Below are 121,896 nucleotides of genomic sequence, written 5' to 3' on the forward strand. Positions count from 1 at the left end.
TTTTAACTGTCACAGTGAATCTAAGTACTTTGTAAAATACTTCTATTAACTCTTAACTAGTTTTGGTGTTGTAGGCCAGGGAATTTTAAGTCATTAATTTAAAATATTACAATCAAGATTTTCATTTCCTATTCTGTATCCTTTTACCACATTTACTTAGAACAGCCTATACACAGATTTAAAATGCACCATCTAGTATTGTCTCTGACTTAGAGACAAAATAGTTGCCTTGTATTAAATAGCTTGTATTTTGCTTATTTAACATCCTTATTGTAATACTAATGGCTACCAATAATGATGATAATAAAATACCAATTAAAGATCTATTATATTTTATCGTTTTTCTAAATCCCCCAAAAGATAGATTTCTTCTAAGACAAGACAACCTCATCATGACTATCTTGGGGAGAGAATGTAGAAAAAAAAAAGAAAGAAAGAACTTTTCCTCTTCTGTTTTTTTTTTTTAAATCTAGTTGCCCATCTTTTTATTTTTTTAAATATGCCTACCTATATAAGTACCAAGACACTTGACATAATTTAATCTTCTAGATACAGCTAGAAACATTAAACCCAAGGTGAATTCTGAAACAACTGTGTCACATTGAAACTAAAGCTTCATTGATTGGTATCTACCCACTACAAGGTATGCATTACACTGAGTGCCTAAGAATGGGGTAGAATGGACTCTGGCTCCAATTACCCCTTGGCATCAGCTGAAAAGCATTTCACCTGAGTATGCTTCACTGTATTGGAAATCTGAGTAAACACGAAAGATAAAACCACTGAAAAACATTATTTACTACTAAAGGAGTATAATAATTTTTTGGCATAGATCTAATATGGTCTTAGGATGAAGGAACAAGAGAAGCAGAATTCTGTCTTCTCAATCCCAGAATTGGCCCATCTTAAAATGGTGTACAATGGCAAAGAGGAGGGCCCACTGAAACCTCCAAGAAGTGTATAAATAGGAGCTAAACACAGAGGCTGTCTTATCTCTAAAAAGTCATTAGTAAGTTCCCCTCCCAAAACCACTCACCAAACAACAGAATATATCTTTGAGAGGAAGGACTAGTTTGCAAGCAAAAATGGAGAGGTAAACATAGTAAGCAAATGGTGTGCATAGGGTGTTCATTGATTGATTTCTAAATATTTTTGAAATATTACCTTAGCATTAAATCTGAATTTATTCCTTCACAGGGTTAGAAACTCTTTCTGGCTGGGTTACTATTGTGTCATTATGAAAAGTAACCTTTCTTCCATGCTTCAATCTTCCTCACTTATATGAGAATAATAAACCCTATGTTTCTCAGATAGATGCAATGAAGAGGATTCCATTTTAATAATTCATGAGACTTTCTGGGTGAATGATTCTATATAATGTAAGCATGAGTATAGAAGCCAGTACTAAATCAGAAGTTATTTGACACCAAGTTTAGCATTCGATACCCAACAGTACCATTGTTTTAAAAATATACCTGGATACAGGCTATATCCTATATCCCTGTATCCCCTTTCACCTGTATCCTCCCACAAGACTTTCTGCTTCCTATTTTGGATGAAGAATGAACTTTTCCAATATAAAATAAGAGGACTGTTATCAACTGCCTTCTTTTTTCTCTTTTAAAATTTTAAGAGACTTTTTCCATTGGATTGTTGCTCACATGCTGCTATAAAACAGCATTTTATATTTCTAAGCAAAGTGCAGTATCTTTAGCTCGCTGGTTTTATATATAACACAAATGAAATGCAGTTTAGGAGTTTTTACTAAGTGAAATAATCTATCCACTTGACAGTAACAGTTTGCATTTATTAGCTTGGATTGCAGTCTTTTCTTTGGTTCCTAGTGTCTGCCATAATTTAAAAATAGAAAGGAGAAATCACAAATCATCCAAACCAAAACTTTGTTTTACATGTTGTCATATAGATATATATGCTTTTATACTTCCATGTACTTGGAACAATTACTGCTTCAAGGAAATTAGTGTTTTCCATTTCTAGAATCAATATAACTGATATAGACATCTTCTAAATAGTACAATCTCCAGTAATGATATTATATAATAAAGCCACTATACTGACACAAAAGAAGTAATTCTGTTGAGCTGTTCAGAATGCATCAGATATATAAGTAATACCTAACCTAACAACTCTGGTACCAACGTGAAAGAGTACAACAGAAAGAATAGGAAGTAGTAGCAAGAATACACTGAATCAAAACTTCGAAATAAGAGCTAACTACTAAGGGATTTCTGAAAACATCCTCTGGAGGCAGACAACCTTCCACACAAATATCAATAAAGTTTGGTCCCATTTGAACAGAGAAGGAGTTCTTTCAATAAAGCATGGGATAAACAAGTAAACACTCAGTTGAAACAGATCCTTAAAATAGTACCCATAACCAGAAATCAAGAGTTGCCATGGGTACACATTAGAATGGGGTCAGGAGGATGGCTCAAGTTAATGGAGTGCCTGTATCGCAAACCCCAGTATCATCAAAAAAAATAAGCTTGACATTTTCTTTTGTCTTTTCTGAAACAATTGAGCCTGAATCACAAATTTATTGTTAATATTTAAATCTGTATGTAAATATAAATAAAACAATTAGAAAGAAAGCAACTATATTCAAATTCTTCAAGTCAAACCTGTCCAATTAAAGCAAGTCTCTAAGTTATACAATAAAAATATGGTAAATTTATTCAATAAATTTCAGGTCATCTCATCCCTAAAATGTGTAGGCATTCTTACAGGAGAGAAAAATGAACTTTGTGTGCATGTGTGTGCCAGTCCTGGGGCCTGAACTCAGGGACTGGATGCTGTCCCTGAGATTCTTTCTCTGAAGGCTGGCACTCTACCACTTAAGCCACAGAGTCACTTCTGGCTTTTTTTAGTAGCTTATTAGAGATTAGAGTCCACAGATTCTCCTGCCGGGTCTGGGTTTGAACCACAATCTCAGATTGAAATCTGAGGATCTCCTGAGTAGATAGGATTACAGGTATGAGCCACTAGCACCCAGCTTAAAAGTTTTGAAATAATAACCATTCTTTAATAGCAAAATAACTTGTATGGTCTGTCATCTTGTGAAAGACAAAAGCTCACTGGAAGCATAAACCTTTTTTTTTTTTTTTGTCGGTTGTGGGGCTTGAACTCTGGGCTTGGGGGCTATCCCTGCACTCTTCAGCTCAAGGCAAGCACTCTGAGCCACAGTGCCACTTCCAGTTTTTCTAGTGGTTTATTGGAGATAAGAGTCTCACAGACTTTCCTGCCAGGCTGGCTTTGAACCGTGATCCTTAGACCTCAGCTTCCTAAGTAGCTAGGATTACAGGCGCACAGCTAATTTCTTTTCTAGCAGTCATTGCTGCAATTATCTGGTTATCTGTAGCAGCTCAATGAATAACATTGCCCATAAACTAATAGCTTAAAACAACAATTTTTATCATGTCATTTTTGCATGAGTTGAATGTGCATAAATAAGCAGTTCTCATGGGGTTGCAGTCAGATAGTGTCTGGGGATGAGGACTTAACAGAGGTAGCTGTTTAATATGAGTCAGTCATTCAGATGTTTGGACACCAGGTGATACATTTGGTTCATCTAGGCCCTGGCCTGCCCCAAGCATCTTTCATGCTGTCCCCTTCCTTCTCCTCTCCTTTACTCCATGTTACCTCTTGATTCCTTCCCTATTTCCTCCTTTTCTTCCTTCTTCATTTCCTAAGGAAACTTTCCACAAGGCAGTTTGAGAATCCTCACAATTTCTCGATCTTGAATGGATATTTCTTATATACTAGATGGTTTTCCCAAAGTGTATGCTCCTGGAAAATATAAGACACCCATATTTTTTTGATCAGCCTCAGAACTCATTCAGTATCATTGTTTCTGCATTTTATGGCAAGCTCATGCTAACAGGGTGTGACTCCAAAGGATGTGAGTACTCAGAGGCCTGTTTCATTGGGAGGCCTCCTGTAACAGACCAGTTACCATGGTAAAAAAAAGACAACAATACCGTTGAAATCTTTGTTAAATGTTTTTGTTTTTCTCATCTGTGGTGATATTATGATTTTTAATCTGTCTCTCCACAGGGGGTTAAGTATAATCGAAAACATAAGACTGATGTACAAATTTTCCAGATTTTCCATTTTCATAATGTAAAATGAAAATCATTAATTCTGAAAGCAGTTCTAGGCCAATTTTACTATTAATTTGAAGCTCAATCTCCAGTAACTGAAAGTTCTTGATTCTGTAATTAGTATCATCACTTAATTTATTATTAACTTTATGCACACAAAAAAATACTAACAACACTTCTCAGAGCAAACAACTTGAAGTTGCAGCTTTAAAATATACAAGAGAACTTGAAGTTTTACAAAGTATTTTGGAAGTACTCAAGAAAAGTATTTGAAGATGATTATGCTAGTCAAATTTCCATTTCTGTGACAAAATACTTGAGGAAATCAACTTGCAAGAAAAATAGGATTGTTCTGGCTCACTGTTTCAGGTGGTTTCGATTTAAATCCGTTGACTTTTTATTTTGGGCCTAGGGTGAAGTAGAACAACACCGTGGGGACATGAGCCCAAAGCTGCTCATGTCATGGCATATGGGAAATGAAGAAAGAGAAAGAAGACGGGCGCCCGTGGTTTACTCTTTTTTTTTATTAATGTGAAAATACCATACAGAGGGGTTACAATTATGCGGGCAAGGTAATGAGTGTATCTCTTGTCAAGCATTGTTACCTCCTCCTTTGTTTCCCCTTACCATCCCTTCCCATCTCCCCCACACCCCATCCCCCTCCTCCTCCTCCGCCAAAGTTAAAAAGTTCTTTTTTCGACATAACGTCTTGTACATCTCATTGTTGCAATGGGTCCACCTGTATCACCATTTAAACGATTTGTTTTTTCCCTTCCCCTACACAAAATATACCAACATAATACATAGTAAAAACAGGGGTTATACCGTGGGGGAGGGGCATACAAAGCAACAAAGAAAGAGAAAGTTCACTACGGAACTCATTCTATGAAGCCATCATAACCCTCATCCCCAAACCAGGCAGGGACTCGTCAAAGAAAGACCACTATAGACCCATTTCTTTGATGAACATGGATGCAAAACTTCTCAACAAAATTTTGGCCAATCGACTTTAACAATTCATCCAAAGCTCTCCTGATTTCAGCCACACTTTTCTCATTGTTGGCATACAGAAAAGCCACTGATTTTTGAGGGGTAATTTTATACCCTGCTACATTGCCAAAGTTTTGAATCAGTATGAGTAATTTGGGAGTGGAGTCGGTGGGATTCTTTAAATACAAGATTATGTCATCTGCAAAGAGGGAAAGTTTTATTTCATCTTTTCCTATTTGGATCCCTTTTATATTTGCATCTTGTCTTATTGCTATAGCTAGACATTCTAATACTGGATTGAAGAGAAGTGAAAAGAGTGGACATCTTTGTATCGTTCCTAAGTCAAGAGGAAATGGCTTTAGTTTTTCACCATTAAGTATAATGCTGGCTGTAGGTTTGTCATATACAGCCTTTATTGTATTGAGAAATGTTCCCTGGATTCTTAATTTTTCCAGAAACTTCATCATAAAGGGGTGTTGGATCTTGTCAAATGCTTTCTCTTCATCTATTGAGGTAATTATGTGGTTCTTATCCTTGCTCTTGTTGATGTGATGAATTCTATTAATTGATTTGCATATATTGAACCAGCTTTGCATCCATGAAATGAAACCTGTTTAATTGTGGTGTATGATTTTTTGGGTGAATTGTTGAAGTCGATTGGCCAAAATTTTGTTGAGAAGTTTTGCATCAATGTTCATCAAAGAAATGGGTCTATAGTTCTCTTTCTTTGATGAGTCTCTGCCTGGTTTGGGGATGAGGGTTATGATGGCTTCATAGAATGAGTTCGGTAGTGAACTTTCTCTTTCAATTTCATTGAAGAATTGGAGGAGTATTGTTGTGAGCTCTGCTTTGAAGGCCTTGTAGAATTCCGCTGTAAGTCCATCTGGTCCTGGACTTTTCTTAGATGGGAGGTATTGCTGTTTCTATTTCAATGATTGATATGGGCCTGTTAAGATGGTTTAAGTCATCTTGGATTAGTTTCAGCATGTTGATATTTGCTAGGAAAAGGTCCACTTCTGCCAAGTTCTCAAACTTATTAGCATAAAGTTTTGAGAAGTATTCCCTTATAAAGTTCTGAATCTTGGTTGTTTCTGTGGTGATGTTTCCATTCTCATCTCTAAGTTTATTTATTTGGGTGTGTTCTCTTCTTTTTCTGAGAAGATTTGCTAAGGGTCTGTCAATTTTGTTAATTTTTTTCGAAGAACCAACTCTTTGTTTTGTTGATTCTTTCTATGTTTTTTTTTGGATTCTAATTCATTTAATTCTGATTTAATTTTAATTATTTCTTTCCATCTACTGGATTAGTGTTTATCTTGCTGCTCTTTTTCAAGGAGGTTCAGATGTCTCATTAAATTGTTGGTTTCAGATCTCTCCAATTTGTTGATGTAGGAACTCAGAGCTATAAACTTGCCCCTGAGTACTGTCTTTGCTGTGTCCCAGAGGAGCTGGTAATTTGTGTGTTCATTTTTGTTGAATATCATGAACATTTGAATTTTGTTTCTAATCTCTTCCATTACCCACTGGTGATTCAACAGTGTGTTGTTCAGCTTCCATGTGTACAGGACTTTCTTTGGTGGCTTTTGGTGTTGAGTTCTAATTTTACTCCCTTGTGGTCTGAGAGAATGTAAGGTATAACCTCAATGTTTCTGAATCTGGAAAAGTTTATTTTGTGACCTAAAATGTGGTCTATTTTGGAAAATGTTCCATGTGCTGCTGAGAAAAATGTGTATTCTGACGCTGCTGGGTGAATTATTCAGTAGATGTCTGTTAAATCTAGTTGATCTATGCAGTTGTTAAGATTTGCAGTTTCTCTGCTGAGTTTTTGCCAAGTTGAGCTATCTAATGGGGATAGTGGTGTAATGTCTTTTGGATCTATGTGAGATTTGAGGGAAAGTAGTGTTTCTTGGATACATTTGGGTGCTCCGTTGTTTGGCAAATAGATATTTAGAATTGTAATATCCTCCTGAAGGAGAGATCCCTTAATTAGTTATGTAGCGACCTTCTTTATCTCTTCTCACTAATTTTAATTTGAGGTCTATTTTATCTGATATTAGGATTGCAACTCCTGCCTGTTTATGGGGGTCATTTGCTTGGTAGATTTTATTCTAGCCTTTTACTTTCAAAATGTGTTTGTTTTATGGGCAAGGTGTGACTCCTGAAGGCAGCAGATTGAAGGATCTTACTTTTTAATCCAACTAGACAGTCTTTGTCGCTTAATTGGAAAGTTAAGTTCGTTAATGTTGAGAGTTAGGACTGAGAGGTGATTGGGAGTTCCTTTCCATGTTATCCACCTTCTTGGTGGCTGTGGCAACTGGGTTCTTCCTATGGTTCTTGGATTCTCAGTTTGGGTGTGTTTTCTTGGCCTTTTTGTGGTCTTGTTGTTTTTCTATGTGTAGGACATCTTTAAGTATCTTTTGTAGGGCTGGTTTGGTGGAGATATATTGTTTCAGTTTTTCTTCACTATGAAAAGTTTTTATTTGACCTTTGGTTATGAAGGAGAGTTTAGTTGGGTACAGTATTCTTGGTTGATAGTTGTTTGTCTTATGACGTGGCATACATCATTCCAGGCTCTTCTTGCTTTAATTGTCTCTGCTGAGAAATCTGATGTTATTCTAATTGGTTTCCCTTTATAGATGATTGATCTTTTCTCCTTGATAGCTTTAAAGATCTTTTCCTTGGTCTGAATTGATCCTGTGCGGATTATAATGTGACTGTGGGATGTCTTATTCTGGTCTGGTCTATGCGTGGTTCTAAAAGCTTCTTGTATCTGAATAGGCCTATCTTTTTGCATGTTTGGGAAGTTCTCTGCTAGGATCCTGTTAAACAAATTTCCTAGACCATTAGCCAGTGGTTTACTCTTGTAATCCTAGTTACTCAGGAGACTGAGAGCTGAGGATCATGGTTCAAAACCAGCCTGGGCAGTAAAGTCCATGAAACTCTTATCTCCAATTAACCACCAAAAAACCAGAAGTGAAGCTGTTGCTCAAGTGGTAGAGCATTTGCCTTGAGCTGAAGTGCCGAAGGACAGAGCCCAGGCCCAGATCTCAGGCTCTATGATGGTGAGAGAGAGAGAGAGAGAGAGAGGGCAAATATGTCCTTCAAGAGAGAGCATCCCCAGTCACCCAACTTCCTCCATTTAATGTTCCTACTTCTAAAGGTCCTACCACCTCTCAGTAGCAGCACAGGCTGATGTCATTATTTTACACACGTGGCATTTAGGAGATACTGAAGAACAAAACCACTGAGCTAATCAAGCCAGACGCCTGGACTAGACTAAACTTTGGTCACTTAGACATTATATATAACATAATTTTCTTCCATATTCAAATACAAATTGGGGTGTTGATATTTTAATATTTATTTCAATAGACAGTTTTTTACTTAAAAGTGATTTTTAAATTTTACATTGTTAGCATACATTAAAAACTAGCATTGTTTGTCATACAGAGATGATAAATATCAATCAATAAATCACAAGATGATGCTTTAAAATTATATATTGTATTTAAACAATGTTAGATTGAGAAATATTTAGAATTGGTTGGTTTCTAAGGTAGCATGCAAAGGCACTGTTCTACTTCCATGGATAAGGATTGTTTTTAAAGGAATGATATTGGATTAAGTAGATATCTGAAGGAAGGGAAATTAACTTTTTCTACCTCACAACACATGAAGTTTGAGATGCCTTTCTCCAATCAGACATAAGACATTGAGATTGATTTATACCTAAGTAGCACAGACACTAAAAAAGGATTTTAAAAGTGGAAATATATACAAGTTGTTGACTTCTTGATATATGAGAGGAAGATAGCACAAAACATAAGCCACAAGATCAATACAACTTTCTGTCTAAAGGTATTTTCTAGACCACAGCTCTGGAGAAATGAAATCCACTTAGAAAAACATAAACAACAGCAAAATCCTGAGGAAAAAGAAATGAGTTTGGGATTACTGAGATGACTGAAGATAGTAGAGAAAATAAAATTACATAAAGAAGTAACTTTATTTTTGGTCAATCTTGGCGCTTGAACTTAGGGCCTGAGTGCTGAACTTCTCCACTCAAAGCTAGTACTCTACTATTTTGAGTCACAGCACCACTTCTGGTTTTCTAGTGGTTAATTGGAGGTAAGAGTCTCACAGACTTTCCTTCCTGGCTTTGAACCACTATCCTCAGATCTCAGCTTCCTGAGTATCTATGATTTCACGCGTGAGCCACCAGTGCCCTACTGAGAAGTAACTCTTGAAATCAAGATGGGAACTCTTCAAGTCTTTGATTATTAAGCTGTTGGGGTGATGCTCTTAACTGTTACACATAGGAACAAAAGATAAAATAAAGTGAATATGGTTTAAAGCAGGGTTTCACTAATATGTGTAAAGAATGCTTTAATATTGCATAAATTGTACCTAAAAGCAGCCCTCAAGAGTAAGGCACAGTGACACATTCCCGTAGTTCCAGCTACTCTGGAGGCTGAAGCAAGAGAATCACATCAGCCTAAAAATGTTAGATCATATTAAGCAGTATAGTGACATCTTGTTCCTTAAAAGGTAAAACAATAAGCTGGTGCCAAGCTTATTGTTCTAGCTACTCAGAAGGCTGAAATTTGAGGATCACAGTTCGAAGCTAGCCCAGGCAGGAAAGTTTCCATGAGATTCTTATCTCGAAGAAATGTATTCATTATCTTGCCCATGTAATTGTAACCCCTCTGTACAGTATGTTCACAATAAAAAAAAAAAAAGATTCTTATCTCCAATGAACCTCCCAAAACCAGAAGTGGCACTTGGCTCAAGTTTTAGAGCACTAGCCTTGAGCACAAAGAGGTACAGGGACAGCACTCAGGCCTTGAGTTCAAGCCCCACAACTGACAAAAAAAAAAAAGTAAAATAATAATAAGTAGGATTGAAACAACCCTCAGAAAGATGAGGATGATCCACTAGTAACCTTATTGCATGCCAGAATAAAATAAAATAAAAGCTAATGAATGATGAGCCAAAGTAATGACAACCAGGAGCGGGGGTAGCAATGCTCGAAAAGTAATGTACTCAGCACCTTACTCCTGTAACTTAACGCCTCTGTACAACATCTTTATAATAAAAAAGACAATCAAGATGAATCTTAGACTCTACACAAATGTAATAGTCACTGTATGCATTACATGATAAAAAGAGACTGACATGTGACAAGGTCAGAAATATTGCACTTGATCTGGAAAAAATAAAATATAGTCTATATAAATCAAACTTGAAATGACCCAAATGCTTTGCTTTACTTCCAAATAAAAACTAAATTATCTAGAATAAATTCCACCAAGGACTTAAATCAAAATATGACCATAACTAATGCACAAATGGAAATATCAAAAAAGAAATAAAAATATGTGAACTCTGGACCTGAAAATTATATTACAGGAAATGACATAGGCACTGGACAAGCCCAACATCAAATTGGAAACAGGAAGAAAAACTATTATTTAGTACAGATCAATCTGGTTATCTAAGTTGAAAATAAAAACACAGAGAAGTGAAAAAATTCCACTGGGCCTCAAACATCATGTGAGATAATTGAAAATGAGGCAACAGTGAAATCAAAGATCTAGAATGGTAAATGAAAGAAAGGAAGAAAAATAGTTGAAAAAACAAAGGCCACAATGCCCCAAATCTCAAAACAAATATACATTCACCCTCCCTCCCACCTCCTTCCCTTTCCCTGTTCCTCTCCCTCATATATGTATTACAAGAAGCTCACTTAGGAAGAGAAATCCAAATACAACCATGTCTAGGCCAAGCTATCTGTGTCATATATTCAAATCTGCTAACTGTGACAATTCCAGATTGGTTTTGGTTGTGTTATCTTCTCATTTTAGCATGCTTTCTTGCTCCTTTACATGACTGATAATTTTGTATTGGATACCAAACTTTCTGTATGCAATGTTTTTGTATTGCTATACATATCCTTGAGCTTTACTGTAAATTGAAAGCACTTTGATCATTTCATGTCTTGCTTTTAGGACTTCCTGGGCAAGATGAAGCTCAATCTGTGGCTTGTTCCTATCAAATGCTTCCTGCGCCATCTGCCAGGTGATCTGTGCATGAATTGTTAGGTTTCATTTCTGCTGAGTGGTAACAGGCATGCTGGAATACTGAGCATCCTACCTGAAACAATTTAGGGATGTTTGCCTGAAGAATCGTCTTGTCTCTAAATAAACATGTGCCAATCACTACTCATCATCTGACTACTCAAGAAGACCATCTACAGACCTCAAGACCTCTCTGCTTCCTTCTAGTACTTAGGTTTGATTAGGTTTGATTAACTTAGATTAGAGCCTCCTGGATCTCCCTGGATACTCATTTACATATCCTGGACTCCATGAGTTAGGAGGGCTCTGTGTAAGCTCCTCCTCCCTGAACCACAATCTGAAAATTCTCCCAAGGCAAAAAACCGGACAGATCGTAAGACCTATCTCGTTTTCTTAAATCTCATATGGTCACTTGTCTTCATTTTCTTTGTTCAAGTGTCTTCAGCTTAATAGTTTCTTATAATTTGCTCATTTTTGTGTTGTTTCTGGAAGTAGGCTAACTCCAATCTCCCCCCCCATTTTGTCTGAAGTCATAAAGGCTCTATTATGTGAAAAACTAATTAAAATTTATGTGAAAATATTATGTTACAGATTTTGAAATGCAAAATTAATAAATGTAACTTCAAGATTAATTTAAGAGGAATTGACAAATTAACTAAAGGAGCAGGCTAAAGAAAATACCGTAATAGAAGCAGAATCTGCTTGGTGATTTATACATTTTCATTTAATATTCTCTAAAAACATACCTCTCTCAATCAAAGCATTACATCTCAGTTTACTCAGTACCATATAGAATACAGAGATTGAAGAATCATACGCAGGCTGTTTTGCATTCATTTTCTTTGCTGAAATTATGTGTATATCGTTAAGTGCAAAGTGGTGGCAAACTATTAGGAACAAATATTCAATGAGCATTACAATCTCTATCAGAACATAGTATAAGATCTAGCAACTAAGTGTAATCTGCATGAGTTTCATTTAGCTTCAGAACTGTTGCCAGGTCCTTTGAGAATATGAAAAGAACTACATCTCTCTGGAAAGGACCATAAGTTAGGCTGCTGTTAGAAATTCAGTTTGAAATGATCTTTTAAAATACTCCTTAACTGACCTTTTCTGCTTGACTCAGACATATACTAGATATTGCAAATAAGGGAAACCATGGGACCTATGTTTCTTTGGGCCTGGCTTACTTCACTTAATATAATTTTTTCCAAGCCTTTCCATTTCCTAACAAATGGGGCAATGTCATTCTTTCTGATGGAGGCATAGAATTCCATTGTGTATATTACCGTCAAGCAGAAAAGGTCAGATAAAGTGATGTTAGGGAAATGAACCCTAAGATATGTATTCAAATGTTTTTTTTTCTTTCATGCGATCGTTTCTAACACATTTATAAGGTTATGTTTCTAACACATTTATAAGGTTATTTTTTTGTTGTTATGTATGTCCCTCCCCCACAGTATAACCCCTGCTTTCACTGTATTTGATGTCGGTATAATTTGTGGAGGGGAAGGGGAAAAACAAATCGTTTAAATAGGGATACAGTTGGACCCATTGCAACAATGAGATGTACAAGTCGTTATGTCGAAAACAAACTTTGGTGCAGGAGGGGGGCGGGGGGAGCAGGGGGGAGGATTGGATGGGGGGTCGGGGGGGGGAGGGAGAGAGGATGGGAAGGGATGGGAAGGGGAAACAAAGGCGGAGGCTACAATGCTTGATAAGAAATGTGCTCATTATCTTGTCCATGTAATTGTAACCCCTCTGTACGGTATTTTCACAATAAAAAAAAAAACATTCAAAGTGTCATATAAATTTCAAAAAAATAAAATAAATCCCTTAGCCCCCCAAAAAATAAAATAAAATAAAATACTCCTTAAGTAACTGATTAATATTACAACATCGATAGAAGGGTTCTAATGCAAGGTAGTGGGTCATGGAGAATATGTGTTAAAAGTGGACCCAAAGTGAAGGATGAAGGATCAGTTTGTCTAGGGGAAGTTTCTCTTTCTAGTCTGAAATAAGGTCCTAAGAAGCAGGACCTACACAATTCATTTCTGCTTAAAGATCACCTTGCTAGTGTGAGTGCTGGAACAATCTCCCACACCAATGATAGTCTGATGTCCTTGTCCACTTTTGTCTAGAAGCAGTAATAGTTCCATGTGCTAAAACATCTTACATCAACTTATCAAGGGCTTTCCCTTTTTGAAGAGAAATTTGGTATTCGCTAATAGAACAATGACCCTATTGTTACCTGGTAAGTTTATCTGAGGTCATATGAAATTCTGACATGCTTCCAGATTTTTGTGTCTAAGCAAAAGCTGTTGATGGATACATGTAATTTATTATATGATTTAATTCCATAATTATATCTATGATCTTCTACATGATCCATAATCTTTGCATGAAAATGAGAAACAAATATTTATTGGGAAGCAAATTTGTGCCAAGCGTGTGGATAACTGATACCTCTACTATGTGATACCTTTTATATTCTTACCTAATATTCAGTAATTCCAGGTTCTTAAGGTGTGGAAACATTATATATACATTACTCAAGGCAGTAAATTATATTCTCATCACTACCATGTATAATTGATCAGCATGTCTTTTGGGTAATAAGCTAGTATTATTCATGGTAATGTTCCAATGCTTGTTATACTACTTGGATGAGCTATTTTTCTCTCCTAGATTGTAAACTTTTTAAATCTTTCTTTTCTTCATATAGTCAGCACTTCAGTAGGTAGTAGTTATTCTATAAGGACCTCATGAGCAATGCCTTTACCTTGGATGGCATAGGAAATATCTAGTATTTTATAGGAAAGAATAAAAATGTTCAATTCAGGCATTGGTAGGGAAGTAAAAAATAAATTTGGCCCGTTTAAGTATTCCTATGTTTCTAATGTCATCAAGGTCAAAAAGAGCTACAAATAACTTGTTGTCCATGATAACAACCCCCTGTAGAGCTCTTTGTCCTGGACACATTTGCCTTCCTATTTTGGTTTTCTTCAGAAAAAAATTTGCGGAAGATTTACTTATGAAAAATATGCTTAAGAAAGTAGAAAGTTGAAAAATGAAACCATATCTTATTTCTTCAGAGTATCCCTTACAAAGAGGAAATCAAATAAAATCAGGGGTTATGGGATAATTTTTTAATAACATAACACTAAGACTACCTCAAAGTCTGGAGTTCAGTGTAGCAAAGCAAATTTAAGTAGGGCACATGTTATGGTTGGATATGATTTAACTGTGTTCCTCCAAGAACACAATAGATTTAAAGATTGGTTCCCTTGCTACTGGTATGGGTTCCCTTATTGCTGGTATTGGGTGGAATCTTTAAGAGACAGGGCCTATACCTTTATCTAATTTGGGGAGGGGAAAGAGAATAGCAAAATGCTGAAACAAGGACACAGGATGACCCATTGCAACAATGAGACTCACAAGATACTATGTCCGAAACGAGCCTTACAACTTTGGAAAGAGGGGAGTCGGGAGGTAGAAGAGGGAAGGGATAATGGGAGAAAAACAAAGGAGGAGCCGGGCACAGGTGGCTCACGCCTGTAATCCTAGCTACTCAGGAGGCTCTGAGATTTTAGGATCATGGTTCAAAGCCAGCCCCAGCAGGAAAGGCCATGAGACTCTTATCTCCAATAAACCACTCAGAAAACCAAGTGGTGCTGTGGCTCAAGTGGTAGAGTGCTTGCCTTGAGCTGAAAAGCTGAAGGACAGGCGCCCAGGTCCAGAGTTCAAGCCCCAAGACAGATAAAAAGAAAAAAAGAAAAACAAAGGAGGAGGTAACAATGTCTGACAAGAAATGTACTCATTACCTTACTGATGTAACTGTAACCTCTCTGTACAGCATCTTTACAAGAAAATAAAATTTAAAAAAGAAAAAGAAAAAAAGAGACAAGGCCTAGCAAAGTGCCTGGGTCAATGGATATGGTTTTTGAAGGTAAATCTTGGGCTACTCCAAAAGCTATCCTGAGAAGGCTGTTAGAAAAGAATGATCCTTCTAATCTTCCCTGCTCCTGTTTGGAGATGGAATTACTTGCTTGCTTCCACACACAGCCCACCACTGCATTCTGCACCATGAGGTGATACAGCCATACAACAGCCCTTGCCTAGGTCAGCTGCATCATTTGGATTTTCAGCCTCTGAAACTATAAGCTAAGTCAACCTCAGAAGTACTGTCAAGAGGACAGCTAGCCAAAACTGTCAGAGTAGTAATTATGCTAAGAAACAAAAATACTTATTTCTTTAGTACAATCAGGGCAATTTTCACTTTAGGAAAATTTGACCGTGTAATCAATTCCATTGATTACAAGACTAGTGTTTGAAGACAGAACTGCTCTTGCCCCAACTTTTCTACTTAAATGACAAACATATTTGGGAGCCTTCTGGGGTATTCTGACCTAGACTGTGAAAGGACAAATGTGTGAAAGGGAATGATAAATAATAAATTGAAAAAACTCATATTTTCTAAATACCTGGAGTTTCATTGGAAAGTAAATTCATATTTGTAATATTTTTAAACTTTTTGATAGGAAGATGAATTACTCTTTTATTGTGTCTTCATATTGTAAATGCACACACTGTGGCCCATTTCAGTTCACTAATGTGATCTCATGGAAAGCCTGGTGGACAATTGGTGGATGAACATGGCTCTCTCAAGTTAGTATCCATCAGCATGTTCATGGTAGTGACTTTGACAATAATGACCAAGGAAAGAATGATCTGGCAAAGGATTTTAAGAGATACTGTGCCATTCTTTGTGTCTCACTTTAAAAAAATGATTTTTTCTTTTTCTTTTTAAAAGTAATGTAATTATTTTTATTGTAAAGGTGATATACAGAAGGGTTACAGTTACATAAGTCAGATAAAGAATATAGTAAGCAGACTCCATTAGGTTTTCATTGTTGTGATGAAAACCTGACTAAAACAAATGATGAAGAGGAGGGATCAAAATAAAAATTAAAGGTGGAGACAAAACCAGAGACTTTATTTCAAGATACTCATCGTTATTGTTGTAAGAACAGAAAAGACATGTGATGAATTCTTATGGTGTCTTAAATATATGCATAAATACTACTACATTATAGTAGTATAAAGTATATATATCCTACATATCATATGTAAAATATATACAGAGAGAGAGAGAGAGATCACAGTAGTGAGTAGTGGTCTTTCTGTCTCATTGCCTTACTTAAGATGTAAGAAAACTAGTGACATGGTAGAGTTTCAGAGTTTCAGAATATATTTATTTCCCCTATTCTCGTCACTAAAGTGTGAGTTACTACTCACAGAGGTTTTTCTGCTTATTACAATGGATGAATGCTTGTATGGGGTTTTGCAGAGGTGAAATGAGTTTCCTCTTAGAGGACACAAATATCATTATTCAAATAAATAAAGCACTTACACAGCACCACTTCTAATCCTGATGTTGCTAGAAGTGTGTGCCTTACCTAGAAGAATGCTTATGCCCTCATTCCTCCTGCAGAGACTGCACTCGAGATATTGTGCACCATATCTTCTTACTGATTCAGCAACATGGAGCAGATCCTGTAACTAGAGCCTCCGCTGATGCTTGTGGTAACTCAGTATCATGTCTTTTCTCTTTGTAATTTGGGCAGAGCTATCTTGGAGGCTGCTGGATAGGTTATGCGATAGTGAAATTAAGTCCCTTAGGCAATGCGTGTGCATTGTCAGTTCATTGTGAAGCTGAGTTGAGTATTCCTAAATGTGCAATTGCTAGTAATTCAATCAAGAGAGAAATCTAGTCCTTAAAGAAGTTGCTTTTATTAAAGAAGTATGTCCCTGACTGTGATGGACAAATGTTTTCTTTCCATAAAAATGTTAAAGAGCAAAAGGTCCTGAACATAGGTGGTTTTTGTGAGACATTTAAAATTTTATTGCAGCCATACATAACCTCATTTTTCCTATCCTAAATTTTTTATTTACTTCACTAAGTTTAAAAGTTATTCTCTGTGAGTAGCCATGAAGATGATCATTATAACATCCTGATAGCTTATGTTTCTGTTGTTCATATTTTTGTGTATATTGATGTTCTTTGTTAACAAAATATTTTCAGAAGTATATACTCTAAATTTTTCAATGGACTTTTTTCTACTTATGAGCACAGTTGAAGTTCTTTGTTAACGAAATATTTATATAACACTATGTTGGAAATGAACTTTACAACTTCAGGGGGGAGGAAGAGGGAGGGAGGTGGAGAGAGAAGGGATAGTAGGAGAAAAACAAAGGAGAGGGTAACAATGATCAACAAGAAATGAACTCATTACCTTATTCATGTAACTGTAACCCCTCTGTACAGTAGAAAAATATTTACAGAAGTATACACTCTAACTAGGTTTTTCAATGGACTTAAATTTTACAAATTCAAATTTGATGTAATTTCCAGGTATTTGTCTTCTGTTGTATTTCCACTTGCCTATGTACATGTCAACAATGGAAATTGAACTCCAACATGAGTTTCAGAAAGGACTGACCACTCACAGCAAAATCAAGATAGATATACTTACCATTTCAAAATGAGTAGCAGAGCTAGGAATGTGGCTTAGTGGTAGAGTGCTTGCCTAGCATGCATGAAGCCTTGGGTTTGATTCCTCAGTATCACATAAACAGAAAAGGCCAGAAGTAGCACTGTTGTTCAAGTGGCAGAGTGCTAGCCTTGAGCAAAAGAAGCTCAGGGATAGTGTCCAGGCCCTGAGTTCAAGCCCCAGAACTGTCACAAAAAAAAAAGAGTAGCACATACTCTAAAGATACACAGAATCTAAGCATGGCATACAAAAGGGACTTTTCTGGAGTTTAAAACTCCTACCAGCTTTTACTTATCTATATGTTTTGATAAGCATACAAGAAGCATTTAGGAATAGAATTGAAAACCCAGAAATGAACCTACAGACCTATAGCCATCTAATCTTTGATAAGTGAGCTTAAAAAATAGAATGGAAGAAAATGGTAAGTAAATGGTGCTGGCAAAATTGGTTAACTACTTGTAGAAAACTAAAGCTAGATCCTTAAATATCACCCTGCACCAGAATCAACTCCAAATGGATCAAAGACCTCAGAGTCAAAGCAGACACTCTGAAAACATTACAGGATAGAATAGGAGAAACCTTAGGTCTCCTTGGCGCAGGCCGAAATTTTCTTAATAGAGACCCAGAAACACAACAAATCAAAGAAAGGTTCGATAAATGGGATTGCATAAAATTTCAGAGTTTCTGCATGGCAATGGACATAGCTAGCAAGATCAATAGAAAGCCCACTGATTAGGAGAAGATCTTCACTAGCCATACAATGGACAAGGGTCTCATATCTAAAATATACCTGGAACTCAAAAAATTAAATCCCCCAACAACAAATCCTCAAAGAAACAACTGCCCAATAAATAAGTGGGCTAATGACTTAAAGAGAAACTTCTCTGAAGAAGAAACAAGGATGGCCAATAGACACATGAAGAAATGCTCAACCTCCCTAGCCATAAAAGAAATGCAAATCAAAACAACATTGAGATACCACCTCACCCCAGTTACAATGGCAAAAATCACAAACTCTAATAACAACAGACGCTGGAGGGGATGTGGACAGAAGAGAACGTTACTTCATTGTTGGTGGGAGTGTAAACTTGTTCAACCACTTTGGAAAGTAGTATGGAGGTTCCTCAAAAGACTCCACATAGAGCTCCCCTATGACCCAGCAATCCCACTTTTGGGCATTTATCCAAATGTTTACAAACAAGACCGTACTAAAGCTACCAGCACAACTATGTTTATTGCAGCATTATTTACCATAGCTAAGATCTGGAACCAACCCAGATGCCCCTCAGTAGATGAATGGATCAAGAAAATGTGGTATCTATAGACAATGGAATTCTATGCCTCCATCAGAAAGAATGACATTGCCCCATTTGTTAGGAAATGGAAAGACTTGGAAAAAATTATATTAAGTGAAGTAAGCCAGGCCCAAAGAAACATAGGTCCCATGATTTCCCTTATTTACAATATCTAGTATATGTATGAGTCAAGCAGAAAAGGTCAGATAAGGTGATGTTCAGAAAATGAACCCTAAGATATTTATTTTAAATGTTGTTTTTCTTCCATGCATTTGTTTCTAATGCAATTATAAGATTATTTCTTTGTTGCTTTGTATGTCCCTCCCCCACAGTATAACCCCTGCTTTCACTGTATTTGAGGTTGGTATAATTTGTGGAGGGGAAGGGGAAAAACAAGTCGTTTAAATAAGGATACAGGTGGACCTTTTGCAACAATCAGAAGTACAAGTTGTCATGTCAAAAAACGAACTTTACAACTTGGGGGGGAGGGGAGGTTTGGGTGGGAGGCGGGAGGATGGGAAGGGATGGGAAGGGTAAACAAAGGAGGAGGCTACAATGCTTGATAAGAAATGTACTCATTGTCTTGCCCATGTAATTGTAACCCCTCTGTACAGTATTTTCACAATAAAAAAAATAAAAATAAAAAAAGAAGCATTTACCTATGTGCTCAGTCTTTATGCTGGCCATCAAACTTCGTTTTCCTGAATATTTCCAAGTAAGACATTTGCTGGCCCTCAATATCTTCTAGATTTCACACTACCCTATAATAGTGATTGTAATGTTTATTCCTAAACATTTCTCTACCTCTTCACACTTTCTTAAAGGCATACACATACTTTTAGCCAAGAAAGCCAATGAAAAACAGCCTAGGCATGATCCTCCAATCTCTCTTTTTTCTATATGGTACTACTAATGCCTATAAAGCATCATCAACCAAGTGCAAAGCCCTGTCAAACTTCATAACATCATGTGGAAGCGAGAAATGTATTTTAACATGTTAAATCACTAAGACTCAAAGTTTGTTGCCAATACCACAACTCTACCTATCCTTGCCAGTAGACATTACTCAAATCTTAGGCCTTGTTTCAGCTACCCTTGAAGTAATATCTCCACAGACATTTATTGACTAACTACTATGAGCCAAGCACTATACTGGATATTTAGAATATGTCCGTTTATACATATACATATATATTATAGCTGAACTTGTGGAGTTCATAATAAAATTAAGAAAAAATAAAATTGTTATCAATAATCATGACTATTAAGTATACTAAACTCTAACAAATGCAGGAAATGTCATCCTGAAATTATTAAGGATATTATTATTTGTATATGAACTTTTCTGAAAGACAAAATTGTATTAGTTTTTATCTGGCTAAGAATGCATGACTTATTTATTTGATTCAAGTCTTGCTTCAAATTACTTGAATTATACAACATTTTAAAAGGAACACCATGGGCTGGGAAGGTAGCTCAGTAGTAGAGTGCTTGCCTTGCATGCATGAGGTCCTGGGTTCCATTCCTCAGCACCATATAAGCAGAAAAAGCCGGAAGTGGCGCTGTGGTTCAAGTGGTAGAGCCTAGCATTGAGCTGAAGAGCTGAGGGACAGCACCCAGGTCCAGAGTTCAAGTCCCACAACCAGGAGAAAAAAAAGGAACACCAACAATTTTAACAATTCTAAGGAGACCTGAATGAAGAAGTAAGCAGCCACTATGTAGCCAAAGGCTACTGTCATGACGAATACCCATCCAGAGAAGTCAATCAGCATCAGCTTTACAGATATTTAAAGAGCCAAACCACATTTCTTCTTGTCATCTGCCAAGTCAGAAGGCTGAGTCAAGGTTTTCAAATGCAGGTGTCCATGACTCAGGATGGTAATGTAACAGTAAGTAAACTAAGTTTTTAAAAAAAATCAACTACTAAATATATAACCTCATTTATTTATTTGCATACTTAATTTTTTACTTATTGGCAGTACTAGGGTTTGAACCCCAGGTCTTACGCTTTCTATGTGGGCACTCTACCACTTGAGCCGTACAACAGCTCTGTCATTTTTATTTCTGCTGTATTATGGCTCAAATAAGTAATAATACAAACATTTTCTTCTGTTTGCTTTTTGCTTTCTGTCTTTTTTTAGGTATAAGACCAAGATTCAAACTTGGTACCTGATGCTTTCACTTACTAGCTAGAGCTCTATCAATTAAGCCATGCCTCAAACTCCTATGCAAACATATTTTACAGCTGAAAATATAAATCACATATTAGATATGCATATTAAGTTACTCAGTATAATGAATCAAAATCACTAACTACTCATTTTTTTTCTTCTATGTTAACGCTTATTCAGGGAGGGAAGTAAACTAGGGAATTTGTCCCTTTTCTTTCATACCCAGATGGCTATAACTAATTGTATATTTTACCTGGGTACATGCAATACAGAATTTAGCCATAAGTTCTTCACTGAAAAGTTTTAGGTCATTTTAGTTGGAGAATAGAATTGCTATTCACAAAGATAAATGCATCTAGACATGCACAAAATCTTTGCACAATCATGTCTCCCTTAAGAAAATGATTGCACAATAATTTTTCTACATTTCTGTCATTCTAGGGATTCTGTCCCATTATCAACCACTTATTTCTGAAATTAAGGAACTTTTATTTGACCATTCTCCTTTCATGAATTAAATTAATTTGGAGAGGCTAATTTATATTAAAACTAAATGTTAACTTATTTTATAAACCTTAAAATCAGATAATGCTGTTTGGAATTCTGTCTCAACTTCAAAAATTGGAGTGTATAGTTTAAGCCATAACTGCCATTTCTGGAAAACACTTCCAAAAAGGGAATGTAAAGCAATATTTCTTTCCTGTGTGAGTTTCAGAAAGATATATTTTGCTACAAATGGTGCATTAAATCATTTCTAATTACTTCTGAAGATTCCTTTCATTATATGAATTTTAACATCAATACAAAGCATCCAAGATTTATCATCCCGTAGTCTGTGGTGAGCTTTACCAAAGGTAAATATTCTGTATGTCAACCTCTTTCAACTCTTAAAAAATATCTTCACCAAGTTAGTGCTGTTGGCTCACATCTGTAATCCTAGCTAGTCAGAAGACTGACGATTGAGGATCGTGGTTCAAAGCCTACCCAGGCAGAAAAGCCCAGGAAACTCTTATCCCCAATTAGCCACAAAAAATGCCAAAAGTGGAGCTCTGGTGATAGAGCACTAGCCTTGAACAAAAAAGCTCAGGAACAGCCCCAAGACTGGCACTGTTACACACACTTGACTAAAGTGCATAACCAACCAACCAAATTATGCTTCTACATAGTACCATACACACTGAATTTTCCCCACCCTGTGTGGGTCCAGTATTGAGTAATCTATACTGCAAGGCAGGAATATTTCCAGCTTGCAAACCAAGACAGGCTCCATCTTTTTAAATCATTTTTGTGTAATTTAATTCTTGGCAAGTAGCAACATAAACATATCCTCCAAGCTTTACCACTGGAGATGTTTGTCTACAAATGTGATATGAACCTATGCTTCCATGAAGGTACCACCTACAGTCAATCTCTAATATTCTTGGCTAGATTTTAAATTTCAAAACACCTAATTGTTGATAGTTTGTCTTGTAATGTTGTATCTCTTATGTACAGAAGTTCTTCCATCTCTAGTATATTCTTATTTCTAAGATATGTAAATAGCTGACCTGTGGCATTTATGATATATGCAATATTTGCTATATGTTTGTGATACATTTCAGCAGCAACAGAACCTAACTGAAATACTTCAATTTTCCCTTCCAAACTATCATGAGGTTCTCAACTGTTTCTTCAATATTTTGAGCTCAAATTTCTAATTAAATTTTCCAATTCAAATTGTTGTTTCTCTTTTTTTTTTTTTTTTTTGGTCTGTCATGGGGCCTGAACTCTGGGCGGAGGCGCTGTTCCTCAGCTTTTCAGCTCAAGGCTAGCCCTCTACCACTTGAGCCACAGTGCCACTTCCTGTTTTCTAGTGGTTTATTGGAGATAAGAGTCTCACAGACTTTTCTTCCCCGGGCTGGCTTTGAACCAGGATCCTGAGATCTCAGCCTCCTGAGTAGCTAGGATTACAGGCGTGAGCCACCGGCGCTCGGCAAATTATTGTTTCTGAAAAAGAAAAAAGACATACCATGCCACAGTAAGAACAGACTTCTTTTTTCAATATTCTACATGTAAATAAGATGGTACTATAGTTTTCTTTCTGCATCTGGTTTGTTTCACTTAATATAAGTAGGGCCATTGATATAAAAAGCAAACAAGCCCAGAAAATGAGCTACAACATAAGAACTAGAGTTAATAATGTTGCATCATATTTGGGATTTTTCCTAAAAGAGTGGGCTTTAGATACTCTAGACACACACACACACACACACACACACATACACACACACACACACAGAGATGACTATGAGATAATAGAACTATTAATTTACTTTACCATAAACATTTCACTATATTTATATCAGAGAATCATGTGATAGATCTTCAATATGTAATAGTGTTAAAAATGCTTAGATTAAGAAAATGAAAAAATTATTTCTGGTTAAGATAGCTAATTTCTTCTGTGTTTGATGCATATGTTCTCTCATAAACACAATTTGTAACAAAGGTCCAGAAGTAAAACTAATTCTTGGAGATAAAAACTGAATTTCACAATTGCTCAGATTTTTTTTAGTTCATAAATAGAACCAGTTTAAGAAAAATGAGTCCTTTTCTCAAACTGGTAAGTTTCTCATTAAACAGGTTCCCCTTGATCAATCATGCTTCTAAGTATGATGGCTATCATAATAGTATTTTAAGTTGCTTTCTTTTTCAAAAATTGTATTTTACAAAAGAATGGAATAATCTTCACTTTGGGAAGGAAATATGCTCTTTCATATAAACCACCCACTCAGCTAATCAGTTATTTTCCCTTCGATAAAATACAAGAAATTAATCATCTTCCTTTACACATACGCCCGCACACGCACGCACACGCACACACACAAACACACACACAAAGACATACAATGTTACATGGAAGATTGAATTCAATAACTTTATTACAATGTTACATGGAAGATTGAATTCAATAACTTTATTTGGACCTGATAACTCCAGATCTTCTAATTTTTCTAACTCAAATACAAAAACCCTGATTTTCTGAACAATTGTCCGACTTTTATATGTTGATAACTAATTTAAAGTAGGTTTAAAGCATTACTCAGTCAAAACAAAACAATCAAGTCAATGCTATATTTATCTCATAGCTGGTTTGGGGGTGACTCATGTTTCCTTATCAAATAATTTCATACCCTTGTTCAATTGTCATAGAAGTCACTCAGATTTGTTCATAGAACCTGACTTTGTAATTTCTAGAGCAAAGAAATTATGCCTGACCATAATCCATCAGAAGTCCACTTTGGGGGCTGGGAATGTGGCTTAGTGGTAGAGTGCCTGCCTAGCATGCATGAAGCCCTCAGTACCAGTGTAAGGCAAGAAGTGGTATTATGGTTCAAGTGGTAGAGTGCTAGCCTTAAACAAAAGAAGCTCAGGGACAGTACCCAGGCCCTGAATTCAAGACCCAGAACTAGCAAAAACGAAAACAAGTCCAACTCGGCATTCAAAGAAACAATAAAACAGTAGATTTTTTTCAATAATGTATACACCATAATCAGTGGCCATTAAAACATTTCTGTCTGCTTAAAGAATTTTATTAAGGAACAGTATTTCTATCATGGCTTATATAATGTGCTTATAAATGTATAAAATAATGATAAACTTATTGTCTTTCTCCCACTAAAATCAATAATTTTTCTAATAAAAATTTCCAAAAACAGAACATTTTCATTTTCAGTCCTACATAATAGTTGTTTACAAATCCAGATAGATTCACACAAAACAAATCAATGTTTCCATCTCATGAGAAATCACTACACAGATTTAGCCACCTGAAATTCTTGTCAGACTACAGACTCAAACTAATAAATTACTAAGTTATATCACCTGTCAGGGAAGTCATCAGACTCAACTATAATTTAACAGAGAAACATCTGGTGCTAGGGTAGTTCAAGAAATAAAACATTAAAGGCAAGCTTGGAGAACCAATGATAAGAAGTGAAAACTAGTCAATAAAATATATTACATATGTATTAATTGTCTCTTAAAGACAAGGCTTATTAGATGGTGCACTGAAAACAAAAGTTATGCTTAGAAAGTTGTATGTCCTGTAAACTACCAGTATCCAAGAATATCTACCCAAATTCAGAAAGAATCCTATGCATCACTAAATATTGGGTCTCAGAAAAAATGTTACATAATATATTAAAAATGGATCAATAGTGACAATATCCGTCTCCTCATCCAACACTTTATTTTGAGGTCCACTGACAGATATCAGATTCATGAAGCTCCCTGAGCCTGTAAATTCCAATTTGTTCAAATTTTTTATGTGCTAGAAGAGGGGAATCAAAGAAAGATTTTGATTGGTATTTCTGCTTAAGCATCTAAAATATCCAAACCTTATTGAAATAACAACATTCAAATAAGTCATAAGTAATTTTCCAGGTTTTCATTAAATATACAGTAAAGGAATATGGCTATTCAATAAGTTCATTATAAAAAAAATAGTAGGCTATTGAAAGAAATTATTGATTGTGAAACCAGACAGATCCATACTCCATCTGAGTCCTGTTGCTAATTAACTATATGACAAAGAACAAGGTGTCAAACATTCTGAACCCTTATTTCCCATTTGCTAAAGACAACCAACAATTCTTATCTCATAGGAAACTAAACTTTAGAAAACCTTACAGAGTTCAAATAATCTATCTGTTCCAATATCTAGAAGGAACTCAATAAACATGTTTCCTTTCTCCTTTCCTTTTCATTGAATAAATGTTCCTCACAATTGTATAAATATTCATATCACCCCTTCTTAAAAACTATGAAAGCTACTGAAAACATTACAGGAAGGAATAGGAGAAACACCAGAGCTCCTTAGCACAGGGCGAAATGTTCTTAATAGAGACCCAGAAACACAACAAATCAAAGAAAGAGTGGACAAATGGCAGTGCATGAAACTGCAGAGCTTCTGCATGACAAAGGACATGGCTAGCAAGATCAATAGAAAGCCCATGAATTGGGAGAACATCTTCACTAGCCATACAATGGACAAGGGTCTCATACCTAAAATATACTTAGAACTCAAAAAATTAAATCACTCAACAACAAACCCTCAAAGAAACAACTGCCTGATTAATAAGTGGGTAAAGACTTAAAGAGAGACCCTCTGAAGAGGAAATTAGAATGGCCATTAGACACATGAAGAAATTCTCATCTTCTCTAGCCATAAGAGAAATGCAAACCAAGACAACATTGAGATTCCACCTCACCCCAGTTAGAATGAAGAAGAAATCTAGTAATAACAGATGCTGGAGGGGATGTGGACAAAAGGGCACCCTACAAAAGGGCATTGTTGGTGGGAGTGTAAACTTGTTCAACCACTTTGGAAAGCAGTATGGAGGTTCCTCAAAAGACTCCACATAGAGCTCCCCTATATCTCAGCAATCCCTCTTTTGGGCATTTACCCAAATGATCACAAACAAGGTCATACCAAAGCTACCAGCACAACCATGTTTATCGTAGCATTATTCACCAGAGCTAAGATATGGAACCAACCCAGATGCCCCTCAGTAGATGAATGGATCAAGAAAATGTGGTGTATGTAGGCTTCCATGAGAAAGAATGACATTGCCCCATTTGTTAGGAAATGGAAAGAGTTGGAAAAAATTATATTAAGTGAAGTAAGCCAAGTCCAAAGAAACATAGTCCCATGGTTTCCCTTATTTGCAATAACTAGTACATGTCTAGCAAGCAAAAAAATTCAAAAGCTATGTACATATGGCCATATAAGATGATTCTAAGAAAATGAACTCAAAGACAGGGACATAAGTGGTTTTTTCTTGCTTGCTATTGTTTTTAACATACTTCAATGCATTATATGATTCTCTTGTTTCTTTTTAATGTTCTTCTCTCATGGTATAACCCCTGTTTTCATTTTATCTGATTCCGGTGTCCTGTATCTTGTATATACATTTTTATAATTTGGGGAGGTGAAGAGATATGCTTAAATAACAATACAAGTTGACGCATTGTAACAATGAGATATACACAACACTATGTTGAAAATGAACTTTACAATTTTGGGGTAGGGGAGGGAGGAGTTGGGGAGGTGGGGAGGGAGGAGTTGGGGAGGTGGGGAGGGAAGGGATGGTAGGAGAAAAACAAAGGAGGAGGTAACAATGTTCCATAGGAAATGTACTCATTACCCTACTCATGTAACTGTAACTCCTCTGTACATTTTTTGCAATAAAAATATATATGAAAACACAAAAAACTGTGAAAGCTGAAGGTACATCATTTGATAAAGAAGACACAAGATAGGTAAACATCTCAACAATATCCGTAAATTTTTTTAATTCTAAAGTTATCTCAAATATGTTAATGCCAAAAAGGGTTCCTTCCATATGACAACTGTAAAAATCTTTTAAACAATGATGAAAATTTGACTGAATCTTGAGAGTTAAACTCCAGCTCACAAGCTCAGGCCTTAGTCACAATAGATAAGTGGAGAACATTTTGAGGGGCAGTTTAATCTCCCTAGATGATATGGGAGTCTGGGGAAGAAAAATCATGGAGCTAACAGAATGTCTTTTCTAACAAAATAAGCTTCAGGAAACAACTGGAGAGACCAAACTGAAAGATTTCCAGAAACATATCCTAAGTCCTCAGAAAGCAAGCATGGCCAATGCATTTGTACCCACCATTCCAAGTGAAATGGAACTGTTGCCACCAGATGCAACCACCTCATCCACTTACATCATGAGCAAGTGTACAGTTAAAGAGAGCACAAAACTATGCACATACTGGTGCCAGTGCCTACCAGAGGGAAATGCAATGATCAGCAAAAAATATATCCCTCTGAAATCCAAGCCTATGAATAAGGACTGGGAAAATTCTTCCAGTAAAAGAATGACCCAAAATTATCTATAATATGTCAATAGTCATTCTTTGCATGAAAACATTTTTCAAGAAAAGGATGAATTAATAATAGGTACAAACATTATTAAAAACCTAACAGTTTTCACCACTAGCCAAGGTGCACTTTCTCCTTACAGCCAGATAGCTCTCTTTCTCTCTCTTGCTCACTCACTTGCTCACATTCTCGCTCTTGCTCTCTTTCTCTCTTTCTCTCTCTCTCTTTCTCTCTCTCTCTCTCTCTCTCCACACACACACACACACACACACACACACACACACACACACACACACACACACACACACACACACACACCAAGACAGTTTCTCTGCTACAGCCCATGCTTATGGCAGATGAAGCATTTCAAAAATGGATATTTAATGCCTTCTATTCATGGAGTAGGTGTCAATCAATAACGACCAGAGGAATCAATAAATTCACAAGCTCTCACCGTCAATGTTCAAGAAAACTCTGAAGTATATTTTCTACACTTGCTTTCAGGAATCTCCCAGAGGGCTTAAAGCTCCAATTGCTCACAGTGATAAGTTGATTGATAACCCATCCTTCAGTGGTTTTTTTAAACATTCTCTGTCTCAATTATCCAGTCCTGTATATATTTCCTACACGTTATTTACCCTGGAGTCCTGGAACACAACCTATAACTGAGCTCTTCTCCAAACAATAAAACATAATGTGTTTTAAAGAAACTATTATCAAGACAGGCCACAACAATTGCAATTGGAAATTTTAGCATGTTTCCTCCAAATCTGATAGAGGAAGGAGGTATGGCACAGCAAATGAGAGAACTTTAGAAAAAAGAAATTGGGATACAATTATTTACATAGAGGAGAATATTACGAAGGCAACCTTCCCTACGTAGTCCCAGACCAATATGACCTCGAGACCAATCCAAAAGTAGATTCTGTTCATGGTATTTAAGCCATTACAAAGATTTCACTGCCAATTTTATGGAGCCTTAATTTTTACAGCTATCACAATTGTATTCTGTGAGGAGGCACTCACCTACATATTAACTATAAAATAACTCCACTTGAGAGAGCAGTGAAAAACATTGTTAATTAAACACAGAATTCCAACTCTATTATTATAGCAAAAGCATATTATAACACGATGAAGCTGACTTGATTCAAGGATAGATTCAATGAAAGATAATTCAGCTTAGAAAACCCAGTTCAGCACTGTATTTCATTTACATTATTAGAATCAACAAATGAAACCACAGGCTTGTTTCTATGCATTATAAACAGGCCCTACATGTAACTTGTCCATCCCTATACTATGACTAGCACTTCCCTAATATAATTCAGACTAACAGAAAAAAAACTAGAATTATCATTTTCAGTGGTGAAAAAAATCAGACGGATTTCTATTAAAGTCAGAGATAAAAGAAGAATATTTGCTGTCATTTCTATTACTTGACATTGCTCTGAAATTTGTAGTCAATACAATGAATCAAGAAGAAACATGGAAAAGCAAACAAGCACATTACCATGATTTGCAAATAATGTAATTTTCTACCCCTAAAAGACAAGAGAACAAAATGAAAAACTTTCAGAGCAAAAATGGAGTATAGTAACTAACATATTGATACAAAAAATTCAGTAAATATAAAACTTTAGAAAAACTTGCTTAGATGTTTGAATTTAAAAAAATAAAACAACACTGTTCACATCCTGCTAAAGCAATGATTGCATAAATCCTGGAGATAGCCTAGCAAGAATTCAGTAAGACGTCCATGAATAAAGTTGTATAAGTTTAATACAGATTCTTTGATGGCAAGACTAAATACAGTTATAAAGATGTCAGTTTTCTCTAAGATAATTTATAAATGCAATACACTGCTAATTAACTTCCTTGTAGAAATAATGCAAGATATGCAATTTGACAATCTGGCTGTGAATTATTTGAAGAAAAACATATTCATGAGGATGACCAATATATATTAGAACAAGAACACAGAAGGAGTTAGCTTTACTAGTCAGCACAATTGATCAAAAAAAGCCATAGTAATTATCATTTTTTTGTCACTGGCAAAGGAAAAGAGATTAAAAAGACAAAATATAGATTTTTAAATATATATAACTTTTGTTTCATAAATATAATATTTCAAATTAGTGTAGAAAAAAAGTTTAACATACTTGACCTGTCAGAAAAACTGTCTTTGTACCCACATAAAATCCAAATAAATGAATATTCAAATTTTAGTATAAAATATCTTTATTTTAAAAGACTATTATTTCAATGCTGAAGAAGGACAAAGACATCTTTCTTAGATAAGAAATTCCCAGCAGGGCTCCGGTGGCTCATGCCTATAATCCTAACTACTCAGGAGGCTGAGATCTGAGGATCATGGTTCAAAGCCAACCCAGGCAGGAAAGACCATGAAACTCTTAATCTCCACTAAACCACCAGAAAACCGGAAGTGGCACTATGGCTCAAGTGGTACTGTACTAGCCTTGAGCTGAAGAGTTGAGGGACAGCGTCCAGGCCCAGAGTTCAAGTACCAGGACCAACTAAAAAAAAAAAAGAGAGAGAAGAAGAAAAAGCAAAAAGAAATTCCATCCTACAAAGTCATCTAATTATATAATAAGTAAAAACTTTATAAAACATGAATATAATGAAAACAAAACAAAGAAATACCACAATATATGCAAAAGGCAAAAGATACATAGATTTTAACATCTCAGTATGTATTTCTTGGTATTATGCTATATTTAATAATACTAAAGTCTGAGAAAAAACAATTATCCAAATGAAAACAATATGAAAAAATTCCCATTAATTATTAATTATAAAAGTTCAAATAATAGTATTAAATGTTTTATTGTCTTTCAGAGTAGTAGACACAAAGTTCTTAAAAGTTTTAAGATACATGGTGCTAGCAAGAACGTAAGAAAATAGACACAGATACATAGTTATGAAAATAGCTTGAGAAAATTAAATCGTTCAGACTTAAGCACTATTTAATTTGGTGATTTATTTCTGAGACTATACTTGTAGAAATAATAGGACAAAGGTATATGCACAAGGATGTTTAGTGAAACATAATAGCAAAGAACATCAAATGGAATGTTCTTTGTTGAAAAATACTAAATTAGTTGTCAAAGATCGAGAGCTCTTCATATTCTCTAAATGCTTTTATTACAGTCATTAATATATATATTAATTCTACAATTTAATAGGCTTCACTGTGACATTTGTGAGAGAAAGGAAGAAAGCAAGAAAGCAAGAAAGAAGGAAGGAAGGAAGGAAGGAAGGAAGGAAGGAAGGAAGGAAGGAAGGAAGGAAGGAAGGAAGGAAGAAAGAGAGAAAGAGAGAAAGGGAAAAATATATGAAATATTTATATTTGGGTGAAAGTCATTTTGGCTCATGATTTTATTCCACTCCTTTCAATGAAGTCACTGGGTTGAATAAATGTTTGCATCATCCATAAGCAGCTGTAAAATATTGGATTTTTATTAGAGCTTATGAATATACTTATAACTTGAAGCCAAGCACAAATTTGACAGTGATCCTACAACATAGTGGAGTTTTGATGATTTTCAGAAACAATATCTAGTCACAAAACAATATCTATAGTTGCAAAATACTAGAAACTCTTAGCAACTATGCACACAATGATAACCAAGGTTATTTTTTTCTTTCAATTTTGAAGGTTAATGCTGAGGAGAAATCAACAGAAGAGAAAATAAAACTGATAGCTTAATGTTTTCTCCATGAGAAAATGACCAATTTTTGTCTTAAGCATTTTAACTATGTAAGACACAATAACTCATTTTCTTCTTTGACATTTATTAGCTACCCAATAAGGTCATTTACAGGATCAGAGGTATGTGAATTTGCATCCGATTGACCAGAAGATACTGCCTATGTTGTTTCTATGTTGTTAGAGATATCCATTAGTTTGAATGAAAAGAGTACGCTTTATGTCAACCGAATATATTATCTTTGTAAGTCTCTTGAAACTAACATCATCAAAATATTATTCTATTTTCATTTATAATAAAATTTTATTGACAGAACCAAGAGACACATGGAATTTTTTTCATCCATAAAAGAGTACCTCTAACATTGTGTAATCTGTTAATGTTCTATGCCTAGCAGTGTAAAAGCTTTTTTATGTTCCAAAGATATATTTACCCCCTCAAGTACAATAGTTCATGAAAATAGCACTGTCTTCTGTGCAATGTATATAGTCTCTGAAAGTTCATGGTTGTATACTTATCCTTTAAATCTTAGATTTCATTGTGATAGACTAACAAAAGGCATTTATGTGAAAAATGTTTATAACTGGTTCTCCAAGAGCAGAAATATAGAATGGAATGTTTTTATTTGAAAACTAGAGGAATCTGAGCTTGAATTCATTTAGTATAAGCAATTTTGTTCTAAACAAATATTTGGTTGATGGTTTTCTTCTTTAGTAAACTAATTGGTGGATACAATACAAACTCATAATCTTTATAAGCAATAATCTTAATATCCAAACCTACTGAATAACTGACATGCATTATCTATTATCTGGATTAACTATTAGACATGGCAGCCAATCTGACAGAAATGTAGGTTGAATAGTTATTTGATTTTTTAAAACAAAAGCTTGAATAGAATTTCACTCTCAAATATCTTTGGCATTGGTTAGCTATCTAATTATTAAATAATAGTTGTTAGTTGGGTTGACTATATTTGGAGGTGCTATGAGTGGATAGAAACATAAATGTTAGTTCAGTCACTAATGACAAAGAAGTTACAAAAAGCAGAAAAACACCAGCATGAACCATATGCCCCTCCCACCCATCTGACGATGGCTTAGATACGTTTATAATACCCATATTGCAAAAGATAAAGCGGGCAGAAAAAGAAATGAAATATTTTCCCCAGAGACTTTAGAGTAGGATGCAAACCAGGCCTTTTTCTCTGCCATGTTTCTTCACACAGCTCAGACTAGATCTTTTAAGCAATATGTCTCAGACTATAGATTATGGACATTTAATTTCCATCTCCATTGTTACTAATGAGGTAAGAAGAATATTAAACTAATTTGATATTTGGGAGAAATTATGACATGTTAAATAAAATCGCTCAAGTTTTTAAGAAATAAGTAGTTCTACTCCTGCTTTCAAGCCACTAGAACTGCAGGAGAAAAAAGAGAAAAGGTAACTAATGTAGCTAACCAAATTCTTTTCTGGGATTCCAATATTTGTTTTTTCCCTGCACTATATCTAGTAGTGCCTTAAAGATATAGAGAAGTTTTCCATCTTGCTCTAAGGAAGAGATTTTCTACTACTCAGAGAACTGTTGGCACAATGCTTGGGTTTGTACTCACTGAATAAAAACATGACATCTTGTAGCATTGCAGTGTCCCATTAGCTACAATACTCTACCTGGTGTTCATTAAATTCTTTCTCTGGCTATTTTAAATTCACTGATAAAGATATTCACATGCAAACTTACATAAAAGATGAAGACCATTGAAAATTCACACATTTTACAGACTAGATAGCTTACAAACAAACATAAAAAAAAAATCAAAGATATCATTCTACTAAACATGCTTTTGCTCCATGATCATTTGATTTGAATTCTTTTCATAAGTATTCTTCACTCTAACCTGTTCCATGATAGTGAAATATCATCACATATTAGTAATACTTTGAAGCATTTAATCTTTTCTAAGCAATGGGGTGAGATACTTCAATTTTTCTGAGGAAAAGCAATCAAATGTGAGCATTTCTTTTCTTCAGCAGGCCAAGAACAGGAAGAAAGAGGCTTAAATTCTATTTACAAGAAAAAATTCATTTTAAATGAAGGTCATTACATGCTGGAATAAGGATAAAGGTCAAAAAAAGAAAAAGAACAAAGATGGGCTGTAAGTAGAGAATTGACTTTCTGCATCCTCAAAGGATTTAGTTACATCCATTCCTATAATTCTAAAAATTTGTAAACTACATTAATGCATTAAAACATAGCCTATTCCTACCTCTTCGATTCTCATCTGAGTAAAATAAGACATACTGAAATAAAATGATTGCCTAAGACCAGGCCATGAATTTTTTGGCTTTCCCACAAGATGTTTTTTTTTTGGTCGGTCGTGGGACCTGAACTCTGGGCCTGGGCGTTGTCCCTCAGCTGCTGAAGGCTAGCGTTCACCACTTGAGCCTCAGCCCCACTTCCGTTTTTTTCTGCTTATGTGGTGCTAAGGAATCAAACTCAGGGCCTCATGCATGCAAGGCAAGCACTCTACCACTGAGCCACCTTCCTAGCCCCAGCCCACAAGATGTTTTTATTTCTATTTTTTTATTGTCAAGGTGATATAAAGATGGGTTATAGTTGTATAAATAAGGTAATAAGTACATTTCTTGTCAAACTTGCTACCTTCCCTCATTTTTCTCCTACTTTAACTCCCCCTTACCACCCCAAGTTGTGCAGATCATTTCCAGCATTCTGTCTTGTGTGTGTCACTGTTGCATTGGTTCCCCCCTTGTCCTTTGTCTCACCATTCTGTTGTTCCTCTTCTCTTCCCCAATCCAAATAAACATATATATATATATATACATGCACACATATATGTATATATATAAAATACAAGCATACCAAAATCAAATACAGTGACAACAAGGGGGGAAGAACATACCAAAGAAACAAAAAAATCAGATAATACATTAAAAACAACAGCAAAGAAAAACCTCTTGTGTCCATGTCTTGGAGTTCATTTTCCTTATCATCATCTTATACAGTCAGATGTACATAGCTGTTGAGCTATTTTGCTCATTGCTAAGATTATCCTAGACATATACTAATTATTCATATAAGAGAAACCATGGATCTGTTTCTTTGAGTCTGGCTTACATCACTTAATATGATTTTTTTTCCAAGTCTATTTCCTAAAAAATGGGACGGTGTCATTCTTTCAGATGGAAGCATACAATTCTATTCATACTATGATTTTGTTATCACCTAAATTAGAATTCATAGGCAAGACCTAAATTTTTCTACTTTAGAAACATTTTTCATTATTACCATTGACAAAAACAAAAACAAGCAAACAAAATAACATGGTGAGGAAAGCAGATAAAAATTCAAATCACAATAATATATAATTTTAGAAAATACTGAGCCCTCTCATACATCTTTTCAGAGGCCTGATTGGCCAGCTAGAAACACAAATACCATTGATTTGGGAATTTGAATTACAAATAAAGAAATTTTATATCCAAATTTACAGATATTTAGAAGTAATATAATAATAAGCCAACAGAATTAACTTTGTTTCAAATTTGATGGAGATTAAATAGGTAGATAAATTTTCATTCCTATCACATGTCAATTCTGCAGAGCTGTCTTATTAGCGCAATAAAGTTCCTAATCAGCATTTACTTCTGGTTACTTAATCTTTGCCTGTGTATATTAGTAATCAAAATTGTATAAGATTCATACTTAAATATAAAGAAATATTGAAAAATCAGCTCTTTCTATGAAATAGTAACAAAAACTCTCTAAGAATATTAATAGTTCATCAAATCTTTAGGGACTAGGGACATGTTTAGGGACTAGATGTGGTTCACACCTGTAATCTCAGCTATGTGGGAAATAGAATTGGGAGGATCATGGTTCTAGACCAGCCTGGCTAAAAAAAAAAAAATGAGTAAGAACCCACGCAATAACCAGATTTGGCATAGTGTTATATACCTGCGAATCAGCTATGTGGAAGGCAGAAGTAGAAGAATCACAGTCCAGTCCATGTGAAGCAAAAGCACAAAACCCTACCTGAAAAATAAGCTAATGCAAAATGGGGTCTCAGATTTCACACAAGGAACCTATTCGAAAACCAGACTGGACATAGTGGTATGCACCTGCAATCCCAGCCATGTGGAAGGCAGTAGTAGAAGGATCATAGTCCATGCCAAGTCAAGCAAAAGTCTAAAACCCAACCAGAAAAATAAATTAAAGCGAAATGGGGTACAGTTACAGTCATTGCCTAGTGATTACCTACTGTACTTTTTTTGCAAGTGCAAAGCCCTGAGATTAAAATACACTCATATAACCCAAGTGAGTAAAGAAATAAATATTTCAATTTCATAATTTCTTTCCTATTGCAGTTTATGGAAGCTGAAAATGCGAACAATTTTTCCTTCGTTTTTTGCAATTCACACTCACTAATGTTAATGAAAACAATACTTGGGAACAAGTTCAAACTGGTCTTTAGTGTTGCTGGAGACCCCAGTGTGGCTAGTTGAGCATGTACATAGATGTTAACATGGCAAATAATTGTCCTTGAGGTAATTCCACAACCAAGTAAGAAGTTTGCACTAGAACAATTTTAATTATGCTGACTAGCTTCCTTATCATCCCCTGTGGCAATATAGATGTATTTCAAGTTCATAGGGTTAAAGGATGAACCAGTTAACCTTTTCAGGCTGTGTACTTTAGAATCTAAATTTTTCCATATAAAACTTTATGGAGATGCCCACCCTACAATGTATTTGCTTTTAAATCTCATGCAATTGACCTATCTCCATAATAAAAGCATCATCATAGGGGATTACGTAATTCACAATTCCCAGAATTTGTTTCAGGGCTGCTACTGCTTACTAAGAAAACTTCTAGGTCTAACCTGTTGCTATTTTCTCAAGGAATAATTATGAGCTCTCACATACAGACAGGTGCATAGTACAATTGCATTAAGTATAACAGTCAAATTTCATATTTTATTGACTATACAAGTGTTCTTAAAACAGTCTAAATACTTTGTTATAAATGAGCAAATGTTTTGCTGTTTTTATTTCATTTTTGTTCTGTTTAATCTTATATGTCTTTGGGAGGCACAGAAATGGAGGGCCAAAGGGAGAACAAATGTAGCAATGGTACTCACTAGACACTGTGCTGAAAATGAACTACACATCTGTGAGTGGGGGGTGGAAGGGAAAAACTGGGAGAGAGCTAGGGAAGGGATGACATTGTACACCCAAAATGTGGTCTTTACCTGAGTTATTAATTGTAACCCCTCTCTAGTTCACCTTTATAATAACTTAAAAATTAATTTAAAATAAACAATTGCATTAATTTTACAGACAAGTAATGTCACTTTTATTCTAAAGGATTTTAAAAGATATACAAAAGTGATTTAAGTTTTATACTAGAAACAGCTCATGCTGTTCAGCACGATGAACATAATATAAATATTTTGTCTCATAAGCTATTTCAAGCTACTTAAATATGTACATTCTATATCGGTGATGGTAGATATTTTTTCTCTGTTTGGCAGTACTGGGTTTTGAACACAGGGCCTCACACTTTCTAGGCTGATGTTTTACCACTTAAGTAATTCTGCTACCTCTTTGTCTATGATGAACAGTTTCTTAATATCCCACCCCTCCCATCTCCCCCCACAAGAGTTATAGGGAGGGGTGAATAGAGAAGAAAACACAATGTGATAGAAGGATCGTGGGATGCACATTCAAGTTGTAGTGCCTCATGACCACATGTTCTTCAGTGGCTTTCTACAGATGCTGGTTTTAGAATATCATAGAATTTTAGAATTGGAATGGTACAGTGGCACACACTTGTAATCCCACAATCAGAGGGGTAAGGTAAGAGAGTCATGAGCTCAAGACCACCCTGGATTGTAGTGAGACACTGTCTCAAAAAATAAAATAAAATAGAAGTTGTAAAATTCCTTGAGCATTAGTCCAGCTTCCTTTCTGATTCTTGAATTTCCCTTACCAAGCAATAATATAGAAATCCCACTTACCAAGATTCCATTCCTGGGCATTTCTGATATCTAGTCTTTTCATCACTTTTTTGAAATTAAAAATCCTTAAATTTCTATCTGTTGCCCTTCTAGATAACTTTTGTCTAAAAAGAAAAAAGATATGTAGACAGCGTAGGACAGATCAGGTGCTAAAGAAACCAAAAATCTGGAAATAACAGGGGATAGGAACAGGAAATACCACCTTTCTCTAACTAAAAGACCCAAACTTAGCGTCTATAAGAACACAAAACTTACTTGTAGTATCAGAGAGAGAGAGAAAAAACTATGGCCACATCCCATCCCTGAAGAATGTAGACCACTCTCACCAGTGAGATGCAGCAGGGAGAGGAGGCCTTCATTCCTGTGTGAAGTAACCACCATCCCCATGAAGTCAGTGGAGAACACTGAGGAACAGAAAGCCTTCTATCCCCTCCCAGCTTGAGTGGGATCAGCATGGCTTAGCTGGGAGATTAAAATTCCACCCAGGTTACAGGTGGACCCATTGCAACAATGAGAAGTACAAGTCGTTATGTCGAAAACGAACTTTACAACTTTGGTGCAGGGGTGGGGGGGAAGAGCGGGGAGGATTGGGAAGGGGAGCAGGGGGAGGATGGGAAGGGATTTGAAGGGGAAACAAAGGAGGAGGCTACAATGCTTGATAAGAAATGTGCTCATTATCTTGCCCGTGTAATTGTAACCCCTCTGTACAGTATTTTCACAATAAAAAAAAAAAAAATTCCACCCAGGTCTAGCAATAAAAAGAGACTCTACTCCAACTCTGAAGTTCCAGTGGAGGCTAGGTGGAGACCTGCCCATCATTCACCTTCTGTGAAATAGTAATGAGGTTCTATCCTTCTTTGTTCTTGGGTACCATGACAGAAAAGTCTCACTACCTCCTAAGATTTAACTAAGATACATAGTTTCATATTACAGTCAAGATCCAGTTGTCAAATACCTACAGATGCTTGTAAGCCTCTTATTCAACTTCTAGTCATGTAAAATCAGCCAATAGAGATGGCTAATAAATATCCCGGAAATAATAAAGGAAATGTAAATCAAACAACACCGAGATTTCATTTCAATGGCCAAAAAAGAATGCAAACAGTAGTTGGGCAGTGGCTCATACCTATAATGTCAGCTACTCAGGAGGCTGAGATCTGAGAATCTTGGTTCAGAGCAAGCTGGGGTAGACAAATTTGAGACTCCTGTAATAACAACCAAAAGCCAGAAGAAGAGGCAGAACTCAAGTACCAGCCATGAGCAAAACTCTAAAGGAGAACATGAGGCCCTGAACTCAAGACCTAGCACGGACACACATACAGATACATAAAAAAATACACACAGCAATAAATGCTGGCAAGTATGCGGGGGAAATGAGTCCTATGACACTAGTGGGAGGGATGTAAATTAGGTGATCATTATCAATATAATCAGTATGGAGGCTCCTCAAAACACTAAAAACAGAACTACCATATTACCCAATGAGAGTATTCATCTGCATTTACTCGAAGGAATTTATATCAGGATACAATCGAAATACTTGCACACCCATATTCATTGTTGCAGTGCTCCTAATAGCCAAGATATGGAAATAGCCCAGCTACCCTAGAGCTGATGAATGGATTAAAGATATTGTGGCATATATGCACAATGATGTATTATTCAGCCATAAAGAAGAATGGAATTGTGTCATGTTAAGCAGTATAAGTCAAGTTCAGAAGGACTAAGATCACGTTTTTCTCTCACAAGTGGGTGGTAGACCTAAGCACACAGCGTATCATATGTACATAGAGAGTATGTATGTAATTGTGGGGCTGTTTGCATTGAGAGGCACAGGAGAGAGGAAAGGGAAGACATTAAAAGATATAAACAATGCCAAAATAAATTGCATCTGTGAATGAGGAATGCAAAATAGAATTCATTAAAATCCATTGAGGTAGGAGGTTGGGGAAAGCAAGAGTAGGTAATAGGGGGTCAATCAGTAAATTAAATACATTTAATTTAATTCAATATTTGTCCCTTAGTTTTGTTATCTTCTACAGGAATAAAAACAACATTTCCAACTATATAAGGGGATAGGCTAGAAAATATTATTTGCTTTATGGAAAAATCAGTGTATGCAACCTTATTAATACTAATATACCTCATGAAGTGAAAGAATGGCTTCTAACCAGATAAACTTGCATGATACTTATATACTTAGTATATATTTCTCTAGTTATAGATAAAGCTCTGTCAAGTTGTGTTCTAATAATTTCTAAACAACAATGTCCATCCTCATTAACATTATTATTGGTGTTTTAGTTAATTTGAATTTCCATGGCACCAAATGCCAGAATATTGAATGCAGTACTTCTAAGCACATCATAATTGCATCCCATCTAGCTAATGAGGTATTTGTTCAGTGCTCATCACTGCTTTTCCTGGGCGAAAGCCTGACGTTTAAAGAAAATAAAAGTGATAAAAATAGGATTTTCCCAGAGGAATTAAAGGTGTAGTGTAAAATCTTTCAGCCTGCTTCAGCCCTGAGCATACAAAATATTGGATTAAGACACAAAGAAGAGAAGAGCCCAACTTTTAAATGCCTCCTCCTGATAGCTAGAGAACATCTTTAATGTTTCTGGAACATATCCAGAGATGAATTTCCAGAAAATATATTCACAAAGATGAGGAAATAAACTTTGATTCTCATAAGGCAGATTTTCCTGGTTTTTTGTTCTGTTTCCATCATTTTCCTTTCCTCATTTTTTCTGGACCAGGGCAGCATGTAAAGCTGTGAGGACTAAGAAGCCTAAGTTAAAATGGACAGCCCTGATGTTGGGTAATGCCAAAAGCATAGAACAGTTACTGAGAAAATCTGCCAAAGAGACCTTTTGGGATGCAAACAGCAAGTACATAACAAGCCCTTTGGAATTCAGATCACAACACCATAACCCATAGACCTAGAATACTGTAAAAATTTGAACTGTTAAGTTTTGGTCTTGTTTCGTCCCGTTCATATTTCTTTTTTTTTAACTTGGAATTTGTGCTCGCTCAGCTTGTTCATGGCTTACAGTAAACCACATGAGCTCTCCTTGAATCCTGCCATCTCCTGGACTTTAACGTGTGGGCTGGTTTCAAATCTCCATACTCTAGATCTAACTCTCCTGAGTGGCTAGGATTACAGGCAGGAGCCACCAGTTGTGTCCAACTCCAGTCCTCTTTTCAATCCCTCCATTTCCCCCTTTTAGAATGGGAATGAATGCTCTGTATCATCGTGCACTGGAAGTATAGACATTCTCTTGTATTTTACGGAGACTCAAAAGACTCTGAATTTCGTCTTTTTTAACAATGTTGAAAATGTTAGGATTTTGGGGACCCAAAGACATTTTGCATTTCAGGTGACTGTGCACCTCTGAGAGACAGGAGCAGATCATTGCTGTTTGGGTATGGAATGTTCCCTATAGGATCATTTATGAACCCTTGGTCCCCAGCTGGTGGCACTAATTGAGGAGGTTGTGGAAACATTGGGAGGTGAGGCCAAGCTGAAGAAAGTATGTCACCGGAGGCATGCCTTTGAAGTGATACGGGGTCTCCAATCTTTTCTCTCTCTCTCTCTGCTTCGCATGCACTGTGCTGTGAGCTGTTGGGTATCTTCCCTGCCACACCGGGTGGAGCACACTGAAATTGTGAGCCCAACTCCATCTTCACTCCCTTATGATGCTTTTTTAGCAGATATTTTGGTCACAGTAATGAGAAACGTCATTAACTCAGGATGTTTGCTTTGGAGAAAAGATGAAAGGAATGTCCTTTCTTTTATAGTTCAGTCTTCTGTGTCAGAAGTTGTGATTGACTTGATTTTAAATTATTATTAACTCTTGAAACTCAGAATTTATTATGGCTGCTGAGTGGCCAGCTGTAGACAACGAGGGACATGTGTTCCTCTCTCTCTGCTAGAGTGTGCCTCAAGTTTCTTGGTATGCATCCACTAAACAGAAACTTCCCCTAAAAAATATTTTTTCTGGATTTTGATCTCTTCACTTTCTCGTACACAAGATGTTAGCTATCATAGCTTCCTGCTTTGTATTTGCATTTACAGGCTTGGATGGCTGCTAGAAAACTTAAATATACAAAGTCGGGTATATTTTGTGTTCGCACAACATGATTAGAAGGCAGCACTATAGATTCCTCCTTTTCTTCTATTGTCATGCAAACAAAAGCCTTTTACTTATAGGGTTCCTTGGAAATTTTAAAACCAAGCCAGGATTGAATACCACTGAATATGTAAAGCAAAAGTATTTATAAGACAGCATTCATTGAAAAACATCAAATGTTTTATGGGAGAATCTGATTGAAAGAAGATATTAGGGTATACTGCCTTAAATTTTTATTTGAATGGTAAATTCAGTTTCAGAATTATGCTATGAGTATGCTTGAAGCCCTAGGAACTTGGTTAGCATTTCTAAAGAAATTATGAAAACAGACCTGGGAAAAAATTACATTAAGTAACGTGAGTCAGGCTCCAAGAAACCAAAGGCACATATTTTCTCTCATATGTAGAAGTTAGACCTAAATATAAATAAATATGAAAACATATCAGGATCATATGCATATACACATAAACAAAATGACTAAAGTCTGGGTGTCACTGAGAGGACCCCAATGGTGTAATATATTACAGTATAACAAAATGAATACCAGGAAGCTGAAACATTCTATCATAGAGGGCTGGTACTTAATTGGGGGTTAGTGGAGGAACAGGAGAATGGAGAGAAGAAAGATAGTTGATTGGGGCTGGGAAGGTGGCTCAGTGGTAGAGTGCTTGCCTCGCATGCATAAGGCCTGGGTTTGATTCCTCAGCATCACATAAGCAGAAAAAGCCGGAAGTGGCGCTGTGACTCTAGTGGTAGGTCACTAGCCTTGAGCTGAAGACCTGAGGAACAGTGTCCAGACCCAGAGTTTAGGCCCCATGACTGACAAAAACAACAACAACAAAGAAAGATAGTTTAATACAGCCATTTTATCAGTGTGTGTGTGTGTGTGTGTGTGTGTGTGAAAAATGGATCCAGATAATTATAGGGCATGGATGGGTTTTAGAGAGAGGTGATAAGGATGATGGGAGAAGTTACAATGATCAAGATATATTGTTTTTTGTTTTTTGGGGGTTTTTTTTGGGGGGGGGGGGGTCCAGTCGTGGGGCCTGAACTCTGGGCCTGGGCACTGTCCCTCAGCTCTTCAGCTCAAGGCTAGCACTCTACCACTTGAGCCACAGCGCCACTTCCGGCTTTTTTGTTTTTGCTTATGTGGTGCTGAGGAATCGAACCCAGGGCCTCATGCATGCAAGGCAAGCGCTCTACCACTGAGCCACCTTCCCAGCCCAGATCAAGATATTGTAGTCGTAAGTTAACATGTTAAATCGAAACCCCTTTGTGTAAGTACTTAATGATAATATTTTACATGAGAAAAATGAAATTTCTAAAGCAAGAGAATAATCTAAGTTTCCCTCTTTCTCAAAATCTTAATGGCTGGTGTTTTGGTTCTGCATGTAAGGAATTTAGAAGTTTCCATTCTATCCTAGCAGCAACTAAAGAGCAGATCTGGACAAAATGACCATTCTTCCTGATCTATTGTAATTAATGGTAGATCACTGTCTGAAGAGTGGAAAGATAACAGGTGAAGAGAGAAACTTACAAATGTAAGCAGAGAATCTTAAGAATTTCTATGGGGACCAACACAGTTGGTTTTGGTTTTGGTTTTGGTTTTGGTTTTTTAAAAGCAAACCTGAATTGTAGTTGACAAATTGCTAGAGGCCCAGTGCATAAGTCCAAGTTAAGAACTCAGTACTATCAGAATGATTAACAGGTTCTGACAAGAATGTGAGCAAAGCAAACACTCATTGTTGGTTGGAATGTAAATTAGTAGCAGGAGCAATCATACTTGAAAAGAGATAAACGTATTCAAATTTTCTAATGCCAAAATCATCCAAATCCTAAAGAAAGAAGTAAAATTATCTTTGTTGACAAATAAAACAAACCCTTAGATGGTAGAGGAGAAACAAAGGAGGAGGCAACAATGCTCAATAGGAAATGTACTCATTACCTTGCTCATGTAACTGTAACCCCTCTGTACAGTATTTTTACAATAAAAATGCACAACATAAAAACAAAAAAAAAACCTTAAAAAACTAAAAAAAAGGAGGAGGCTGTCAGAACTAAGAGACAAAATTGAATTACAGGTGCAGAATATAATATCACTAAACAAAAGTCAACTGCATAGCTTTATACCAAAAATATCCAAGCCAAAGAGGAAAAAATACATTTGCAATAGCATCAAAAAGAATAAAATAAATTAAATCAAAGAGATGAAAGATCTACACACTGAGAACTATAAAAACATTTATGAAGACAGACAGAATTAAATGGAGAGATGTCTCTGACTCTTGGATAGGAAGAATTAACATCATGTGTCCATCACACACTAAGTAATGTTCAGATTCACCAAAATCCTTATCAAATCCAATGCTCTTTGCCACAGAAATGAAGCAAACCCACCCACAAAAGACCGTGAGACTTTCTGTCCAACTAACCAGCAAAAGCTGGCCTGGAAACAAGTGAAAACACAAGGCAGTGAGATCAAGTCCTGATACTAGGGGAAAATTAAAAGCACAAAACACTTGAGGCAAAAGCAAGTAATTCATTACAGAGGAAATGCTGGAGAAAGATTTAAAAAAAAAAAAAAAAAGATCCTTGGAGCTAGGTAACAGTGGATCATGCTTGTAATCCTAACTACTTAGGAGGCTGAGATCTGAGGATCACAGGCTCAAAGCCAGTCCCAGAAGGAAAGTCCATGAGACTCTTTTTTTTTAATAAGTTGTTTTTATTGTGAAAATACAATACAGAGGGGTTACAATTACATGAGCAAGGTAATGAGTACATTTCTTATCAAGCATTGTTGCCTCCTCCTTTGCTTTTCCCTTACCATCCTGCCCTCTCCCATCTCCACCACTACACTCCCCCACAGCAAAGTTGTAAAGTTCGGTTTTCGACATAGCATCTTGTACATTTCATTGTTGCAATGGGTCCACCTGTATCCCTATTTAAACAATTTGTTTTTTTTCCCTTACCCTCCCCAAGTTAACCATCCAAAGAAAATATCCAGAAGAAGAGCTGTGGCTCAAGTGGTAGAGCACTAGCCTTGAGTCAAAATGCTCAGAGACAGTGACTAGACCCAGAACCAGCACAAAAAATAAAGGAGAACATTGAGAGAAGTAATGAGAGTCAAAATAAAATTACATAGGCTTTATTGCATTGAAATGGGAGCCATTGAAGGGAAGGGACATGGCCATCTCTGTTCTTTAAAAAGAGAACTGGTAATATTTTAAATAATGAATAACATTTCCCCTTCTAGCCATGAAGAAAGCATAAGACAAAATCTGAATGATCTTATATCAGGCAACGATTTCTTAGATGCAATATTAAAAAATAACATACATAAAACAAAATTTTGATTATAACCATTCTAACTGGGGGAAGGTGGATGAGCAGAAAAGCTCAAAAGCTATGTACATATGATCATATAAGATGATGCTAAGTGAAATGAACCCCAAGATATGGACACAAGTGGTTCTTTGATGTTGTTGTTTTTAATGTATTTGTATTGTAATTGTTTTTGTTTCTTTTGTATGTTATTCCCCTATGGTATATCCCCAGTTGTCCCTGTATTTGATTTTGATACCCCGCATCTTGTAGATACATTTATCTAATTTGGGGAAGAGAAGGGGAATAACAAAATGCTGAAACAGGGACACAGGATGACCCATTACAGCAATGATACTCACAAGACACTATGTTGGAAATGAATTTTACAACTTGGGGCAGGGAGAGTGGAGGAGGTGGAGGAGGAAAGGGATAGTAGGAGAAAAACAAAGGAGGGGATAACAATGTTTGACAAGAAATGTACTCATTATCTTACTCATGTAACTGTAACCCTTTTGTACACCATTTTTACAATAAAATAAAATTTAAAAAGAAAAATTTGATAAAGTGGACTTTATTAAATTTTAAAGTTCTTGTTTCTTGTTTTTGATCATTGAAAAAACAAGTTATACACTGATAAAAAAAATATTTACAAATGATATAGGCAATGAAGGACTTTTGCCCAGAATACTTGTAATTAAAATCTCACATTCAGTTTAAAAAACCTCCCCTATGATTCTGTCATTCTACGTCTAAATGTATTGCTGAGCTGAATAGAAGCATGTACATATAAAAAAGTCATGCTTGTGGATGTCCATAGAAACTGTGTCATTAATGGTGCTGAACAGAAAATAAGCCAAATCATTATCACCAGGTAAATGGTTTAATAAATTATAGTAACAGCAAGCAGCAAAACAGTAGTAGTTGGCTGGAAATGGGTAAGAGGTAGGTGGCTGAAAGAAGTAGGAAGTAAGGAATAGACGTAAGAGCCACAGTAAATTTTGAGAGTAGTTTTATGTTCACTATCTTGATTGTGATTACATTTTCAAGACAATGTCATTTATCAAAACTTGTTAAATGCACCATTTAAATCTGTACCATTTGATTATGAGAATTATACCTCTAAAGAAGCTTATTAAAAAATAAAATAAAAGGGAGCTACAATAATCTTGTAATTCACAAGGATGAAATATGGGATGAAGAAGAGAATTTATAATTATTTTGGAACAATTCAATTGGATATGATAGGCAGACAGGTCCAAAAATACTCCTAGACATGTGGCTTGGGATCTAAGTAACTATTAACCACTATGAAGTACAGGACGGAAGCAGACTGGTAAATGGAAGTTGAAATATAATGAGTTCAGTTTTAATTGTGGATTCTGTGGTTTTAATATCCTGAGTTAATTTCAGCCATACCTCGATGTGGTTATTTAATTAGTTTTTATATTAGTTTTCAATGAATTATTATGCATTTTCCCTATGCATATTACCTCCACCTGTGTCTGTCTTTCATCTCCATTTGAATTTAAACCATAGAAAAAGCAGAGGATAAGAAATACAGCCAGATATGGTAGTGCACATCTGTAAACTGAGCTACTAATTGAGAAGTGAAGGCAAGAGGATTGAATGTTCAAGGCCAATCCAAAAAAACTGACAAGTTTCTATCTCAAAAACAAATACAACCAAAAGGAATGGAGGCATGGTTTAAGTCATAAAGTATTTGCTTAGTATATAGGAAGCACTGGGCTTAGTTCCCAGTGCATTTAAATTAAACCCACTGGGTTTAATTCCATAGGAAAGAAGGAAAAGAAAGAAGGAAAGAAGGAAGGAAGGAAGGAAGGAAGGAAGGAAGGAAGGAAGGAAGGAAGGAAGGAAGGAAGGAAGGAAGGAAGGAAGGAAGGAAGGGAGGAAGGAAGGGAGGAAGGAAGGGAGGAAGGAAGGGAGGAAGGAAGGGAGGAAGGAAGGGAGAAAGGAAGGGAGGAAGGAAGTGAGGGAGGAAGGGAGGGAGAGAGGGAGGGAGAGAGGGAGGGAGGGAGGGAGGGAGGGAGGGAGGGAGGGAGGGAGGAGGGAAGATGGGAGGGGAAAGGGAAGGAGGGGAGAAGGGAAGGAAGGAAAGAAAGATGGATCTATCTATATCTTTTTCCTGAATTTAATAAATCATCTTAAAAATAATCATTTAGAGCTGCACAGTGATGCATGCCTGTAATTCCAACACTTGGGAGACTGAAGTAGGAGGATCACAAGTTTAAGGCCAACCTGTGATAAATAGCAAGTTTGGCACTAAATAACAAGCAAGACTTGTCTCAAAACATGAGAAAAACTTTTAAATTGATATTTTATTATGGTACTTGTAAAACCAGGAAAAAATATCAATTCGATTCTTGTCTTCACAAGAACTTAACCTTTGGGGGTGGGGGAAGAGAGTAAGATATCAAATGATGAATGTTATGATCCAGAAAGTACACAGGATGCTCTCTTGGCAGTGCTGTATAACACACACACATGTACACACACACACACACACACACACACACACACACACACAAAATTAAAGGACTTTATTTTTAACAAGTGATGTTGACTATAGTCTCAAATGATTACAAGCATTAGGCCAGCTAAGTGCCTGAAGATGTCTTAGGAAGACAGAACATGATGGACAAAGACCCTGTAGAAAAAAAGAGAGCCTTAAATAACTGAACAAGAATCAGTACAGACAGGGCATGGAGCACCAGCAAGCAGTGTCTGGAAAGACACGAGTCTAAAACAAATACACCAGACTTCAGCAGACTGAAAACCTTGAATAGTACACCTTTCTTTCCTTGAGTAACTACTTACCCATTTCCAATACCTATTGCATTTTTACAAGACCAATTTTTTTAAACTACTGCATGCATTAATCAAGACATTCCATTAGACATGTGTATTTCATACTTCTTAAAATGTCCAAGGATCTATTTGAAAAAAGCATAATCATGCATTCAAATATTTTTAACATGTCATGGCTTTTCCTAATCAGGTATTCATTCAGAATAATTTTTTTAAGATGTGATAAATTCCCCAGCTGTTATTTGCTGAATATGGTTTCTAAACATAACTCCTTACAGTTTGGCTTTCAAAACGATTTAATTAATGACTGCATATTTCAGCTGAGAGGCCAAGTAGAGAAGACAGAACACGAAGCTACTCAAAGTTACTCTAAAGACAGAAGTGTTTATCCATTGATGAGAGAACGAGAACACCCTTGTGTAAGCCTACTGATGAGTACCAATCCAGCCAAGAAATGCTAAAGCAGAGTGGGGGTGGGGAGGAAAGCAAAGCAAGTTTCTCAAACAAAAGGACTAACATGAGCCATCCCATTCTCAAAATATATAGGTGGGTTTTGTGGCTGGAATGTTGGGTATGATAGGGTAAGATTAGAATAAGGGTAAAAACACATGTTGGGATTCTAGGCCTAAGGGTTTAAATACAGCTCTTTGTATAAATGGTCATCCACTCAGACATTTTTAAGGGAATGAACAAATTTCCTCAAGTTTAAAATACAATGGGTTTAATATATTTGATGGTCGCATGTCAACCTGATAAGCATAGAACAGTAACTGTAAGGTGTATCACAGTTCAGAAATATGAACATGTGGAAAGAATAGAGTGTAGAATTGATGGAAATAGCCATCAGTGGTGAAAACCTGTTGATTTCACATATCACTATCAGAAACAGATTTAATAAAGTCTGCCTCTTCTTTTTATGTCCCTTTCTATTTCTAAACCAAGAGCTTCCAACAAGTGAACACGCAACAGAGTTAAGGTAAACTAACAAATTCCTAGTAGTATTTACCAGTGTCTGTAATTCAAGAAGTTAATGAATTAATGAAGACAAAACCTTCAGAATCATCATGTCTATCAGTTTATCACTGGGAACACCGTTTTTCTCATGGCCACAGTCCACACTCCTTATTAGAAATCTATTTTATGGGCTGGGAAGGTGGCTCAGTGGTAGAGTGCTTGCCTTGCATGCCTGAGGCCCTGGATTCGATTCCCCAGCACCACATAAGCAAAAAGAAAAAAAGCCAGAAGTGGAGCTGTGGCTCAAGTGGTAGAGTGCTAGCCTTGAGCTAAAGAGCTGAGGGACAGCGCCCAGGCCCAGGGTTCAGTTCCCATGACCTGACCAAAAAAAAAAAAAAAAGCAATCTATTTTATGAATGTATCCTATGTATCACAAAACTAACCAGAATAAACAATCACAAACTTATAGAGCTAAGAAGATTGGAAGGATCACAGAAACAGGAATACCAAAAACACCTCCCAATGTAGATGATACCTACTTCTCCCTGCCACTCACTCAGCCTCTGCTTCTATAATCTTCCCTGCTAAACAAAGATGTTCTGTTTTCTTTAACAGTGAAGCCCTTTGGAAAAAGAAATTGTGGTCAATAGTGAGTAAATAAGCATCCTTGTAAGGGAATCTTACCACTATTTATTGTTGTTTTTGTTGTTGTTGTTTAAATGCCAATCTTTGCAGAAGACCTGGAGAAGTCTGTTTCAACGTCAGTAGAAGATACCTCTGGTACCTTCTGGTGAAGGTTATGTCTGTATTTAGATAAATCCTGATGAAACAAGTAGCTTCTCCAAACTTTGTAATTGCATTCCAAAACTTCTATATACTCCTGTTTCCAGGACTTCCTACTTTCTCTTCTCTAGCTATATCTGATCAGTTCTTTTAAAACTGTTGGTACTCAGAGTGAAATGTATTTCCCATGATACCTGGCAAGACCAGGACACAGAATTCTCTTACTAAATCTATGCAGACCTTCAACCCTTGAGAAAATTACATCAAAATGAAAGATGTGGGTGGTGAGCGATGTTTCAAATGATACTAGTGGGTAAAGCCATGAGCAACCCCCACCCCCACAGAAAGCTTAATTAATCTTAATCAAGGACATATATGAGATAAACTAGAGTGGATAAGAGTGTTTGGTTATATTCCCCCTGCAACTGAACCTATAGTAAAAACTTTTAAAAGAGTTTTCTTTTCTGAATGAAAGCTAAGTAAACACTCATTAAACTTGAGAAATCCTGTGTCCTCCAACTTACATAGTGAATTGGAACTGTCAGCTGTAGTCTGAATATGAATGGCAATGTAGTAGTTCAGTAACATGTTATGGGAAGTACAGTTTAATTATCCTGGAGATTTTTTTTTTTTTTACTTTTTATGACAAAATGAGATCATGAACCCAGTCACCTCAATGTTGGGTACTGAGGCCTATAAACCAAGTCATAAAGGTACTTTGTTTGCACTGCTGTTTTTAGAAACTCCAATCTTATGGAAAAATCTCATTACTAAAAGCACTTGTGCTTTTCCCAGAATCCTAGAAACCAAAGAATTCATGAACAACTGGGAAGTCTTTTCTATCTTGATTAATGAATTGAAGGATTTGGAGGATTAAAAAATGGATCATTTCTCAACTTTCTTCAAATCTATGGATCTAAAATATACTTCTTTACTGGTACCGACCCTAAAGTAGACTTAAAGCTTGAAATTTATCTGAAATATAAGTCTGAAAAGAGGTATTGATTTGAATGAACAATCTGGGGCTAATAAGAGTTTCAAAGGAAAGAACTAATAAATTACATTTCTGCTATAATTAAGGGATAGACATTATATCTTAAAATATAAAAGATAAATTTTAATAATTAGTAGTAAATATGAATTAAAGGAAGGGTAGCCACTTGTTCTGTATTTGTTACATTAAAACAAACCTCAAAGGGAAATAATAGTCATACTTTGCGAATTTGGGTATGATTTGCTACAAACTGGAGGAATAACTAGTTATGTCATTAAAATTTGCAGTACACTAGTGTCCTCTTCCCTCCCTCCACTCCCTCTTTTCAGGCCATTGAGGGGACCTACATTGACAAGAAATCCCCCTTCACCGGTAATGTCTCCATCCGAGGGCGGATCCTGTCTGGCGTGGTGACCAAGATGAAGATGCAGAGGACCATTGTCATTCGCCGAGACTACCTCCACTACATCCGCAAATACAATCGCTTCGAGAAGCGCCACAAGAACATGTCTGTGCACCTTTCCCCCTGCTTCAGGGACGTCCAGATCGGCGACATTGTCACCGTGGGCGAGTGCCGGCCCCTGAGCAAGACCGCGCGATTCAAAGTGCTCAAGGTCACCAAGGCCGCTGGCACCAAGAAGCAATTCCAGAAGTTCTGAGATGACACTGCCTCCTCCCCAGAACAAATAAAGTCATTTTCCACTCTCAAAAAAAAAAAATTTGCAGTACACATTGCTTTGAACCAACAATAGTGACTTCATTATCAGAAAACATGTGAGTTTAAACACATGTATGAAGTTTCTAGTGGCAGCATTTACAACAAAACACAAGGAAAGCTGGAATGACTATCATTAGAGTTAGTTAATAAAATATTCAACTATAAAAATATGAAATCGATTTTGATATTAATACTCGGGGAGTAACCTTTAATTGATAATGAGTTAGAATCTAAAATAGAGAACATAGTCCCTTTTCTGTAAAACAAAAAAAGTTACAAAATTCATACATGTATATTTTTGTTTGCAAAAGCCTGGGGCTTGGGCTACAATGTAGCTCGGTGGGAAAGCACTTGCCTAGTAAGTGCAACATCCTGGGTTTGATCACCAGTACCAAAAAAGAAAATTAAAAAAAAAATTTAATGGGGCTTTTCATACTGATTATCCAGGCTAGTGGCAATATGAAGAATTGCAATCTCCTCAAAATCACTCCAGGCAAAGGAAACAGGAAAAAAAAATGTACCATTTGCCCAGAACTCCACAGAACTTATGCTCCTTCATTCCCACCCCAAATCATAACCTAACCTGCAGGAAAATTCTGAGGGGAACTGAAATTCTGAAAAATGCCTTTCATATCACTTTATAAACCTTTTAACATTGTCTGTTAATACTTGGAATTGAGGATGAAATTCTAAAATAAAAAGTACTGAGTGAATGAAAATATTTATGAATTTTACCACAGCATGTGAGGTTTTTTTTATTGTTGTTGTTTACAGGAAGAAAATTACTTGTAAAAGAAAAACAAAACAACAGAAAAGCCAGGTGCTGCTGGTTCACAACTGTAATCCTAGCTACTCAGGAGGCTGAGATGTGAGGATCGAGGATCAAAGCCAACCCATGCAGGAAGTCCAGTGTGACTCTTATCTTTGATTCATCACAGAAAAAAGCCAAAAGTAGTGCTACAGCTGAAGTGGTGGAGTGCTAGCCTTGAGTATAAGGAGTTAATGGGCAGTGCCTAGGTCCAGAGTTCAAGGCCCCAGAACAGAAAAACAACAACAACAAGTAGAAATGTTAGGGTTTTTTTTTTTTTTTCATCAATTCAGGTAGTCATGGACCCTATTTTTGTTTTGTTTTGGAATTTTTCTTTGGTCTTAAAACTTTGAGACATTGTCAGTTCTGGTCAGGATTACAAAGGTCAAAGGACACCTTCAAAAATCATTCTATACTCTGCTCTGCTTTTCAATCTCCCCCCCTCCCTCCTTCCTTCCCCCTCTCACACACACACAAATACATACACACACACTTTCTCCCTCTCTCTCCCTCTCTTTCTTCAAAATGTATCTTCATATGCTATATTTTTTATTTAAAGATTGTGTACCCAAATATAGTAAACAAGCAAGCCCTTTGCATGAATTATTTTCCAAGAATTAGAATAGACTTAAACAAGCTGCTGGCCTTTCATTGTCATGACCTTTTTTCCCTTATAACTTACCACAGAATAATGTTTTCAATATAGAACTATAAATTAACTAAGTTAAACATCAACTCTCCCACCTGCATAACAGGTATATGCACGAAAAGAGTTTGAGCACATTTGCACAATCACATTTGTTTATGTGACTACAATTTCCCATATGTTCAAGCCTCAAGAAGGTGAAGATTTTGTCTTTTATTTCAATATTTCTAGCATTTGTATAATAGTTGTCAATAATTGTCCATTGGATGAATCAAAGTGTAAATAAATGGACATTTAAGGAATATCCTTTTAAATCAGAGAACATGAAGTTATTAGCTTCTTGAATTCCAGCTTATCTCTTCAGTAATATTAATCTCAGAGACACTATGCGAAAATCAAATATGATGACTAAAGTGAAAATATTTATTAACTGCGAAGTATTATGGCAATGAGGACTGTATTGAGATGATTAAAACAGGGCTGTCTCTGAAAATAATGATCAGAAAAAGACTTACAAGCCCACTACTGGAAATATGTACAATCTTGGAAACACAGTTAAAGGTTTACATATTCAATTACACAAGGTTAAAAAAAAAAGTACAGTGCTTAATGAATTCACTTCAAGTTTATGCTGGGCAAGTTTGAATGTTCTCTTGTTCCTTTTTATTTTTGCACTACTGTAATCAGAAACTTGGAATACCTATACCACATATTTTAAAGTCTCAGAAAATGAAACACTAAACAGTTCAGCAGTAGGTGTAAGTTCAAATTTTATTGTATTGATACTTAAGATTTCCTGTACTTGTAAGTTCTCTTTAATTCTAGAGACTTCCAGTTTCTGAAAAAATTATCTACCAGGGATAGAAAAAAAAGTGTATGTTAAGACTGGTAAACTGTGTGGTTGGTTCATTAATTTTATCTAGGGACCAGATCCTATGTTTCCTTGGCTCTAGTTTACTCTTTCTCAACTTCAAGGCTGTAGCTAATAGTGTCTCTCGCATCGCTTCTTTCTGCAACATCTTAAGGTTTTATAATTTATTTCTGTTGCTTTGGAATTACAATTCTACTTTAATTTGGTTTGGGGGGGGGGGGCGAGTGAGGGAACCATAATCTATGGCAAAGTTAGTTTGTGCAAACCACACTAAGAAACACTCACATGATCTTTACAAGCACACATCGGCGTGATTACGGACCGCAATTTATTGAATGGATTAATCGAGTTAGCATTCACCAAGCTTTCACCTGACTCTGCTCAAGCAAACACTTGTCTTGGACTATGCCAACATCGTCATCATTTCTGTGGTTTTACTCTTGATCAGCTTTTCCCTTCCATCGGTCATTCAAACCCTTCTCAGGATGTCCTTTTTTGTATTAATGTCCTGGGGTGAGATGCTCCCAAGACTAGGGGACTGGGAGGAGAAATGAGTCTGCTTTCCAAATGCAATCTCTGAGCAAAGGATCACCCACCACCTGCTGCTTCCCAGACTGCCAAACTCCTGCTCCAGCCAGCTTTCCTGAGCGAGGAGAAGGCTGGGAGGGAGGGGAAGAAGGTTGGCGAGAGCAAGAGGCGGGGAGTGGGGAACGGGAGGCAGGAGGAGGCGTGGCCCGGCCTGGGGCCGGGATAAATGCTGAGAACTGGGTGCGGGGTGCAGATAGAACGCGGGAGCAACGCGGGAGCATCGCTTGAGCCGAGCAGCACCGCGGACAGCGCCCGGTAGCGCCCGCCCAGCTCCCCCTGCTCAGCCCTGACACCCACCCCGAGGTCCCCGCACGGACACACTCACACTCATTCACACACTCGCACGCACAGACACACCGCCGCGGTACCATGGCAGAATCCTACCTGCAATCGTCCCTCATCACAGCCTCACAGTTTTTCGAGATCTGGCTCCACTTCGACGCTGATGGTGACTATCTTCTTTTCAATGGTTTCCAGTCCCCTTTCCATTCCTCATCTTCCGCTGAGCATCCTCACCCCATTCTCTTCCCTTCCCGTCTTTTATCCCCTCCGCGTACCTCCCTCTCCCTCTTATCCCCGACTGCTTGTAGAACCATCAGCCTGAAAGTTTATATTGCTTATATGCAACCTCCAAACCCTAAACTTTGTCTTTCTAGGAACGATAAATGGTGGGAGAGAAAGCCAGGAAAGGGAGGGGGGAGGAGGAAGAAAGACTGGTCCCCAAAAGTTTCTGTGGCTGCACCCCATCTGCTCTCTTTGGTCCTCGGAGCAGCTAAAGTTTGACACCCCGGGAAGAGAGCGGCGGCTGTACCCTTTTCTGGTTCATCGATGTCCAGGCAAGGCAGAACTTCCCAGGTTGCAGAAAGGTAGCTGAGATATGAAAGAGGTCGGAGAAGAAACTTGGAATGCGTTATCTGACACCCGGGCGCTTCTTTGTCTTTGCAGGAAGTGGTTACCTGGAGGGCAAGGAGCTGCAGAACTTGATCCAGGAGCTCCTGCAAGCGCGAAAGAAGGCTGGATTGGTAGGTTCAACTTCGTGACAGGGGAACGTGATGAAGGCCAAAACACCCACATTCCTGGTTTTTAAATAAAAAAAAAAAAAAAAGCCAGATGAGCCGAGCAAGTGGGGGTGCCAAAGGCTTTCACAGGGAGTGTAGAGGTTTGTAGATTGAGAGAGAATATCTTTCCAAATTGCACAAGGAGTGGTTGGTGGGAGACGAGAGAGAGAGAGAGAGAGAGAGAGAGAGAGAGAGAGAGAGAGAGAGAGAGAGAGAGAGAGAGAGAGAGACCTGTACGGGGCAGAGTAAGAGAAAAGAGAATGAAATTTCCTAAAGGGGAAAAAAAAATAAAACCTTACAATTTCTAAACAGACTTTAAAATAAACACATTTTCTACACTTGTCCTTGCTTTAATAGGTCTTAAAAGGAAAGTGTGGATAACATGAGACGCTTAGCACATCACCACCTCTACCACTGGGTTGCTTAGGGAAGATTTAACTTCCCATTTACTGCTTACAGAAGTAAGGGGTAGAAATACATCTCTGCCCCTTGGTGGTCAGGAAACGGATCTGCAGATTATGGATTTCTTGCCAGAGATGGTTGTGATGTTGATGTAGCTGAGGGGTGGGGAGAGGATGAGAAAATATCCTGTCTTGACCGTCCTCACCTGGGAAAGGTGGTCAATGTACAACATCATAACGAGCAAGAATTTTTCAAGAAAACGTTCTCATTTTGTTGAAGGGGAAACACCTGAAAGTCAGAGAAGAAAAAGAATTTTATATAAAAAAAAACAGAAATGAATTGTAGAAAAACAGAGAAATTCTGATGGAAAACTCTGCTGGAAAGCAACTAATGATTTCAGGAAATAAGTTCCACTTGTGGCTTAAGACACTAGTTAATTAAGTGAATGACAATTCATATTAATTATAAATTTTATTCTTTGACAATAAATGTCAAGGAATGATGTCAGCGTAAAAAGTAAAATAAATACACCCAGCTTTTAAACAGCTGAAATTGCTGTATAGAAGAAAGTAGGTTAACAATTTTACCCACCTAATGGGGCTTATGTAAGTCTGGCTTTCAGAAGTCAATGCTGGATTTCGGCTAGTTGGATGCTAACAGCTATGAGCCTTTTGGACTGTAATTAGAAAGAAATTTTTATATTACAGATGCTAAATATATATATACACACATATACATATAGCAAATACTATCTCTAGTACTGAGTGATAAAATAAAATAGATGTACAATGAAGTAATAGAATTATATTTTGTTCTATATAAATTGAAACTTGCACAGTTTACATCTTTACATAACATATTCAAAAGAACCCCAGAGGGTTCTAAATGTACTACAATGCATTACAGAACTATCAGTGGCTAAAATCATTTGAACAAATTGATTTTAAGCCAGGTCATACACTAGGGATTCTTTCTACCCAGATTTAATGTAATATAAATCTAGATGCATAATAAAATGGGATCAAATAAAAATAACTATAGGCTCTACTGTCCTGCCACTTTATGCATTATCACATGAATGAATTCATGGAGGGCTATCATAGCTCTATGGACTTTGGGCTAGTAAAACCAAAAGCAGTTTTCTTCTCTATTTGAAAATGTGTATTTTAAGAATTCTGCTTGGGAAAGTGGTACCTTCTATAAAATTCAGAATGAAAACCTTGAAAGATACTTCCAGAAGCTAAATGATTATATTTAAATTTCCCCTGCGGCAACTTTAATATTGAGATTTGTTTTCATTTTAGAAATGTTTATGAACTGCATACATTTTTCAAATTTTCATTTTCCTCATCCTCATCTCTTTGTAAACAACCAAGAGGTTAGGTTTTAATTTTTCCCCTATGGCATTGGATCCAGTTTTGAAATAGATGAAGAACTAGTTATTAGATTATAACCCAATAGTACTAAAGTTGAGCAGAGGTACCATGTTATATCAAGTCGCTTAATATCATGATTCTGAGGTATTTTTCTGGATTACATAAATCGGCACTGGATAATATAAATCTAAATTAAGTTCTGGATTGAGATGTTCATATTACTAGACACATGTTTCACTATGCTCTCAAGAGTAATCCTATATCTATGTATTTGTTCTCTTTAAAAAAAACACAAATGTTAGCCATATAAGCCAGATGTTTTATCGTTTCTTGTTGTATTATTACAGATTTCAGTGCATTGAAGGAGACATGTGTTTGTTTACCATATTAATAATGAGAACATTAAAATCATCACCAAGTGAATATACCATCAGTAACATAATGACAACTCAATAAATTTCTGAAACTACAACTCTTTTGCTCTAAACATAGTGTCTAGTTTTTAAATTTCCATTTTTTTTATAAATTCTTAATTGATTGCATGTTTTGCACTGTTTAAAAGCATGTTTGAAACAATTGTTCCTCAGAAATGTGACAAACTAAGTATCAAGTGTGTTAGTTTGTTACTTCTATTAAACAGTTTTAAGATTTGAGTTTTAAGATGAATGCTTTGGTGTTTGCTTAAAGTAGGTATAAAAGCTTGAGGACTGATAATCCTACAGTTGCCACGCGTGATATTTTCATTTTCTATGATGATTCCTATAACAAAATTAAATAATGCAAATTGCTTCTTAGCCACATAAAAGAATCATTTAAAGATTACAATATAATTAAATTGTTTTCTTACTGTTACCTTAGAGCCATTAAAGATATTTACGTTAATTTAAAAAGGATTTTGTAAATACTAGTTGTGAAATTTAGCCTCAATATGTCCTTAAATTATATTAACCTCCCAATACCTACAGCAAACTTGCATGGTAGATAACCACCATCCAGTTAGGGACAATGAAAACTGAGACTTTAATTTCCTATCCCAAGAACATAGACTGGGATATTAGTAAAGGCTGGTCTATTTTAAATGAACTTCAGTTAATGTAACAAGGGTATTTTAAATGGGCTTTGTTTGAGATTCGAGGGTAAAAAAAATTGAACTTCCTGATGACTAGCTCTGTGTTCAGATTACTAGTTTATAGTTCATATTTCTCTAATTTGTCAATATGTAAAAATATTATAATTGTAATAGGACCTTCTGAGAGGGGGGACCAAAGGAGAAGGGAGTATTTGCTGTCACTCTGAGGCATATTTTATTATACCAAAATCATAATAAGTCAGCTCAATAAATCACTCCCTACATTCCAGATAAAGACAGCTATTATAAGCATATAATTAGTTCCAAAAAGAAGGTCATCAGTATCATATGTCTCTTGGCCAAAGTAAAATTTGATCGTCTTTTTTAAGCTCATATTTCCCCTAATAAATAATTTATTTAATAAAAAAATCACCTGTTTTGTGCTGGAGTCACTTTGCTTATAAAGTGACTTAACCTCACGTTTTTTACTTGTCCAAACTAAACATGCATATTAACACTTTACATGGATAAAACATTATGTTAGAATAGGAAAGTGCTATAGGATGAGTACTTATGGAAATACAAACCGATCTCTAGTGAAAAAAAAGTGTTTAAATTATATTAGTAGCCATTGTTGCATTTACATTCACTCGATTGTGAATTGAATAATTCTGACTGCATTTGCGAAGAGCAGCTCACTCTCAAAAGTAATAACAGATGATAAATCACAGTGATTGACTCTAAAACGATCATCATAATTACAAAATCCAATACATACTCTGTAGTATTTATATCTGTCATTTTCTTGACAAGTTTCACCAATGTGAATAATTCTATGTGGCTTCAATTGTGTTTTTTTTCTTTCCAATAATTTATTAACACCAAGTATAGATGGTTGTTTTTGATTTGCGAACTTCTTACCTGCTTTTATATAATTTTAGGAATTATCACCTGAGATGAAAACTTTTGTGGAACATTATGGGCAGAGAGATGATGGAAAAATAGGAATTGTAGAGGTAAGGAACTGGTGTGTTTTTCTGACTTAAAAATGAATAACTTAGCTTCAATTTTGAAGTTGCATCCAAATCAAGCATGATATGGGAAACAAAACCTATTTAACCAAAGTAACCTATCTTCCGCTCAAAATTATCAAGTCAAAAAATACCTAGAGAGAAACATGTGAGTGTGCCTAATTTGAAGCTTACACTTAATATGTATTATGTAACTGAGGCTTGGAGAATGAAAAGCACTTGACCCTGTCTTTTGTCATGCAGCTGTTTGCTGGCACTGCTGCTGTTAGACAAACAAGTTCCAACTCTGGGGTGAGCACCCATACCTTGCACCTCCCTCCTTTGCTCCAAAAGGCCTCTACATACTTGACTTATTAGTATTGGTGACTGTTTAACAATGTGATCTTTTTGTTAAAATTAAAAACTAAATATTTGTCAGGCGCTGGTCGCTCATGCCTGTAGTCCTAGTTACTCGGGAGGTTAAGATCTGACAGTTGTGATTCAAGGACAGTCTGGGCAAGAAAATCCACAAGACTCTTATTTCCAATAAACCATCAGAAAACGGAAGTGGTGGCTCAAGGTGGTAGAGTGCTAGTCTTAAGCAAAAAGAGCTCAGGAACAGTGCCCTGGTAATGAGTTCAAACCCTACAGCTGACAAAAATAAATAAATGAATGAATATTTGTAGTCCCTGTGATGATTTCATAGCATAAAGCTTCATTCTGGTTTCTGAAATTCTACTTTGGATTGACCCACAGCCTTAGAAAAACATAAGAGTTTGATGAATGTGAGTGAATATTTTATGATCTGTTATAAGCACATATTTCTTTTAAGTCCTTCAAGCTCCTCTTTGGAATCTCTAAACATTAAAGCTATAATCAGATCTGTGTGTGTGTGTGTGTGTGTGTGTGTGTGTGTGTGTGTGTGTTTGTGTGTGTGTACCATTCCTGGGGCTTGAACTCAAGACCTGGGTGTTGATCCTGAGCTTTTACTTGATCAAGGCTGGCTAAAACTCTGCCAGTAGAGCCATAGCTTCACTTCTGGTGTGTGTGTGTGTGTGTGTGTGTGTGTGTGTGATTAATTGGAGGTAAGAGTCTCACAGATTCCTGCCCAGGCTTCAAACCACCGTCTCAGATCGCAGCCTCCTGTGTAGCTAGGATCACAGCATAGTTGATAAAGCACTTATCTATATCTTTTGACAATGACTTTTGACAGTGAGAGTAGTTTGCTTTGTCCAAAAATAAAGAAGCACAACTTTGATGCTGAATCCATTTTGTATTCTCAGATTTGTGAAAAAGCTGTTGCTTTCCTTATTTCTGCTTTACCAAACTCGAATGTTATCTCAAATTCTGTCTTTATTTCTACAGCCTATTAGAGAAATTGAGTAGAAATATTTAGCCAGAAAAGTGAATAAGGTCATATTTTGCAATATGCCAAATCACAAGTATAATTACATTTTTATATTGTGTTCCCAGCATATTAACTTGTCAAGTGTTCTGGCTCTCAAAAAGCTTAGTTATAATTTATCTTGGATGAAGAGAACTAACCTGGTTTTCAAATAATTGTTCCTATTAGGACACTTATGATGCTGGTATAAAATACACTTTAAACAGTTACTACAAATAGAATGAGAGGGCATTCTATTATTATCTTTGCAATTAATTCCCCCCCTCCGGAGTATAAGCTTTCTCCTTCACCTATGTGTAACTCATTATTATATAAATAGATTGATGTAGAAGCTAACTAATCAAGATATGAAATAATCAGAAGTAACAGAATAACTGGGCATGGTGGTAGTATACACTTGCAATCCCAAAACTAGGGAGGTAAAGGCAAAAGGATCAAGTGTTTAAGACTAGCCTGAACTATGCAGTAAGTTTGAGGTCAGCCTGAGCCAAGTAAGAAGGCCCAAAATAAACAAACAAAAATAAAATCAATTTGTCTTAAAAATAATGAAGTAAATTTAAAATGAACCTAAATGAAATATAATAAATCTAATTTACTCAAAACTAGTTTGAAAATCTGACATCTGTAAAATTCTAGCTTTGTTATTTCAGAGTTTGGAATGTTATAATCCTAGTAAAGAGAGTCATTTTATTTTTAACCTTTATTTATTATTTTTTTAATTTTTTATTCTTAAAGGATATGAGCGGCCTTAGCTATTTGTTCTGTTTTGTTTCTTTGGGGATGCTGAGTTATATAGTGTAAAACATGAGTCTTATTCACATTGATTTGAGGCTTCTATCAGGACAAAATGGATGAATATATTTTGAATCCAGGTTTTACTGTATATGATATTGTCTAGTCATTTGTGTCTTGTGTGAGTCTTACTATGAATGAGAAGTTGGGGGTTACTAGAGCAGTACCTTGTCTTAGAAATGTGATGAAAGACATTTTCCCACAACTTTGAGATAAGAATTGAGATAAGAAAAGGTTGCCTGTGAAGAAAAATAGGGAAATGTAGGTTAAGAGATTAAAGAAGGTAACAAAGGCTGAAGTAAAGAACTAAGGAATTTTTGTAGCAATAAAAATAAGAAAGAATTTACATAAATTCACATTTGCAGGATACTATAAAATGTATAAAGTGTTTTCAAGAACATTATCTCATTTGATCCTCATAACAACAAATGAAAGTAATTAGAAAGGGAGGCTATATTTTATAGTTGAGAATTGGAAACCTCGTTAGAATTTGCCTAGTATCTAGAAGTAAGAACTAATGTGAGATGGTCACTAAAGTAATAGATAATTTAAAGTGGTAGATAATCTCCACATTTTCTGTACTAACAGAAACTATTTTCAAGCTTCTATGACAGCAAGACCTTTAAGTTTTGCTGGGTTAAATATGCTCACACAGTAGAGATGCTCCTAAATTCTCAAATGGGGTGTGTGTCAATGAACTCTCATAAGACGGAAACATCATAAGCTTCTGAATACACTTAGCTTACCAAGGTCACAATTCAGCAACACGGTACACTGTTAAGTATAGTTGCTGACATTCAAGGCTGCATGGCTGACTGGGAACTGTGATTCACTTTGACAGTCCAGTATCACAAGAGAATATCCTGCTTTATATTACTAGCCCAGAAAAATAACAAAATCTGAAATCCAGTTCATCTAAATGTGTACTGCTTTGCACCATCATGAAAGTGCAACTATCCTATGGGCCATGTATAGAAAGAAGTCTTTTGGGCAAATCACTTCACATATTATTTAGACAGAACTTTTCAGATCATTTTGAACCAGAAGTGTCTGAAGGGAGAGAAGAAACATGTAAGTATGGGTAGTAGTATTCACATACATGGAACTTTTTTGCTAGATGGGACCCTTGGGAGAAAACTAACTCAATTCTCATTTTGAGCTGAAGAAACTAAAATCCACAAGGGTTAAATGATGTCTCCAAGATCCCACTGGTAGGAAGAGGAATAACTATATACAGAACTAGATCTGACCTGATTCCAAAACTCTTTTCATAACCTGAGTTAGAAGCCAAGAACTATGTGTGGTGAAGGTGAAATTCATTAGACAAAAAAGAATCAGAGAATAAGAGCACAAACAGAATTGTTATTATAGCTCCTATGCACATTTCTTTGCAGTCTAGAGTTAAGTGGGAGTCAAGAAAAGAGAGGATTTAAAAAATTGCTGGGAGAAAAAAGAATTTCAAGTTATGAAATTGGAGAAGGGAAAGAGAAATTGGAAAGGGAAAGAGAAGTATGGTGGAACTTCATACAATAAAAAGTTATATTAAGTAAGGTTTATTCATTCAATATCTAATATGAGAAAATACTACTTGCCTAGAAATCCTATATGCAATATGAGTCATAAACATTCAAATCCTTGAATGCTATAAAGTAATATAAAACCTTATGTTATCCAAAATTGCGAATTCTTTCTTTTTTACATCAATCACACCATATAACTTTGTTGTTTTCAGGGAAGATACTGGATTTGTTTATATGTTACACTCACCTAATAGGTATGTTTATGTACTCACCAAAATCTAATCAAGGTAAATTCATATCCATGCAGTAGTCTCCTGCCCAGTTAGAACCAGCCAAACTGATGTTAAAGTGTCGAAAAGCATAGTGCTTGATTTTATAAGTTCTGACCTGATAAAGTTGAGTGACATTTCCAACCATCATGCATTTGCTACTAAGCAGCATATAAAAATGTGTGTGATATAAAACATATATTTACTCTGATTTCGTAGTTTTATGTCTTTACATGTATTTTTAAATTAATACAAATAGTTTTGTAATAACAAGATTATTAACATGATCTCAACACAGAAGCAGTGATATTCAGATATAATCTAACAAATACTGAGACAGTAAAACATGTTCCAATTTTATTCAAATTAATAGTTTTATTGCAAAGAAGGTAGATTAAAATCATTAACTAGGAAGACTGAATGGTTTAACAGGGAATGGAATTTTCTTCTCTGAGCTTTCACTCTGAAGTACACCTATTACTCTTAGCTGGAGGTCAAATCTATTACCTTTTCTCTTTCCCTTGGGTAATGTGTGGGAACCTACCAACCATTCCAGTCTTAGTGTTTCTACCTGTCCGCATTAGTGCATCAACTGAATTTTTTTAAGTTCTAAAAGCTATTCTAATCCTGAGACTGTCATGATCTTCTCAGAAGATTTCCTTTTTTGTTTTCTGTAGTAGGAGTTGAGCATGTAGGTTTAGCCAGGGTGAATGTAATTTTCATGACAGAATAGTGATCCACTTAGAATTTGGAGAAATGACAAACATGTAATCTGACTTTAAAATTCCCTAGACAGGAGTCAAGTACTGGAGGCTCATGCCTGTAATACCAGCTACTCAGGGGGCTAAGATATGAAGATTCTGATTTGAAGCCAGCCCAGGCAGGAAAAGTCCATGAGACTCTTATCTCCAATTAACCAGCAAGAAGCTGGAAGTGGAGCGGTGGCTCAGAGGTGTTAGAGTGCTAACCTTGAGCATGAGCACAAAAGCTCAGAACAGTGCCAGGCCCCAGAGTTCAAGCCACAGGACCAGCACACAAACATACGTACAGAGAGAGAGAGAGAGAGAGAGAGAGAGAGAGAGAATTTCATTGGGTAAAATCTAACAATTTATTTTTTAATAAAAAACTTCCCTTAATAGATTTTAGTAGAAAGTGATGATGGTTTTCAAACTCAAAAAAATCAGACTGTCTGACTTTAAGTCTGCCTCATACTATAATCTAATTGAGAGTAGACTATTGGCCCTCTCTGAGCCACTATTTCCTAAGCTGTAAACATGTAAATATGTACTTAATTAATGAGGTTGTTATGAGTATTAGCATCAAAGGAAATTATTCTTCTAACAAACAGATAAACCTTGGAGGACTCTAAAAGTTAATAAATGTATTTGCCATTATTATCAAATACAAAAACTTACTGAAAACTCTATTGTTTTGAATGCTAAGACTCTCCTCCAGCCCATACCTCTTATATAATTTATCTAATCCAAATTATTAAATTCAAATAGCTTTAAGTTTATGAGTTATTTGCCTTTAAATTTTTCTGTCTTCACTTCTCATTGATCAGGAAGAATGTTTTCTGGTTCTCAAGTGAAAAAAATGAATGCTTGACTAATATGTGTTCCAGAAAGCTAACATTTATCACAATTGTCTTAAAAGTTTAGGAATTGTCGCCTGACAGCGGCCTGTAATCCTAGTTACTCAGGAGTTTGAGACCAGTCTGGGCAGGAAAAGTCTGTGAGATTCTTATTTCCAATAAGCTAATGAAAAATCCAGAAGCTGAGCTGTGTCTCAAGTAGTAGAGAGCTAGCCTTTAGGGGGTTGGGAAGATGGCTCAGTGGTAGAGCGCTTGCCTTGCAGTGCATGAGGCCCTGGGTTCGATTCCTCAGCACCTCATAAGCAAAAAGAAAAAAGCTGGAAGTGGAGCTGTGGCTCAAGTGGTAGAGCACTAGCTTTGAGCTGAAGAGCTGAGGGACAGCGCCCAGGCCCAGAGTTCAGGCCCCACAACCGGACCCCCCCCCCCCAGAAAAAAAAAAAAAAAAAGCCCAGCGACAGTACAATGGTCAGGCCCTGAATTCAAGCTCCAGGAAAAGTATAGATTCCAAAAAAGTTAGGAATTGTACCTACCATACATTTTAACATATCTATCTTAGTCATTATTTTCTAATGAACTCACCCTTCTTAAAGGTAGTGATTTAGCAATGCATCCACAACATGCTTTGAAGTTGTCAAGAAAAAAAATTATTTTGAAATCCTCTGTCTCACTTTAAGATTCTTATTGATGGTGACTGCAAATTCTCACCAATCATCATAGTTGCTCCACTGTTTATTAATTAGATGTGCTATCGTCAGGGATTTCAACCTACTCAAAAACATAGGGTGAAGGATCCATTTTACACTAGGAAAAGAAGAATTGGGGGAATGTTTGTTTGTTTGTTGTTTTTAATGTTGAGTTGCCTGGAAGCAGATTTGAGTGGAAGAGTGGCACCAAGGAGGATGATTACAAAATGCTTGGGGAAATACTTCCTGTGGAGGAGGGGTAAAGAGAACTGCACTGGGAAAAGGAAAATACTGGGCAAGCAGTCTTAACAGAAATTTCAATTCACCCCACTGGCACTCAAAGCAGCGACCGTCCCTTCAGAGATTTCCTAATTTCTGACTGCAAATATCCAGCCTTTTATACCCATATGGATTAATCGTAGGATGTGGCCTCTGCGGGATGCAGCTGTCTTCAGCCTAGGCAATCTCTCCAAGAGGCCTGACAGCTGAGTCAACAGCCAAACTCCCTGAGCCCAATTGGAGCTCTAGATAGAAAATCACACTCCCTACTCCAATACTTATCTATAGCTCAGAAATAAATTATTTGAAATGTTTACAACAGAACGTTACTTCCACTTATTTCCAGCCTATGCCAACTCTAGATAGTCAGTTCCTTAATTGCATCAATCAATTCAAATTCACATTCTGTAGTTGCTGGACACATAAACAGAAGGCAAAACACAAGGAGACAGACAAGTGGGAAATGAGTTCTATTCCTCATTTTCAGGAACAAGCAACGAATATCCATAAGTGAAGATCTGAGGGATTCTGTTTGTGTTTGTGGATGCAGCTATATACCCTATACCCTTAATATCTTCCACACTCTTCTGCAATCCAGAAAAATGTTTGGAATTCCTGAAAAGGGCAGCAAGCAGGCCAAGGACCAAGAAATCACCATCACTCTTGGCATAGGAAGTACTGGGCACTTCTGTGGACAGCCATGGCAGCAAATATAACAATAATACAGCTCTATTTACCACCTATGAAAGACCTTTGGCAGGTTTTAGATGTTGTGTTAGATGCTATAACCAGAGCGTTTCCACACCCAGCTCTGAAATTTGAATACTGATTCCTGAGCATTGGTAGAAGCAACTGTCTACACAGAGCCGCCATATTGTGATACAGACAGTAAAAAGATTGATGTTTACTATAGCCATTTCTAAACCACATATATTCCTTGCTTTTTTAATGGCTAATTTGTTTTTAATGATATTTTACATGTTTAAGACTAATTTATAATGTTTTTAAGATAGGATAGTATTGTACCTACCATAGAATTCACAGTTCAATAGATGTTAGTTATCATGTTCCGCTCACATCAACAGTCCAATGAAATTTTAAACTAATTAATAAATTGTAGGTAGATACAATCCCTATCTTTTGATAACACTGAGGTTTGAATTCAGGTCCTTGTGCCAGCTAGCCAAATGCTCTACCCTTTGAGTCATACCTCCAGCTTCAATCAGCATTTCTAAATAATCAAAGATAAAAATATCACGGGCAAAGAAACATTTAAGTTTGCACCAGACATGAAAAGCAATTTGACTTTCTTTGTAGTTGACATTCTAGAGACCTCTGAACTTTAGGTGAATTATGTGAACTTTATGAAACAAAGATGCTTGAATATCCTTAATCTTATGGTTAGTCATTGCTGGTCAAATTATTATTTTATTTATGAATTTATGTCTTTGTTTTTATGTATTTGGTGGGTTTGGAGAAGTTCATTTTCTTAAGAGAACTTTTTTCCATTCTTGTTCAACATTAACTATAAACTCAAGTGATAAGGCAAAATGATGATAGTAAAAACATTCACTATACAACATGCTAAGGAAATACATTTTCTAATTTTTTTATTGTTGTTATAAAGATTATGTACAGAGAGGTTACCGTTACATAAGACAGATAAAGCATACATTTCTTTTGGGATAATGTCACCCCTCCCCTCACTCTCGTGTTTTTCCCTCCCATCCCCTACCCACAAGTTCTTTAGTTCATTTTCATAGTGTCTAGTGAGTACCACAGTTGCATTTGTTCACCTTTTGTCCCTCCATTTCTGTGCCTCTCTTTACATTCCCAAAGACATATAAATGAACCAAAAAGACAAAAACAGCAACAAAGAAAATAAAAGCCTCTTGTTTTCATTTCCTGGAATTCATTTTGATAACTATTTTGCATAATAAGATGCACATAGGCATTTTGCCTTTTTGTTCCTTTCCTAATAGTATCTCCTTCAGCCAACTGTGTCCGAGTATTTTAGATGTAACCTCCATATATGAGAGAATACATATGCTGTTTGTCTCTCTGATCGTGAAGGATGTACTTTTTTAATGAAATAAAATTATCGATCAAGCTACAGCATTCATTTGAGGCACGTACCATACTGGGCCTACACAGCTTACATCTTCTCAGGGACGTAGATGAGAAACTTCTCTACTGAAATAGATGGCTTGGAGAAGGTACACCCCAAACTTTAAAAGGTACATGCCATTAAATTAAGGTATTTAATGATATTGGTTATCTCCTACTAATGGTACTGTTATTGGCTAATTCCTATTTCTGTTCATCATCACCATTGTATGATATGACCAGACATCCAGTATTGTACAGAGCCTCCTAAAATGTGTATGTCCCATCTAGTTCTATCAGCCAGCTTGTTCTTTAAAATTTCTGCCTCTTACATATTTCTTTCCTCTTTCAGACATACGCTTCTTATTTTCCTCTCTTCTCTCCAGTTTCCTCTATTATTCTTCTTTTCTCCTCACCTTTTTTTGGTCAGTTGTAGGGCTCTAAGTCAGAGCCTGGGTGCTGTCCCTGAGCCTCTTTGTGCTCAAGGCTAGTGTTCTACCACTTAAGCCACCGCTCCACTTCCGGTTTTTGAGTGGTTATTTGAGATAAGAGTCTCACCAGGACTTTTCTGCCCAGGCTGGCTTCAAACAGTGAGCCTCAGATCTCAGCCCCCTGAGTAGCTAGGATTACAGGCGTGAGCCACCAGCACTCAGCTCTTCTCACCTTCTGTTAAGTCTTAAATGTTTTGAAAAACCCCTACAGAAAATTTTATTATAACTGAGAGGCCTCCTCTGGATACCTTCATGCTCAATCCTCCCACTGCCATTCTCTCTCCTTCTTCCCTTCTTCATCCTTAGCTTTAAGTGCTGACCTACTCTTGACCTGACTTATCAGTATCTGGCTACTTCAATAATGAAAATCACTATTAGCTACTGTCTACACTAGCAGCCCACTTGCAGACAAAGAGGAAAAAGGTCGTGATAAGGAAGATGGTTCTGGTTTTCAATAAGTGGAAACATAGCCTAACAAAGCCAGACTATCTTGTTACATGTAAAAACCACATTCAAAAGCATCTCTTGCATTCCAAGTACATTTCAAGAGCGAAGGAACTACCACTTCATTCTATCATGCTGTTGATCTAATTTACTAAGAATCACACTGACGCCACTTACAAATTCTGCCAATCACCAAACCAAGTCATTCAACCTTTCTGGACCAACTAAAAGATTTGGGATCTGAGGATTTGAAGCTATTCTTCAGGTATTGGATTTTATGATTCAAAAATTCAAAGAAATCAAAGGACACAGAAGAGTCTTGAATTTAGTAAGATGTAGAAAACACACACATACTGTGGTAGTATAAATTATGTTTATGGAACAAATGTCAATTACTGGCAAACCTACACATTTATTCTCACCTTTTAGATTCATCCGCATATTATCTATGTACTCTAGTGACTTGTGCTTCAACATAAGATATTGTCTGATTGATTCATAATAAACATTCTAATGAAATGTTGAATAAGACCCATTCTAATAAGACCCTTTCCCTTAGCATCATCTTCACATATACAGCCTATAAAACTATCTATTTTAATGTGAGGTACTATTTCAAAGATCTAAAAACAGGACAGTTGAATAAAATGGGGTTTTGGGGGGTTTTTTGGGGGGGGTCCGGTCGTGGGGCCTGAACTCTGGGCCTTGGCACTGTCCCTCAGCTCTTCAGCTCAAGGCTAGCGCTCTACCACTTGAGCCAAAGTGCCACTTCTGGCTTTTTTCTTTTTGCTTATGTGGTGCTGAGAAATTGAACCCAGGTCCTCATGCATGCAAAGCAAGTGCTCTACCACTGAGCCACCTTCCCAGCCCCGAATAAAATGTTTTATGTTAAATTTAGGGGTTTGGCTGAAAAAGATGAAAAAATTTAAATACTATTATCATTGCTATCATTTGGTAGAACTATACTATACTGTACTGTACTGTATTATACTATACTATACTACTATAATCTTTGCTATCATTTGGTAGAACTTTTAGAACTTATACTGACCTTAACCTACACTACAATTTCTTGGTCTGAACTCTAAGGATGAAAGTCCATTTCTGTGCATTGGAGAAGTTATCAGTTTCTGAAAATTAGTCAAAATATAATGGATTAGGAAGAGTGATTCATTATTTGGTGGTGAAGATAAAGTAATTCCAATAGAAGGTGTTTTGAACCAAAAACATTTAAGAGACATTGCTTTCTCCTTTACCTCCTTATTTCAGTGATAAAGGTTGCCAAGGTCAGAAATGGCAAGGGAGTTGCTGGGGACCACAGCTCATTAGCAGCTGAGCCAGAAATAGAACTCACATCTGCAGTGGGACCATCAATCTAGCTCCCTCTTCTGCTTGGAATAGATAGATTATATTCATCCTAAAAAATGGTATCTAGTCCTGTTAACCTCAAAAAATAAATAAATAAAGGGGAGAAGTATTGAGGTCATGGAATGAAGATCTAAGGGGAAAATGTCATGGAGTCACGTAGTGAAGATCAAAACTTAACCTAAGCCCTGGAGTCAAGCAGGGGATTTTCTTTTAGCAGAGCCAACAATTTTACAATGGACATTTCTTCTTACTATTCAATTTCCTACTGCTCCTCATGAATTGTTTTTCCAGCTCTCTTTCTAAAGCTTTACACTGTCTTGAGTCTATCTCCCTTTGTACCTCACAGCAAGCTTTCTTCCCTGACTTGAGAATGCATTTTTTTACTGCATTTCCCCTATATTCAGGCTTCTTTTTTCTTTCATTTCACACAAAATCTCTGGCTGTGGTATGTACCCTTGAGTGTACCTCCATGCTTCTGTTCCTATGTGCACCAGGCATTGCTACGACCCTTCTCTGACCCTAAGAACCAAGCAGTCCAGAGCACACATGCTGTGGAACACACAATAGAAAAATACCAGACAGGAAAACCAACTGATGTTGTTTTTTCCTAATTTTCTAGGCGATAAAATTGCTCCTAGGGAACATGTTGAAGCAAAACTAAGCAGCAGGCGATAGCAAAGACTTGTTTTCAAGCTCCTTACCACTGTTTCTCACTCTGTAAAAATTTTTCCAGTTGGCTCATGTGTTACCCACAGAAGAGAATTTCCTGCTGCTCTTCCGATGCCAGCAGCTGAAGTCCTGCGAGGAATTCATGAAGGTAGTAGAGAAGTGTCACTTTAAGAAAGCTAGTGGAAGTAGGAAATTAGTTGGCTTTTTAAAGATTTTGTTTTCCTTTTCCAAATTACTTACAGACTTGGAGAAAATATGACACTGATCACAGTGGCTTCATAGAAACTGAGGAGCTTAAGGTAAGGAAATGAAAATATATACTAAGTTTTTTTTCTTTCCCTTGAAATGCAATTATGAACTCTAAGGGCTTCACTGCTTTAAAAAAAATACCTCCCACAAAAGAAACTAATGTTGAGCAATGGCACATTTTCACCCACTCTTTCACATCATTAATGAAATAGCAGACCGAAAAAGAAACTCCAAGTACTTCTTGAAATTCTGTTCAGCAAAGTGAGAAATTAGCATTTTCTGTATTATATACAAAATGTTATATAAGATACATGATAGAAAGATAGATGTTAGACAGACAGACAGACAGATAGATGAGAATAAATGTTAGTGAGACAGATTGATAGATGATAAATGATAGATCAATAGCTGGAAGGTGGTAGATAGATGGATAGATAAATGAAAGATGTGGCAGATGGATAGACAAGACAGATAGATATGATACAATCTCAGTAAGCCACCTTTTTTCATTGAAATTTGAAATCTTATTTTATACATTAAACATATATCATTTCTCTTCCAAAAGAGAAACAAAAACTTGGGGATTTCTAATGTTTACCAAGTACTTTATCTACATTGTGTAATCTTTGCATGATCTCCATGAGATTACTATTAAGTCCAGTAACAAAAGTGTTAAGAGAAGTTAAGTGATCTAGTAAAGGCTGCACAAGACATTCCATAGTCTCTGCTACCACTCAGCAACATTAAGGAAATCCTATTTCAGCAACATCAACGAAATCCTAATAGGATTAAATGTTGAAACACCACAATGCTGAAAACAAATTTATCAATTCACATCTCAGAGGTACTGAGGAGGAGGTGTGGGAAGATGAGGATATAAAGGAAAAGAGATCTAAAATGAAGTTTTAACCTCAGTGCAAATGTCTACATCAGTCTTTTCTCATCTTTAGAAGGGGAACAATAATACCCTCCTCTCAGAGGTATTATGAGCCCTAAGTAAGTGTATATGAAAGTTTAGTGAAATGCAAAGCATAATCATACTATACATGAACTCAATCCATTAGCCTTTTCAGAAACATGAATCTATCTTTAATCTCCATTCCTCAAACCAACGTTAAGATATCTCAGTCCAAAAGATGTTATTTCCTATAGATCAAAACATAAAATGACTAAAAAGGGAGCAAGTTAGTTTTATTGAGCATCTGAATATGTGTAGTTCTATGTACTTGAAGTATTTCCTTTTAACATCTAAACTTCATAGAAAACTTGCAAGGCAGTTTTTATCATTCCAAGTTTACAGAGACTGAAGTTCAGTGTGATTGAATAATGTTTTCAAGATTACACAGCTGCCTAGGAAAGAGGACCTAGGTTTAGACTAGAATATGTGATAAAGTTAAAAAGAATACCACTTTAAAAATAAAGCTGTACATTTGCACAACTTGCAAACATGTAAAACACTCAACTGCACCATTGCAAACTTGAAAAACATTCAACTGCAGTCTTTGGAAAGTAAATATTTTTAATACGAAGTGAACCAAACCAATGTCTCTCACATCCATGCAGCTCTGCAAACAGAGAATGCGAGGTGACAGTGGCACTATTATGCTTCTTTTATTATCAAACCAAAAAATTCCTTTAAAAATCATCTCAGTTTATAATGAAACCCTCAGCTCATTTCCAACAGTGACCTCAAAATATTCTAAGTCTCCTCCTTTGTTCTAAATTTTCTTCTCAGAAAGAGATTCTAAATAGAAGCCTTCCTCCCTGGGGAATTTTGAAGATAAGTTGGCATTCTTTTTTAATGGATCTTTCAAGAAAGCTAATTTTAAGATCCATAATAGAGTAAAACATTGCTCACTTGCTCTCAGACATGACTTTGAATCTTAGCATCCCAAGGTTTTTCCTAGGCTATTTTTGTGACCACCATTTTAGTCTCTGATGAGGCTTTTTAACCCAATTAATCTCTGACAAAAGACTCAGAAGGCTCAAAAATAAAACTCACCCTCACTAGATAGTTTTGAATTTTCCATGCTTCACTTTGGATTTGAAGAATATTATTTGAAGTGAAAAACAAATTTATCAAACCAAGAATGTCACCTTTCTTGAAAAGAGGGATGTCAAATCAGCCAAGCGGAAGTACTCAAAGAAACTCAATCCTTCAGGAGTATGTGGGGACAGAATCTACTCATTTGTCATAATTGCATTCATTTATTTTCTGAGAAAATAAAAAGAATTACAAATGAACAGTACTGGTCAAAATGAAAGACTATGAGATACTTAACTCTTTCCATTGTCATTTATATGTCATGCCTTTGCAAAATAAACTTCAATATATGTCTGCCTAAAAAAATTAAACTCACTTCAGGCTCCAACTGTCAAGTTAATAATCATCTTTTCTCATCCTTCCCACATTAATCTTAATTTTAATATGATTCATATATCCTTCAAAGATTCGATGCCATTATCTGTGGCCAACTGTTGTAGTTGGTACTGTTCGCTGAAGCATTTTAAATGATGCTATTTAGACTATGTCAAACCTAAAAGCTAACCACCTGGCCCTTTAGAGAAACAGGCTTCACACTAGCTATAAACTGATATGTAAATACAGCCCACGGGAACATAAAATGCATTTGAAATTGGAGGTAGCTCTCCATCTGGTTTGCTGATAATTTTTCACACATGTTACAGAGCCCTGTGTTTCTTACAGAAGAGTCACATGAGTTCTTTTGGAAATATCACATAAGTAGAAAGGATTCCATTGAGCTGGTTGCTTTTAAAGTTTGAATTGCAATCTCTACACAATACAGATCCTCTTTTCATTGAAATCCTAAAAGCATCAGATAGCTAAGATTATGACAGATCCTATCTCAGTAAAAAGCAGATATTATACTTGTCACAGGCATTTTATTACTGAAATGCCACACAGATCATGTTTCCATCTTGCTTCTGTGATCCTCTCCTCACCTGGCTCTACCCTCAAAAATAGGCTTCCTTTGCATTCCTGTATGTTCTGTTTTCAAGACATGTGGAACCAGAAGCAGACTGCACACTATTGATGAAATTTATCTGAGTGTTCTTTGTTTTAACAGAACTTTCTAAAGGACCTGCTAGAAAAAGCAAACAAGACTGTTGATGACACAAAACTAGCTGAGTACACAGACCTAATGGTAAGAATGATCTTGAAAAGAGTTAGCCAAGAGCTCATGAAATTCCACTATGCTGTTGCTGAAGGCCACATAGGATGAAATGTACCAACAACCATGGTGGCAATGTTACATGCACATAACTATCATTTCACTTAGAAAATTGAAATCATGAATTGTGATTATATCTTGTCACATTGAGTGGTATAGGCATTAGCTTTATCGTACAAACATATGCACACCTCTTTCCTTGTAATGCTACATAATTAAGACATTGTTACCTCTTAAAAGATTGTTTTATTTTTCTCACAAAACAAATGTAATTCTTTCAGTAAATTATATAGCTTATATTAATCATATATTGTAAGTTATACGATCCCAAACTCATTATACAGGTTCTGAATCTACTTTTATCACTGCTTTGGAAATTACATCCTTCTTTAGAGTTAAAGAAAACTTGTATTGACTTTATTCATTCAGTCACTTAAAATGAGCTGCTTTTCTTTTGTATTCTGTTGGTGTTATGGGTGAAAAAATTGAAATGCACCTTAAACAGGATTTTTGGTAAATATTACAACAAAGATCTATTATAAGTATAGATAAAAAGAGCCATGAAAGTTCTTTAAACATAGACTCCTAATGTTTCAGAAACAAATGTACAAATAAGTTTTAATGAGGCTCTTGAATTTGGCCAACTTTCATGTAGTCACTTTTTCTGAAAAGGGTGAGGTTTGCTCATTTTTAATTCATAAGACTAGGACTTGCAAGAGGTACATGTTTTTACAAATGCTATAAATACTCAGGAATAAATGGCCCAAAAATATAGATGTTTATTATCACATCTGCTGTGCTACAATAGATTGATAAAGAAGTTAAATCTTAGGTAGTCTGAGAAATAATCCTATAAAGAGCTGGGGTGTGTTGATGTAGCTTGTTTTATCTTCAGCCCATCAGCCTAACTTAATTCCAGAAAAACAAATACAAAACCCTGGAACTTTACAGCCATGTTCATCAAACAGTGATATTTATGATAAAGCAGGACTTGTCTTTAATTTTAAAACCACCAAAAGAGTTTCTTTCCCTAGTTCTCTTTAATTCCACATTATACCTCCAGGTGTAATAGTGCTAACAAATACACAATCGACTTTTGGTTACATGTCACAATGCATGAATCTAAACTCTGAATCTTTTGTGGTGTGGGGGCGGGGGGGGGCAAATGGGGATGAACAATAACCTACATTTATCAGTTTTCTATTTTGTCTCGATCTTAAGGGATATCTATTTAAAGTAAAGTCTCCTTTCCACGTAGAAATTTGAAGCAGCCTTTAAAAACCACTCAGATCGGAGTTTCCCCTGTTGAATTGGCCCAGAAGATCTGATTAAATGTCATAAACCAGTTCAAATTCAAGAAGCAAATTAATCAAGAACTAATTAAAATTTAAATATATAGATGAGACAACATTTCCCCATGGGCACTACACTGTGTGCTCTAGTTGTCCACTGTATCAGTAGACAGTGTGACCACTGCCACTGAATTTATGGTCAATGGATTACAAAATGCTGTGTCACTATAGGACATTGGGAAAAATTCTGCTTTCAACAAAGAACATTTAGAACATCTCAAACCATTGAATGTCTTCTGTTTCCTCTTCAAAAAGATCTCACGGACCTATATTCATTATAGCTGTATCACATTCTTTTCTTCATAAATACAAACAATGCTACATTTTTACATATTTCATATATGCTACTTCTGTATGACATAGTATAGCATTAGTGGCTACTTTCTAAATTTGTGAATGCTTCACAAATATAAGTTTGAGTGTGTTTATGTCTTGATGCATCTCAATGTAAGGTATATGTATAGTACAGTGAGTATCTAGTATTCAATGGAAAATAAATTCAAAATTACTCAGCAATACTATTTTCTCTACAGAGTTTATGTTATTTGCATATTGCTTAGTTTACTTTTTGTGCTTTAAAAGAGTAAAACGACTGGAGGTGTAGCCCAGTGGTGGAGTGCTGGTCTAGCATGTGCAAGAGCTTGGAATTCCAGTACTACAAAGGAAAGATAGAGAGGTGAAGCACAAGAAAAGAAAGACAGATAAGTGAACAGTGGTTTTCAAATTACTGTTTGAAGAGTTTAAGGAAATACCATTTACTACCAGGTATTATTCTTCTCATGATCTGATGTACATACAAATGTACAGTTTGCAAAATAAGTAAATCATAATGTTCTAGAAGTCTAGTTAAGAACATTACAACATTATCTGTTTAGTAATTCTATAGTCTCATCAGCTTCAGCAATTGACACAAATTATAGAATTGAAAGTTTACATTAAAAGTGCTCACATCAAAAATTCTAGAAATATGGGCTGGGAAGGTGGCTCAGTGGTAGAGCGCTTGCCTTCCATGCATGAGGCCCTGGATTCGATTCCTCAGCACCACATAAGCAAAAAGAAAAAAGCCGGAAGTGGCACTGTGGCTCAAGTTGTAGAGCGCTAGCCTTGAGCTGAAGAGCTGAGAGACAGCGCCCAGGCCCAGAGTTCAGGAACTATGACTGGACCCAAAAATAAAAATAAAAAATAAAAAAATTTCTAGAAATACTAGTTGTGCAGGATGTAGAGATCAGGAAGCAAAGACTAGGGGAATCCCAATGACAGGCCGACCCAGGAAAAAGTGAATTAGACTTCGTTTCATCCAATAAGCTGGACATGGTGATATGGTCCTATGGACCCAGTTCTGTGGTGTTCAGGTATGTGGATCCTGGTCAAAGGGCAACCTTGGGTAAAAACATGAGTCCCTACCTGAAAAATAACTAAACCAAGAAAAGAAGAGGGTCCTGGCCCCTGTGCTCAAGCATCTGCCAGAAACTCAAGGACCTCAGTTCAAACTCCAGTCCCCCACCCCACCCCCCACACACAAATAAAGAAAAAAATATTAGTTTCTAAAATTGTATTATTTACATAAGAATTTGGTAACTCAAGCTGCTTAATTTTATATGCTGTCTCCTTCACACATTATGACTCAATAGCTAGAATAACAATGCTCTTTCTTTCAGCTAAAGCTGTTTGATTCAAACAATGATGGGAAGTTGGAGCTGACTGAGATGGCCAGGTGAGTTTGGGGATTCTGGAAGTGTCAGGATAAGATGGCCTTTGTCCCAAAATCTAACTTGACAATACAATATTCTGTTTTTAAAGGTTACTACCAGTGCAAGAGAATTTTCTTCTTAAATTTCAGGTATTTAGCTTTTTTCTCTACAGTAAATATTAGTTTCCTTAAATAGAATATAGGAGACTTATCAATAGAAATACACTAAAATATAATAATAGTATTTTAACTTTTGTTCTCTTCTCTGTCTCCTAGGGAATAAAAATGTGTGGAAAAGAGTTCAACAAGGCCTTTGAGTTATATGATCAGGTAAATCATTATTTTTGCTTTCTTTCTGATTTCTTCTCCCTTGTGAGTGGTGACACAACCCCTAGCATGAAGTTTATGCTTTCAATGTTTTAAATTAAAATATAGTATTGTTAACTATAGAAACAATCTTTAGAACCTATTTCTCATGTATAATTGATAATTGGGCATAAAATCTCTCCCTTCTGTGACAACAACCATTCTACTCTGTTTCCATGTTTCTATTTTGGAATTTTCACATAAATGGAAACATGAAGTATATATCCTCCTCTAACTAGCCTGCTTCCTTCAACATCATGTCCTCAAGGTTCATCGATGTTAACATACACTGCAGAATTTTCTTCTTTTTTTAGTGTGGAGTAACATTTCAGCAGGATAGATAGATAGACAGACAGACAGATAGATACATAGATAGATAGCTAGATACATACATACATACATACATCATGCATACATACATATACATACAGAGATAGAGATAGATATAGATGCTTATCTCCTTTATCCATTATCAATGGACATCTTTGGATGTTGACTTTTATATCCTTTGCTAAATTCAAGGTATTGAGTGAGAGTCACTTGCCCAATTTGCAACTGTAAAGTAGCTATAAACCCGGTGAAAGGTTAGAATTTCCACTAAGTATTCAGCTGGGAGATTTTTGTAAGTATTTCAACTCTTTCCATTGTACTTATTCCCCCACTGTGGATGCAGTTAGATGTAGACTGTTTTATTTCTCCTTCCTCAGGATGGCAATGGATACATAGATGAAAATGAACTGGATGCTTTACTGAAAGATCTCTGTGAGAAGAATAAACAGGTAATTTATTATGCCATTCATTTTCTAAGCAGTCTTTATGGAGGATCCATCCCCAAGAAACCACAAGTTCATTTTAGAAATTTACTTTAAAATTTTATAGAGCAGCAGTAGATCTTGTTTTTTTCTTTTTTATTGTTATTGTAAAGAAGATGTACATGGGGGTTACAGTTACTTAAGTCAGTTAATAAGTACATTTCTTTTTGAACAGTGTCACCTCTTCCATCATTTTCTCCCTGGTTTTCCCTCTCCCCACAAGTTGTATAGTTCATGTTCATACTATAGTGAGTATCACTGCCTCGATGGTTCATCCTTTGTCCCACCATTTCTATGTTCCCCCATACTCTCTCCAACACACATAACCTTACAAACAAGACAACAGATAGAGAAATCAAAAAGGAGAAAGCAACTAGGGAGAAAAAAAACCCTCTTGTTTCCATTTCTTTGAGTTCATTTCAATAAGCATCATTTTATATGATCATATGCACATAGCTATTAAGCCTTTGGGATCCTCTCCCAAGATTATCCTCCATTGTGTCTAGAGTTCTGTATAATTTATCATGTACAAGTGTATTTTTTGCCTTTTACTTGAAGATTTATAGACACCTTCTACTTACTACAAATGAGGAAAACCATGCAACCTATGTTTCTTTGGGTCTGGCTTACTTCACTTAATATAATTTTTTCCAAGTGGTATCATTTTTTTCTAATGGCAGCATAGATTTCCTGTGTGTGTGTGTGTGTGTGTGTGTGCGCGCGCACGCGCGCGTGCGTATATCAATCACATCTTCTTCATCTATTTGTCCACTGAAGGGCATCTGGGTTGACTCCATTCCTTTGCTATTGTAAACAGTGCTGCAAAGAACATGACTGTACTGGTTGCTTTGGTGTGGTGTCATTTGTGTTCTATTGGATAAATGCCCAGGAGTGGAATTGCTAGGTTATAGGGAAGCTCTATGTTTAGTCTTCGAGGAACTTAACAATAACAGGTGCTGGTGGGGATGTGGCCAAAAGGGAACGCTGCTATATTGTTAGGGAATGTCCAACCAGTCTGGAAAGTGGTATGGAGGTTCCTCCCTAGATTTTGATTTTTAGCTGTTTGGTTCTGACCTAAATCATTATCTATGTTATACAGGTATTTTTTTTTTTAATCTCACAATTGTTCACATTTGTATAATGCTTTAATCCAGCTTTTTTCCTAATATATTGATGTAACAGGCAGCTTGCATCTCACAATTTCTCACTGGATAATAATTGATGAATTCCATATTTAACTGGATTACAATGCCATCTATATTCTGTGCAGGATCTGGATATCAATAATATTACAACATACAAGAAGAATATAATGGCTTTGTCAGATGGAGGGAAGCTGTACCGAACAGACCTGGCTCTTATTCTCTCTACTGGAGACAACTAGAGTTGGTGACAACAACCACAAGCTAGTGATACATTGTATCTAAAATAAATAACTGTGCACTATAAAGGAGTAGGCTGTATTTTCTTTTATATCTGTAAATTTCACTGCATATAGATAATTATCCAGGATGTGTGGCATATTCTTTTCTGCTTGTTTCTATACTGTTTGTAATGTACAGTTTTTGTAACTATATGATTAAAAAGGAGAAAGCCTATGCTTAGACCAGTCAGTATACCCAATTAAATCTATATCTATATATTTGTTTCCATGCATACAGTTGGATGTTGATTTTTCCAAATATTTCATCAGAATTAATATTTAAAACTCTATACTCTGGTGTGTAAATGCACATTTGTCACTGAATAAGAGAATCATTATGATAAGCCAAGCTTTCTTAGACAATCATCTGACTATTCCATAAAATTTTACTAAGCTATTATTCACAGCTATTAGGAAAAATATACTTTTACATCTAAAACACCTAAGTATCAAGATATTAATAAAGAATCATTTGTGGTTTTCAGAAGTCAACAGTTTCCCCAGAGATTCAGTTTGCCAATCATTTGAATCACTATCAAATGATTGTCTCGAATTGATCTGAAAACAGGGGATGGCAGCACCAGATGACCCAAAAATCTGTCTGATTTGACATTGATATTTCCTACATGTCCACTGTCAGAAAATATGATGTTATTCAATTTTCTAAACTATTTCATGTGTTTCAAATTATAATTATTCTAGTAAATTGCTGTCTTGTGTCAAGTCTTGTGTGTAATCTCCAATTAAATTTATGATGCTGAGTATCCTAGTGTCTAGTTTGCATACTTCCTGGATTTTCTTTCTATGTAGAACTGTTCATTTCCACCATGGGTATCTTCCACCTCTGAAAATATTTTTTTCTAGCTATAACAACTCTATTTTTTACTACATAACTGAATTTTATGTAAGATTCATAGCATCTTGATGACTGAATGTTCTATCGCCAATACTTTTGTGTATTCTGTCGATTCTCTATTTCATACTGAGATCAGCAATCAAAATTGCTGTTTCTATTTGCAAATAGTTTCAAACGAGTTCATAGTAGCATCTGAAGAGAAACGCTAGCATAATTATTTATCTTATCTAGCCAGCGATTCCCAAACCTCCCTTGATCCATATCTAAGTGACAGTTTCACATATTTATAGCTAGAATATCCTATCCTGGTTGTAGTTGACTTGTAATGGTTGATGGTTTTAGATCTTTTGATTGTGAAGCAGGGAACAAGGACAGAAATGTCTGTAAAATGTATAGTTACTGCCAAAGAGTTAATTATGGTCCTACATCAGCTTCAAAGTTCTCATTTTACACATTTTTTCATTAATAAAAATAACAAAAAATGCGAGCTATCTCTTTCCCTCAAGAATGAACAGAAAAGAGATCTGCCAAAAATTAAAAAGTTATCAAATGATGGAATTAGTAGACTGGCTTTGCCTGTAGTGTGTAAATGGGAATACTGATATTATAACTATAAAGAACAAATAAAGAAGAAAATAATATCAATCTCTCTTATTTATTTCTTCTCAAAAAGATTAGCTGACATGTAATCCATAATCAAACAAGACAGAAATATAAGATGGTCAAATTATTATTGCCTGAAGAAAGAGACAAATGAAAACCTAGTGCTTCTAACACTATTATTGGGCAAGAAATATCAAAACATCCTAATGTTTGCTATAGTTGACCACATCAGCTGATAGATAGACAGATGACAGATATATATAACTATATATACATGAGAGTAGGAAGAACATACATATTTTCTTGTATTTCATCTATAGAAAAAAATGGTTGTTCATCACAACATCAAAACTCTACTAGGTTTGGGATTCTTAAAATAATGGTGGTATTTCTGAGGAGACTTCCTAGAGAGCTGATAGTAACAATGGTCACAAACCTCGCACTGTTGGAATTACCATAGTGGAATTAATCTCTTGAATAGTATCAGATTCAGAAGAAGAACTTTTCTCTTTCTGTCTCTTTCTAGCCTTCTTTCTGTGTCTCTTCCTCTCTGGCTCATCTGGTGGTATTGTTGCTTTTGAATTCAGGGCTCAGGATTGCTTGAAAGGCATTCTGCCACCTAAGCCTTCTGCCAATACTACATTTATTAGTTATTTATGTATTTGCTTTAGTTATTTTTCAAGTAATGTCTTGTGTTTATTTTGTCCAGGGCTAACCCCAGAATGCCTCCTATATGCCCTCTAATGTAGCTGGGATAAAAGTACATGCCACTATGTCTGACTTATTGGGTAGGATGGGGTGTTTTTGCCTGGGCTGGTCTCAAGCCACAATCCTCCTTCTGAGTAGACAGAATTACAGATATGAGCCACTATATATAGACTTCTCTAAGACCAAGAAATTCTTATACCTCAGCTATTTAGTAACCATTGTATGCATGTGACAATTCTAACTCTGTAGGGCAGAAAGCAGCATGAAAAATGGGGGGGGGGGGGGAGGAGTAAATCTAGAAAGGTAAATGAAAGATATCATCTATATCACACTATAAACAAAATGCATTCCTAGTTCCCAACTAAATATAAATGGTATGCAGATGTGGAAAAATTACCTAGCTTAATATTTCTTAATAAAATAGGAGAGATAGATGGAAAAATTGTACTCCATTGAAATAAGTGTCCCAAAAGATACTTTTAGGAGTGAAAAGTTAGACTCCTAGTGGCTCATCCTGTAATCTTAGCTATGCAGGAGGATCGTGGTTTGAGGCCAGCTCAGACACAGTTAGGAACACCTTATCTGAAAACAAACAAAAAAAAAAAAACTGGGCTTGGTGGCAAGTGCCTGTAATCTCAGCTATTCAGAAAGCAGATGTAAAATAGTAAGCAGGAGTAGATGCAGACAAAATTGTGAGACCCTATCTGAAAAATGGACTGGGCAAAAAAAGTAATAGCTTACTTACAAGTAATGGCTTACTTGCCTAGCAAGCACATGATTCTGTAAGTTCAAAACCCCTAATACCACCAGAGAGGAGGAAAGAAATCAAATTTCAGAATGGGAAAAGATATCTGATTGATAAAACTATATATCTAAAATACATAAACATTACTACTAAAAACAGAACCTATTTGATCAACTTGTAAGAAAGTAGAATTGACATTTCACAAAAAGAGGAAATCAAAATGTCTGATGAACTCACAAAAAGTCTTCGGCCTCAATATTTATCTAATGAAATGCAAGTTTTGAAAATGAGATTAGAAAGGATTAAAAAAAAGATTTGACTGCTAACCATGGGTTAAGATGTAGTATAGTGGACATTCTCACACACTGTTGGTGGAAAGTTAAATTACACTTTGGAAATCCCTTTGGCAGTTTGAATTTATCAACATCCTATAATCTGGCAATTTCACTTTCAGGAATTATCAGTCAAATAGAGAAAGACGTATGTATTTTTAACCCAAAGAACTGTCTTCTTCACAGTTACACTGTATTTGATAGAGCTACAAACTAGAAACAACCCAAATGTTCACCAACAGCAGAACTAGCACAAGATTGTATAGTCATATAAACCATAAATGAAATGTTATAGAACAATGAGAACGCACAAGCAATTGCTACACAGAAAGGCTAGAAACAGAAGAGTACCTATTCCATGGTTCTATATAAATTGAAAGGGCAGCTTACCTATACTGCAAGATGTTGTCGTGATAATGGTTAGTCCTAGGGAGAAGGTAAAACATTTTATGAGAAACTTCTAGATTCTGGGTCATGTTCTCTTCTTCTTCATCTGTGTAGGTATTATGTGCATATGTTCAATTTATGATAATTCATGACACCTGTACTTCTTAAATTACAATGTAAAATCAATAGAATTTTCCCTTTAAAAGTTTTTGCAAAATGTATAGCTCATAAGACTGTTATTATCTTCTAAGTTGTGAACTCTACAGATATCCAATTAGGATAGCGATACAAGATTGACAGTGTTCTTTAGGGTTAGTCATCTAGCTACCTTGGGCATTGGGCATTTTCTTTAACTTCCAGCTCTAAAATTCTATAAATTAATTCTATGACTATAACCATTTTTTTGTTGGTCATGGGGCTTGAACTCTGGGGCTGAACGCTGTCCCTCAGCTCTTCAGTTCAAGGTGAGTGCTCTATCACTTAAGCCACTGTGCAACTTCCGTTATTCTAAGTCTCATGGACTTTCCTGCCTGGGCTGGCTTAGAGCTGTGATCCTCAGATCTCAGCCTCCTGAGTAGCTAGGATTACAGGCATGAGCCACCACCGCCCGGCTAATGTGTTCATGCCACTTTAGTTTCTATAAGATCAATAAGGAAATAATGACTGTCACTCAGGAACTGAAATATTTCCTGGGGGTTTCCACATGTTAACTATCAGGTCACATGGCATAATCCTCACTTTAAGTGTTAAGTCCTCCATTAGTGCATTAGAAGCAGGACTCTTGAAAAAGGCACTGAAGAGAATGACAGCACTAATGCTTAAGGATAAGTTACGGGTGAGGCTACTGATTAACACTCATGTGGTTACAGCCCAGGGGCAGACTGTCACAGAGAAAGTGTGTGACTTGTTCCTATTTCAGACTTCAATAATACTTTAATAATACCTGTTCCTCTTTCAGACTCTGGAAGCAACTTCTTAGTGGGGACAATCATTTGATCTTACTCACCACTTGTAAATACATGGAATAATGAGAAAATGAGGTGACTAATAGAAAAAAACTGCATACACACTCAAATACAGTAATTAATCATGAACAGGTAAAGTTACAAACAAGAATTTCCTGTGTGGTTCAAACTACAGTCCTTGATCACTATTGAGTCCAAACCCTACCTATTAAACATGTTTGTAAAGGAGCTGTCATTTGTTCCTTATAAAATTGGTAAATAAGCTTCATGTTTGACAAATATTTCTTGAAATCACAGTCTTTACACTACTCAGGGGTTATAAATCCATGCAAGCTTTTGGAATAAAAAACATCAGAAATATATGATCAAAGTAAAAGCTTTATAATTTTTAGGCCTTATAATTTTTGATTCATTCATTATTTCTAGTAATCTGTGATAAGAAAAAAATCCTGATTATAAAAATATTTATGCACAAAAATGTTGATATATCCAAGCACCAGTGGCTCACACCTATAATCCTACTTCGGAAGCTGAGATTTGAGGATCACAGTTCAAAGCCATCCCAGGCAGGAAAGTCTGTGAGACTTTTATCTCCAATCACCAGAAAACAGAAAGTGGCACTGTGGCGGCAGAGTGCTTGCCTTGAACTGAAGAGTTGAGGGACAGCACCCAGGCCCAGAGTTCAAGCCCCATGATTGACAAAAAAAAAAAGTTGGTATATTTTATTTATAATATGGAAAAATTATAATTACCTACATTCATATATATATATGTGTGTATATATATATATATTTTATTTATAATATGGAAAAATTATAATTACCTACATTCATATATATATGTGTATATATATATATATATATATATATATATGGATTTTGAGAAAGTTGAACCTATAGGCAAAAAAGTGAAGAAATGCTGGGGGTATCACAATTCAAGACTTCAATCATTACTATAGAGCTAAAGTAACAAAAATTGTTTGATACTAAAAAAGAAATAGTCCTGAAGATTCAAAGACCCAGAAATAAAACCATATGCCTGCAGCCATCTGATGTTGGCAAGAGAGCCAAATATATTGGAAAAGGTCTCTTCAATGAGTAGTGTTGGGAAAACTGGCCATTTGCAGAAGATTGAAACTGGATCCCTGTCTGTTACTTTGCACTAATACCAATTCAAAATGGATCAAAGACCTCAATTAGCCAGCAATACTAGTCGGGCATCTATGCAGAAGATTACAAGTAAACATGTTTGCATTGCTTCATTATTAGTCATAGCCAAGTTATAAAAAGAGCTCAACAGCTAGGAACTGGTAGCTCACACTTGTAATACTAGCTACTCAGGAGACTGAGATCTGAGGATTGCAGAGTTCAAAGCCAGCCCAAGCAGGAAAGTCTATAAGACTCTTATCTCCAAACACCAGAAAAGCCAGAAGTGGAGTTATGGTTCAAATGTTAAAGTGTTAGCACCTTGAATCACACGAGTGTGCATATGCACACACACACACACACACACACACACACACACCAGCCTACATTTTCGATAATGAACAAAGGAGTCTTGGAAAAAATTATATTACGTGAAGTAAGCCAGACTCAAAGAAACATAGTTCCCATGGTTACCCTTTTCTGCAATAACTAGTATATGTCTAGGACAAGCAGAAGAGGTTAAAAGCTATGTACATATGACCATATAACCTGATGCTAACCGAAATGAGCCCCAAGATAGGGACACAAGAGATTTTATCTTTCTTGTTTTTCTTTTTAATGTACTTATAGTGTACTATGTGATTTTTTTTTCTTTTTGGTTTCTTTGTATGTTCTTCCCCCATGGTACAACCCCTGCTGTCACTGTATTTGATTCTGGTTTCCTGCATCTTGTATATATATTTTTCTAACATGGGGAGGGGAAGGGAAATAACAAAATGCTGAAATAAGGATACAGGTTGACCCATTGTAACAATGAGATATACAAGACAGTATGTTGAAAATGAACTTTACAACCTGCGGGGGGAGGGAACAGTTGGGGAAGTAGGGAAGAAAGGGATGGTAGGGAAAAAACAAAGGGGGGGTAACAATGCTCAATAGGAAATGGACTCATTACCTTGCTCATGTAACTGTAATCCCTCTGTACAGTATCTTTACAATAAAAATATATATATTAAGAACAAAAAGAAAAGAAAAATCGTTTAAAAGAAAAAAAAAAGAAACTGTCATATATTTTATATACTGGTCCATCAAGAAAAAAATATTATGATTATGTCATTTTCAGGGTAGTTGATGGACCTGGAAAATTTATGTTAGACCAAGTAAGTCAGGCTCAGAAAAACAAAAGGACACATAGAAACTATAAACACATATGGAAACATATGATGTATTCCTAAACATCTTGATTAAATAAAGTATGTATAGAGGAAAACTGCAATGGTATAACTTCTTTGAACACTAACTTATAGTTTAGGAAGCTAAAACATGTGTTTGCAGGAATGGGGAACAATAAAGGCAAGGAAGAGCTATTATGACTATAACATTCAATGTACATGTGTGAAAATGGACCGGAGTTGCTTGAGAGGATGAGTGAGGTTCTGATAGCTGTAGAACAATGGAAGGGGTGAAATTGATCAAGATGCATTGTATCCATAAGCTGACATCTTGAATTGAAACTCCTTTGTACAACTGCTTAAAGGATAATTTAAAAAAAAAAGCAAAAGCACATTATGTTGTACAGTTAATAAATGCTACAAATGAAAAAATTGTAGAGAAATATCTTATTTTTGAACAAACAATTGCTACCACTGACCTGACACATAAGAAGATTTGGGTAATGTTTGCTAATTTTTTATTAGTGCTGAGGATGTAGTCCAGTGGTAGAAACCTTAGAATGTGTGAGGCCCTTGGTTTAAGTCCAACACCACAAAAATAACCAAACCAAATCAGACAACAATTTATTCATCTTACACGTACTCAAATGATCAGAGTGTGTATCATTTGTCATTTCTAACTTTTACTGTACTCAAGATGAAAGCTCAAGTTGCCTTAGGAGCCTTTGGTCTTCCGAATGAGTCCTTCTATTTTATCCCACTCCCCTTTGGTAATCTGACACAAAAAGAAAACTTCAATTAATGTGGGTTGTTTGTTTTAAAGCTTAGCATCATAGTTGCTAGTATTATAATGAAATGGCATTACCTTCTGCAGGCTGTTGAATTCACCTGATAAAAATACTTCCTCTCCACCATCAAATCTAATGACCTTAAAAAAAAAAAGTTATTTTCATCTCTTAGTTGGATAGAATATCTCTTTGGCACTTTCAATGAAACCTCTAGATTTTAAAGATAAAATTGATGATTAAGCCTCAATTGAATAATAATTAGGATTCTCTTCCCAATAAGATTTAGCTCAATCATAAGGATCATTTTAGAGCCATGTCTATCAGTAGATAGACATATTTATTGAGAAAATTTTAAGACTATTATATGTAGTATTTTATATTAAGTGAGTATTTATATCTTCAGCATGGCCAGAACTGGATTTAAAATAGGGCTTCCCATTTCCCCCCAAAAACAAAAGACACAAAACTACTTACAGCTCCATTAATCCAATTAGCATAATCACTACAAAGAAAAATAGCAAGATTTGCAAGTTCTTCCACAGTCCCCAGCCGACCACAGGGAATTCTGTTAATCATATCTTGTTCAAATGTTCCAGTTGGGTCCAGACGACTAAATGCACCCTTAGAAATTAAGAAAATGCAATTATATTGTGTGGACATGTGTATGTGTTTAAATGCAATCCTTTTCCTACTTAAGCACATTTGTATAAAATAGGAAGCTACTACCATAGCAGCCTGTTCATACCTTAGGCTTTGTGAGGTACAGAATTTTAACCAATTTTTTTTACATTCACTCTAGTCCAAGGCCTGATACCTCTATTTAGCCTAAAACAATAACAAGGAACAAAGGGGAAAAGGAAGGAAGGGAGGAAGGAAAGAAAAAAGAAAGAAAAAGAGAAGGAAGGAGAGAGAGAGAGAAAAAGAAAGAAATAGGGAAGGAAGGAAGGAAGGAAGAAAGGAAGGAAGGAAGGAAGGAAGGAAGGAAGGAAGGAAGGAAGGAAGGAAGGAAGGAAGGAAGGAAGGAAGAAAGGAAGGGAAAAGAAGCCAAGAAAAAAATGTAACCTTTTTTCCTAGTTTCTGCTGTATAAGGTGAAGATATTTACTTTAATTTCACAAAGTTGTTACAAACATCAAATAATCCAATGTCTTTGAAAGAAGGGTGAAATATGAGCAGGGTGCTGTGTGGTACAGGGAGTGGTAACCTTATCCTTTCATTCAGCAAACACAGAACAGTCACTCAGGTAGTCAATTTTTATAAGAAGGTTCATTTTCTTCTTTTTTCTTCCCAAAATAACAGAAAAGAAATAAAACACAGGCATAAGGATATGAAACATAAGTAGATCTTAGAGAGAAAAGAACCCTCAGCAAACTTGCTCCCCAGTCTGTTTTGTACTGATGAAAGACAGAGACAGGAAAAGATGAGGTCTAGGTACACTAATAACAATAGCTAGCTTTTTCTTTATTCAAGCCTTGAAACATGAGTGAAAGCTTGCTTGCTTCAGCAACACAGTAGGAAACACAACACAGACTCTAAGCACCTTATAAACCCTCCAGAGTCTTTTTGGACTAAGATAACAACTGGAAGATTTTCATTCTATCAAAGCTTGTTAGTTTCTCTACCTCAATGTTTTTTTAAACTTAAAAACTAGTGGTTCACAGCTATAATCCTATCTACTCAGGAGGTTGAGATCCAAGGATTGTGGGTCAAAGCCAGCTCAAGTAGGAAACTTCATTATCTTCAATTAAGCCACCAAAAAGTCAGAAGTGGAGCTGTGGCTCAAGTGATAGAAGGCTAGCTTTGAACAAAAATGTTCAGGGACAGCATCCAGACTCTAAGTTCAAGCCCCAGGACTGGCATGCACCTGTGCATGCATGCACAGGTGCACGCGCACACCAAAAACAACAACAAAAAATATACCTATTATTTGAGTACAGTTCATGACTATATTGCTAGAGATAACTTCCTTGATAGGAAGAACTCTATCACTTGAGTACCTTTGTTCACAGTGAGTACTCAATAAATACAAGTTAGGTAACTCTAACAGGTGATCTTTCTTGCATACCAAAGAAAGAAGCCTCTGTGACTGCAGTTCTTTTCAAATAGTGCTTAGCAGAGTTATATACCCTGTCATCTCTTAATATATGCTTTTGAGTTATTTTCCCACTAATTTTATTAGACTATTTTTGATGGTTTGGATAAGATTTTAAATCAAGTTTCTCTTGCTCAGATAATTTTCTTTCCAATCATCACCCATTAAGTTGCTAAATAAAGTAATGTGGCCATTTCCATGTGATATTTAACATCCCAGAACAACCTACTAAATGTTCCACTGTACTCATTCTTTTACATTTATGCATTTTGACTGGGTTTGCAGCAATCATAAATTCTTGCTTTTCATGAAAACAAAAAGAAAGGTGATGGCAAAGTTATCTGTGAGATCATCTGAAAAAACAGAAAAAATGGACATTCTGAGAAACATCTGTAATTGCATTATTAGTGATAATTATCTGTCGCAATGAGGTCTACAAGGTTATTAATAATAGTTAAATCATGCCAGCAAAAGGATTTTTCAATCACAAAGATGTAGGAGTGAGATGACACACATAATTGACAAAGTGCAGAAGCATGGGTATGACTCAAAGAAAATGTTACCTAGAGCAAAGCCGAACCTTCATGATAAGTTTCTGGAGCATGACTTAAACTGAAAATATAGTTACATTTCCATGATTTAAAAAAAGGGAGGTCAAATATAAGATGATGCTAAGTGAAATGAACTCCAACACATAGACACAAGAGGGGTTTTTTTGGTCATTGTTTTTAACATACTACATGATTTCTTTTTACTTTTGTGATTTTTTCCCCCTATGGTTTATCCCTTGTTGTCACTGCATTTGATTTTGGCATCCTGGGTATTGTATATATGTTTATTTGAATTAGAGAAGGGAAGGAGAACAATAAAATGGTGAGACAAATGACAAAGGAGGTAACCAACACAACAGCAATACTCACAAGACAATATGTTGCAAATAAACTGTACGACTTGGGGGTACTTGGGGGGAGGGAAAGAGGGAGAAAAATGAGGGAGGGGGCAACAAGTTAGACAAGAAATGTACTCACTACCTTACTTATGTAACTGTAACCCCTCTGTACATGACCTTGACAATAAAATTAAAATTTTTTAAAAGGAGATCAAAGGAATAAGAATCTTTACCATATGGTATAAGAAATACAGAACAATAACACTTTACAGTAACAGAAGCAAATAAGAAAGAAAGAAAGAGAAAGACAGACAGAAAGAAAGAAAGAGAAAGACAGACAGAAAGAAAGTAAGAAAGAGAGAGAGAAAGACAGACAGAAAGACAGAAAGAAGGAAGGAAGGAAGGAAGGAAGGAAGGAAGGAAGAAAGAAAGAAAGAAAGAAAGAAAGAAAGAAAGAAAGAAAGAAAGAAAGAAAGAAAGAAAGAAAGAAAGAAAGAAAGGAAAAAAGAAAGAAAGAAAGGAAAAAAAGAAAGGAAAAAAGGAAAGGAAAAAAGAAAGGAAGAAAGCTTAAGATGGATGGCACAAGGAATCCTAGAAGATTAGGAGATTGATACAGACCTTACCACATCATTACAAAGCTGTTAATATCCCTGACTCCCTCATTACTTCTTATGCTAGATAATGGCAACCAAGGATTCAAACCCATACATTCCTGGGAAATTCTTCACACAAAATCAATTACTATACTCTTCCTGGATCATTCAGTGTCACAATATAACAACTAAGACTTACCTTAGTTTTTATTGGCCCTGGTTGAATTATATTGAATCGCATTCCATATTTACCCCATTCACCTGCAAGTGACCTAAAAATTGAAATAAACACAATGTATTCCAAAATATTGTACCATATGTTAAAAACATGAGTAGCTGACACTCACTGCATTCTTACTACATGCCAGAGATTATATCCCAAGAGGTAAGTGTTATTGCTGTTGCCTAGATTGCAAATAAGGTAACTGAGAATTAATACAATTTCACCAGGCCATGTGGCTAATTTGTCAATCTCAAGTAGTCTAGCCTGAGTCTGTTCCCTTAATCACTCTACTATACGACCTACCATTCATTTTTTACTATCATTAGTCTCTATGTTATACTACCTGGCTTCTACAATTTAGAAGAAACCCAATATCACTATAGATTTTTAGAATGGATACTCATGACTCATATAAAAACATGAGACTTTTATAACCTTCCCTCACATTTTCTGGAGTTCAACCCTGTACTCACAGTTCATTATAATTTTATTTATGGTTAAATGTCTGAAGCATCACAAGTACTCTAATTGAATAAGAGATGAATTATATAGATTTAAAATATTAACCACATCCATGTCTAACTAGGCTTTAATATAATTGCTAAACTGAACTTCAAAGGAAATAGGAACCTAACAAAATCTTACTAAATGAAGTAAAGTGGAATACTAATAGCAAACACAGGACCAACCTGTTTTAAAAATACATTTCACTGGGGCCTAGAAGGTGGCTCAGTGGTAGGATGCTTGCCTCACATGCATGAGGCCCTGGGTTCCATTCTTTAGCACCAAGTAAGCAGAAAAAGCTGGAAGTGGCACTGTGGCTCAAGTGGTAGAGTGTTAGCCTTTAGCTGAAGAGCTGAAGAGCTGCAGGGCAGTGCCCAGGCCCAGAGTTCAGGCCCAATGACCAGCAAAAAAAAAAAAAAAAACAAAGTGTATATGACAGATAGATCTACCTATTTTTCATTCTAAGCTTATTTTTATAAATTTATATTGATATGTATCTTTGTATGTGTGTACTTAATCTAGTTTATAAAACAAGTTTAAGGAAGGCCACCTAAAAGCATACAAATAATGCAAATGAAAATACACTAGAAAGGGAAGGAAAGGTAGAGGCAGGGAGGGAAAAAGAGAAAGATAAAGGAGCCACATGCCACTGGCTAATGCCTGTAATCAATCCCAGCACTCAGGAGGCTGAGATCAAGAGGACTTCCATTCAAAACAAGCCTGAACAGGAAAGCTCACAAGATTCCACTACCAATTGACCAGCAAAGAGCCAGGGTGGTGAGTGGCTCAAGTGATAGAGTGTAAGTCTCAGTACTGGTAATATATAAGTGCAAGTGTGTTTATTTATGCAAATAAAAGAACTACGGATAATGTCAGTATCTCAACTAATAAACAAGAGTGCGGCAAGTTGGCTTTTATTCCAATGAGGAAAGATAACCCAGCACTGATAGTTCATATCTACTCAGGAGCCTGAGATCTGAGGATTGTAGTTCAAAGCCAGCCTGGGTAGAAAAGTCTGTGAGATTCTCACCTCCAATAAACTACCTAAAAAAGAAAAAAAAAGCCAGAAGTGGAGCTATAGCTCAAAAGAAGCTCAGGTACAGTACCCAGGCCCTGAGTTCAAACCTCTCAATCAACAACAACAACAAAAAAAAAAGAAGAAAAGAAAAGGTAAAGAAAAAAAGCTGGGATGTAATTCAGAAGAAGAACACTTGCCTGGCATGCACATGCAGTTAGGAGGAAGGGGATGGAGGCGCAGGGGGAGGAGGAATGGAATAATGAGAGAACCTAAAATATTTAGCTAGGGAATATTATACACACACACACACACACACACACACACACATTAAAAAGTTAATTGTGGGGCTGGGAAGATGGCTCAGTGGTAGAGTGCTTGCCTTGCATGCCTGAGGCCCTGGGTTCGATTCCTCAGCACCACATAAGCAAAAAGAAAAAAGCCGGAAGTGGCGCTGTGGCTCAAGGGGTAGAGTGCTAGCCTTGAGCTGAAGAGCTGAGGGACAGCACCCAGGCCCAGAGTTCAAGCCCTACGACCGGACCCAAAAAAAAAAAAAAGTTAATTGTGGTGGTAATGTAAACAAAATAGGAAAAAAACTGGTACCAAAGATATGAATGACATGATTAGTAGAATAAGCCAGACAATGGTAAGAACTCCTGTCACAACTAAGACCATGGCAAAGGCCACTGAGAAACAAATTTGAAGAGTAATTATGCTCCCACAAGAAAAAGCCACTAGACTTGACAAGTGCTCTTCATCTATGCTAGTACTATTAATTTTATACAGTAGTTATAGACAGTAGTTTAGTAAAGAGGGTGAAGATATGTTTAAAAGGTTAACAAAGGCAACAGGGAAGACATATAGGAAAGTAGAAAGAGATTGACTCCTATGTCTAATTAGGGGACACTAGCTACATGCGACTAAACAATTTTTTATTTAGTTTCTCAGTCACAGTGATTGCATTTTAAGAGTCCAATGGCTGCATTTTGGCTACTGGACATAGTAGATTTACAAAACATTGCATCACTATAAAAAGTTCCATTGGATGGTACCATAGACAAAGGACTTATCTAGGAGAAAGAGTCTCTTCCAGGTACTGCAGCTTACACCTATAATCCTAGATATTCAGGTAATAACATCTGAGGATCTCAATTCCAAGCTAGCTTGAGCAGAAAAGTTCATGAGACTCCTATCTGCAATTAACCTGCATAAAGCCAGACAGTGCAGCTGTGACTCAAGTGGTAGAGCAACAGCTTTAAGCAAAAAAAAAAAAAAAAAAAAAAAAAAGCCAAGGGATAGCTCTCAGGCCCTGAACCCAAGCCCCAGTAGTAGCACAAACAAACAAACAAACAAAAGTATGAGTCTTGGTGAATTTAAATTATTCTTTTGCCTGATGTTATTGGCTCACAACAGTAATCCTATCTACTCAGGAAGCTGAGATCTGAGGCTTTTGATTTAAAGCCAGCTTGGGCAAAAAAAAAAAAAAAAAAAAAATCCATGAGACTCTTATCTCCAATTAACCAGCAAAAAGCCAGAAGTAGAAGAATGGCTCAAGTAGTAGAGCACAAGCACAAAGAAGCTAAATAAGAATGTGAGGTCTTGTGTTCAAGCCCCAGTACAGGCAAGAGAGAGAGACAGAGAGAGAACACAGGAATTTAGTTCCATGAACTACCAAAGCACTTATTTATCATCAACAACAAGATTATTATAGCCATGCATACTTGTTCAAGGCTTCCACGCCTGATTTGGAAGAAGAACTTGGTACTACAAAGCCAGACCCAGATTCAGCATAGATGGTTGTAATGGCAAGAAATGCTGCTCCTGAAATTTTAAAGGATATTGTTAACCTCATGGCTGTACCAACTAGCATCAGGAAATAAGGTATAAAAATACATTGAATCTTAAAAAAAAAAATTCACCAGCCCCTAATTAATGAAAAGGATAACCTAAGAAAACTGTTGTATCTTGCTACTACAAATCTTGTTGTCTTTAAAATGATCTGTACTTACTGGAAATTCTACACCTGGGGAGTCATTACACAAGCTCAAATATCAGTGCATACTTCCATAAGACCCTGAATAATTAGGGTCTTAACTAAGTACCACTTACAGAAGAATAAATCAGAATTAAAATTATCAAGGGTGTCTGCCTCCAGCTATGATGAACTTACCTTTCTGCCACAAACATCAAAATAAATTGTAAGATACATGGCAGGGTGACATGGTTCAGAAAGAAATGTATTCATTACTTCACTTATAAAACTAACCCCTCTGCATATCACCTTTATAATGCAAATTTTTAAAGATACATGATATACCTATACAACAGGTAGAGGACACTAAGAGAAGGAAAAACAAAAGGAACAAAGCTAACATCACCTAACATTTATCTAGAATTACTTCATAAGACTGTGGCAATTAGGTAGAGAAAAACAAGCAGAAAATAGAAAATAGAGCTTGAGGCTGTTGAGCAACCAGATTTGTGAGTAATAGTTCCTCCAAGGAGGAAAGTAGTTGGGGGAGAGCGCCAGTAATCTTTTTTTTTTTTTTTATTGTGAGAACACCGTGCAGAGGAGTTACAATTACATGGGCAGGATAATGAGTACATTTCTTATGGAGCATTGTTGCCTCCTCTTTGTTTCGCCTTCCCATCCCTTCCCATACTCCCCCCTCTCCCCACCCGATCCTCCCCCCACCCCCCACCAAAGTTGTAAAGTTCGTTTTTTGACATAACGATTTGTACATCTCATTGTTCCAATGGGTCCACCTGTATCTCTAGTCAAACGATTTATTTTTTCCCTTCCCCTCCACAAATTATACCAACATAAAATATAGTGAAAGCATGGGTTATACCGTGGGGGAGGGACATACAAAACAACAAAGAAATAATCTTATAAATATGTTAGAAACAATTGCATGAAAGGAAAAAAAAAACATTTGAATACTTATCTTGGGGTTCATTCCCCTAACATCAACTTATCTGACCTTTTCTGCTTGACTCCGACATACACTAGTTATTGCAAATAAGGGAAACAATGGGACCTATATTTCTTTAGGCCTGGCTTACTTGACTTAATATAATTTTTCCAAGTCTTTCCAATTCCTAACAAGTGGGGCAATGTCATTCTTTCTGATGGAGGCATAGAATTCCATTGTGTATACATACCACATTTTCTTGATCCATTCATCTACTGAGGGGCATCTGGGTTGGTTCCATATCTTAGCTATGGTAAATAATGCTGCAATAAACATAGTCCAGGGGCTGGGAAGGTGGCTCAGTGGTAGAGCACTTGCCTTGCATGCCTGAGGCCCTGGGTTTGATTCCTCAGCACCACATAAGAAAAAAAAACGGAAGTGGCGCTGTGGCTCAAATGGTAAAGTGCTAGCCTTGAGCGGAAGAGCTGAGGGTCAGCGCCCAGGCCAGACTTCAGGCCCCACGACCGGACCCAAAAAATAAATAAATAAATAAACACAGTCCATTAATCTTTGTAGAGTCTCCTTCCTTGAATATGACCAAGGGTTAAGCTGTGTAAATTGATGTAAAATTCTATGAAGCCAGCAAAAAAACAACTTTCAGGACTATAAGCTAAATATCTATCAGACCTCACACAGTGTTCAAACATGGGAGTTCACGGCAACATTATTGAATATCCAGGCTTTCTGTTCCTCCCTGCCTTCCTATCTGTGTGACTATCACCAAGAAAGCAAACAACAAATGCTGCTGAGGATGTGGGGGGGAGGCAGGATGTGCTGATCCACTATTAGTGAAATGTAAATTAGAGCAGCCACTATGGAAATCAGGATGGAGAATCCATAGACATTTAAAAGTAGAACTATTGCAGGGCTTTGGTGACTCATGCCTGTAATCCTAGATACTCCTAACTCCGGAGGCTGTCATCTAAGGATCTGGTTCAGAGCCAGCCCAGACAGGGAAAAGTCTGTGAGAATCTTGTCTCCAATTAACCTCCAAAAGTTGGAAGTGGAGCTGTGGCTGAAAGTGGTAGAGTGCTAGACTTGAGGAAAAGAGCTCAGCACTCAGTCTCTGAGTTCAAGCCCTACAACCAACAACAACAACAAAAATGTAGAACTACTATATGGTCCTATTATTGCATTGCACTCCTGAGATATACCTCAAGGTATGTAAGTCTGCTTACACTAGATACCTGCACACTCATATTTATAACAGCATGAATTACAATCAACAAGTTATGAAATTAGCCTAGGTTAACACCAATGGAGGATGAATAGATAAGGAAAATTATTTTCACAGGCACACGTATGCATACACACACACACACAAGCACACACATACAATGCAGTATTACTCAACCTAAAAGAAAAATGAAATTACATTTGTTGGAAAATAGATAAACTGAAGATATCATATTAAACAAAATAAAACAGTCTCAGAAAAATAAATATTGCATGTTTTTCTAATTTACAGAATCTAAATCAAGAAATGTATATATACACATATATATGATATATAGATATATATGTGTATATATGATTTATATATATAATGTATATGATATATATCATATATGTATATGTTAAGAAATAGCTTAAGTGGTAGGAGGGATGCCTAGCAAGTTCATACCCCAATATTGTCCTCCATTAAAAGCTGGTAGAACATGAACTCAAGGCCCTGAATTCAAATCACAGCACCATCTAAATAAATAAATAATATAAAAGTAGAAGAGGGTACTATTTGGGAAGAAAGGCATCAGAAGCAGGAGGAGGGAGATAAGAGAGTAATGGAGGGTGAACATTATTAAAGTACATTATGTATATATGTAAGTATTTTCCACATCCCAGTATGGTCTGCAACTGACATACACTAATAACAGGCTAGACATGGCAGCACAAACTTGCAATAACCTTTGGAGGTTGAAGTTGGATGATCACAAGTTTGAGATCTCTCTCTCTCTCTCTCTCTCTCTCTCTCTCTCTCTCTCTCTCTCTCTCTCGCTCTCTCTCTCACACACACACACACACACACACACATCCATACACATCCACACCAATACATATTTATAACATATATGCTAATTTTAAAAGGAATATTAATAATGACATTGTACCTAGAATAATTGAAAGTATCTAGGACATGGTAAGTTTTCAGTGAATGAACTAAATGAATGAAAGATTAAAAGAATAATCTTAAAAGCCAGGTGCTGGTGGCTCATGTCTATAATCCTAGCTACTCAAGAGGCTGAGATATGAGGATCACAGTTCGAAGCCAGTCTGGGCAGAAAAGTCCCTATGACACTCTTTCTTTTTTAAATATATTTTTTATTGTAAAGATACTGTACAGAGGGGTTACAGTTACATGAGTAATGTAGTAAGTATATTTCCTGACACTCATCTCTAATAAACGACTCAAAAAAAACCGGAAGTAGTGCTGTGGTTTAAGCGGTTAAGCAGTCATCTTGAGCAAAAGAAGCACAGGGACAGTGCTTAGGCCCAGAGCTCAAACCCCACAACCAGCAATAATAATAATAATAATAGTAGTAGTAGTAGTAATAATAATCTTCAGCTTCTGAGAAATCAGTTATTTTTTTATACTACCTTAGGCAAAATACTAAATAAGAAGTTCTCTCTAAGTTTAATATTTACAAAAGGATGAGTATAGATGCATGCATATCCTAAAACAAAAATTAAGGAAATTTGAAAGACTAGTAGAAAAGTATTTTGAAAAGCACCCAAGTAAATTCTCTCCTACCACGTTTAGTTTCTCTTTCCCTCATCCTTTTTCAGAATAGAAACAAAAAAACAAAACTCATCATGCTCTGGAAAATATGGGGGTGAGAGAGGAGGCAGGTCTGCTATTTTTAGCATCTGAGAAATAAGTATGGTTACATTAGTAATTCTGGCAACTCTTTTTATATACTAATCTCAGTTTTTCAGATCTCTGAAAATTAGTTTGCTTCTAAATTATTACTCTGGGAAAAATGAGGGATGTAGAACATCAGTGGGCTCCATTATAGCAATGATGAAAGATGCCAACTGCATCATCCTTACAGCTAAATTATAAAAGCTACTTAAATAATGACAGCTCCTGACGCATAAATGTGCCACCTTCCAGTTAAGATTAAACAGATATCTTTTTCCATATGTAGGGGAGGAGTTACATCCTCATCATATAATTTCAATGCTAAAATGAAAGGTACTTCATTCTTCTCTTTTTCCCTGTCAGTTTATTTTTTTAGCCTAAACAATCTGGGAAGATGGCTCAGTAGTAGAGCGCTTGCCTTGCATACCTGAGACCCTGAGTTCGATTCCTTAGCACCACATAGGCAAAAAGAAAAAATCCGGAAGTGGTGCTGTGGCTCAAGTGGTAGAGCACTAGCCTTGAGCTGAAGAGCTGAGGGACAGCGCCCAGGCCCAGACTTCAGGCCCCACAACCGGACCCAAAAAAAAAAAAAAGAACAATGATGCCAAAAGTTCAAAATGTAGAATTGCCAGATTCCTGGTTTCATTACAGATATACTTTTTTTATATATAAGAGGCAATGATTTTCATTATAATTATTGCCATGCAAGAGGTTTGTAAATGGCAAGTAAATTTTCTAACAGGCCAATACAGAAAACAGAAACAAATTTTTTTATTTAGTAAATTCAAAAAATAGAGACAATGGTAAATGAATGAAATAAACATTACACTTCAAGGCCAATACTTAGGCCACCAGCTCCATTTAACTGATTTTTTTTAACAACAGTGCCAAGAATATCCAATGAGGACATAAACAGTCTCTTACTGAGAATATAAGTTATTCATATGCCAGAGAATAAAACTACAACCCTGTCTCTCACTATATATGCTACTAACCGAAAATGGATCAAATACCTAAATGTAGATTGGAAGCTATGAACTGCTAGAAGAACAGAAAAAAAAATACTTCAAGACTGGAGATATAGGCAAAAATTTGGAGGGTAAGAGCTCAAAAGCAAAGATAATTCAAAAATAGGAAAATAAGATTATAGCAAACTAAGAAGCTTCTATACAACAAAGGAAATGACAGAGAGAAAATATAGCTGCAAAAACACAGAAAATACAAAGTCTATTCATCTGACTTAATATGCAGAATACAAAGAACTCAAAAAAAAAAACAGAAGCAAAATCCTAAATAAATCCAATTTAAGACTTAAGACCTAGTATGCTGACATTTCTCAGGAGAAAATATACACTAGTTAGTATAAAAAATAATTAATATTACTAATCATCAAGGAAATGCAAAGTAAAACCACAATGAAATATCATTCTATTCTTCTTAGAATGGCTACTATCAAAAAGATTGAAAAATTACAGATGCTGGTAAGGATATAGAGAAAGGGGAACTCACACAATAAAGTAGTAATGTAAATTAGTGCACCTACTATGGATCTGGTATGGAAGTTTCTCAAGAAACTACAAATAGAACTACAGATTGCAGGTGGACATTACACACATGATCCAGCAACTCCACCACTGGATACATAGCCAAAGGAAATAAATCAGTGTGCATTCCCAGACTTACTACAATATTGTTCATAATAGCCAAGATATGGAGTCAACCAAAGGTTCTATCAGTGGTTAAACGGATAGAAAAATTATGCATACACTGGAATACCATTCATCTGTGAAATGAATCCTATCATTTTCAGCAACATGGATGAACCTGAAAACATTATGTTAAATAAAATAAGCCAAGAACAAAAGACAAACACCACATGTTCTCATTCATATGTGGGAGCTAAAAACGAAGAACTCATAAATTTGCAGGACTAATTGATATTAAAGGCTAGAAAAGGGTAGGAAGTAGAGGAGATATAGGAAGATGATAATAGGTACAAAAATACAATTAAAGAGGAGGAACAAATTCTAATTTTTCATAGCACAGTAGTGTACTAGTTTAAAAAAATTTATTATGTATCCAGAAAAGAAGTGCTTGATGGCCCCAGCTGGAGGACAAGGATCATGTCTGTGAGCGTAGCTAGTCAAGAGACTTGGGTCAGATGCTGGGCGCCGGTGGCTCACACCTGTAATCCAAACTACTCAGGAGGCTAAGATCTGAGGATCATGGTTCAAAAAGCCAGCCCAGGCAGTTAAGTCTGTGAGACTCTAATATCCAATAAACCACCAGAAAACCAGAAGTGGTACTGTAGCTCAAGTGGTAGAGTGCTAGCCTTGAGCTGAAGAGCTGAGAGACAGCGCCCAGGCCCAGAGTTCAATCCTGACAACTGACAAAAAAAGAAAAGAGAGAGAGAGAGAGAAAGAGAGGGAGAGAGGGAGAGAGAGAGAGAGAGAGAGAGACTCAGCTCAGGAGAAATACAATTTGAAGCCATCCTGAACCAAAATGAAATAAATAAATGCCTGAGACCCATTCTTAATGAATAGCTGGTCACAGTAGCACACCTATCATCCTAGCTACATGGGTGGCATGGTTTGGAAGATTCATGGTTTCAGGCTAAGCCAGGCCAAACGGTCCATGAAATTCATCTTATCAGAAAGCAGCTCAGGATGGTGGTGCACGCCTGTGATCCCAGCTATGAGAGAAAGGATAAAATAGGAGGATCAAAGTTCAGGCATGGGCATGGGCAAAAAGCAAGACTTTATCTCAGAATACCAGTATATGTGACTAAGTACTTTTTCCTGATGTCAGGAGGAAATGCATTTGACTGATTCTTTGGTTTCCAAAGCCAACAAGGCTGTGGACATTTAACACTGCAGTGGAGGTTTTATCTTTGAAGGGAGGGAGGGGGTCAAGAAAAGTAAAAAGCATACATGCTGTGAAGGAAGATGAAAAATTGTTTCTCCTCATTAGTAACACTATCATGAAGAAATCTAAAGGGCTGTAACAGAAAAGTAAAAGTACTATTAAGTGAGTTTAGCAAGCTCCCAGGAAAAAGAGCACTAAAGGATCCATTGTGTTTCTAAATACTACAAGCAACCAATTGGAAGCAAAATATAGAAAACACCATCCATACTAGCACTAAAGATTAAAAAAAAACAACTTCAGGAGCAAGTTTACAAAATATATGTCCTGAAAACAGCAATATATCCCCAATAAAAATTAAGGAAGACCAAAATAACAGAGACATCCCAATAGATAGATAACCTTGGGATTGTTAAAATAACAATTCTCAATATAAATTTAACACAACCTTGGACAAAAATGGCTTTCCCATAGGCTTTTTCATAAATATATCAAGTTAATTCTAAAATTTCCACAGAAATACAAAAGTCATAAAAGAACCCTAACAATTTTTACAAAAAAATAAAATAAAATAAAACTGGAAGTCACAGGCATTCTTTCAAGTTAATATCAAATGGGAGGAATCAACATGTATAAAAAATACATGTTCATATTATAAAGACATATAATCAAAACAATGATACACATATATCACTGGAAAGAATGGACAGTTCAAAAACTGACTCATATATGTATGATTAAGTCATTTTTCCATCAAAGTTCCAAGGAAATTCGAGTAGGAAAGGATAAAGATACAAAAAAAAGAAAGATCTCAATTATTACCTCATAATTAATGAAAAAATATATCATAGACTGAAATGGCAGGAGTAGAAACTATAAAATTTCCAAACATGGTGAAGTCCTAAGTAGGACTTCAGGTTAGGCAAAGGGAAAATTCCTGGGGGGGACATAGCTCAGTAATAAAAGGCTTGCATAGAATTGAGTCATGGCCTGGATTCAGCCCCTAGTACCTCAAATAAATAAATCTCAGCCAAACCATAGGGGGATAGTTGGACAACATCACAATTAAAAAAAAAAAAACAGAAACAACTTTCCTCTTCAGAAAAAATTGTTAAGGAACAGTTTAATCACAGTCTTAGGGAAAATTTTTTCAAAACAAGTATTTCATAATGGATAAATAACTTCTGTAAGAAATTTAAAACAATTATTTTAATTTAATACCAAAAAGACAGAAAAACAATTTTTTAAGCAGACAAGAAACCAGACATGGTAGAACATGTCTGTAATTCTGTTACTTGAAAGACATAGGTGAGAGGATAATGGTTCAAGTTCAGCCCAAGGAAAAGCTGAAGATTCTGTCTGAAAAGCAAAATACGGCAAAAAAAAAATTTGGAGCTCTGGCTCAAATGGCAGTTTGCCTAGCAAGTGCAAGGCCCTGAAATCTCTAGTATTGCTTCCCCACACCAAAATAAATGTACATAAATTTCATGAAGAAGCACTGGTGGCTCATGCCTGTAATCCTCAGGAGGCTGATATCTGAGGACAGCAGTTCAAAGCCAGCCCAGGCAGGAAAGTCCATGAGACTCTTATGTCCAATTAGCCACCAGAAAACAGGAAGTGGTGGTGTGGCTCAAGTGATAGAGCACTTGCCTTGAGCTGAAGAGCTCAGGGACAGCACCCAGGCCCAAAGTTCAAGCCCCACAACCAACAAAAAATAAAAAACAAACAAACAAAAAACTTAATGAAGAATATATGCTATGTGTGATATATATATATATATATATATATATATGTATGTATGATCATATATAAAAAAGCTATTTCTGGGGCTGGGAAGGTGGCTCAGTGGTAGAGTGCTTGCCTTGCATGTATGAGGCCCTGGGTTCACTTCCTCAGCACCACATAAGCAGAAAAAGCCAGAAGTGGTGCTGTGGCTCAAGTGGTAGAGCACTAGCCTTGAGCTGAAGAGCAAAAAATAAATAAATAAATAAATTTTTAAAAAGATATTTCCTGTACATATCACCCGATGTGGAAGAAAAGAAATAACTGTATTGTCAAAACTCATAGAACTCATAAACTTTATAGACCATGATAAAGACAATTTGCCTCATGAAGGTTAGAATGTGTTTGTGACTTTAACTAAGTCTCACTATCCCACAATACTGTGAAATTTGTAAAATGTATGTAATCACTTAATCCCAATAAAGGAAAATTGCAAAAAAAAAAAAAAAAAAAAAGATATTTCATTTGTATCAGGAAAGTGTTCATTATAAATGAGGAACAACTACTCAACTCTTAAGGGGCTAAAACTTAAAAAGTTTAATGATACCAACTGTTGGCTAGGATGTGGAGCTACTACAACTTGCAAATTGCTGTTGGGAATCCAATATAGAACAGCCAGTTTGGAAAATAGTTTGGCAATTTGTCCAAATTTAGATTTCCCTTATATTCATCAAAAGGCGCTGCTCACGAAGTTAAAAGGAAAATATTCTAAATACATAAGATATGTGGCAAAATAATCAATCCAGCAACAGTAAATCTACACAGCAACAGTAAAAAGACAAATGATCCTATTTTAAAAAAAAAAACAAGTTTTAATGTAATAGTGAGAACTGAATGAAGTTATAAAGAAAGACCTTTTGAGAGTGACCAAATACTCTTCATTTATGATCTAAACACTGTATTTAGCATGCTGGGCATTGGTGTTTAAAAGCTTCTTAACTCATAATTGGTCATTGTTCACCAAATCTGATTATCCTTCTAATTAGCTTCTCTGCCTCTAATAAAGACATAGTGCTCTGACCCTGGTCATCTGCTGACCCCTTCCAGGGCACCTTGTCAGCAATTCTTACCCTCAGCAAGTGAGGTTCTGTCTTGTAGTGGTTGGTGCTCTCACCTTTGCCAATCTGACTGGCTTTTGATCACAGGTACACAGATACATAGCTGCACCTGACGTGCAGGTTCATCCACACTGATATACTTGAGAGATCATTAGCACTTTAGTCCTTTGACTGTAGATCCATTACCAAAATAGATGCTCTTCACTGGCCCTGGGGTCCAAGTTCTCCAAACTCTGTCACATTACAGCATCAATAACTGTCAGGAATCGTGGTAGAATAAAAACTGGATTCCATCTTTTAAAAAGTCTTACCTAATCTATTTTTAATAAAACCCATAGAATTTTAATCCAATGTGATGAATAAAAATAGATCAAAGTCTATGTTAAAATGAAACACAATAATGAGAAGAGAGTTAGACAGAAATCTTAGGGTCACAGAAAAAAAAATAAGAGGGCAAAAGGAAGAAACAGAAGAGAGAATCAGGCAGAGAAAGACAAAGTGATGAATAAGACAGAGATTAGAAAGAAACAGAACCAAAAATGAAGTATTTACAAAAACAGAAGGCAGAGATGGGGAAAAGTTGCAAAATCAATGACAAAGGTGATTGGCCCAAACTCTACATGTGGAGCAGACTCACTTCGCTGTCTTAGCCTTCAATTTCAATGAGTCCTTGGAAAATGGATGGAAGTTACCAGCATTACAAAAGAAGAGTCAATTCTCAGTATCATCCTTCTTTCTGTTTCCATTTCCTCTCTTAAGCTGATTTAGGTATTAGCCATGGTATACTGAAAAAGGAACTGAAGCTCAAAGACAGAGGCTCCTAAAGAAGAACCTTCCTTCTTTCCTCAAAGCTCAGTACAAGATTATACCTAAAAGGCATGAGGTATGTCTTCCTTACTCATTTAGTGACATTATCTCTGAGAAAATATCTCATCTCTTAAGTCCTCACCTCAATCTACAGAGGGCTAGAGTCTTGGCTATCTCTAATTGAATCATGCAGAATGAGATCTGACACAGGAAACTCAGTAGTGTCTATATAAATGGTTCTATACAATACATGTATACTTACACATAGAAACTCTACTCATGTTTATGTAAGTACAAACTTTCATTAAGAAATTTGTTCACAGTATTAACAAAATGGTTCTAATGACTTCCATCTAAATCTACTCTGTCTCCAGTATTCTCAATCTCATTATCCAAAGTATTCACCAGGGTAATAACTTCTTTATCTAATAAGTAAGGTACTTAGCTCTTGTAAATTTCAGCTACTTTATCTCCTATGTCATCTTCAAAAAGAAACCAAACAAGTTTTCTATCCTCTACTGTGCCAGTTACATCAAATTACTTTCTTCATTAAAACTTTCAGTGAAGGGCTGGGAAGGTGACTCAGTGGTAGAGCGCTTGCCTTGCATGCATGAGGCCCTGGGTTCCATTCCTCAGCACTACATAAGCAAAAAGAGCGCTAGCCTTGAGCTGAAGAGCTGAGGGACAGCGTCCAGGCCCAGAGTTCAGGCCCACGACTGGACCCCCCCCAAAAAAAATTTTCAGTGAAAAGTATTAACATCGAACTCCCTAGTTACACTTCAACCCTCCTATTTACTAGTCATTTCCTAATCTCTCTCCCTCTTTTATCCACATCAAATTCCTTATAATTCCCTAAACACTTCTGTTTTCCCCTCAGACAGGTCTTTATTCAGGAATGTCTATATTCCGTTCCCTCCCTTTTCTCCACATCTAGAGTTTTGCAAATTCAGCTGTAATTACATCTCATCCTGCTCTTTCAATGTCCAATGCACTTGAAATATGTATTTATTATTAATTATGTCATAACCTATGGTAGTTATTTAAGTATCTCTGCCATTATATTATGAGTTGTATAAGAACAGATTGTCTCCTTTACTTTTTTAAGTATCCCGGGGTATAGAACAGAATCTCAGCATGACTGGACCCAATAAATGTGAGAATATATAGAAACATACCTTTCTGTGCTTTAATTAGTTGTTTTCCAATCTCTAGGGTCACATAGGCTGTGCCATTTAGAACGATGTCAGTTATGGTCTTCCAAGCATTAGCAGAAAGTCGTTCAGTGGGAGAAATAAAGTTTCCTGCTGCATTGTTTATCACAATCTAATAAATGAATAAGGCCAGTCACAGAAAATGTTCAGTGCTCCAGGACTTTTATTTGTGCAACTTATTAATTCAAATAATATAATACAGCTGAAGTTTATAGCCAGCTATAAAATAATACCATGAGATATGCGTTGGTTCTATATTTTTTGAGTCTGTTAAAAACCTCCTGTAATTTCCCAATTTCAGAATCCTAACCCTTGTCTTTAATGAGGGTAGACTCTATAGCCAAGAATACAAATACAGATTAAAAATACTTTATTTCAAGGTATCTCAAGAAATGCCTTATAAAAGTCAAGCACAGGTGGCTTAAGGCTGTAATCTCTGCTACTCAGGAGTCTGAGATCTGAGGATTGTGGTTCCAAAATAACCCAGGTAGGAAAGTCATAGAGACTCTTAAATAAACTACCATAAAGCTGTAAGCAGAGCTGTGTCTCAAGTGACAGAGCCCCAGATTTGAGCAAAAAAGTTAAATAATAAGGGACAGCACTTGGGTCCTGGGTTGAGTTCAAGCCCCAGTACAGAAAAAATTTTTTAAAAGAAACAAAACCTTATAATTCCAGTGTCATTTTAACGTTGTGAAAGTCTTGATTAGTGACCACTTCACTAATAATATTCTGCTTAGTCCTATGGCAGATTCCATAAAATTAGCCTGTCTGAAAATCTTTAACAGAAAAATGCTCTCCTTGAGATTACTAGAAGAATGGCTTCTCTTTATAATAAATGAACCAATAACAGCAAAATATTCATGTCTTAAGTCTTACAAGGAGAAATGTGGCGTTTCCCTCAATTTTCCTTGTTTGTATTATTCTCCACCACCACAAGAAATAATCAAAAGTTATTAAAAAAAGACACACAAGTCATCTATCATTTAAACCTGATATTGTGCTCTTAGATAACTGCTCTCATTATTTCATAATCTTATTAAATAAAGTAAAATCAAGTTTCTTCTACAGTTATAAATGTGCTTTTGAAGTATTTCTGAAAGGAAATGATGTAGCAGTCCAGCTGATCATTTCTCTGCCTTAAGCAAAGTTGGGATTTTCCTAAAGCCAGAAAGTAAGTGCCTTTCAATGCAACCCTTGCTCACATCAGTAGTTTATTTCCTTTGTATCTTGGTGGGTATTTTCAACATCAAAAGCCTTGTGTTTTGGCTTCCTCTCCATTATACTTACATTAGGATGCCCTGCAACTTTGATCAGTTCCAACACAGCATCATGAACCATATCAGGATCCCTTACATCACACTGAATTGCATGAACCTGCAAAAGAACAAAGAAAAGAGAGCCCTACATATTCCAGGCTTCCTAAAGCAAAAGCATGAATAAATTATTTAAAGACATTACAACTCCTGAATTTAACTTAGATGACTGTGTCTTGATGTACCTTATTTCCAGTCTGAGAAGAAATTTCTTCTGCAGCAGCTTTCAAAACATCAATCTTCCTAGAAATAAACACATGGAACTTTGTATAAGTTTTGCATTATACTTTTACTTTAAATTTGTAAGTTAAAGAACACAGAGAATCTGTGGCTTTAAGAAAGGCATTTTTGATAGAGCATGAAAAATTATATCTACACACAAATCACTTTCAATGAGTGCATCTTTCAAAAGCTAAAATTCAGGCCAGGCATCAGTTCACACCTGTAATCTTAGCTCCTGAGGAAGCAGAGACCTGAGGATCATGGTTCAAAGCCAACTTGGGCAGGGAAGTTCATGAAACTCTTATCCCCAATTAACTACCAAAAAAGCCAGAAATGGCACTGTGACTCAAAGAGATAGAACTCTAGCCTTGAGCACAAAAGCTCAAGAAACAGTGCCAGAGCTCTGTACAAACACACACAAAAAAAGTTAAAATTTAAATAATGTTCATATACCTGTTACTAATTCAGTGAATTAGTCATTTCTACATCAGTTACTTGGGCATTTTCTACGTTTACTTAATAATAATCATTATATTTGTTCTTTTACCCAGGCCATTTTGAACCTTCAATTTGTAATATTAGTAGGTTTCAGCCTAAACTTAAGAGGTTAGACAACCTATATTCATTGTCTTATGTGCTTGAAAGAAATACTACGTTAAGCATGTAACTGTAACCCACTGGTACATCACCTTGACAATAAAATGTTTTTAAAGAAATACAAATATAAACTACAAATATAAACTACACAGTATTAAAATAAAAATACTGTTTTAAAACATTACAATATGAAAACAAAAATGTTCTGGCCAATGTGCATTTCTGTGTGACACAGTGAACATCGTACATTATTTAAAATTGGAGGGAGGGATAAATTTCTTGACTAGCTTTTTTTTTTTTTTCTTTTTGGGTCCGGTCGTGGGGCCTGAACTCTGGGCCTGGGCACTGTCCCTCAGCTCTTCAGCTCAAGGCTAGCACTCTACCACTTGAGCCACAGTGCCACTTCCGGCTTTTTTGTTTTTGCTTATGTGGTGCTGAGGAATCGAACCCAGGGCCTCATGCATGCAAGGCAAGCGCTCTACCACTGAGCCACCTTCCCAGCCCCTCTTGACTAGCTTTTAAAGCTCTAGATTTACATAGTTACCCGGTATTAGGATATGCCTCAATAAGAAATTCCTTAACATGCTCTTATCCTTCCTACATTCAATACAATAGATGTTCTGAAATATCTGCCATCTTAAAGAAAACAGAAGGATTATAGCCATTATCCTAGTATAAGGTTAACTATCAATTAAAGCAGTAATCACAATCACTACCACTAGAAACAAAGCATCCTCACTGTACTTTGTAACATTATCACTGGTTTTAAATGTAAACATCATCACTTTGATAATTGTCATTATTTTTATTTCAAATGAATACCTGATTTTTTCAAAGATTTATTTAATCTGTATAATACTGTACAGATTTTAATCTGTATAATATTTTATAAAATTTATAGATTATACTTATAAAATTTATCATTTTAATTTGTCTCTTTTATACATGATTTGCACCATGCAAATTTGCATCATTTGCATACGATACAAATCAAACAACCCAAAGAAGTTTCTTCAGTATTGTGGAAGAGAACTTTTCCAATAGACCCTCAAGTACCCACTGATATTCACTTACCGACTGGCTATCACACACTCAGCCCCCAGGCTGGATAGAAAAGTTGTCATTGCCTTGCCAAGACCAGTACCTCCTCCCGTAATGAATGCCACTTTTCCTTGAAAACTATTAGGTGGTAACATAGGTTTTTGAAGTGGTGGAAAAAATTTAGACTGTGGAGCATTGGTAGTTTGATATAGTATTTTTGTTCCATAACTGAAAGACTAAAACGAAGAGAAAATGAATTAAAACATATACATATATTGCCAAAAGTAAGATGAAATTTTAAGATTTATTCACAAATTCAATATTAATCAAATTCTTGGATGAATGCACTCTTTGTAAGCATATAATTATTACATATTATATATGATATGTTATATATTATAAAATCAATTATTATTCTTTTTTTCAGTGTTAAGTAACATGAGGAAGTGGCTTCGAACAGGCTCCAAGATAGGTGCTGGTGGCTCATGCTTGTAATCCTAACTTCTAGAAGGCTAACATCTGAGGATCATGATTTTAAAGCCATCCTGGGCAGGGAAGTCTGTGAGACTCTTATCTCCGATTAACCCCCAGAAAACCAGAAGTGGCACTGTAGCTGAAGTGGTAGGGCACTAGCCTTGAGAAAGGGTCCAGGGTCCAGGCCAAGAGTTCAAGCTCCATAATTGACAAAACAAAAGAACAGACTCAGGAGCTTGCAGGCATGGAAAGAGAGATTTTCTGTCTAGTCTATTAATTCTACTCTCTGAAGTGGTAGAATTTCCTCTATATCATAATAAACTACAATCAAGTTATTTAACCTATGTGTGTCTCAGTTTTTTTCATCTGTAATATGAGGACAATAAAAGAACCTTCTTAATAGAATACTGTAAGGACTACCTATGTTAATGCAAGTTAAATAACATAGCACATATTGAGCACCCTATAAATGATTTACATGTATCTTGCTTAAAGTTTCAGAGAAAAAAAATTACACAAAATATTTTTGTCTGTTAAAAGAATATTCCTTTAGGGCTGGGAAGGTGGCTCAGTGGTAGAGCACTTGCCTTGCATGCTCGAGGCCCTGGGTTCGATTCCTCAGCACCACATAAGAAAAAAGCTGGAAGTGGCGCTATGGCTCAAGTGGTAGAGTGCTAGCCTTGAGCTGAAGAGCTGAGGGACAGCGCCCAGGCCCAGAGTTCAGGCCCCACGACTGGACCCCCCCAAAAAAAATGAATAAATAAATTTAAAAAAGAATATTCCTTTATAAAGTTTATCAAATCAAAGGTTAGCTTGCTTTTTCTTTCCTTTTCTTTTGTACCAGCAATGGGGCTTGAACTCAGGGCCTCGTGCTCTTGCTTAACTTTTTCCCCTCATGGCTAGCACTCTACCACTTGGGCCACAGTACACTTCTGGCTTCTTACTGGCTATTGGAGATATACACTTCTGGCTTCTTACTGGCTATTGGAGATATAAAAAAAAATCTCTTAGATTTATCTGACTGGGACAATTTTGAATGGCAACCCTTAGATCTCAGTCTCCTGAGTAGCTAGGATTACAAGTGTGAGCCACAGATGCCTGACTCATGCCAATCAATTTAGAACCAATGAAATATCTGTTATACTTAAAATAGAAAGGAAAACCAATTTATTTTAAATAAAAAATATATTGCTGTATTTTGTACTGTAAAATTATTTTTTTAGAATGCAATAATTTCATTTGTAAAATCTGAGAAGAATCCAGGTGGTTTACACTTATATTTCCGTATCATACTACTTCTGAATATCACTTATATTCTTTCCCATCTTAACTACAAAAACAAATTTTAAGTGTTGACCATAAGAAACAATAGTAGCTAACATTTATTAAGGTGTTATAACCATTAAGATTATCCAGTGACTACATGAAATAGGTATGTTTTGACTTCATTACACAAGAAGGACTCAAAGTAGTCAAAAACACTGACAAAGCTTAGGACCAACATTCACAGATAGGTTGTTAGGCTCCTGGGTTTTCTTATAACTGCCTTGCATATTGCTCATGTCTATCCTCTGAGCACTTGCAAAGCTTAATGATCACAACATTACACCAGAGAATTGTGTGAGGTCCCCCGTTAGTTAATGGTAGCAAAATCAAAGCTCTGCAGTTTATCATTCCCTACTAGAGTATCATTCCCTACTAGAGTATGTCTTTTTTTTTTTTTGGGTCCAGTCGTGGGGCCTGAACTCTGGGCCTGGGCGCTGTCCCTCAGCTCTTCAGCTCAAGGCTAGTGCTCTACCACTTGAGCCACAGCGCCACTTCCAGCTTTTTTCTTATGTGGTGCTGAGGAATCGAACCCAGGGTCTCGAGCATGCAAGGCAAGTGCTCTACCACTGATCCACCTTCCCAGCCCTACTAGAGTATTTCTGTAAGCTAAATAAACTACCATCACTTTATCCAGGTTATCTAGAAATTTGCCCTAATAACATGGACAATGACAGAATAAATTAACTGGAAATTGCCCAAGAAAGTGCTCAGAATGTATGTAATAGCAACTAAGGTTGAAAAAAAAAAAAGAAATGTGCAACATGTTTTTAACATAGAAATAAATGGTTGGAAAAGACTAGAAGAAAATACTAGTAAGCAATAGAGTGAATCTTACCATATGCCCGTGTCCCCAATGATCTTTTCTCACATAAAAAATACTTTTAATAAGGTAATTTTGCTTTCATTTTATAAAGGAAATTGGAGTAAAGTCAAATAACATTTTACGAATACTAAGTCATGAAGAATGACTCAAATCCATAATTTGTTTGACTTCAGTCTGTCCTTTATGGCTATTACCTCTAAATGATGGTATTACAGACAATTACCTGTTTCCATTTAGTTGTTTCCATTTAGTTGGGTTTTAGTGTTTTTTAAATTTTTCTCAATAAATATAGTTTATTTCATAATTGGGAAATAACAGTATTAATGGACAAAATTTGAGAATGTATATAAATTAACTGGTGAAGATAAATTTGCAAATCTGGTCATGTTCCATGCCAGCCATCATATTTCTCACAACTTCATGTTGACAAGACATTATTATGCTTTGGCATAATAATCCAAGCAACCTACAATAATCTTTTTCTACATAAATGGCAGTTTTACGGCTGCCACCCGCCCCCAGAACTATTAACTTAATATGATGATTCAGGAAGTTTTCAAGAATAGACTGGTAAATTTGTCACTACCTAATAATAATGAAAAAAAATGCATTTAAATTTATAGACTCTACCATGAATTTTACTTATTCAATTCTAATTTGTATAGAGAATTTGATGTGAGGCTTTATGAGAGATAATCAATATATGTATGTACAACTGTTAAACGTTTTTTAAAGGTATTTCTTCTGACCTCCTAACTGCTATAGAATAGCATATAATGCAAAATATATTACATTTAATAGCAACAACAATCCTAGTGCCTATAATGTAACAAGATCATTACATGAGGCATACCTATTTACCTTATTTTATTCAAACAATACTGATCTTAGGATTTCACTTCCCTACCAATCCAAAAGTGAAAAAAAAATCTGACACACTATTTAATTCACAGTTCACAGCATATATGTGAATATAAATTCAGCTATCTTTTGGTCTAAATGTTGTTCAATATTGAGACAACAGAAATGCTCAGGCGTTACTGAATTATGCCACACTTGATTCTCTAGTTCTCCAAAAGCCATACTAAAATATCCACAGTTTGATTTGGCCATTTGTTTCTAAATTTTAAAAAATGAAACTAAAATACACTTTCAACAATGTTTAAATCTTGTTTGATGACTTTTTTAGAAATAATTTGCTTAGAAATAAGTTGTTGAAAATGGAAACAATACCCTTCATATCAAGACTGATTTCTGCATAAATCTTTGGTGACAAAATTTTCAAAATTCGCTTTAAGTCTTTTTTTTTTGGGGGGTCCGGTCGTGGGGCCTGAACTCTGGGCCTGGGCGCTGTCCCTCAGCTCTTCAGCCCAGGGCTAGTGCTCTACCGCTTGAGCCACAGCGCCACTTCCGGCTTTTTTTCTTTTTGCTTATGTGGTGCTGAGGAATCGAACCCAGGGCCTCAGGCATGCAAGGCAAGCGCTCTACCACTGAGCCACCTTCCCAGTCTTTTAATTTGAGCAATGTTTATTTTTAGTGCTGAAAGTTCTAAACCCACCTCAAGCAGACTGGCTCCCACCTACCTCCACCTCTGTAACTCATTAGTCTCCACACCATATAAACAGTATCTTCTATCTTCACATATCCCTAATGTATAATACCAAAACTAGCAAGTGGCCATCATGCTTCTAATTCTCAAGTGGAAATATGTGAAAGTCTTGACCCTGTTCCTTCCCTAGAAGATGAAAATTGTGTATCAAGGAGATTTATACTTAAATTACTTTAGGATTTGGGTTAGTCATGAAATCCCATCCTAATAAACTACTGATGTCTTCTGCAGTCAATAATACAAAAAATTCAATTCTTGAGGAAGATGTTCAATTGAGTATATAATGCTCCCAGTCTACCTTCATAACTCCACGGCTTTTCAAATTTACCACAGAGAAATAAGCTCTGCACTTACTAATCCTTCAGCATTCCTCAAACTGGAAAATCTTTTACCTACTAGCCTTTGCCTTAACTTTCCTTCAGCCAGAAATACATGCTTTAATTATTTAATAAAGCAAATGCAATATTTATCTGTTGAAACTACAAAATATCATTAAGAAATTAAAGAAGCTGGGCATGTAGGTATACACCTATAATCTCTATAATGCAAGATGAGGTAGAGATTAGAAATATTGAGGTCCTTGAGACCCACATGGACAAAAAATGTGAAGCTGTACCCAAAACAATATGTATAGTTTAAAAAAAAAAAAGCTTGGGGGCATGGATTAATTGGATTAATTGATATAGAGCACCTGCCTAGAAAGTTCAAGACTCTGAGTTCAAACCTCAGTAATATAAATATATGTTTAAAAAACCTAAAGAAATTAATATATATATATATAGTGTGTGCATGAATTAGAAAACTGCATTTTAGGGACTAGGAATGTAGCTTAGTGGTAGAATGTTTGCCTAGCATGCATGAGGCCAGGCCACATAAACAAAAAAAGTTATATATACCTATTTATTTATTTATTTATTAAGAAAATTGCATTCTGTGTGGAGGCCAATATTTCCCAAATTGACCTAGAGATTTAACAATATCCCTATCAAAATACCAGTTGGCTTTTTGCCAACTGAGATCTTTTGAGATCTTTTCATACAGCTTGAGTGTTCAACATGTTCTTTAATTAGTATTTCACTAAAATAGTTAACACAAAATAATGAGATATGTAAGGCCACAATATAGAAGGAGTATAGAAGAAATCAAAGCCATACAAGAAAAAATGGAATAGAATAAGTTTCATACACATATGCACCTTACTTGAAGTATAAATACTTTATCTTCAGCATTTTCTGTATACTTATATACAATGATATACTTCCACATTTATTTAGAGACAGATTCTCAGTGTCTATTGGTTTGGGTCAAATGAATTTTTTTTAGATCAAAGTGACTATACAACTTTCAGAGTAAAAGCTTCCACAGGCTAGGCCTTAACAATCACGTCAGGTTAATAAACACCAGAAAACCACATTTTTCAAAGGATGAGTTTGAAAAATGCAAGTTATTTAATTCCCAAAACACCTCTTGTTTTTCTATATATATTCCTTATATATTAAGCCTCCCATAGCTACTTCCTAATTCATTTTGCCCACATGCTAGAAGTCACTTCTTTGTGCTATGTATGCTTTCTTTTCATGCTCAGACCATAGCCACTTCTAACAAGGGGTGTGGTTCCCAGCAGGAGGCATCTGAACATGCAGGGAAAGCTATAGAGGATATTCTAGTGAATGTTACAGTGCAGAAAAGAATTGTCTCAACCCAAATGCCAATAGTGCTCTTGCAAACGTTAAAGAACTAAAGTGCCCAAACTGTCATATGCATGGCTAGACACAGGCCACGTTAAGCTCATGCTCTCATCTGTAGATTTTCTGACCATGTCTATGCTTTAACTTAAAAGAGGGGGCATTGCACAGGCTGCTGAGATTCTAAGCTTCTGCACAGCACAGATCTCGTTGCCACAGCAACTTGAAGGTAAGGCAGAACAAATATAAAAGAAAGTGCCTCGCTGGACTCCAAGCTAAATGCCTAGTCTGAATCACAGTTGCTGGTAGCAAGGCCAAATTACATTTGTGTGTAATGATATATAACAATGAACTAGGGTCCTTGAAAAAGTAGCTTCTCTGTGCTACAGGGTGTGCTTTCAACTTTTATGATACTTATCTGTCTGCAGTTAAATGCAGACTGAACAGATTCTTCCCAATAGTATACAATCTAGGAAGAGAAATTAGGAGGCAACTTAAGGTATTTACCCAATCTTCACTAACATCATTCTTGAGAGTCACTTCTCTCTGATACCCTGTTACCTGAGTCAAAACTTATATGATTTTGGGAGGGAACCAAAAATCAGAACTTCTGCCCTTTTTTATTTGGGAATTTACTTTCGTGAGAAGATATTAAGGAAAACACGATATTATAATTAGGTACAGAGTTCCTTCCTTTATTTATTTCAACTTTTTACTGTGCATCTGCTGTGTCTTGAGCACTATTTCAGGCAATGGCAATATAGCTTTGAACAAAACAGATAACTACACCCTCAGGAAGATTCTATCTGGAAAGACAAGGAACAAATAAGTGAAATTTACAGTATATTAAAAGCTGGTATGTGCCGCAAGTAAAAGAGAAAAAAAAAAAACATGGAGAACAAAAAGGATAGAACACTTCTACATTAAATAGGTGGTCAGAGAAAGCCTCTCTGGCAGTGATACCTTCAGCAAAATACTGAAAGAGGTGAAGGATGAATCACAGTTCCCAGGAAGGGAGGAATATGAATTGAAGCTCTAAGAAGAAAATGGGCCTAGTGGAAAAATGGCAAGAAGGTGGTATGGCTGAAGTAAGAGGGAAGGAGAAGTCAACAAGACAAAGAGGACTAGATCGTGAAGTCCAACGTCAGCCACAATGTAGACACATGCATAGTAAGAAACATTTGCACTGGGCGCCGGTGGCAGAAGTTCAGCAGGATTTGCCTTAGAGGATTATTCTGGATTCTGTGTTGAGAACAGAATGTGAGGAGTAGAGCTAGAGACAGGGAGACAATGTGGCACTTGCAGATCAGGCCATACAGAGATGACGGCTTAAACCTCAATGCTATCAACAGAAGTGGTGGGAAATTGGCAAACTAAGTTACTTGGAAGGTCCTGAAAGTGAGGATATAATGAATTATCACTGGGAAAATATTGACCAGTTCCATATACTTCTTCTTCAGTGAAGCCCAACCTTATAAAACTTTGACCTTTTTCACTAAAAATGTATAAACAGATCTCTGGTGCATTGAAAAGATCAAGACCATAAGAGTGACAGACACTTCAAATAGAAGGCGTTACTCTAAATGAGAGCTGATGAGGGTGGCAGAAATAAAGAGGGGGGAAAGCATATTCTACACATAAAACTATCATGTAAATTAGCCTGTACACACATGCTCAGTACATAGAAGTGGTGAATAAGAGAAAGATACTGTCGATGAAATGACTGCTAGACAGGAAGCCCATAGTGAGGATAAGGAGCTCTTTGTTAGAAGTACCTTGTGTAAAATATACATATGGCAATACCTAAGGTAATTCATTTTGAAACACGAAGCAAAAATCAGGGCAAATGGTAAATGGCAGCAGCATTTCATGATGTGAGTGATTATGAGGGCTTACAGTTTCAGCGCTCCTTTTATGACACAGTGTCTTTCCCTTTGGATCCACTGATTTCAAAGGTCTGTTATCTCACAACATTCACAGATCCTGAGGATCTCCTCTGGTCTCCAGCCTCCAGTCTCTGCTCACCCCAAACCTCCTACATAGCTCTCAAGGTAGGACTTTTCAGATAGGGTCTCCGACTTTGCCCCAACTTAATGGTGATCATCCTTTCTTTGCCTTCCAGTAGCTATGATGACAGGTCTGTCATCACACCTAACTCCTGTTCATAATTTTCATGGCACTGTATCAACTCAGCACAGGTCAGTCTTTCCTTCTCCCAACCTCTGTCTTCAACCATCCACCAAGATTTCTGTTACCTCCTAAATATCATTCTACTTAAAGTCTCTCCAAACCAATACTACTTTTGTTAGAATCACCTCACTTCTCATATGGAAAAAGGATCATCGAAGGTCTGCCACTTACTTCCACTTTGACCCCACTCCTCTACCTCAAGATAAAGCTTTAATATCTTCATGGGACCCCTAGTCTGTTCAATAACCTGTCTCATGCTTTCTCACTACCAAAAACCTCAAGTCTGGGCCTTCCCACAGGCCACTCCCCCACCTAGAGCTTACTTAAGCTTTGGTAACTCCTATTCATCTTCTGATAACAGCTTAAACATATACCAAAAATACCCCTAGAAAACCAAACAATCCCTAAAGGGGCAGTGCTTGTTTCTTCCCCAGTCCTGATGGGGAGCTTGGTTAAGGAACTCAAACCTTCTTTCTGCCACCTTGTTGCAACAGAGATGGTTGAACTCACTAAGAAACTTAGAGTCTATCTACTCTCATTGAGGAGGATTAGGGCTTAGACAAACGGCCTCTTGGGAACTAGCTGTTCCCAGAGAAAAATGTTCCAAACTCTTCCTAAGAAGCCAAAGCTGCCAAATTGAGGCAATGTCCAGATAACAGACCCAGTTGGCTGTAAGAACAAGTCCTTTAAAACAAAAAGTGATACTGGGCTGAGAAGGTGGCTCAGTGGTAGAGCACTTACCTTGCATGCATGAGGTCCTGGGTTCGATTTCTCAGCACCACATAAGCAGAAAAAGACTGAAGTAGTACTGTGGCTCAAGTGGTAGAGAACTAGCCTTAAGCTGAAGAGCTGAGGGTCAACACCCAGGCCCAGAGTTCAGGCCCCATGACAAACAAAAAAAAAGAAAAAAAAAGTGATACTTAGGAGCAGGTGCTGGTGGCTCACACCTGTGATCCGAGCTATTCAGAAAACTGAGATCTGAAGATTGTGGTTAAGAAGCCAGGCTTGACAGGAAAGTCCATGAGATTCTTGCTGAGGCTCAAATGGTAAAGCATTAACTTTGAGCACTCAGGGACAAGGCCCAGGCCCAGAGTTCAAACCCATGACTGGCCAAAAAAAAAAATTAATTCTTGGGATTCATTTTACAGACTAAAAACAAGGTGCTTTGTTTTTGTTTGTTTGTTTCTTGCATCTCACAGACACATTTTATTCATGCCACATAAGAAGTGGTGCTCCTACAAGTATATATACAGTGACGTTCCATGTTCCTATCTAGCAAAGCTTGCTTAAACGTGCAGGCAGACTAGCGTGTCGCCTCGTGCATTCAAAGGAGCTGGCTAATGATGGCCGTGAGAAGGTGCAGATGTGGAACTTTTTAAAGCCTTACTTCTTTTATCAGAACTCCTGATCTTATACACGATGAAGCCCATCAACCCCATCCCTACCCAGATCTCCTGGTAAACCTGAGTGTAGTAGTTTCAGGGGGACCCAGACATTTTTCATAAAGCTTTGAAGCATCTCGACAGGACTGAGGGCTCAGACCCCACCAGACACCACAGCCATCTTCCAGGAAAGATCAGGAGCCACCACAGGGCCCACCAGGAAGGCCAGGAGCTTTGTGTTTTAAGTCACATACACACACAAAATCAAAAGACCTGTGATGTCATCGGGCTATAAGCAAAAATCAGTTTTTTCTTCTCACATACACATCCTGAGTACATAGCACACAGTAAGTGGCCATTTAAAAAAATCTAACTATGGAAACATGCTCTAGTATGTCATATACTCTATAACACCAAATCAGTTAAAGAAAACAAAGCTTTTTAACTTCTACACACATACCATCCTTTAGGTCTAGACTACACTTAAGGACCTATAAAATCCAACTCCTGATTCAAAAGCCAGTTCTAGGATAAATTCCAGGAAGCCTCCTTCCCTGAGACCAGGCAGAGAGGTTTAGAACTCAAAGCCTTTCCCTTGTTAGACAGGCAGCCATGTGAGCCATGTTTCCAGATATTTTTATTTTTGCTTTGGTTATTTTTCAGATAAGGTCTTCCCTTTTTGCTGGGGCCTGACCTTGGACGATCCTCCCACCTATGTGTAGGTTGAGGTGAGATCTGGCTGTGCCAGGGCTAACCTCAAACAGATTTCCTGCACTCTCATCTCCACCTCCAGAGTAGCTGAGACACTCAGCTCACCCCTTAGGTTTTGTTTTTGTTCTGTTTTGTTTCCTTTTTATGTGGATTTGTTTTGTGAAAATTCATTATACAAATGGAATCCTATAGTGTCATATCCACTGAGATGGAGTTGAGGGGCAGGGAGAAATGCATGCTGTGAGAACTGTACCACAGACCCAACCCGAAGAAATGACCTGCTCCTTCTGGAACACATTTTTTTTTTCCAAACAACTACAGAACTTCCCACTTCGACCTTAAGACCAGCTTTTGACTGCTGCCAATAAGCGTTTGTCAATAGCTACAAGTGGGCAAAGTGCCAATGAACTTCATTCCAGAATAACTTTGTGGGGCCCTCCAGCCTGTGACTTTATGTCTAGGATTAAAATCCTCTTGTTTATTCAAAATGTCTATTGGAGACAGATCTCTATATTTTTAAGTCTGAAGTTTGAATTAATGACACGAACACATAGGTAGATCCTCATTTAAAAAAAAAAAAAAGATTTCAGTTAAGACCCACGTTCACCCACAAAGCTGTTCACACAGCCCAGCCCTTGGTCTTCAAGGCAGTAGTTGTGACCTGTCCTTTGTTCCCTGTTCTTTCCCTATCTTTCCACCGATTCACACACAACTTTGAAAGTTGGAGGAGGGGGGAGAAGGCGGGTAACAAGAAACTTAGAAAAGCACCTATCTCCTACACAGCACAGACGCCAGCTGTCCTCGCTCCCCACGTGGGCCTCGCCCCTCCTAGTTGGATCTCTTCAATCTCCCAGCGCCCGAGCCCCCATCTCTCCCCTAATGATGAAGTTAGGGTCCCAGCCCAGCTCTCCACGCCCGGGACGTCCCACCCGCTCTTCAACCCCTGAGCTCTGCGTCCAGCCCCTTGGTCCTGGCACCATGGGCCCCGGCCGGGCCCCCAACCTCTCCAGCCGCCTTACCCGCTGTGGACTAAGGCCCCAAGACAGCTGGGACACCCGCGCACAGAGGACCAGGCCGCGCAGCGCCATGTCGCCCGCCGAAGCTGCAAGGCCCGGAGGCGGGACAGAAAGGACAGAGTTCTCGGAGGCGGACGGGGCGGGGAGGCTACGCGCCCTCCGCCCGCCCCGGGCCCCGCCCAGCCACTGCTGCCGGCTCCCCCCGGGCGCCCTGGGCCCCAAGTGCTAGAGGGCGGTGGGAAAGGTGTCCTTGTGAGGGCGGGTGGGAATGGTGTCCTTGTGAGTGGGGACACTTTGATGCCTTATTAAGTTGCCAGATTGCAGGAACACGTGACGCGCGCCGTCCACCGAGGGTTAGTGCCTCTTTGCAGTAATTCATGTTTGCCTTAAATCCATGTAGTAGAGCATCTCCTAGTGCCCGGATAACATCTCGGATTTAAACGTGGCCTCGCTTCTCCTCCGTGTGTGTGTGTGGGGGGGGGGGGTTAGCCGTCCCTCCCAGACCTCGAGATTTGGAAGGACACAACGCCGCCTATTGCCGAGTTGTGGCTCAGACCGTCCACCCTTTGCTTTTCTCTCTGACGAACGAATAAGCACCTACAAAAGCCAAAGCAGACGCCTAAACAATTCACCCTTGAAGAACAGGGGTTGGAAATGCGTGAGTCCACTTAAAGGACTTGTCTTTTACTTGAGATCTGGGCGGGATGGGGAAGAGGGGCCGGGACCTGCCAAAAAGTGTACGCTAGCGGGTTCTCACCTGTAATCCTAGCTACTCAGGAGGCTGAGATCTGGGGATCCT

At 36.6% G+C, this 121,896-nt stretch overlaps 2 protein-coding genes and 1 pseudogene across 2 annotated transcripts; 1 reads left to right on the forward strand and 2 right to left on the reverse strand.

Moving 5' to 3' along the window:
* Positions 1-54,710: 54,710 nt before the first annotated feature.
* Calb1 (calbindin 1) lies at positions 54,711-80,144 on the forward strand. Its single transcript, XM_042672958.1, has 11 exons — positions 54,711-54,965; positions 55,463-55,539; positions 59,364-59,438; positions 71,117-71,200; positions 71,295-71,351; positions 74,391-74,468; positions 77,506-77,561; positions 77,648-77,687; positions 77,814-77,867; positions 78,611-78,682; positions 79,986-80,144. The coding sequence occupies exons 1-11, from the start codon at positions 54,887-54,889 to the stop codon at positions 80,097-80,099; spliced, it is 786 nt and encodes a 261-aa protein (XP_042528892.1). The 5' UTR covers positions 54,711-54,886; the 3' UTR covers positions 80,100-80,144.
* A 7,514-nt stretch (positions 80,145-87,658) lies between these two features.
* Decr1 (2,4-dienoyl-CoA reductase 1) lies at positions 87,659-121,209 on the reverse strand. Its single transcript, XM_042673184.1, has 10 exons — positions 121,101-121,209; positions 109,915-110,117; positions 108,207-108,264; positions 107,996-108,082; positions 106,673-106,820; positions 94,875-94,974; positions 91,611-91,683; positions 88,314-88,460; positions 87,917-87,979; positions 87,659-87,826 (listed from the first exon to the last, which is right to left on the reverse strand). The coding sequence occupies exons 1-10, from the start codon at positions 121,167-121,169 to the stop codon at positions 87,767-87,769; spliced, it is 1,008 nt and encodes a 335-aa protein (XP_042529118.1). The 5' UTR covers positions 121,170-121,209; the 3' UTR covers positions 87,659-87,766.
* On the reverse strand, positions 119,181-119,537 carry LOC122102456 (annotated as a pseudogene).
* Positions 121,210-121,896: the final 687 nt, after the last annotated feature.

Source organism: Dipodomys spectabilis, unplaced genomic scaffold (assembly GCF_019054845.1).
Source record: "Dipodomys spectabilis isolate Male_0828 unplaced genomic scaffold, ASM1905484v1 ptg000783l, whole genome shotgun sequence".
Taxonomy (NCBI): domain Eukaryota; kingdom Metazoa; phylum Chordata; class Mammalia; order Rodentia; family Heteromyidae; genus Dipodomys; species Dipodomys spectabilis.

Bases quoted from the DNA above. Each gene is read 5' to 3' on its own strand.
- Calb1 (XM_042672958.1), top strand. From the start codon at position 54,887: ATGGCAGAATCCTACCTGCAATCGTCCCTCATCACAGCCTCACAGTTT. The intron at 54,966-55,462 runs GTGACTATCTTC...TTGTCTTTGCAG, and splicing joins GCTCCACTTCGACGCTGATG to GAAGTGGTTACCTGGAGGGC. The intron at 55,540-59,363 runs GTAGGTTCAACT...ATATAATTTTAG, and splicing joins CGCGAAAGAAGGCTGGATTG to GAATTATCACCTGAGATGAA.
- Decr1 (XM_042673184.1), bottom strand. From the start codon at position 121,169: ATGGCGCTGCGCGGCCTGGTCCTCTGTGCGCGGGTGTCCCAGCTGTCT. The intron at 108,083-108,206 runs GTACATCAAGAC...GTTCTTTTGCAG, and splicing joins CTTCTCAGACTGGAAATAAG to GTTCATGCAATTCAGTGTGA. The intron at 87,980-88,313 runs GTAAGTAGTTTT...TTTTTTTTTAAG, and splicing joins CTAATTGGATTAATGGAGCT to GTCATTAGATTTGATGGTGG.